The sequence below is a fragment of the Perna viridis genome, chromosome 5 (assembly GCF_037379345.1).
Source record: "Perna viridis isolate PV_CMFRI_1.1 ecotype Kerala chromosome 5, ASM3737934v1, whole genome shotgun sequence".
NCBI lineage: Eukaryota > Metazoa > Mollusca > Bivalvia > Mytilida > Mytilidae > Perna > Perna viridis.
The window spans coordinates 43,359,008-43,503,186 of NC_142449.1; the positions used below are offsets into that span (position 1 = coordinate 43,359,008).

General features: G+C 33.0%; 4 protein-coding genes across 8 annotated transcripts; 1 reads left to right on the top strand and 3 right to left on the bottom strand.

The window, feature by feature from the left end:
- Positions 1–436: 436 nt before the first annotated feature.
- Positions 437–46,116, bottom strand: LOC148617828 (protein virilizer homolog). Of its 4 annotated transcripts, none has more exons than XM_088585410.1 (39): positions 45,995–46,116; positions 42,950–43,062; positions 42,344–42,430; positions 41,357–41,405; positions 40,273–40,414; positions 38,597–39,769; positions 38,197–38,306; positions 37,542–37,601; positions 34,212–34,307; positions 32,669–32,802; positions 31,683–31,762; positions 29,997–30,157; positions 28,881–29,087; positions 27,905–27,993; positions 27,538–27,655; positions 26,833–27,111; positions 24,878–24,992; positions 24,095–24,244; positions 23,265–23,408; positions 22,362–22,565; positions 21,569–21,654; positions 20,234–20,380; positions 19,193–19,361; positions 18,678–18,814; positions 17,901–18,100; positions 15,997–16,194; positions 15,671–15,776; positions 15,328–15,405; positions 14,236–14,250; positions 13,000–13,160; positions 11,611–11,872; positions 10,805–10,916; positions 7,526–7,808; positions 6,288–6,349; positions 5,250–5,461; positions 4,930–5,056; positions 3,020–3,116; positions 2,216–2,326; positions 828–1,096 (listed from the first exon to the last, which is right to left on the bottom strand). In XM_088585410.1, the coding sequence occupies exons 1-39, from the start codon at positions 46,058–46,060 to the stop codon at positions 1,024–1,026; spliced, it is 6,213 nt and encodes a 2,070-aa protein (XP_088441536.1). In that variant the 5' UTR covers positions 46,061–46,116; the 3' UTR covers positions 828–1,023. The 4 variants fall into 4 exon arrangements, with proteins under 4 accessions (XP_088441535.1, XP_088441536.1, XP_088441534.1 ...); XM_088585408.1 differs by having other exon boundaries at positions 10,688–10,916; positions 45,995–46,115; XM_088585409.1 differs by lacking the exon at positions 14,236–14,250 and having other exon boundaries at positions 437–1,096; positions 10,688–10,916; positions 45,995–46,115.
- A 2,678-nt stretch (positions 46,117–48,794) lies between these two features.
- Positions 48,795–62,007, bottom strand: LOC148617829 (cysteine desulfurase-like). 2 transcript variants are annotated; one of them, XM_088585412.1, is made up of 13 exons: positions 61,864–62,007; positions 57,354–57,445; positions 56,927–57,043; positions 56,020–56,157; positions 55,256–55,354; positions 54,717–54,810; positions 53,963–54,097; positions 53,376–53,533; positions 52,728–52,833; positions 52,067–52,148; positions 51,621–51,704; positions 50,378–50,467; positions 48,795–50,074 (listed from the first exon to the last, which is right to left on the bottom strand). In XM_088585412.1, the coding sequence occupies exons 1-13, from the start codon at positions 61,982–61,984 to the stop codon at positions 50,011–50,013; spliced, it is 1,380 nt and encodes a 459-aa protein (XP_088441538.1). In that variant the 5' UTR covers positions 61,985–62,007; the 3' UTR covers positions 48,795–50,010. The 2 variants fall into 2 exon arrangements, with proteins under 2 accessions (XP_088441538.1, XP_088441540.1); XM_088585414.1 differs by lacking the exon at positions 61,864–62,007 and adding an exon at positions 61,599–61,750.
- Positions 62,008–66,180: 4,173 nt separating this feature from the next.
- LOC148617830 (pyruvate dehydrogenase [acetyl-transferring]-phosphatase 1, mitochondrial-like) lies at positions 66,181–72,153 on the top strand. Its single transcript, XM_088585415.1, has one exon. The coding sequence runs from the start codon at positions 66,289–66,291 to the stop codon at positions 67,777–67,779; it is 1,491 nt and encodes a 496-aa protein (XP_088441541.1). The 5' UTR covers positions 66,181–66,288; the 3' UTR covers positions 67,780–72,153.
- A 19,079-nt stretch (positions 72,154–91,232) lies between these two features.
- Positions 91,233–102,977, bottom strand: LOC148617831 (uncharacterized). The gene is made up of 6 exons (XM_088581650.1): positions 102,929–102,977; positions 97,557–97,862; positions 96,898–96,963; positions 93,493–93,579; positions 92,802–92,927; positions 91,233–92,457 (listed from the first exon to the last, which is right to left on the bottom strand). Exons 2-6 carry the CDS (start codon positions 97,857–97,859, stop codon positions 92,059–92,061), a joined length of 981 nt encoding a protein of 326 aa, XP_088437776.1. The 5' UTR covers positions 97,860–97,862; positions 102,929–102,977; the 3' UTR covers positions 91,233–92,058.
- Between the last annotated feature and the right edge of the window lie 41,202 nt (positions 102,978–144,179).

Here is a 144,179-nt window from a genome sequence, read left to right on the forward strand (position 1 = left end):
GTGAAAACCAAGAAGGGGAAAAATATGTCCAAATAAATAAAGATACAAAAATATCATTGGGTCCATTTTTAAACAAATACACTTTTTTTTATAAAATGTTATTGCACCATTGTCATTGTCAACAAACATCTAGCTTCCATACAATATCTTAAGATTGTGTTTAAAAAGATCTTTGATATTTTACCACAAGATTTCATTCCATAAAAAAGGGCCCTTACACATGATTGGTTTATTACATATGGTATGGCCCTAATCTACGGGTGGCAAAAAATAGATCCTACAAAGTTATACCTAATCAATACAAGTTGACCAGCTTCATAGCTACATAAACCACAGTTTTTGTGATAAGTATTTATACTACCAATCATCCAAAGTGATTATACAGATCAATATTTATCTCTTGTAATATCCACATTAAAACAAAGAACAACCCAACTTACTACATGACTTATTTAATTTTAGGTAGAAGATTAACAAGCTACAACGCCCACAGAACTGATAAATTACTGTATAGAGGGTAATTTTCCTCGCAGTTCTTATATTTGTGTATTTAAGCAGTCTGTCTAAAAACACCAAAACAAATGCCTCAAAATAAAAACATCACAATAAATTCCTAAAAATATTAACTCTGGACATCAGTGCTTAAAGCACTTATTAGCATCTGCCAAAATGAAAAACACCAACATTTTTCATATATCTTTTTGCTTCAAAATCACAAAATTTTACAACAGCCAAAATAACCTCACCATATAGTATCTTCTTTTCTATATGACTTTTGAATTCCAAATCTAACAATTGCAGGTAAGTCTGTAAAAAATTCTGCAACAAATGTTTATGTTTTTTGTATTCTTATTTCATGTTGTCGTCTTTCACAATGTATATCAAGTTTTCTGATGAGTTTTCTTTCAACTGAATTTAAATCTGTTTCCTTTAACAAAATACATTGTATAAATAAATGTTATACATGATTTACAACAGAAAGTATCAGTAACAGTTATAAAGATAAAAAGAATTTGATTTGCACTATTTTGTGAATGAACGTTGATGCCTCGACTCGTCTCGTCTTCCACCATAAAATTGTGATGATGTACCAAACCTGAAAAATACATCTTCATAAATTAGAATCGTACCTTTGAGTGATAAAAAAAAAAAAAAACAAGCACTAAACTTGACTTGAAGTCAAAGCATACATAAATCATCTGATTTTTGTGGATTTTACATTACCAGTGAATGGGTAGTCCGAATTTCCTCTGACCCTGCAACCCTCCTCTTTTTTATTTGGATATTGATATGTCGGGTTGGGGTCAGAACGACGCGCCATACAGGAAAATGATTCCGGAATCGAACTAGGTAGGTGTAACATGCACAATTTCAACTTGAAAGTTGTTACAAGTGGTTAAAAGGCGATACTCCGCGGTACCGCTAAATCTCCAACTTTTTGTATGGCACATTGTTCTGACCCCAACCCGACATATCAATATCCAAATAAAAAAGAGGAGGGTTGCAGGGTCAGAGGAAATTCGGACTAGTGAGCGGGGGTATAAACATGTTTGAGAATACTATTCTTATAAATAAAGCATGAATATGATACATAATAACACTATACCAAACATACACTCACTGACTGTATACCCTATAGCAGGTCATTTTCGTGGGGTGCTAATTTTGGGGTGTTTTAGCAGTCTGTCTAAAACGCCAAAATAAATTTCACCAAATATGGACTCTGGGTGTCAGTACTTAGTGCATCCCTTATTATCTACCAAAATTTGAAACAACAAAACTTTTGTTTACCTTCTTGCTTCAAAAACACAAAAATTTACACCTGTTAAAAAAACTTGTGCAATTGGAAGAACAGTAATGGTTAAAATTACATTTCTGATCATAAATATATATATTGTCTTGTAACCTTTCTTTATTGAGATGCTAACATGCACACTATCACTAATTCTATATCCAAACTACGTTACTACTGTGGGATTTATTACAAAAATATCCCCCTCTTCCACCATTTTTCAGGAAAATATTTTCCTCTTTACTCCCAAAATCTGTGCCTGATTTTTTGAAAAGCATCAATAAATGATTAATTTTTATAAATAAGTCAAGTTGAAACTTTTTTTTATTGTTTATTTAAAGATGTCATACAGTTTCAGAACCAAGCTACAACCAATTAAGTTTTAGAAAATTAAATTTTTCTCACACTTTACAACAAACTTACCTATCCCCTTCTGACTCTTTCCCTTGCCAATAGTTCCCCCCTCCACCTCTCCCCCGAGGTGAAAATCTAAAATCTCTTCCTCTTCGATCTTCAAAATTGGGTCTGTTATTTCTGGAAAACAATAAAAATAAGGTATGTAATTTTAAGTAATTCTAACATGTTTTTTATACAATTGGCCATTCTAAACATTCAAACACCACAGAACTAAGAAAATAATCCCAATAAAAGTCTACATGAAATAAGAAGTATTACCTTCAAAGCACAATGTTCACTGATTCTAGACTTTTCCTACCTTACAAAGCAAATTAGTTCAAGGTGTTGAGGGAGAAGATGTTACCCCCTTCATGGTACACCCAAAATCACCATCTAATGAATAAATGGCTATAAATAATGTTTTATGTGCATTAGAGGTAACCAATGGTACCCCTATGGTACCCCAAATTGCCAAATAATTCAGAAATGGTTACCTATGAATACTGTATGCAAGATCACAAAAGAATACCCCCAAAAAACTTTTAGACTATTAACCTGTAGATCTAAAATCTAATGTTGGAATTTTCCCCCTTGTAGGTATCTCACCTGTAATCTAATGGCCCTAAAAACTAATGTTAAAATTTTTCCCCTTGTAGGCATCTCACCATTAAACCTAAAATCTAATGTTGGCATTTTTCCCCTCACCATCTTTCCTCGTGTACATCAACATATAATACCAAGACTTCATATAAAGTTTCAATATAACCCATTAAATGACAGACAAAAACACCGATTTCTACAGGGCTATAATCAGAACTTATTAAACCTTACCCTCTACTTCCACTACTACTACTACCTCCTCCTGTGAAAGATCTGGCAAAGTTAGATTTTGATCTGTCATAGTCTCTGCCACTATCTCCTTGAGTAACTAAAAAGACAAAACAAATATAATTGCATGCTAAACTGTTTTGTTCAATGTAATCCATTTTTTTTTAAACACTGAATCACATTTATGTATTATATGATTTACCACCAAAAGTCATGAAATTCAGACTGTTACTGAAAAAAACTTTGATCAAAGTAGTAGTCTTTGTAAGAATCATGCAAAGTCTGAAAAATGTGAAACACCCGAAAAAAAGGCTACATATTTTTATTTTTGTAATTAAGTTGTTTTATGGGTCTATATTATGCAATGTGTAATTATTCATTCAAATCTGCCTGCTTTTAAGAGATAATCAACATTGAAAATTCAATAGATTCTGTTGTATTTTAGTGTCATTTACAGAGTTATGTCCCTAAATTTTGAAACCCACAGTGCTTTCCATATAACTTTTATCTCCGAAAAACACAGGTTGTATGAAAAACTGAATGTTAATTTCTGTTTACTATGACAAATCAAACGAAATATCAAAAATAAAAATATGTAGGTTTTTACCCATGAATCACATTTTGCATGTTTCTTAGCTGGAGTGCTACTTAAGTAGTAGTCTTTGTAAGAGCCATGAAAATTCTGTAATAAGTGATACACCCCCAAAAAGGCTACACATTTTTATTTTTGTTATTACGTTGCTTTACAGGTTTATATGATGAAATGTAGAATTGTTCATTCCTATCAGTCTGCTCTTACGAGATAATCCACATCCAACAGTTTCTACTGTATTTTAGTATCATTTACAGATTTATCACCCTTAATTATGAATGCTACAGTGCATTCTATATAATTTTTATTTCCTAAGAGCATGAGTTTTATGAAAAGCCACATATAACATTTCAAACAAAATATAAAAAAATAAAAATATGTAAGCCTTCAAAACATTAATCAAATTTTGCATGATTCTTATCTGGAGTGCTACTTTTAAAAAAACCCATCATACATGTACAACTCCATTTTTATTGCCGGAGTTTTAAGTCAAAATCTGTAAAAAACCATAAAATTCAAAAGTATAGGCTATTATTATGGCCCAAAACTATAAACATTTTTGTAATAACATAAAAATTGTCCAAAACATAGTAAAATATATATAAAATCAGGAAAATGAATAATTACATTCAAAAATCTACGTCCCAGGAAACAGCTCTACATTTTTACATATACTATGTAATGATGAATGTATTCACAATAAAATATGAAGTTGTTTCTTGGATGTGGACACCATATCTTTGCCAGAAATATGCCAAGAAAGTGACAAAAAAGTACAAAATCAACAGAATATCTGAATTTTGATAACTTAAAGGTAATTTTTTTTGGTCCTTTTAATGCAAAAAATTTCAGAAGACCTTTTATTTTTTTCAGTTGTTATGAATTCAAATCTCCGAATTCACAATAAACACTTTTAACACTTGATTAATTTTCAGTTGTATTTAAGGCCAAAAAGAGCACAAAACACCTCTTCTCCTTTCTGGAAATGTCTTCCCATTGTTCTGAACAACTGTAGGAGGATTCATTCAAATCTAATACATTTAATTTTATGAATACAGTGGAATATGTAGAGTACAATTTTTGTGACAGAAGACAGAATAGGAAATAACAAGTCTCGGACGAAAAAAAACTAGATGTAAAATAAGAAAAACAGATACAAAGTACACATCACACCAGACATGATTTTACGAGGTCTACAAAGCCGAAACTGCCAAATCAGAAGTAAATGTACAGTAAAATAAGAATTGTAACAGTAAAATCCGGATTTGAAATAGCAGAATTCTGCTACAAAGCGGAAAAAAATCATGTCTGTCACACTTACTGCATATGTTATTTGATGACTCTCGACTCCTGTAGTTACTGGGAGGTGTGAAGAAATCTCTGCCTCCTCTATAACTGCCTCTTCCTCCTCTATCAAATCCTCTACCTCTAAAACCTCCTCTAGAATCCTAAGAAATAAATGTTTGAATTAACTATGCATCAAATTTAAGTAAGAGGAGGCATCATGTTCATCTTCCCTATTCTATTTCACTTAAAAAATTCTCTTATAATATAATGGCACAATGAAATACTTCCCTTAGGAGGATGTTATACAGTTCATTCAGATTTTATGTGTGATAAGATTACATCAAATCCTCGTACTTTATGTTCCATTCTTCTTGAAAAGTCCTCATGTGGAGATGAACCTTGGTGCAGATTATCTGTTGCCCCAGTCTTCTCTAATTTCATGAAGTCATCAACATGCATTGAGGGAGGTCTACTAGTGTTAGGTGGTCGACATCTAAAATTATCTGTTCTTCCTGCACCTTGGCCCATTAGACCCCTTGTTATACCTCTTCCTCTCATTGGAGCCACTAAATGGAACAAAAAGTGTTATTCAAAGTTACTTGTAAGAAAAGGTTTGAAAAGAGAAATGACTTGGTAGCAAGGTTGTAAATTTCGCCAGACACACTTTTATCTCAATAATTAAGACATTTATCAAGTTGGTACTATCAAATTTCAAATTTATTGTTGAAAGGCTTGTTGAACATAGCTTTATGTAAAAGTTACTGCCATTTTATTGTTTCTTTTTGTAATAATTTGATTGTTTTTTTTTTCTCATCTGGGCAAAATCTTTATTTCCATAAACCAACTTAGTACTGGGATGTCACTGATGTCGATGGGTCCACAGTCCCAATTCAAATAATTCCAAACTAAATAAAGCTTTGATAAAGAGACAAATCTTAATTTTGACTTTAATAGATTATTAAAATCAAATCATAAGGATTGTTCTTTATTTCAGACCAAGTTATGCTTGCAAAACCCGGTCAAAAATTATAATCAATCCTTAAATAACTTTTTTTTCGTTCCTTCTTATTCAACAATTATTAGAATAATTAACAAGAGTAGGCTTATGTTATGATAAAAAAATAGGCCAACATTCAAATTTTTTTCTATGTGAAAAAGAGCCAGAATTCCTGTTAACCACACAAAGATACATTAATGACCAACAACTCCTGAGTGTGGACAGGCACGTGTCTGTGACAACACTGTCAATGTCTGTTTAGGTTGAGAGGTTCTTTATCATTAATCAAATGTCTGTTTGTCTTCCTGTGCATTCATTCATTGGTCAAACATAAGGATCACAACACACCCCAAACTAATCAAGCTAGGATATTTTTGAAGACTATATGAACTTACCAAAAGGTCTCTTTAAACCCTTCCCTCTGTATAGGTTGATCTCTTGTGATTTTCTTCTATCACTGTAAATGTATAATAAAAATCAAGATGTGTAAAATAATATTGATACCAAATTTCAAGTATAGTTTGATATATCATAGATTATATACCATACATGTATCTTGTTGGAAAATATCAAATTTATTTGGCAAGCTTTAAGGACAGTCAGATCAGGAGAAATTCCCTGAGCTACCGGTAATCTGACAGTTTCAAAGCGAGTACAAATTAATACATTGATATTTTTGTTAATGACCATGTATTGTTTTTATCCTGAAACCATATTTTCTAAATAAAACATGCAAATTTCTCCAAAATAGTTTACTTTTTTCAGCAATATTTTGATCATGGCACCTTCAAACTTGTTACCTGTTTCCTGTTACTGACATGCTCATAACTGATAAGGTTACAAGGAGAGGATATTATGCAGTGGAGAAATAAAGCTTTGCATTATTCGACACCCTTTATATGTACAATAGAAAGCTTAGTTGCAGAATAAAGCAGTATACTGTTATTTCGCTTTCAATAGACGAGCAAAATGAAATCAAATGTTTACTCCAGCAATACTAGTATAACATGTGAATAGACTTGCAAACTATTTACTTACTATTAAAAACAAAAAAATGATCTCTGGTGAGTCTTAGAAGATTAAAACCACATGTACAGTACCTGAATCGATCCCTGCAACTATAATTTTGATCGGTCATGATCACTGATTCATTGATCCGTCAAACCGCTCTGTTTAATAAGTGATTGCATCACGTGACCACCGAGTGGTTAATATATCATATGGATTCTGCTGTCTCATCAATTTTTACACATATTTACTAAACGCAATAATTATAAACATCAATGAATTCCTTTTATTTTATATTTGTTTTATTTCAACAAAATACAATGTATGTATTTAATATCAGAATTTAATATAAATCTAATATGGTATTATACTGCATTTGTTCCAATGGAAGTTCAAAAATTTACATGAACCAATCATATGTCATTTTACACAACAAAACTGAGATCAGATCAGTCACTAATCTTCAATCATCTAACTGTCAGCAATCATTCAAATAGTTGCATGGATCTGTTCAGGGACTTGACATTTCTAAAATAATACATTTTAAATACATTTTAGAGTATAATAGAAAAATTACAAAAAATTAGAATTCGTTAAATTGACATACAAATAATGCAGCACATACCCATGTCTCAACCTCCTTGGTTTAGTTACCTCCTCACTAGAGGACACTGTTGTCTTCTTTAGCTCCTCCTCCAAGTTATAATCAGGACAATATTTACTACATATTTCCTCCATATCCATTCTGATGAGGTCAGGCTCAACATCAGCCTCGTCAGTAATAGGATTGGATAACCAATATGTCTCGTTGAGGCGATCATCGTCCAATCTATCAACCTCCTCAAACACCGACCTCATTAAGAAGAGGTTTGCTAAAGACTCTGGCTCCATATTGGTTGGTTCTGGCACTGCAAAGTTTTAAGAAATCTACTGGTAAGTACTACGCTGGGTTGGACACTTAATAGATATGTATAGATGAATTCCAGCATTTGGAATGATTTTTTTAGCATAACTGAGGAACTAATACCCAAACTGTTAAATATTCTGCTATCATCCTTATATGATTTACATGTATTAAGGAATATATTCATATGATTGGTTGAAAAAGGCTTCCAGTTGCAGGTCTTGTTTATTTCTGAATGAATGACAATGATAGAACTACTTCAGTAATTGACAATATAAATGACACGACACAATGCCATTTAGCTGATACAATTACACAAAAGTTATGGGTGGGGAAATTAATTAAATACCACCTCAATTTGTTGTGAAGGGTATAAACAATAAAAGTCTGAACATGACTGATTTTATTGGTTTGTGAGTTTGTCCAGTACCAGACCTGTTTACACAACTTGATGACAATCTGTACTTTATTGGTTTGTGAGTTTGTCCAGTACCAGACCTGTTTACACGACTTGATGACAATCTGTACTTTATTGGTTTGTGAGTTTGTCAGACCTGTTTACATGACTGTATTTTCACCGTAATCAATAGAAACAATTCATTTTGTGAAATTTTAACATAGAAGCTATGGAGATAATTCACAGTCAAAATTTGTAGAAAATGTGGAGAATCTGTATAAGTAAACACCTCAGCATTTCATACACAAATTATTTCCTTTAAAGCAAAATCTATTTCTATAGTATATTCATCTATTTTTTATGTATATTTCAGAATACATGTAGTTAGTGAAAATTCTGCTTAGAGCAAGAATGATATAACTAGTAATGATTTTAGTATTCAGAGAAACAGTACATCTATATATATATGAATTGTAATTGTTGCAGATGACAATAATCTGAATTTTTGAAATAATTATAAGATTGCAAATATATTTTTATAATGTAGGCACATTATTTATGAATACATAATGTTAACATAACTTGGGAAATCTACCATTTACAACATTAATTGCATACACATGAAATAACAAAATAATTAAAGTGCAACCGAGAATACCGAAGTTCATTGTAACTCAACGTAACCTACCACAAAATTCTGCTAGATCTAAAAACTGATTTAAAGTTATAGTACCAAGAATAACACAGTGTAAGCTACAAATGCAAGTGTACACGTAGTAATACTAGGAAATCACTACATGTGTCGGTATATGTAGGTACACTAGGAAATCACTACATACATCGGTACATGTAGGTACACTAGGAAATCACTACATATGTCAGTACACATAGGTACACTAGGAAATCACTACATATGTCGGTACATGTAGGTACACTAGGAAATCACTACATACATCAGTACATGTAGTAATACTAGGAAATCACTACATATGTTGGTACAAATAGGTACACTAGCAAATTATTACATACGTCAGTACATGTAGTAATACATGTACTAGGAAATCACTACATACGTTGGTACATGTAGTAATACTAGGAAATCACTACATATGTCGGTACATTTAGTAATACTAGGAAATCACTACATACGTTGGTACATGTAGTAATACATGTACTAGGAAATCACTACATACGTTGGTACATGTAGTAATACTAGGAAATCACTACACATGTCGATACATGTTGGTACACTAGGAAATCACTACATACATTGGTAAATGTAAATGAGCAACTCAACTCCATTAAAAACTGGGAGCAAAGACCAGGTGCAATTATAGGGTAAGCATCCTCTACTTTTCAAGAAACACCTGTCGAGTTGCTCATAAAAAATTTAAGTCCAGAGTAGACAAAAGAGAAAAGGAAAACTATCAGATGTTTGAACAAATCAGTTTTCATGGTGCAGATGGATACATTGTAACGATCCACAAGTTCATGATGGCCACCATTCTGTAGTGATGACTTCAATCTTAAAGCAACATAATCATGTTCCAGAAGCCTAATTGTAAAACAGGATCTGATGGAACTATGATTGTAAGTCAACTAATTGACTGTGTTTACTTGTGAATTTAAACTTTCCGTGACCTAAACATCAGTCTTCATAAGACCAAAAAGCCTCATGGCGTGTGAAACAGCTGTGTTCCAGTTGCTGTCTTTTTGTTAATCATGTTGATCACCTGTTACTGGATGAAAAATATGTTTAAGCAGTACAGAATGTATGCTCTCATAAACCAATTACTGTTTTGCACTGGTTTAGTATTACAGCTAATACATTTATTGTTTCGTATACAGTGTACAGTTTTTCACAGAGTAACAGTTGCTGTTGATGAGGAAAATATTTTAAAATTTTCTTGGGGAAGGGAGGGGGGCATGTCCTCTTAAGTTCAGCTCCATAGGTTTCACAGGGAAAATTAATTCAGGGAAGGTGAATTAATTTTTGTTTTTTACTTATCCAAGGGAAAATGAGTTATTAAAAACAAATTTAATGCCCTGAAAACCATGTACCAAATCTGAAACCAATCCATTATTCGGGAGCTGAGTTAATTGTGACGAAATTCAGACAGACAGTAGACAATGTGATAAACTGTATATTAAAATAACATGAACAGTCAAGTATTTAAGAGAAAAGTTAACTCAAAAGTAAAATCCTTAGTATGCCCTGAGGTCAGTTGTTGATTGCTTTTCATTGTAGAGTATATTCTTGTCTCATGCATGTGTTCAATTCATGAGAAGTTACTCTATAAATCTCTTAGGGATTTCAGAATTCATTTTATTTGAAAGTAGTATACTAAATTACTTAAATTAATAGACACATCAACTCAGTTTAAGAAAATGCAGTCAGCATTAGATGCAGTATCAGGATTAAAAAGCGAAGTAAGCAAGTTACTGCAAGCCACTACACAGAAACATGTACGTTCCACAAGAAATACCTAAACTACTACTTGTGGTTCCCTTCTCGTTTTCTTTTTTCTCAAAAAAGAACTTGACCCCTGTTTGCGCTGTTTTAGCTGGGTGTTTCACTGCATAAATGGAAATGGTAGGATTACTTGTTTTCTTGTCCGGTTCCGACGGTTTAACTTCTGGTTCCCGTAGCATTTTCATCAGGGCTGTCATACTGTCCAGTAAACTTTTCATAGTCTCGTCTTCTTTTGCAAATTCCTGTGGAATACAAGTTGATGTGCATGTAATTTAGGAAGAAAAAAGACATGCTACGGTAATTTATGAAGTGACATTAAAGATGTTAGTGCACTAAGGTATGAATATGGCTCCAAAATATCAATTTTGTTGTAATTTCATTAAACTATCAAAAAACAAAAAACAAAAAAAAAACATAGTAAAATAAATTGTGGTGAACTACAAATAATTCTGTTGCCCTTTTAATGCAATAATTTCAAGAAGCCCTTATGTTTTCTTGGCTGTTATAGACTTAAGTTTTCAAATTCACAATTAGCACTTTTAATACTTGGCGATTAGTTTTCAGGTGTATTTAAGGCCAATAAGAGCCTTTAATGCCCTCTCTTAATGTATTTCTAAGGTCATAAATAAAAAACTGAAAAGGTTTACTGTAAATTCACATGTGCATTGATTGCTGTAACTTTGTCATTTTAAACAAAAATAAGAAATAACTTTTGACAATGTTATGTTACATGGTAAAAAAGTTTATGTTAAAAATTCCACGATGCCAGTTTTGAATGGAGAGATCTTCTGCAATCATTTCAGAATTTGCAATAACTGATCCATACTTTACCTCTCAATTCTCTTAGCTCACACCTCTAACATCTAAGTTTACAACTATAATGAACGGAAAGTATTTACAATCGCAATTACAAATAATAAAATGTGACCACACTACCTCCAACAACTTTTCCAAGTCCAACAATGGATGATTCTCCATGCTAGGATTCCATGACAACACTTGGTGTAACTCTTTCTGTGACAATGTATATGTTCTGGTGACAGTAACACCTGCCAATGGGCTTTCTATGGACACTAGCAGACGTAAAAATTCCAGAAGTGTAATTAATGTAGAGATACAGTCAGAACTGTCTTTACTGAATGTTGTATTGATTCGGACCATCAGACGACCGAGTGCTGTTGTCTTCTGCTCTAATACTCTGAAGACAGAAAAACATAAGTGTGCACAATTCTATCAGTAATTAGAATTCCCATGTTTTTGTTCATTCTAAGTATGTAGTTCTATTATGTAAAAATAGTAAATAATCAGATTTAAGAACTTGATTCCCATCTTTGAGAGTAAATCATATATAATTTTTTGACAAAAAACTACCTTAAACAAATTGTTGCATGAAAACCAGGTGTCTATGGATGACGGCTATCCAAACAACAGCCGCATACCATTAAAAGACTGCAATTTTTCTGTGTTCATATAAAAAATAACTTACAGGATATCATGCACACCATAAAGTGTGTTAAGCCAAGATTACAGATCTAAATCAATTTAACCCTAAATATAAAATAACTAAGAAATTTTTACATGCACTGATTTGAGAATGCGCCAAGAAATAGTTTTGAAAACTTTAAAGAATTACCCAATTTTTATTGATAAAAGTAAGATTATTTGTGACAAAAAAATTCTGAGCCTGATGGCTCAAAAGCTTTATCTGCTTGACAAAAGTTATCCACTGTGATAGACTAGTGCAATCTATTTAAGTTGTCCACTGGATAAATATTCATCCAGTGAATAAGTTTTGAACAACTGGGCCCTGGCACCAACTTTTTCAATTCTATTTTCTGCTGAATCCTACTATCCTTCAAAAGATTTATAATCAATCTTAGATTGTAACAAGTCTTCCCAAAAGTTAGATAACTCAAGTAACTGTATGCACCTCAAATTCTAATAGGGACAGAGCATCAGCAATGTCCTATATAATGTACTTATGTAAGGGATCTAAAGTATGAACAGCTCAAATAAATCTGCAAAATATGGTGTACAAATTTTGAGAGTGATGGTTTGAACTTTCATTACAGGCACAGAGTGATTAGTCGTGATAACACCCATAACATGTCAATTACCTCCTAAGAGCAGACATATTGGGGTGAATTATATATTTCATCTTATAGGCCAATGAAGCAACTTAATCATAAAAATAAAAAGTGTAGCCTTTTTAGGGGTGTATCACATATTACAGAATTTGCATATCTCTTACAAAGACTGATACTTTAGTACAAACAGCTCCATCCGTCACAGGCAAAGCCTACAATCATATTATTTGTCACTCACTTTTTAAGGTAATAGAAGCCATAATCATGATCAGTTAACATAACTAATGTCCTAACACATGGTAAGATAGAGGCATAACTATGGTCAGCACTTCCCATGTGATCTAACAGAGCTGTGGTAATGTTGACCATGTCATTAGGCTGTGGTAGGGAGTAGGCAATCTGGAAGAAAAAAATATGTCACTGTGTAATAATTTCTTCGTGTGGACAACAAATGTTTGGGCAAAATGCAGAATCCACATTTAAAAGCGAAAGAAGCCTGGTCAGTTTAATTTGAGCAAAAAAGGGAATGTCAACTTTGTATAGACAAAATATAAAATGGCAAGTTACAAGTACATGTATATCTTTTGTTCAGTCAGCATAAAATTCAATTTGTTAACTCTACAAAATAGAAGAAAATGGCCGTGCCATCGTAACTCCGCTACACCTCAAACAAAACAAAAAAACTGGGGTAAAATTATTAATTTTTTTATTTCTTTTCTCTGTACACAAATGAAATCTTGTGACTCAAAAGTGTTGGCAGAAGACAATGAAATTCCACTCCACTCCACTCTATCTTTAGTGGAAAAATTAAATGTCATGCTAACAGAAATGTATATAATGTCATGTACTGCACATAAAAATTCAATTAAAAAATAATAATTGTGCTATGTAAAGGATGTAACTTTATTCATGTCAATGGAAAAGATCACACAATGGTATGAAATTCTGTTCATGACTAATTTGCACATTCATTAGCTGTTCTATTTGCTGGATTCCACCCTTTTAACATCCCTGCACTGCAATACAGCCAAAGGAACAAAATTACCTCAGAAATACATTATTAAGACACAAAATTTGTGAGAGAAAAAAAAAGAGTATGGCAACGTAACAAACATACCCTAAACAAAACCTTCCAAAGCTCTGCCATGCAAAATTATTGCATTTATCATACAGTTTCTGAGGATGCAAGCAAAACGTCACATGCATTAATACTGTAAAAGGAGGAAATTTCCACTCTCTTAAAGGAATTATTTACAAATTATCTATGAAACCTACAGAAGATGATAGTTTCTGTGCATGCACAAAACCAAAATATACAACACTCTTCACAGTTGGTGAATCTCCTATATCTGACTATATTTTCAATTTGCATTGCAATCAAGTCTAGAAAAGCAGGACGACGTTCTACATGTAGTCACCAGAACAATTTTACATGTAATATAAGTCTTTTTTACATGTGACAAAAGTAACTCACATCTGACCAAGAAGCCTGAAATAAATCATATCTTTATAAATAATGCTACTCCTAAATTTACTTAATGTTAAGTGTCAGTCCCTGTAAGAATCAGGCAGTGAATGAAACATGGTATGAAAAAAAAACACCATTTTGAAAGTCCAATTTGACTATTTGCACCATCAAAATAAGGAAAAAGACAAGATTTTTCATATCACTTTGGTAAATTCAGTTATAATTTCATTGAAATGCATTGAAAATGAACATTAAAGGGCAGATAACTCTGTCAAAAACCTAATTTTCCTAACATCCTATTGAGAAACTTGTGAAATCCAGTGATACAGAGATCAAATAATGCTCTTTTCAAATAGAAAAAGTATCCTTGAGTGAAATTATAATGTCGGATTGGTTAGGTTTTTGACATGCATGTTTCTGATCAGTGGGTTCTTGACATGCATGTTTCTGATTTTTCACATTTTGCCTGATTCTTACAAACAATCACATTTAAAACTGACTATTATCATCTCTTCTTAAAAGTAGCACTTTTTTATTCAAAATAGAAACTATGGAATACCATGATCAGGTTTTCCTTATATATTAAATAATGGCTATTTTCTAGGTATTATAAACAGTGATTAGTATTAAAATTTTGGGAATGGGCAGTTTTACTGGTACTATGAAGTTCATTGGGACATTCTTAGATAATACTGATTTAAATGGGGCATTTTCACCCAGAATGTGATAAATGGCACGTGCCCCAACTAATCCAAATCACTGAATAACAACCACTGTTCACAAAGCATTTCATATTCCACCCAGAATACCTTATAACTCAGTGAGATTAATCTATATCACTTAATGCCTATTTCAAGTATTAATGTTTTAATTAATTGATTAATCAATTAATCTAATCAAAATAGGCTACTAATCAATTAAGAATTTATAATTGATTAATCAAAATAATCAGAATAATTGTGTATTTTTTAATCACCAATGTGTCCCTTTTCACAACTATTCTAAATTTATTTTTGTTTCCAGTTAAATGTACTTCCCAGTTTCAAAAATTTGTAAATGTATTTCATTATCATTACAAAAAACATTACACAGACTTACCTTCATTTGCTCGTTAGAATACTCTGCATTCCTCGTCAGCATTGAGACCTCAACATCACATAAACTCTGAATTATTGACTGGAAGAGAAAAAAAGTTAAAAACCAGGTCCTGATATCATAAAGGTGAAAAACAAAAAATTGACAAGTTATGAATGAATAATTTTCTCATTATCTATCGGTTTTAAGTAAAAACAATTCCACCATAATTGCATGTAATCTATGTTTTCATGGAAGATCAGATTCACAATAATCCTTTTTTAATGGTGAAAATCAACTTCAATTTCCCAAAAGAGTTTACTTTATAGTGATATTTATTTCCATTAAAATCTAAAAGTTAACTCACCACAATACATTCCTGAGCCTGAATATGTGGCACTCTGTCGCAAACAGAGTTCAGAATTTCTAAAAACTGCGTCAACAACTGGCCATACTTTTCATCTGCACCATTTCTGTAAAGATAAAGATGTATTCATCCTCAAACACTTTCTACATCAAATACACCTACCAAAAATTTAAAGCTGCTTTTAAAATAAAAAAAAATTACTCCAATTATGTTATTTCAAATAAATATGAATGTTTTTTAGTTTCCTTACAGTCAGCTGACAAGTGAAAACATTGAGTCATAAAATCCACAAATAAAGAAAATTAAAATACTTTTTGAAAACCAACCCTGCTTTCAGCATCAGATGCAATGTTGCACATTTAATAGGTGGGTGAGCCAAGACAAAGGCCAATAAATTCAACATCTTGCTGGCATAGGGGGAGGCAATCCTTTCCAACTTTTTATCCTGGCCATCGCCACCATCTATTTCTACTTCCTTTACACCCAATGTCTCCAGGCTCTTGACAACCATATCAAGGACACATCTGAAAAAAAAAATTGAAACTTTTGACACATGAAAAATTGTTTATCTTAATTAAGTTTACTTTCCAGAATTCACGTGTATAGAATCTTTTTGTGAATTCTCTGTGATTTTTTTTAAATGAAATTCTGAATTTCACTTAAGAGTACAGTGAAACCTGTTGCAACTCAACCCTGAACAAACCATAATCCCGTCTAAACCCAACCCTGAACAAACCACAATCCTGCCTAATCCCAACCCTGAACAAACCACAATCTGTCTAAACCCAACCTTGAACAAACCATAATCCTGTCTAAACCCAACCCTGAACAAACCATAATCCTGTCTAATCCCAACCCTGAACAAACCACAATCCTGTCTAAACCCAACCCTGAACAAACCATAATCCTGTCCAATGTAACAAGTTCTTGTTTCACTTTATATAGGGTTTGTAAATGTCATTCTAGTTTAGTTTTCCTCACTAGAATTTCCTATAAAGAACATGTTGAAATCTGAAGACTGGTCTACATTTTATTGCCACTGTCAAGATCTTGAAACACTGCATTATAACAGAAAATCTTCCTTTTTGCTTTTCTTAACACTTTTATCACGTAGAAAAAGATTTCTGTCATTTTAATCAGTATTTTTACAAAGCTTTTAGTACTAAAAGTACCAATCTCCATGTATATGAATGATAGATTAGGACCTATTCTCATGAAACCAGAGTCATATGATGACACTTACATTTTGATCCTGTATAAACCATACATCCCTACTAACCAAGTCAAACATTAAAGTTTGAGAGTGGTTCAGTTCATACAGGTTTCACTATAATATTAATTTGGTGGGAATATTCTAGGAATTTCACAAGAATTTTTTTGACAACGCCAAAACTAGTAGTCCTTTTTTTTATTTCTAAGAACGGCAAATACACATACCCACATCTGTCATGGTAGTAGTCTATATGAAATTCAGATACTGCCCTCCATGATGTATAAAAATAATAACTAAACTAATAATGTTTTTTTGTTCTACATATGTTATGTTTTCACAAAACAATAGTTCTTTCTGTATTCACATCTGTATTTTTTAAAAAATCATACCTTTATTTCCCATCAACTTCAACCAATTCAAACCAAATCAAGAATGATAACTCTTGCAAAAAGCAAGTTTTAGGATCAATCTATATATTTTAAATCTCAAAAATGCAAGAACCAAATAAAAAACTAAGGCATGTTATGTGATCAGTAACTGACAAAGCACCTCTTGTCAGATTTTTATAAATACTGCTACTTAATACATTTAATTTATGGCTGCTCGTCATTCAATTACTTGTATGTATATAGTATGTGTTGGACACAAAAAGTTAAGTAGTTATGAATTAAATAAGTTCTTAGGCTTGTCAAATAATGACCATTTCAACATTGTCACTTTTAAGACATGAATTATGAAGCCAACAAATAAGTGGAAAATCGTGAAATTGGAAGTAAATTTACGATAAAAAAAAAATGGAATGGTAAAATTCAAATATGAAAAAGTGAAATTCTGTTTTTAAGCAGAAGAAAATGAGGCAGGCATTATAACAAGACAGAATTTTTCACAGAAATGAATAAAGAACTGCAAATCTATAGAAATTCAAGGAAGAATAATACAAGAGATACCCTATCAAATTTCAGACAATAGCATTGATATAAATCAGTACACACTGCTACTATAAAGTTTATAACTTACTTAGTGACCATAGTTGCTGTTGTTGCTGAAAGATCAGCTAACTGCCAACAGACCCTACGTAGAACCTGCTGTAATGGCTGACAAGTAGAGGTGGCTAAGATCCTGATCATTTCCTGTATATGTGGAGTCAGGGAGTGGAGATGGACACTCCATTGTTTTCTGGAGTTTACTGCTAGTGTAACTTCTTCTTCTGTCAGTTTCTGTAGGAACAATAGGTTATAAATTATACTATAAACATACCTATACTTACTTTTTCTGATCTCGATAAATTGTTTATATCATTTTTATAGTTACAAAATTCCTCTTTTGTGGGTAACATTTTTTTAGAGATTTTTGTCGACTGTGAAAAATTAGATACAGTAGCTACTGTTAATTCTGAATGTAACAAAATAGTTCTGGATCTCTGTATGTAATATTATTCATTTCTGATGAAAACTTAATTATTATTCTTTTTTTTTGCATTTCTAAACTTAAATGTTGATACACACACTCTTACACAGCTGAGCTACTTAACTCTACACAGTTAGAAAATACTTTAATGACAATAAACTATTTTGGGGAACTGTTGTGTAAGTGCTGTCAAACTTAGTCATCAAAAATCTATTCAACTTGCTTTTGTTTACTTGTACGGTATTTTTTCTAGGATTGTTTTCTGTTTTATGCAAAGAATTTTACATTCTTAATTACTTACAAAAAGTATAACTATTTAAACAAATCAGAAAAATACTGCATAAACAAGAGTTTTGAAAAGGACAGTTTTAATTAAACAAAACATACCTCTTTTGTCTGAAGAGGTAATGGTAAGGGAAGTAACTCTGATATCATCAGTAGACCACTCAGATAAGTATAAGGTGCCTTTGTAGTATACTTTATAAGTTCTTTCATTGTCTTTGTCCATAAGGTATCGCTCAAAGCTAAAAATATATACCATCAAATTTCCATTGTAGTGTAGAATTAATATATGCATTAAAATGAAAGTTTTTTTTTTTTTTTATGGGACTCAAAGCAATACAATAAACCAGTAATGTTAAGCATAAGATAATAGAATAACAATGAATATGTCATCCATTTTTTTCCAAATTCACACAGAATTAGTATAATATAAGTATACTTATTTTTTTCATTTCAGATCTTCCAAAATAAGAACTGAGATTTGTAATATTTGCTCTTTATGAAGTTCAGAACACAAATGTATTGCAGGGAATTATGCTTTGTGGTTCTGCTATACCAACAAAAAGTAATATTACATTAAAACAGCATGCATAATAATTTTAGGAATTTAGCCTGAATACCTTCTCCAGAGTCTTTACTGGTAACAACAGGTTGTGTATAAGCCATCAGAGTATCAACGATATTCTTCTGTATTTTCTGGATGTCATCAATGAAGTAACTAGACAGTGGTACTGAACAAGTGATGGTATGTAACTCAAATAAAACTGACAAGCTGGTAAGATCTTTGAACTGAAAAAGTAATATTAAAATATATAAAAACAATTATTAGGTACCAGTCCACATAAAATTCAGACACTGCCAATGGTAAAGTGATTCATGGTGAAGAAGAACCCACCAAACAAATGATCCTTTTTCAGTCCACATATGCTATACTTTCACATAACGATAATCATTTCAGCATTCAGATCCGCAATTTTAAGAAAATCATACATTCATCTCCCACTTGAATCAACCAAACGAGACCAAATCAAGAACAATAACTCTTGCAAAGTGCCAATTTCATGTACAATCTACATGACTTTTATCTCAAAAATGCAACGAACGAATAAAAAATTAAGACTGCTTATGTGATCAGAAACTGTTTCTGAAGAAGAAACAAAACTGAATTTGATGGGTTTTTGACAGGCACGAATCACCTTCTGTCTGATTTTTTAGAAAAACTGCTACTTAAATCAAACTATTAGAAACAAGAAAACTTGAAATCAATTGAAAACAGAAGGAAGCTTTCTTCCAAGAAGACAAATGTAAATTAAACTATATCAAATTCCTTATTGTGTTCTTGAGTATAAGTTTGATGTGGACATACAGCTTTATAAGATACCATCTTACAATGTATGTATATTAAATTAAGAAGCGTATAACTAACAATTTGCTTTATCTGGAGCTATTTTTAGTAATTCACTTCTACATGTATGTGTTTGCTTTCATTAAATTCAACAAAAATTTCAGACATGTATTTTTCAATTCTTTTTCTAAGTTGCAGAAAAATTGAGTGAATTGGAAACATTGGAGGAAGTATTTTCTTGTTTTACAAAACCCTAATTTTTAAGAATAGAGCAGGACTGAGATAGACTTAATTATATTGGAATGGCCTTACATACCTCCCCTCCTCTGGATGATATGAGGAAACACAGGGTGGATTTAACTATGTCTAGACAAGGTTTAACAACAGACAGATAGTATGTCATGTTCTCAGAGCTCTGTGGACTTCCTTGCTGCCATGGTCTGATAAGGATCTCATTCACTTTCTGTAAAGAAGAATATCAACTTGGTATAAGTAAAATTTTGATTGATTGAGAAAGTACTATTTGCATAAACAATCATAAACCTCTTACCTACAGTCTTTGCAAAGTATGTAGCTTAGGCTGTCAAAACCCCTGTAAAGATTTAAAATAGGAATACTATACTGCAGCTGGACCGGCACAGATTTTTGTTCTGATGGTGAGGTCAGGTAAAATCAGTATATTACACTATCTAAGGGCTATTCCAGAGTTAATTGTGGAAAAGGGGTTGGATGGGGGGTGGGGGGCATTCGGTAGGCACCTCTATCATAATTTTATGGGTGCTTGTTATTTTAAATAATTAGCCTCAACAATTAAAGAAAATAATCAATTAAAATTGTATGCATGGTGGGGTCCAATAAAAAGTGCCTCCTGAATTTCCTCCTACATCCCCTTCCTTTTATTTCTGGAATAGCCATTAACTGGTCCAAATCTGCAGTTTTGTCTTGTGCAAGAACAGCATCTAGAAGACATGTAGCAATAAAAAGTGTTGGTGCACTACTGATGCCTTGCAATGTTGGTCTCACTAACCAGGTGGGTCAAATGGCCATCCCTCTATATAGTACCAAGAACACAATGAACCTAGACCTTTGCATTGTAAGTGCATTATTTATGTGTATTATGATAAAAAGTAGTCAAAATAAAGCTAAGAATGTGTACATTAAAATCATATATGTAATTAACTACAAAAGTGTATGAATACTGTTTACAAGTGTGGTTAATTTGCCTCCATGCTGTCCTTTAGCAGAAAAGGTAAAAATGTGCATTTTCAGTATTATTTATTCAAGTTAATTTCGTGAAGAATTCCTACAATCATCATACCATTGGCATAATGATTTTGAAAGCCTTATTTTCCAGGTTTTGCAATGGTATGCAATTTTAAGATGTCATTTGTCCTGGGAATTCCCAGTAAAACTTTGAAAATTACTTTTTAAACATGTCAAGTCATGGAAACGTTAGAAGTGGTTAGTGAGACCTTCAGTCCTTTTTTGTCATGTAATGCATTTGTGAGTTCATGATTTCCAAAGTGAAGCCAAAAATAAAATGATACTTTTGTAAAGTTCATGAACTTTGAACTTTGAACCATCAAGTTCTACATTTTACAAACCACTGATATTAAAACCATTAAGTCAGAAGTATACACTTGTAGTTTACCTGTAGAATTGAGATAAAGATGGGGAAACAATCCTCTCCAAACACATCCAGTAAAGCATACTTATATTTCACCTCTTCTGGTACATCTGTAAAATAGAGAAAGTAGAATTTTGTTCTTTGAGATAAAAATAAGTGCCTCCTCTTTTTCCAGTAAGAATCCCCAACAGTCAAATTATTACAAAAAAATGCATGAGGTTTAACTACATTCTAAATAAATGACATGAAATACATGTAACTGTTTTTACAAGGAAAAAATCTGACAGTTCTTCCATGACAGTTGAAGGAAACTGTAAAATCTGTTCTCCATCAGGGGATAAAGAGTAAAATGTGAAACAGTTCTTCAGTCATTTGAACTGCCCATGGCATTATCTATCAATCATACAGCTGTTTAATAAAAGCATATTATTTTCAATCTCATTTAAAACAGACATGTTTAAGCTACTTATGACAATATCTAGTGTAAACCCTGAAAATTTTAAGGCAATTTAATACTCAATATTTTTGTGGAAAAAGCGGTCAAGCTAAAATAAACAGTTGTAAATACATTTTAATTCCATCAGAGGAACGATCATGAATTCAAAACTGCATATTGGTCGCTGAAACCAAGAAAAAAGACAACGCCAAAATGTAACGGTATTTAGTAATGTAAAGTATACATATAATCCAGAACTTTGTGATTTCCAAAAAAGGTATAATGGAGAGATTCATACTCTGTATCATGCAATATGACATTCACAAAAACTACAGAGAATTTATAAATGCACATCACTTAACTAAAATAATTTGTACCAACCATTAGGATAGTCTGTGTCTTTAGGTATTGTCATGTGACGTAGAATCCTACAAGTGGTAATTAGTGGTCGTGGTATTCTAGTGATACCCTCGGCAGCCTGTTTCAACTGTTGTACTGCCGAGGAAACACCTTCATGGTTATATGCTGTTATATCTTTAATGGGCAGTAACCATTCCTGTAGTTCTAACAACTTACTACTGTAATCTGAAAAAAAAAAATTTAATTTGGAAAAATCAGCTATGAAGCAATAAAAAAATTGAATTAAGTGTAAGCGCAAGAGTAATAAGTGCTTATAATTATTGTCCTTAAAAATGCAGTGTCCAATAAACATTTTCTGGAAGGGGTGGGCATAGATTTTCTAGTTCTAAAAGAGAGTGGCACAGAGGTGGATCCCGAGATGCTCAAAAGAGGGGGCCCAGCTCTGTCATGGCTCAGTAGATTTCCAATTTAATAAACTAAACGTTTCAACCAGGGAGGGGGCCTGAGCTCCCCTTTTGATCTGCATATGTGGTGAGCATAGGCCAATCTTCTTTAGAACAGAAAGTTTTATTTAATGATTGGATAGCTACAAAATGATTCAAAACATATAAGAGCATGTTTTCTATATGTTCAGGCTTAAGTTTATTTCAGTCAATTGTGCAGAGAATACAAAACATGCTGATGTGAGGAACAAAAACTGGTTGAAATCAATATGGGCTGGAAATTTTGATTACTGTCAAACAAAAAACTTTGTGATTACTCTGACATTTAGAATACTTATATGTATTTTTGCCATTCTGAATTGTTCCAATGTTTCAATTGATCAATTTCTGGTGAGAAAATGAACGGAAAAGATGAAAATAAAATAATGATGCAAATAGTGGTATGAGAAACACAGTAAAGACCATGAAACAAATCCTTTACCAGCTTCACAGAGCTGTGTCAGTCTTTTGTTAAACTTCTCCAACATTTCTACACCACAAGAATTCCTCACAACCAACAGTAGCAGTTGAAGACTATAACTGGCACACACACTCTTCTTTAACTTAGAATCTCTGTCTTCATTACCTAGAATAGCAACAAAAATACACAAGGGAAGCTTTATTGAGTGTGAAGTACAAGTATATTAGTTTTGTAGATTTCATCATCTGGTTATGGTTTATTAAAGTTGAAAATCAAATTTCTGACTAACGATTTATTGAATTCTTATTATGTTATAGGAAGTTCAGACTTCATTAAGCTTGAAATGAAATACTGTGAACGTATTAATTTTCACGGATTTTATCAAATGAACATATTTGCTGGTATAAATTCTCAAGGTTTTTTAACATAATTAATGTTAGATAATGATAAAATCGATTTTGTGGGTACAGATTTTTCGGTTTTCTCTCCACCGTGTGAAAGACTATGAACAACTCATTATGCCAAACCGATTCGTCAAATAAAAAATCAATTCATCAAGTAAAAGCTGAGAACAATGGAACAAAGCATCTTTAACCATTCAAAGACAAATTAAAAGAAATGTTCAATCCATCATATTAACGGTACTAAAGATAGAAAATTCTTCACAATAGGAACTTATAGGAACTTAAAAGATACTGAAATTTCTATTATGTAATGTACTCACAGTTCTAAGTCCAGTCACACAGTAAATAATGGTCTTTCCTCTGACTTTTTGTAATGACTATAATTTTATAGCTTTGGTACTAAAGCCAAAGCAGAAATCAACCAGTTTGTTTTTATCATGCACTTACCAGTCAGTTCAACAAATGGTAGCAGTGACTTTATGTTGTAGTCAGCACTGAAGACTCGGACCAATGCATCTCGTCCTGCAGGAGTCACTGTCAGGGTGTATAGGTTGTGTAATGTTGCTAAGGCACCACTGTTGTCTAATTCTGTTGATTCTGAAATAACCATCAACAAAATAAATTAGTTGTTTTTTTTTCCATATAATATAATTACTGCACATATCATATTAGTAAACTCTATCAAAATGATCCTGGATTTCTTCAGTTCTAAACCAAATAAATATATTTGACAAACCATGCATTTTAAAACAAACTCTGGACAATATTAGCTGTTTGCATTTATATACACAATATATAACTAAATGTAGAGTAGTCTACTGTGAACCTACTGTAGGGTAGTCTACTGTACTATTGTTCGTGGGGTACCAATCTTCATGTATTTCATGGGTAAGCCAAACCATGAAATTGGGTTCCTAACAAAATGGAGATTTTGGTAGGTGTGTAAACCGAAAACCTCGAAACATACGAATTCCAGAATCCACAAACCTGCATTTCTTTCCAAATCCATGAAAATTGGTAACCACAAATTAAAGAACTTTTACAGTCTTTAAGTATATTTCAGTAGTCATACCAGATAAGACTTGTACTGCCTGAAGTTTAAACTATGATATACAAATAATGAACATAGTAAAGGCTGTAAAATGTCCAAAACACATGATCAAAATTGAGAACAAAAACAGACATGAAAGAAAAAAGATATGCAATAAACTGACCAAAAAAGAAAACTACCTTTGTTATGGAACTCATTGAGTTGGTCTATATACTGCAGGGTCTGTAGATGGTGAACCATTTCTAGTCCTATCACCTGTAACGGGTTATCATCAGGCTCATCTCTCGCATACTCCTGATGTAGAAATAAAAAGTAGTTGTAACTTTATTTTTCATGCACAGTAAAATTACAAGAGGTAAGCTACCCATGAGATTTGACATTTGTCTTTATATCACATGTCATCACAGGTAAGTAACCCTTGAGATTTGACATTTGTCTTTATATCACATATCATCAGGGGTAAGTACCCCATGAGATTTAACATTTGTCTTTATATCACATATCATCAGGGGTAAGTACCCCATGAGATTTAACATTTGTCTTTATATCACATATCATCAGGGGTAAGTACCCCATGAGATTTGACATTTGACTTTATGTCACATACCATCAGACTACATTGAATAGTTCATACCAGTAGTTCCATCATTAAGTTTTAAATTATATACAATGACAGCTCTGTGAAGTCTACAAACACCTCCAACTAAGAATCCATAACTGCACTATGGCAACTATCTACACTCAATGTCACATACATAACATATTGTTTAAATTTTAATTCAAATTTGGTCTACAATTTTATTTACTCAGTTTTTAAATTGTGTTAAATGACTAGCTCATTCATCTAAAAAAAAAAAAAAAACCAGCTCTTTCCGTTAAATGTGAATTTTTCAATTCCAATGACATTTTAAGCCAGTATCGCAATGTTTACATTGTCAAATTGGCCATGATTTTGTTACAAAGACGATTTTCAGTTCATTGTTATTTAACCAAAACAATGAGTTACCGTCTAATTTCATGTAAAAAATTCTTTAAAAGGTTATCATTCCAACCTAATAATTGTTTATTTTCAAATTCGTGAAAATCATATTTATGTCATCACAGAAATTACAAAATACAACTATCAGTGTACAATGGAATTTCTGGTAATGAATTGTAAAATTATTTTGATTGGGTATATCAATTGTATGTACTGACATTTGGTTTCTATAAATTGAGAAATACATAACAAAGAAAGACAACTCTAACTCGATAATTGATTAGGATTATGGTACCAGTATTGTATTGCATATCCCTGAGCAGGTGTACGTCAAAACATGGATGCTATAAAAATATAGTGCATTTTCTTCTTGCCTCTCTACAAACTAATATTTTGTCAAAAGATATGAACAATGACTTATAAAATAGAGCAAACATCACACTGTAAGATGAAGAACTTTTTTTAAAGAAAATCTAACATACTATCATAAAAATGTTCCACTGAAAAGGTTGGTTTGGTGATTGCAAAACGAAAGTGAAAGTAGGGAAAATGGCTATTTATAGTTCGAGACTACTTTTCTGTCCGATCTTTGTGGACTCACCCTATTTTCTTTGCGGGGAAATTATTTTTTCACATGTCCTTAGAAATGCTACATAAGTGAAAGTTTTATTGAATCAATTTACATATTTTTTAAAAAATCCTAAAAATATGCACTTCACTATAGAAGTCTATGGGAAAATTAATACGATACTGAGACCTTATATCAAAGTGGGCTTGAACAGATGTTCCATAGAGGATGAAGTCTTCATAAAAGTAATAAACATGAATTCAAGGTATAATATTAGATGCACTGCAAGTCTGACAGGAAGTTACATCAAGCAGAACTTTCCAGAATTTGTGGACTTAAAGCAAGCAAAATGACAGAAATGCTTTCAATGAGAAAAACAAACTAAATGTAGAGTAAGCTAATTTCATTAAACATATGGAATAACGCATCCCACAGACAAGTTGTGCCAAGTCTACTAGAATTTGGGGCATCACAAAAAAGGCTACTCAAGCTTAAAACTTTGTCCACTTACAGGTTAAACTGTCTTATATTAAAGGGAAACAAAAATCTCTAAAACAAAACATTCCAATGAGATTAAAGCTACTCACAGGTATATGCAACAGGAACTTGATAATTCCATTGGTGACCTCTGTCTGTGAACTGAGGTATAATAGCCCATGATGTGTTCGAAGTAATAACTGCAGTAGTGTTTTGACACATGACAGGATGACAGGATGGTGCCCTGTTATAGCTGATGACAGAAGGACCAGTAGAGATTGCAACAACTGACATTTGTTGGCAAAATGGTAAAGGTTAGGATATGGGTCATTGATTGGCTGAGCAACCTCAAACATAGCTTTGCCAGGCAAACCTCTTTTTGGTTGTGACTGAAAATACAATTTTAGTTGATGAAACATTACAAAGAAAGAATAACTTTACAGATAAAAGACTTTGACTAAACCAAAAAAGGAGAGGTGCAGATGGAATAAAATGTTTCCCATCATCATACTTGTTGAGTCATATCTCAATTAGCTTTCTTGCTCATTAAGATTACTTTCGGTTTTTTACTGCAGAAATGTTAGGCCATTTCATAATTAGATTTATAGTTTGCGCTTGAAGAAGAAACATTGTTTTATAATATGTAATACTACATTTACCTAAATTGTTATAAAAGTTGGATAATAAAAAGAACTTAAATTTGACTGAATTCTACAACGTAACAGATGAGGGAAGGCCTGAGAACAGAGAAACTATTTTTAGTTGACCTTACATTGACACACAATAATAAAGAATCTGCTACAATATGTACTTACAACCAGATGAGGGGCTATAGAGAAGACTTTAGTGATATCAGCCAGTACATGTGTAATCATGTCAATTTCTTCAGCATTGCTTTTCTCATTCTCTTTAGCAGTATCATTTTCAATCAGTCTGAAAAAAATATTACTCAGTATTTATTTACAGTGCAATTTTTTTGTGCTAAAGACAAAGCCATATAAGAGTTTGAAATATTCATAGCTACTCTCAAATTTACAGCTTTTATACAGTTTAATTAGATATGAATGTAGAACAACAGTTCTATGAAGTGAAAAAAACCTAATGGATGGGTTGAATCATGAAAGCTCCTTCTAAACAAATGAAAACAGTATTTTTTCATGATATCACAAGAATGACTTTTACCTTTGTGTACATTCCGATAGTCTACACATAACTTCAAAATAATGGACTTTCTTCACCAAAGCAGTTAATGCAACCATCACTCTAACAACCTGAAAATATGTAAGAGTTATACATTGGTAAGCTATATGTAACAAATGAACAGATAAATGAAGTAAATACCAAGTTTTTGGTCATTTACTTGAGTTTTTAAAAGATTCTGGATTTTATTCCAATAAATTAACCATTGATATAAACACACAATTTTATGGTTTTGCTTTGAGGAGGTAGACCTAAGGTAAGGGACACAACTTTTAAAAATCACTGGAACGTTTGTACTCAGCATTTTACATTAATCTTATGGAAGCATCTAATTCAAATGAAAGCTTGAGAGGCTTAGGTGAAATACTATGATACAAACATATCACTGATTTCATGAGTTATGTCCCTTACCCTAGGTCCACCTCCTTAAAATGGTTTTCATCAAAAAGTGTGCCCCATTTCCAGTATTATATTGTTTGGCAAATTGAAATGAACAGTTTTATTGTTAGAACTTTTTTGAGGTACATGTGAAGCAATTAGCTGCTTCGTAACAGCAATTTCAGGTTGATTTTTTCCTAGATCTTCATGGCCCTTTCATTTGAGAATTTCCAGGTTTTTTTTCTAGTAATGAAGCTCCTTTTGAGTTGTGTGCCCTTCAGAAGAGAGGTTAAAATTAGTTCACTATTACAGACTCTCATCTAAATAAAATTAACTTTTGGCTGTTTGTAAAATTTCTAAGTAGCTTTCATTGATTCAAAAAAGGCCTTATACTTTTCAAAAACAAAAACATGTAAGTGAACCAGTTGTTCATGTTTGATAAAACTATTGCTCCATAATGTTTAATATAATAGATTTTATATAAACCCAGTTTTTTAATTAAAACTTTAGTTTAAAGGGTAAACAAGAAAAGCATTTCCCAAGAACAATTCATTATTTTCAGGAGATTCACATGGAATACCTGTTTAGTCTGCATAACTTCCAGAACCCTTTGGTAACAAGATGGCTGACTGCTGTTGTCTTGGAGACCATGTTTCCCTAGAAACCATTCCATACCACATGATAGTCGAGTAGACTGGTCTAAAGACTGAACAATCTGGAGCTTAACAGAGAAAGATGTGTACTGGTCTGTGAATATGTCAAGTAGTTTGTGTTGAACATCTCTTGACTGAAATAAAATACAATAGATAATTAGAACTATAACCTATGAAGATTTTGCTGCAAGTGTATTTTCTTACTATTTTCATGGTAAGACATCAAATGTGAAAATAAAGCTGTTGCCAAGATATTCTTTGTAGAAGTTTTTATTCAATTCGACAAATGATTGTGAATTATAACTTGGGAACTGTAATTTGCTATAGAAAAGAGGAATCAAGATTCTAGTGGAAATCAAATGAATGTAATCCAGGCACAAAGACCAGACGAGGAAAACAGATCTAGACATACACAACAGAGAACATAAATAACAGTAATAATACAAACAAAGTAACAACAGTAAATGAGCAACTCAGACTTCATTAAAAACTAGAGGCATGGACAAGGTGCACTAGTAGGGTAAGCATCCTCTGCTTTTCAAAAAACACCTGCTGAGTTGCTCATAAAAAGTCAAGTCCTAGGTAGACGAAAGAGGAAGGAAAACTATGACACTTTAACAAACTTTCCTATTGACTATTGCCAGTTTATCATTTGGTTATAACCCCTTATTGGCAAGTTTTCATTGAATTAAAAATTTGCTGGTATTTACTTTGTGCATTTTGTTTCCCTTATCTTCAGTTTATGTGTAATCTATTTTATTGGGTTTGTTAAATTGTGTATGAAGGTCATCTCTATTTCATGTGTTCATGTTAAGACTATGTTTTTGGAGTATGACCTATTTGAATCCTCCCAATGCTGACACTTCAGTAATTTTTTGCTAATATTTGGCACAGTTTTAAATTTCTTATATTACGGAAAATCAACCTCAGAAAGGGAGAAAGAAATCCATGGTGAACATTTTAATTTCCGCAATTTCAAAATTACCACAATTTCAACTAAGGCCTAATATTCACATCATTATCCACATGTACAGTACACATACCAGAATATTGATAGCCACAGCTTCATCAGAGCTACACAAGCTAGCAGCTACTCTAATCCCCATTTTTAGATGCCTGACTTTATATGCAGCATCTGGTTGATCAATAGCCTTCTGTAAGTCTAGGCCTTCTAAAGTCCAATCTGCTAACTTGTCTAGAATGTCTGAAATGGAAAATTTACAATTTGAAAATCAAATACTTGTAGGGATATTACTACACAGTGATTTTGTTACTTTTTTTTTCAAATCATCCTCCTCCATTTTTATTGTGAAAATTTACACCAAATTGGGAAAAAAAATATGCAAACAATGACGACAGCGCCAAAATAAATAACAGCCATATACATACAAATAAAATATATATGCATGTAAAACTGATACATTGTTTTAAACATTAAAGAGAACAAGTGAGTTCAATGTTTGTTTTAATTCACTTTAGAGTACAGTTTCACTTTGTTAACTTTAGATTCATTTTTCTATCTTTTAAGTCCCTTAAACCTTTCAACCAGTTTGTTAAGGTCTCCTCTTGTTAACACTTCATTTCTGTGACAAATTCTCATGATTGCATTAAGGTTTGTTTGTGTAAACCAGTTTCCTTTAGAAGTTAGACAATCATAATAAGACAAATACAGTTTACTTTGGAAATTTTGAGAATAATGTTGGAAAAGTCATAATGATTGAATTTGACACGTATCTGATTCATGTAGTTAGGTACTCCTGGCTGGAACACAGTATAGACATTAAAATGAAACAGGTGAGTAAACTGAGATTCTTAAATCTTTTCCACAGCTGCTACATGTCAAATGGTTGACAAGCAGACCAGTATATCTCAACATAAAAAGCAGCATTTTGAAACTTTTCAACCAGACTTCTAATTGCACAGGATCCATAAGGGTGGTTTATTTACTGTAAGTTTCTTCCTTTTTCATGGAGGTGTTTCAATATGGTCATCTGATTTACAAATGTCAACACTGGACTGATTGAAGCAAGATGTAAACATGTTTAGAATAATGCCATCGACAATTTCCTGTACAATCTCCTTTGTGTCATTTTTATCACTCCTTGTAGATGGGGTTGTTCAGGACAGGCCTTTAAAATCTTAAAAGATTGACCAACATTACAAAAAATTGTTAGTTTTCAAATCTCAACCTTTGAAATACAAGTAGAAATCATTTCAACAAAAATGAGATTTTCATAATATTAAAAGAACAAATTTAAATTTATTGTTAAAAAATAGGACAAAAAAGAAACAAATCATCCATAAAACAAAGTTTGTGAGTTTGGAAGGTTGTGTTTAACATACAATGGATTAGCTTTCAAAACTCACAAAAATGATTGTTTCAAGGCCTATTTAAAGTATTTTTTATCTTGAGGATGACTCATTACCCATTTTACAGTAATATCAATAAAATAAACAAAAAAAATCATCTTCCTTCTCATTTTTTATGGCTATGTAACATTCATACCTAGTTTGGTTCAATTGGTTAAGTAGTATCAGAGAAGAAGAGTTTTGAAAAATTGCTAATGATGATGACGGACACCAAGTAATGGCATTAGCTCACATTGAGCTAAAAAGCCCTCCATCACATTCATGGCTAAAAATAGTAGTTCCCTCCCTGACTGGTTTTCATAAAAACTGGCTTGAGAAACAAAAAATTAACTTTGACTTTATAAATTCCCACGATTTACCTTTTCTGTTTTCCTTGTAAAGGAGATAAAATAATCCTTTTGGTAGTAAGCCTGGTACACTCTCCATGCCTTCAATCCATCTAAATATAGAAAAAAGAATGTTAACAACCATAGGTTATTTGTACTATGAAAGTTTATTTATTAGAGTATGGATCTGTATACAGCATTAGTTATTATCAGCCATCAATGTTCACCCTTGTGTATAGGAAAATTTTAAAGGGGAAAACATAATCAATACATGTACATGTAATTGCAGAAATTGTCCATTACATAAAAAAAGTGAAAACGAAACAAAACAGCGAAAAAAAGATTAACCAGATATGCAATCGCAATTTGTTTATATCGTATCTATGGTGGTGGCCATGATTAATTCATGCATACCAGAAAAAAGCAGTTCCACCAATCACGTGAGTGGGAGGTGCCACAGTCGATAACCTGCTAATGTACGGATACAGCAAAAAAATGACTGTATACCTTTATTCATTTAACAAATAACCTCACTGCAGGATAAATTACATGTAATTGCAGAAATTGTCCATTATACATTACTTCCCATAACACAAAAAAGATGTTATATTACAATGAATCACAAATATACATTACCTTACCCAAAGCCTGCTTTTAAGATGCTCGAAGTTTGTTATATGTATTTGTAACTTTAGAAAATTGGATATTTGTGTAAGGTCGAAAAAGGTATCTGGGGCAAATACCCATTGGCATAATAAATATAATTTTGATAAATGTTTCACACACTATTGGATAATTAAATTTGCATTTTTTAAAAGTAATTTCATTGTCAAAGAATATTTTTTAGGTACTGTATATCTTAAGCTAAATTGCCAACCTCTAACGTAAAACAACCTGTAAAGGGAACACTGTGGAAAATACTATGAAAATAGTACTCTCCAAATTTACTCAAGTACTCATAAAAATACCACATATAATGTTGCCAGATTTCCAATTAGAGACCTCTATGTTTAATTTACTTTGCATAATGATCTGCCTCTGCAAACTGCTCTATGAAATTCAGTAAAGTGACCGCCTCATCTGGTTTTTCTCTGTTCTTTATCAAAATTTGTTTCTCCTGCTCAAACTTGGTCAGAGATATATCTGGGAAAGTCTGAATTAGATAAAGTTAAAGTCATTTAACTAGTCTATTTTTAAGAAGTTTGTATGTTTACAGGGGTTTCATTATTTTTTTGCAATGCAGGTACCTTTGGTTTTGTAGGAGGTACTTTTCATCATTTTGTTTAATGAAAATGTATGAAATTTTAAAATTCTGGAGGTACTTTTCAGTAGTTTAGAAGGGTAAAAGTACCTGGTAACGCCTATTAATGAAAGACCCGTGCTCAAAGAAATCAATCAACAGAAATAACTTCAAAAGCTGTACGACATCTTTAATAGGACCATTTTACAGAAGTTTGGTCACAACATGGCAGGGATTGTCTTGCTATTTGTCATAGCTGTACTTTTATGGCATGGGAATTTCCCACCAACTAAATAGCTGAAATTGGAAAGCAATAACAATCTCTTACAAAGTATACAAGGTATGCCCTACCATCCAGACAGAGAGGTAGACACACAAAGTGATTCCAATATACCACTTACTGAGTTGGGTGAAAATAAAGGTAAAATTAACTTAATTTAAGGGCATAAGAAAAGCATATAAAATCTACAAAGAGAGAAAGAGAAAAAGAAAAACACATACATGTGTACACTCATACCAGACAATAATACAATATTACTACATCAAGGCAGCACAAAAGTCAACAATTCAAAGAGAGATAACTCTGTCTAAAAAACAATACAAATGAAGATATATGGAACTTGACCGCATCCTTGATATGGACAAGACACAAAACTAATAATGATTAAAGTAAACTATGGTTAAATAATATATGAACATGTATGTGAACAAAAAATTAAATGCTGCTTCATTTGGCATTTTCATTATCCTTCTTACTTGTCACATATTTTCGTAAATAAATTGTTGATTCTCATCAGGTGTACTATTCCAAATCATTATGATGTCAAATAAACTTAATGTAACAAGAGTGTTGTAATATTTTGACAGAGTGCAGAGTCAAAGAGTGAACCTACTAAAATTATTTCACGTGTGATTTATCAAAACTTACTACCCAGGGTACATTTTCTAATTCAAATTATTTTTTTTTATTCTATTCACTTTATAATCAACATTATAACTATAAACATGTCTTCTAATTTTCTCTAAAATTGCTCTATACTACCGTCACAATGAAATGAGTCCCAGAGTAATTTATCTCCACTGAAATTTTTAGCCTAAATCTAACTACAAAGATTGATTCACCGACATGTACATAATTCAACAAAATGATGACATGTGGGACATTTCCATAAATTGTCATCATATTATAATTTTATCAATTGTCACAAAATATGTCTCAAATTTAAAACAAATTACAAAGCTTAAAAAGGGGTTAGCTATGAAATTAATCAACAAATTACTTAGGAAAGCACTCTTTTCAAACCAGGAAGGTAAATACCTACAGTCAAAGGGGTAACTTCTACTTTATATGGATCAAAGTTTCCAATATCATAAGTCCAGGAATCATCTGTATATTCATCTGTTATTTCATACATCTCCTGAAATGGTTTAGTGGAAGATGATATATTGTGGTTGCAGTCAAAATTCTCATACATATCTTTTCATATAAACAAACATCTATTTTCATTTTAAATTTTGTAAAAGTTTAAAATTCCCTAAATCTATTTATAGAATAATAAAGTTGTTATGCAATGTTTATTCAAAACACCTTCAAACCATTATATAATTTTTTTTCTATAATCAAAAGGACTCCCATAGTTATCATATGTACAGGTTTTATGATTAAGTACAGTTCAATATAAGAATCATATCAAAGAAAGCTAAAAGTGATTCATCCATATCTGTTGGAAAAAATATTTCAGCTGGAAAACCTTCAGAATACCTAAAAGACAATGTTTTAAAAAATGAAAGTGTCATTGTAAGTTGGGTTCACTTGATATTTACAGATAGATATAAGATGAAATCTACTATGAAAAAGTACAGAATAATTTCCTGCCATATTTTTTTATACAATTTTACACCATTACCTGACAAAAAATATCTCCAAATATACAGCATTTATAGGAAAACAAATATTGTAGGGATTGTTTAAATGGTTTATTAAATACATCAAGGTTATGTATGATTAAATATTAAATAAGATTTCAATCCCCTTTTGCATGATTCTTAGACAGAACCACACTAAATAACATTTCATTGTTTTTTATCAAAGATTTGAAACAGAAAAAAATAAATCAATACTTATGATACATATGCATTATGTAGATTTTGTTAGCTAAAATAGAAAATATACTAAAAAATGTACATCAGGCATTGGTTTCTTAGACTACAGGGCCATTAGTCCAGGTGAAAATTCTTTATGAAAGGGCATAAGGCAGTCAGTGCTTTTGGCAACTTATTTTATTCCTGAGTCTGGTATAAAATATTCATGATTTCAATGAAAAATGCTCTTTATGAAGGAAATATGCTGAAATAGTAGCAGAAAAAGACTAGTCATCTATCTGATGAAAATAGTAGCAGAAAAAGACTAGTCATCTATCTGATGAAAATAGTAGCAGAAAAAGACTAGTCATCTATCTGATGAAAATAGTAGCAGAAAAAGACTAGTCATCTATCTGATGAAAATTGTACCTCTAGTACTAGCAATAGGTTTGTGACTATAGAAGTATTTTATTACATGAACTTCCCATGGTGAAAAGTAGAAATGACTAATTCCACATGCACTAGATACAAATATTCTCCTCCTGATAGGAATGGAATATACACTTATGTGGTAAAATTTATATGTTCAACATGATTAAGTGAGCATTTCACCATTGAGAGCAGAGACAATTTTATTCAAGTTGTTTCCACGGGTCCCTATGATCTGTTTAACATTTGTGAGCCACCATGTTTAGATTGTTAAATGCCATGAAAATCAAAGAAATCTTTAAATATGTTAAATAGTGAGTAATCTATGCATGCATACTTAAAAATCACACACTAAGAATGAAAGGGTTTTTAAATTACTAACGTACACACTAAAATATTTGGCCTTAAGTAGCACTCCAGCTAAGAATCATGCAAAATGTGATTCACGGTTGAAAAGCCTACATATTTTTATTTTTGATATTATGTTTGAATTGCCATAGTACATGTAAACAGAAATTAACATTTAATTTTTAATATCACCTGTGTTCTTAGAAGATAAAATTTAAATAGAATGCACTGTAGATTTCAAAATTAAGGAAGATAACTCTGTAAATGACACTCTAATACAATAGATTATATTGGATTTTCAATGTTGATTTTCTTCTAAGAGCAGACTGATTTGAATGAATAATTACTCATTTCATAATATAGACCCATAAAACAACTTAATTACAAAAATAAAAATATGTAGCTTTTTTTTAGGTGCATCACATTTTTCAGATTTTGCATGAATCTTACAAAGACTGCTACTTAACTTTCTTGATCGAAAAAATATTAGAATTACAAACATAACCTTTATTTAATCCTCAACTTCATGATAAAGTTAAAATTATGCCTCAACATGGAAAAATATTTTTATGTACAGTAACAGATAAAAATTGTTTAATGGATACTGAAAAGATAATATATGATATCAACTTTCATATACTTTTCAGGTATAATTTTTTTATCTGTTTACTTTGTTATCTTACTGAGATTTAAATGATAAGGACCATATTAGTCCCTCCTTTTCTTAAGAAGAAATAAGCTTGAAGTAAATGACAAAAATGTGATATGCACTGTTTAATGGATGATTAAATTACTCTAAAATGGTTTTTTATTTTCACAATTACATCTATTTTCAATTTTATGGAAGCTTAAAATCTGACTAAACTATAAATTGAGATAAAATGTTGATTTTCAAAGCTACTTTTATTATTTTCAAGGGTCTCTGCCAACATGGCATAAGAATATCTTGACTGATCTGGACTCCTATCAAATTGGTATTCACAAATAATAAAAAATAAATTTGGGGGAAGATGGCAGAGGACCTAAAAAATTACAAAAATGTTCCAAAAAGTCTCCAGTTTGGTATATTTGACAGAAATTTGCAGTTTTCAAAATTTGGGATATCATATTTTCCATAATTGAAAGGTGAAATTCCTATAAAGGTGGTTTAATATGCTAAACCATACCCTCAACACTCTAAATAACAGGAAAAAAATTCCGATGTCAAATTTCTAATTTCCAGAAGCGCAGGGGGTCAAATATAGACTTAACCGTACCTACTCCTTTGTGAACTTCATTAAAGTAATTTAACATTAAATAGAAATTCAGATTTCCGAAAAAAAGACCACAAAGATTGGGGCCTGTAATAAAAGCACCTCTACAGTCGAGAGTAAAAAATAAACCGATCACTTTATTTCGCCAACTTACTGGGAGGTCTGAAGGGTGAAGATGACAGAGGCCCTAAAAAATTGCATGAATAATCAAGGGCACCAGGGTTACAGCTGTAATCAAAAGAATGCAATCCAAGGACAAAGACCAGACATGGAAAACAGACATACACAACAAAGAACATGAAGTAACTAAAATCATACATACAAAGTAACAAAAGCAAATCAGCAACTGGGACTCCACTAAAAACTGGGAGCATGGACCAGGTGCACTGGCAGGGTAAGCGTCCTCTGCTTTTCTAGAACCATCCACAGAATAGCTCATAAAAAAGTCAAGTCCGGGGTAGACAAACGAGGAAAAATGTTCCAAAAAGTCCCCAATTTTGGGATAAAAAATAAACAGATAACTTAATTTTACCAACTTACTGGAAGGTCTGAAGGGTCCATCATATCTTCATCAGATGATATATTTTCATAGTTATCTTCCTGTAAATATAATAGAGAACAAAAATAATAGACAACCCCACAGTATTGTCTTCTTCTTTAGACTACTACACACAGTTAGAAAAACTATTTATAGTAATATACAGTAAAACTTCTCTTCACAACCACCTGTATTTAATAAAAACCTGTCTTAAAAGACCATGATGAAAATTACCCTTTGAAGTTGAAATAACCCTATGTACTGTATACTGTAAATTCTAACAGCAGTTTTATTTTGCTATTTTTGTGTTCAGATCTGTACTGCAAATATTAAACTGTAATGAATATTACTTCTTGGAACATTACAATGCTATTTATGGAAAGATCAAGAATTTAAAATTGCAAGAAAGCATTTTGATCACAGAAACAGCACAGGACGACATGAAAATTTCCCAGCTTACAGTATTGCATGCTATATATAGTTAACCTGTCTATAAAAACCACCTGTCTCACGTGACCATGTTTTTTCTTTTTATTTGAAAGGTCACTTCAAGACAGTTTTAAATGTAATGTCTAAGCCTCTCTTCTAGACTTGCCTAAGTTACTTTTAATTTTACCAGTATTATTATTTTGGACTCATGATAAAAGAAAAACAGACCTGCAGTTCTCCATCAGAATTTTCAGACATAAACATTGCACCAGGGTCAGGTGTTAAGGGTTCTAGGTACTCCTGGCTATTTTCCTCCATTAACATAGGATTCATATCACCTGCAAAAACAAATAAAACAGAAGGAAGTGAGACAGAGTGAGCATTTATAAGGTCCTTTTTACTGAGAACAAAGTTCAGATGATCTAATATAAGCTTCATAATATGTAATAATTGTATTATTAAGCATATTACTTCATGCTTTATCACATACATGTACATGTTTGCATATGTGTTCAATAATTAACATGACAACTGTTGTTCATTACTTATGACAAAACAGATAATAAGCAAGAAATATCTTTAGAGTATACCATCAAGACAATTAAAAGAATAATAAGTCTTATCTTACCTTGACCTTGTTCCTCTTCTTGAGGTGCCATTGAGAATTCCCTAATGTTTGGTGGTCTCACAACTCCAATTGGAGCAGGAGGCTCTCTCTGTTGGAGCATTTCTCTCTCCCGTTGTTGAATCATTTCTCTTTCTCTCTGTTGGTGCATCTCACGCTCTCTTTGTTGAAGCATTTCTCTTTCCCTATTCTGAAACATTTCTCTCTCTCTGTTTTGGAACATTTCTCTTTCTCTCTGTTGATGGAGTTCTCTTTCCCTCTGCTGATTGAAATCTCTTTCTCTCTGTTGACTTAGATCCCTTTGTTGAAGTATATCTCTCTCTCTTGGTTGATGAAGTACAGCTGGAACTTGAACATTCGGTTCTTCAAAAGACTCTGATCTTGACCTTTGTGGTGAAGGTGAGGGTGATCTTGGATGAGGAGCCTCTGGAGTTCGAGACCTTGAAGGTGATTTATGCAGAGGTGGAGTATTTGACCTCTGTCGCCTTGGGGGAGTTGTCCTTCTTGGTGACCTTGACAATGATCGTCTTGGCGATCTTGTCCTTCTTGGAGATCTGGAAAGGGACCTTGAACGCCTTGGGGTTCTTGATCTTCCAGGTGACCTAGAATAGGATCTTGACCTTGACCTAGAGTATGACCTTGACCTTGACCTAGATCTCCTTGGTGGACTTCTATTCCAGTCTCTTTCGGTGTAGTCTCGAGACTTTTCACTTTCTCTTTTCCTAAATCTCTCCCAGGCTTCCTTCTTCCTCCTTTCTTTGTCTCTCTCTCTACTACTATCTCTCATGTCTCTGTCATGTGAACTTTCTCTTGACCTTTCATAGTCATCCTTTTTCCTATAATCATAAGAATCTCTGGACCTGTCATCATATCTATCTAGATCTCTACCCTCTGATGGGTAGTCTCTCTGTGATCCAGCACTTTCCCCATGGGCCATTCTTTTGGGACTATGGATCAACTCCTGGAGAATGTCCCTATGGGCTTCAGACCCAGCTTGACCTGCTGGTCCTGAAGGATGATTCAGTCCCATGGCTTGGGCCTGTTTTTGTAGATTGACTTGCTCCTGTATATAGTCCAGAGGATGCTGGGCTGGTGGAGGTTTGGCTCCTGGTCTTGTTGTCTCCCATTCTTGTAACGGTATTTCTCCTGTAACTGCAGTTCTCGAAGGCTCTACAGCTGTTAAGGGAAAGTTAAAATTTGTGAGCAATTAATAAGAAAGCATGACAAGGAATCAGTGTTTTTTTAAGTTTCCACAGTAAACTTCGAAGATTTACTTTCCCACATTCAAAGTTTGCTTCATGTACTTAACAAATCCAATTAGAATTCAAGTTTTCTACTTTCAAAAGGGAAAGTGGAACATAACAAACAACTATTTCACACCTAATTTGCAATTGCCTTGGATGTTGAGGAAAGGGAGTTCTAGCAGATTTGAAATTCTGAGAAATTGCTATTGTTTAAAGGTACCACTCTCTTTGGTGCTGGTAATATTATACAAAGTGTAAAATTTTAATGGAAACTATGATGCTCTAATGAATTCAGGCAACATAATTCGACAAATGATCATTATTGTAACAAATAATGAAAACTACAATTAAAAGTAAATAAATTAAAAGAAGACTTTCACACTTTAATCTTTTCCCCACTCCAATACTATAGCACTTAGAGGTACATATACTTACTCTGAGGTTTAGCTCTTGGTTGAGGCGGAGGAGGTGGTGGAGGAGAGGCTTGTCGATCCTGCCTAACTATTGTCAGTACACCATATATAGCCACAGTAATAGTATTATACCAGCCCTTCAATACTAAACCATCAGTGGGAACCTGAAACAAATTCAAATCAAAATGTCTCAAAATGTAAATTCTGGAAAAATATTCACATCAAAATCTGGCAGAATTCAACATCAAAACACCTCTGAATACTGTAAACCTACTACTTTTCGCTATTTTCATAGTGTAAATAAAGCGCAAAAAAAAAAACCACGCTATTGCTTTGAATCACTATATAACACTGATCATTTTTGGAAATCAGGAAAATTGATACCTGCAAAGATGTGTACTTGACAGAATCCGCAAAAATTACTGTAGCAGCCGTGAATATACAATATGTTTACAGTATTTGTTCTGGGCAAAACTGCACATTATAATACCCCTACATGTTTGTTAAGACAGACTAGTAACTTCACATACATGTAGAATTATTAAATAAGTATGACTTGTTAAATTTAGTGTTTTGTGTGTTTCATCATGTTCTGTCTTTTATATACATGAATATTTAAGTTATATAATGTTGCATTAGGTTCCATTTATAATTTTAAACAATGAAAATAATTTGAGTATTTTAACCCCACCACATTTTTTGTGCCTGTCCCAAGTCAGGAATTTCTAGCTTCTGTATATCTTGTTTTGTTTTCACCTTTATTTTATTTTTGTGTTACTTGAGTATATAGGGGCAACTCTTTCGCTGTACCTGTGTATAATTATATTTTGGAGCCAGCTGCAGCCTTCCCTGTGGTATGAGGATTTTCTTGTCGTTCACTGAAGACCAATCAGTGGCCTTGGGCTGACATTTTCATCCCAATGATGTTTTTGTCTCTTCAACATATACACCATACCTATTCTCATTATATTATCCAGATATTTCAACACCAGGTGCATAGCCATGATAATTAAAGTAATTGCCCATGTGCCCTCTTCATGAAAATAACATAAAGGTGAATTAAAAATGATTTATACACCATGACCATTTGCTGTTTACATCCATACCTCACTGCCAGTATTCAGCTGAATGTTGACATTTTCTTTATATTCCAGTCTGTAAAAAGTAACATAAATATAGATGTTCCTATGCCTAATTAAATTTATGCAATACAATTTATGATTATTTATACAATGTATTGATACATGTAATCAATATCAGATATCTTAATGAGGTCTTTTCACATTCTTCTGGTGGACCTTCTTTCTAGGATACGAAAAAGTTCAGGACCTTTCATTCTTGAAAGTATTCTTTACAAGAATATTTGATCAAATGAACTGACCCAGCTTGAACTATTTGACTGACAAGTTGAGCCAGATAAATGTGCTAACTTACAGAGGAAGACATGATATCCCACTCATGGACATTGTCACTTAATCTCTGAGTTTGCTACATGCTCTGGGGAGAAGTAGTGACTACCAAGAAACCACTCACGGGTCAAGTAATATTAAATGTAAATACTTGCTTTACTGAATATGGCAGTTAATTCAATAAAGTTTTAAGTACTATTCTGTGTAAGCATCAGGCAATGGGTGCCACATCATAATTCTCAATTTGGTGTTCTTCTGCTCAAATATATTCAATATATCTAGAAAACAACTGAAAATTTATTATGCAGCATCTGTGGCATAGTTATTTTTTATTGCTTATGTAAGAAAAAGTGCAGGAGATTTTCCAACCGTTTTTCCAAAGTACATTTCAACTTAATTTGATCTTTCCATATCCTAAAAAGGCAAATTTTACAAACACTGATCCTTACTTCTGGAGGTAATCAGGTATAAATACTTAGTTAATGCAATAAAATCATTTTTTTTGTTTTCTTTTCATGTGCCACACCTTATGCACATTTTGCCAGATTCTTAGACAGAGAAGTACTTAATGAGTTTGCAGTTTCTAAATTGTTTTTATGTAATTCTGGAACAGATCACAAGACTGTGTAAGAAAATTTTATATGAATTGTGTCACCCACTCCTTAACAGTTTTTCAGTACTTACATTCCAAGACTTTCAAAGGTAGCAGCATTTGGTTTACTGAGGTTGTTGACAAACAGCTCTAATTTAAATGTTGATGGGTTAGTGGCACTGAAGAAAAATGTAATCCAATAATGAATGCATGTACATAACATTTACTCTGTACTCAGTACAGCTGTACAACAAAGAATAATAACAGTGTGAAGTTTACCCAAAAACTTAAGATACATTTAAAGTTTTATTTTTCAATAAAACTGAATAAATGTAGTTCTTTCATATTGGTATAATTTGTAATTGATAAACTTTTCGTTGTTTTTTTTCTAACCCTCCGTAGTTTCCTTACAGATCAGTGACAAAACACAAACCATATTCATTTACATGTTACTCTCATACACTTGTATTTTTTTTACCATTATCCATTCTAACTTCTCACAGTATACACCTCTATTTTCTTTGTAGGGATAATATTTGAAACACTGAGTTCCCATTTTATTATCTTAATCTTATCTAATACCTCTAGGAACACCAGCCCTATTTTAGTCCATAGGATTTATATCTTAAAACCAGATCTCTTATTTTATAACTTTACCTTAATCTGACAACTCCAGATTTTATATTTTATAACCTTACCCTAATCGAACACCTCCAGGAACATCAGCCTCTACTTTGGTCTGTAAGGGTATTACTCTGATTTCCTGTATTATAACCGGTTTTGGAAACTGCACCAGATCTAGATTTAATTCCTATAATAATAAAGTGATTTACACAATTGTTACATAAGGAAGGAAACACACTATCTGTATGTCAATATTACAGTACACTTCATCTTACAATACACATGTACATACTTTATTGTATATGTAAATTTTTGCAGTAGCTAGTACAACCAGTAAATATAGTGGAATATTGGAGATAAATAAAATAATTATATCCAGATTATACATGTACATGAAGCATGTTAATGTTATTATGATACAGTACAGAAAGAGACATGCTGTGACTGAACAACAACATACATGTAGTAGTGAACCACTTTTAAAGTGGTACTCAGTAATTTTTTTTCTTCAAGAGATTTTTTGTTACTTTCTTTTGTATTGTGAGTGGTAAGCTCTACCACTTTAAATTCAGAAAATAATATAAAAATATCTTCAAAGACTAAAAAAGACATTTACTGCCACTCTGTAAGTGGTAGTAATTTAGTTAGAAAATCTGAAGTGGCTCTCCCTCTAAAATTTAAACATTTTCAATCTTATGCAAGCTTGTGACAGCTAGCAATGTTTTATTAGCCAGTGTTCATTCCAGAAAAATGCAAAAGGGGGCCAGTGGCCCCCTTGACAACAAAATAGGGAGCCATTCTCAGAATAAAGGGGACCAATATGGCGATATGATAGGGGTCATTCTTAGATAATAGAAGAGATTCAACCAACAAATTAGTTAAACTCAGGTTTGTATAAAAATAGTTTTTTTTTTAGTTGAGAGGTAACAGAGGTACACACACTCCAAATGAATAAAAAGAAATACTAGTATATGTTTTTTTTTTTTTCATAATTACAGCATAGTGTTGAATCAAAGTGTAATTCAATTTGATGTTGCAGCTCCACTTAGAATCTTTTTGTTCTTATCAGGATTGTACCCACCATGGATAATGAGCAGTTTCATGTTCAATCGAAATTCTCTAGATTCCAATCAGTGGGCTCATCTGAAATTTATTGGGTCCCCTCAATAGGATAATAGGAAATGACCAGGTCCCCTACACACCGCCTGCAATTTTCCTAAATCATTTTGACCCAAGAGAAGTTTTAAATTGTTTACTATGAAAAGATCAAGGCCATTGGTGCTTTAAAATGATGAATAGGCATCCGGACACCGATCTAAAAAAAATCTGGAAATTCAGAGATCGATCTACAGAATACATGCCCACATGCGGCACTTTTTGTGCACCATGCATAAAATATCCACGCCAATGGCGCAGCCTGGAATGAACACTGTTAGCAAAATCCTAAGCAATATTAAAAAACAGCTCTTGCATTTGGATCTGTATCCTGCTGTACCCTCTTTCCTATGTATTATTGATATCCCTTTTTGGGTCAGAGGTCAGAGGTTGCTAACACTGAACCCGGCCTGTTTCATGAAAACAACAACAAAGATCAGATTGCCGGTATTCCAGGTGATTTTCAAGATTTAAGCTCAACACAGAGTATTTCCAACTTTTCCAAAACCTCTGTATGCCATATTATTTAATCCCTTTCAGAAATGTACAAAATATGCATAAAACGAATCAATCGATATTGATTTATCGTCTGCCATTTGCAAAGCTTCCCAAACAACAATCAGTGACCAAAATATGTCAAGTGTCATACGAATTAACTATGGAAAGCCAGATTAACAAATAATGAACATTTTCTGAGGATTTGACAAATTAAAATATCAAACATATTTTCCCTCATCTTAAAAACATTCTGCTTAGAAAAATTCAATGGAAAATAATAGTTAAGCAGTATTTAACAATTTTAAGCTAATTTGGGATATTTTGTTTTATTTACAGAAATATTAAAAAATGAAGAAAAAACAGTATCACTCTGATGCTTAGAAATCTGCCTTCAATGCAGTACAAAATGGATATTTTTTGTTTTACAGTTTTTTTTTGCTGCTGTTGATTTTATTAAAGTTGTTCAAATGTATAAATGATATAATTTGGTAAGTTAGAATTAAATTCAAATGAAAAATAAGTTGCACAAAAATGGTATATGAAATACTCATATAAGAATATTTAAATATTTATCAATTAAAAATTAGCAAGTTTCAATGATCTAATTATTGATATCACCTAGTATATCAATTTTAAGTAATCTATATGATTTCAATTCTTAATCAATTTCAATCAAATGATTATTTAAATAGAAATTGAAACAAGATAAACATCATTTTGAAATAATTTGCCTTAAAAAAATGAAGTGTTTAAATTCTCATATATAAATATTTCTCTTTAAATAGACTAAAAATAGATTCTATAAATTTATTTTTGTCCAGTACTATATTTTTTCAATAAATCGAATACTAGCATATTTCTATTTATTTAGTGGAAATGTATTGTATCCCATATGGCTCCTCATACTTGTTTAATCTCTGAACTGGAAATGCACGGATTTGGGGTATGACAACAAGAATGACAGATGACTGACAGTTGATGTTCAGTCACTGGTGTAATAATTAAATAAAGACGGGCACATAACATAATTTACAGAAAGGGAAGTAGAATGTCCGACTTTTATGTTTATAAATAATATTAGCGTCGTCTGGTCAAATCAGTAACTCGATCAGAAAAATATTATTTTGATCAACACGACAACAGAATGGGGGTACTCAAGTATGCTTTGCCTTTGCAGCAAATACGTACATTCAAATTTTCATACATCTAGCACCAATATCAAAGTAAAGCGTTTTAGATATGTCAACATTAAGTTTATTTTTCAGGTAACAAATCCAACTTCAGCAGGCATTGAAGGTGTGGATAGTACAGCTACGCCTACGGCACAGCCACAGGACATGCAGGACGCGCGACAGGAGAAAACACTGAAATATTTTGCGTTGGCGTCATTTTTCTTTAATAATGTGTATCTAAAGAAGCAAAGCTAAGATGTTTTACACCATATATCAAAAATATGGGCATTTTACCTCTGCACTTTCGTGAGAAAATGTATCAAAAAACAACAACTCGAACTCTTGGCCGGTGTCAGCCATTTTCCTTTATCAAAATACTAATTTTCGGACCGAACCCTCGTCATCCGATTAAATTCCGGACGAACATACATGAAACTATAAAATTGTTTCTCTCCGAACATTACTTTACAGGTGTAAATATTTCAATTCTCTAATTGGAAACTATACTTTTTCTTGCAGGAAAATGATTTTCGTAATTCCAACAAAAATTACTGTATATATCCATAACGAAATCATATGATAATCACGTGATAATAGCAAAACCATGTGTACATGTAAAAAGATTAAAGTCACTTCCATTACAATTGTTCCTCTCTGAAAATGGTTTTTAAGGTGTAATTAAAGCTGAATGCAAGTAAAATTGCGGTTACCTGTGTATCCGTTATAGGGTTTGTAAGTCTCGTCCTGTGACTCCGTGGTTTCACGAGAATGGGTCCTAGTCTTCCATTCAAATGCATAGAGATTTGTCATTTTCAGAGCGTTTGGTTCAGTATATAAAGGCAAAACATATTCTCGTGTAAAAATATCTATAAAAATGACAAATATCAATTTTCACATGATTAAAATGTTTTAAAAAAAGCGTAAAATATACACTCCAACTTTATTATTTTTAATTTTTGTACAACCCTACGTAATATTTAAAAAAAAAATATCATAGCAGGGTGTTCAAAGGAAGACGCCTTTAAAGCAGTCTGATTTAAAATAAAACTCAACACAAACAGAAATATAGAATTTGGTCAGTTATTCTAGTAACAAAAAAAAAAACTAAGAGTCATCCTAAGAACAAACATCAAAGTAAGTTATCGGAAGAACAAAAAGCAAAGTGAAAAACAGATCAAATGTCTAGCTATCTATAAAAAAAAATGTGAGAATAAGAATTATATCTTGGATAATTCCATATTTTTATGGAGAGCAACATTATTAAAGATATGAATGAAATTATAGTGTGAGCGATTCATTGTAAATTATACGATGGTTATATAAACTTAATATTACAAGCCAAAATCTGCATCGCATGCCTTATCAACACGAGACTCTTATATCACTCCAAGGACCATCAACCCGCAACTATACTTCAAGTGTGTTCTGTGAATGGGTGCAATATTGGGTATGCGATATATGTCTAGGGTTTTTTTTGTGAAAAAAAAATAAATATAACGGAATCCACAGTATTTTTTTTACATGATCTAGTAGAGAAGATATTGAGATACATCATTTATTTAAAATGAAATATACCTTTTTTGTTTATGCACAAGAAATTGTTTAAAGCCTGTATTGTTTATCCTATATTGCATACCCTCTAGAACTGTGACAAACGCGATGCCATAACATTCACTTTGTATTTTGGTAAATTATCCGGAGTGTTTTACTTTATTCGAGTCACATAAATGTATACCAGTGTGAGCTTTATAACCGCTATATCGGGTACGACTGATTCGTATTGTTCATACAGTGGCGGATCCAGAGGGGTTGCTGGGATTGGCACCCCCATTTTTATTGGAAAATTTTTCATTTTCATGTGCAAAATTTACGAAAAATGGCAAGTAATGTCCTAGCACCTCTTTTTCTGAAAAACCTGCTGGCACCCCTCCTTTACAAAGTGTCTGGATCCAGCCCTAGCTGGAGTTAAAAATTAAAGTGTATTAGATGGGTTTTTGACATTCATGAATCATTCGGTCTTATTTTTAGGAAGACTGCAGCTTAATATAAAATTTAAGACAATTTAAGCCCCATTTTAACTGTTAATTCCACAAACGTGCAGCTTGCGCATAATACCTTAAATCCATCAAAATCCTCCTTTGGAGGCATGGGGCCTAATAGAAGAGTTTCATGAAAATCTTTACTTCTGAAAGTTGTTGCCAGGAAAACAAGAAAATGCTTTTTCACCCTTTTTGGCCACTTATTCCTTTAATAGTTAGGTAATTAACCTAAATTTCTACATTGAAAATGGAGTAACTTTGCTAAGGGTGTTTATGAAAACCATTTGATGGATTCTGATGAGTCGTGTCAGTGTTTTGAGAACACAACCTTCTTCAGTATTTTCAACATAACTTTGTCATTATCAATTTTATAACTTATATAACTTCAATTCTAAATAATTTCTCTTCCCCCCAGAATGCATATGTCAGATGTTAATTGAAAAGGTTTAAAGTTATTAAACTGTACCATTACATAATGGTGGACAAAGGGTACTTTATGCCCGCTTCCCACACCCTAGACCACCATCTCCCACACTCCTTAACACCACTTCCCAACCCCTTTAATTTTACCCCCATTTATGGCTCCCAATCATACACCTCGCTTCCTGTATTTTTCACTCCCTGTTCCATGCCCCTTAAACAATACCCCACTCCTTCAACCACAGATTCCCATCCCTTAACATCTGTACCCCCATCCCCATATCCACCCTCCCTTTACACTATTGTAGTTGTGTAAATAATGTTTATTTAAACTTATGAGTGCACAGATATTCAACTACTGTAATTCTTATCTTTGCAGTTGTTTCCCGATTTGTGGCACATAGAAAGACTTCAGAATAAATGATTTGATTTTATGGTGTAGTTTGACTTTTAATCATAATTGCACAAAATTCACAAAAGGTCATTTCTTCAGTCCAAAACACACACAGGATGACAATAGTTGAAATGCTATGACAAAACAAGCCAAATGCTAACCTTTCATTGGGTTTAATTACACTAATACAAACCTTGTAACATTTGGTTTATGTGTTAAGTGGTCCAAAAAGTAGAACACGTTCCCAGTTTATCACAGTTCTTTATTCAAATAAACATGAAACAAATATCCAACATGTCTTACTATAACTCTGACACCCTGATCTTTCTCATATATTCCAATTATTATCTCTTATATATCTCCAAACTGTTCCATAGTACAACATTTATTTGAGTACTATAAGCCAAGAAAACTTCATACAGATTTTATTATTTACATTTGCATTGATATGGGTGAATCTTTGAGAAAGAGAGAGAATACAATATGCTGTGCAGTGTACACAAAGCACAGGCACTTGTTTCAATGGCTGTTTACTATCAAATACGAATAAAGAGGCCTCCATAATTATGTTGGATAGTTACCGGCCATTGACAGAAACAAATGCCAATGATATAAAGACATGCTTCAATAGGCCGTGAGGAAAATGCTCTTTCCATTTATAAAAAAATATTGGTTATTTGGTCCTTAATCTTTCACCTATGTATTACCAATGAAAGCAGACATTTCTCTAGGAAAGTCATGCCTAATATTACCAATTAAAACTAGAGTATCATGTAAAATACAAATCCACTAAATAATAATATTTTACAATATATAAATCCACATACAATCACATCATGTAAGCTATAAAGGACTGTAGATAAATCATGTGTATTTTATACTGTGAAACTTGCCTAAACAGACCCCTGCATAAACCCAAAACCTGGCTGAACCTGGCTTATTGTGGAGTCCCTTTTCTCATTATTAATACAATTTTAACTTTTATTAACCAAATATATCTAAACCATACAAATTCTTCAAACCAAAAGGGGCTCAGAATAAACTAGATTCACTCTACTATAAGTGTACTTAGTGGAAATGCTGTCAATCTGAAAATAATATTTGATGATCATAATGTTGACAATGGAAAATTTACATTTTGCTTAGATTTAATGGAACAAAGCAAACTATGAGTTATCCATCCACAACAACAATAATATTTATTAAGCAAGTGCAAGATCTTGTCATACCAAAGTCTGACTGTATAAATGCTACCACAAAGACACACACTCAATAAAAGTCTCAGCTCATAGAATTATATGGTCACGACCAATATTTAATTTCTGGTGACTCATTTAACGCTAGATGGTAACAATAACTTTTATGACAGAACGCAAGTATTGTTAGTTTGATGGAAAGCTTGTATATAATTAATAATGGGTCAGTAGTTGGTATGGAAGGAATTTCCAGTCCTTTCCTCAGTGCTGTGACCATTTGATGGACTTCAGGTCTATTCCTTCTTGAATCATTTCCCACAATGGACTGAAAAAGAAATTCAGGTGATGGGAATAAGATTCATTAAAGGCCACTGCTGACTGATTTAATAAACAAGCATAAGAAATTATTATTAAATGTACTTTTTTACAAAAATTTTGCAGCAAGCATTTTTTTCCCCATTAATATAAATTCACAAAAATTTAAGTACAGCTGTAAGAGGTTGTTTGGAAAGTTTAATCTGACCTAAATCAATTAATTAGCTATTTACAGACTGCCAAGGAATACTAAAATTATTGAAACTAGAATCATTCCTGTTTTCAATACAAGATAATTATCATAGAGAAATACCTCATTTCTCTCAGCCGGGTCACATGTCTGATTGTAAGGTCAGCAGTATAGTCTATTTCTTCTTCTGTAGTGAACCTTCCAATGCCAAACCTAGTCATCAGAAATAAAACATAGGTGAATTCCAATTTCATAATGGAATGATTTTGGGGCTTTTTCAAAGTGCTTCTTCGAATGTGTGTTTGAAAGAGAGTCATTGTATTAATAAATAAATCATGAAGGTTAACACAATTTCTTTGACCTTTACGTGGATTTTAGAATGATTTTTTCAAAGGGAAACAGCATGTGTTTAATAAAATTCTGTAATGAAATAGATTTTCCAGTAAGCTTTGTTTAATTTTTTGGTAATCATAATTCATTTGTTTAATATTTCAAAACCTTGAACAACCAAGAATGTTTTGTTCAGTGAGAGACAAGTTTTAAAGTGCTGTCGTTACATCTCATTAATGTTTCTACACACAATGCATACAGAAGAAACATCAGAGGCACTTGTAAATCAACACAATAAGTGTTAAATCCATGTCTCCAATAAGAACTTCAGGTAAAAAAAAAGAGATATCCCACATCCAACAATAATCATAAAAAAGTTGGAAAATCTCCCTTACAAACATCTAGTGATAATTACCTTGTCCCTAGTAGTTTACATATAATATCCAACCTTCATATAAAGTTTCATAAAGATCAAGCGATCAGTTAAGTTCCATTTACAAACATCAAAACATTATAAACAAATAAAAATTAGATAATATTGTGTAATGCACATCATAATATGATGCCCCAACTTAGTATGCAGTTTCACTAAAATCCATTTAACACGTTTAGATGTGTTACGATGTAAATAAATGAATCGGCAGACCAATGTGCAAGTTTATTCCTACATCCCACCCTTCTATAGTAGGACTTATCAACAATGTTACCATTCTTCAACTGTTCTTAGCGCTTGACATTTTCTATCTCAGGCCACTGCCATAATATTAAAAAAATATAAGCAATTTCCAATGATTAAGTTACATCAAATTGACTCTGACATCGATCATTAACAAAATAACACCAGTTCTGACATCTAGACAGAACATCACATCTTGCCCTATCATGTTGCCCAATCAGACTCACTGTAACATTCTCTTGATTTCCTGTCTCGTCTCCAAAACTGTCAATACTTTGTATATACACATATCAATACATTTAGCTCAATAACCATGCACAGGTCTAAGCAGATCAGGAATTGAATTTAACATGTAATTACCTTATAGAAGAGTGTGCCAGATCATCATCTGCCCCTACTGCTCTCAGTACATATGATGGTTCCAAAGAGGCGGATGTACAAGCACTGAAAATATACAGATAAAATTTTTCAAAATTTGCTCATGACCCTTTAAAATAAAATTATAAGAAAAAAAAACTATAACCAGTACACTCTACTGTAATAAAATAAATGTATTTTTCATCTAAAATATACAGTGAAACCTCTCAAAAACAAACTTTGAATAAACCAAAAACCTGCCCAAACTAGACATTTTTTGAATATCTTTGTGTCAGTTTAAGTGTATTTTGAACCTAAACAGACAGAATGCTTGTCTAAACTAAACAAATTCTACAGTCCAAACATTTATACTTTTTTTTCTAATATCCTTAAATGGTTCCAAGGGAACTTATAAAAAAAAAACAAGTTAATACATCTACAACACTTACCTCCCTGATGACAAAGCAATATCCTTTAAAGCCATCAATAAACTCTCTCCCTCTACATAGGCGAATGACAAATTCAAACAACCTATATTAAAAGTAAAAATTAGATGTAATTCTATGACTTGTAATGAGACACATGCAAATCTGCATTCAGATCCCAAATTAAACTTGCAAATTTTAAGAGTAAAATCATTTTTTGGGGGAGTCACCTTACATAAAACATATTTCATCTCTCGAGTTACATTTAGTGAACTATTAAGTATTCAGATTATTTCGTCTTCTTAGAAAGACCTGTTTAAAAATAAAGTGTATGAATCAACTTGTGCATCTTGCAAAAATTGAAGATAACAAGTACGTGTATGAGCATTCCTTATGTACAAACAAATCTGAAATGTTTCAATGGGCCCAAACAGAAAATATTTTGAAGTCAGCTATGGTACTGGTAAAGTGCAAATCAGGCAACCCACACAATGTGTGTGTGTTGGGGGATGCTTGTTCTGTTTCAATACTAAATCTCAACACCAGCTCAGTAAGAAAAGAAGGGGTCAAGACTTTTAATGTATTTGAAAATTCAGTTCACTATGAAAAATATAGTTATTACATTATTCACATGTAAATTAATAATATATATTCTTAATTTAAAAATTTCAAATGTTTGTATCACCTGGATAGGTCATTTCTGGGTCTCCATTTCTAATAACCGAAGGTACAGCATCAGTAATCTTGTGCAGAAGTCTGTTAGATAGTTCTGTTATCCTTTTATGGTCATACTGTAAAAATGTCAAAAAATAAAACCATGTTTTTTTTTGTTTCTTGATTCTACAGTTTATGTTCTGACTAAATAGTCTGTACCTTCACATTATGATTCAATAAATTGATCCAAGAACATAAATACATAAAGTTTTTCATGTTTATTAAGTTTTGATCTTGAACTATATCCAAATAACTTAATTTGATTTGTAATAAGCCTCCTGATTGGTTGGGTCTTTTTAGGCAACATAAGTTATTTTGTATAAACTACTATGGTACTGCGACATCATTAATATTGATTGTTTCAAAGTCCTGGATTCAAATATTTCAAAACTAAATAATGTTTTCAATTACGAACCAAATTTAATTAAGACTATTTGATTAGAATTTATATTGTAAATTTGTTTTAAATTTTTGACCAAGTTATGATTGCATAACCAACTTGAGACAATTTATGCTCTTTTATAAAACTCATCTAAATTCATGAAGCTTCAAGTGCCCTGAAATTGGTGATATTTCATTATATAGTAATAAGCTAAAAACAATCCTTATATATGCCTACCTCCATTTCTTGCATTGCAATATCACAAGCAGCACCAAGACCAACACACAGAGGAGTAGGAACAGTCCCACTTCTCATGCCCCTCTCTTGACCTCCTCCACTCTGAGGTGCCTCTACCCTAACCCTAGGTCTTCTTCTCACATATAATGCACCCACTCCTATTAGTAAAGTTCATTATAATGTGAATACATGCAAATGATTATCAACAATACAGATGTAAAATCCATAAAGTTTGATTATATTCCTTTGGAAACATCCAACAGGGATCATCATTCTTATTAAATATCAAAATAGGTAATAATCTTACATATGGAGTAAAATATTCATAAAGTTTCATAAAAATTATTTAACAGCTCAGTTCTGCCAAGATGGAAGGATGAACAGATGTGTTTCCTAACAAGACATATCAATTCCTATAATCTCCCTCAAACATTGTGTACTGGTAGGGAAAAGTCATCCAGTTTAAGAAACATATTTCAAGAAGATACAACATGTCTTATATTGGAATGTACCTCCACAATAGTAGGTATACTATAGGTATCATATGTATCTAAATATATTCAGCATCATCATGTATAACATCCTACCTTTAGGACCATATATCTTGTGTCCACTAATAGACATGAGGTCAATATTCATGTCATTGACACTCAAAGGAATTTTACCAACAGCCTGAGCAGCATCAGTGTGAAAGAAAATTTTCTTTGATCGACACAATTTACCTGTAATATAAGTTTATCTTCAATGAATTTATATGTTTCATGTACAACCATTTAAACATACATATATATTCTTACTAAATGATGCAGATGCTATTTTTTTCTAATTCTGTCATATTCTTGCAGTTTTACAAAATGATTAGTGATTCTTAGAGTTAAAAAATTGTTTCACAGGTACACCATTTTGTATTTTATGTGCTTGTTTTTCTACCATGAAAATAGCTTACAGTTCTGTGACAAACTAGATACTGAGAAGAGACTTTCATTTATGAATATACATGTCCATGGTATATCAAAATTAAGCACTTATTTTCAAATCTTACAGTCATTGATTTCATTATACCACTGAAGATTTCAAATGAAATATAACACTTCCAAGAGAGTTTGATTTTGAGATTGTTTACTTACCATATAAACCACAAAAACTGGCACCCAGATACAACAGAATATCAACAGTAAACAGTAAATTAATGTAACTCCTCTTGGCAGAATTATCTTGTTTGACAGATCACACTCTATTGAACCAAGAAGTTTCTGCGATAGGATGCAGTAAATTTTCTTTGGTTTACCAAAACTTCTGTTCTTCATAATAGAACAACAGTAAAGTGACTGTGTTACTTACCAATTTCCTCTATAGGCTGTCTAACACCAATCTCATTGTTGACAGTCATCACAGACACCAGAACTGTATCATCTGTCATTGCTTCTTCTAAAACCTATAAGTATATTTAAAGAAAAACTTACAACCAGTACATGATCAACCATCCATGCTAAGAAAACTGAAGAACGACTTGTTTTGAGTCTCAGAGATGAAGGAATAGAAATACTTACAAGTTAAATATAAAGGATTATATAAAAAATGCCTTGTGAAACATGATCAAGATGAAGAATAAAAAATTCACATATTAATCAAACTTTGACCTACTGTAAAAATAGTATTGTCGGTGGGGTACCAATCCTTGTGGTATTGTGAGTATACGTAGGCCAAACCATGAAATTTGGTTCAAACAGACAAACACAACAAAAAACATAAAGTACCTGAAATTATACATACAAAGTAACATAAGCAAATGAGCAACTTGGACTCCACTAAAAACTGGTAGCACAGGTAGGGACATTTAAGGATAAAGAAATACCAACAAACAACATTGTCGACAGTACCTTTAAATCCACAACCCCATTATGTTGTACAGGGAGGTATGTTACCCTGAATCCTTCAGCTTCTAATGCTCGACAGGAATCCAGTACACATTTATGTTCCTAGAAAGTAAAGAAAAAGTTGTCAAATAAATACACTATGATAATACATGTAGTTTTGCCCTTATGTTGGATCATTTAAGACATCCTAGACATCAGGCAGAATAAAGTATTATTTAAAAATAGAAAGAATGAAGGAGAGTCTCAAGACTTTGCAGAACAACTGTCCTTTGACCAAATACTGTAAACAAAGGGGTAATTTTTTATATAGGTCACTAAATATCCCTGAAAAAAAATTCCTTCAGCATGAATCTTTTTGCATGTTTGCTAATAATGTTAAAATCCTGACCGTGATAAACAGTAAACCTGTCCAAATCAAACCCAGAAAAATCTGAAAACCTGTCTTGCCCAAACACTCTTTAAGGTCTTGTTTTTTGTATATCTGTTTAAATGTGTTTTGACCTTTGAACCTGGGTAAACCAAATGCCTGTCTAAACCAAGCCAATCAGGTTTCATCTTAAATGATTTTGAAGCACTTTTCAAGGGAAAAAACCTCAGGATTCTGAAAGTCATCTAAACAGAAAGTAGAATGTAGTGTTGTTAGATCCTACATGTAGTGACTGAATGGAACAATTGACAGGTCTAATTTAAATTAGATGTTTTTAAGTCCAAAAAGGTGTTAGATTAAAACAGATATCAGTGTACATGGATGTGCTTTAAAAACTTACTGTTTGTGTAGTAATAACATGCTTTTTCTTTGCCTTGTAGAATCTTGCAGTTCCTTTTACAGAAATATTGTTCGATTCTGTTGCCCCACTAGTAAAGATTATCTCCCTTGGATCGGCACCAATTGTATCTGCTATTTGCTAAAAAAAAAAAAAAAATTACATTGTAAAGCAGAATTGAGTTAAAACTGTCTTTAAGAAAACACATATTTTAATGAGTCATAAGGAATCTCTTTAGAATTCATAGAGAACATCTGAAAATTATTTTGTAACATATGAATTAATGGGAACAATTTAAGTGGGTAGTGAAACCAAATGCAATATACACCAAATAGATTTTGACCTATATTTCATGGTACACAGTATTGTGATAAAGTTTGCAAAGATCTGGTTCTTGCATTATTACCAGATAGGACGGATTGACAAATAAGCAAAGAAAACTATGTGTACATTGTGCATCCAATGCATTCAATGGGGTATAGAAATTACAGGAGAGTAAATTTTCTTTTAACAGTTTTTTTGTCTGCAAATAAGTTCAAATTCTTTTTTTCTATTTTTCTATCATGCACAAAGTAACAAAATACAGACATGACAGACAATGTAATATTTTCATATGTAACTGAACAAAACATGTACATCAAAAAAATATTAATTAATTAATTTTTAAGCATTACAATACACTTGTCATGCAACCTATAATGATATGATCCTGAAGTGTAAGTTTTTCCTTCATTTTACAACCACGTGTATAATTGCTTTAAAAATTTGAAAAAAAAAAGAACATGAATTTATGCACAAGTTACACATGTTACAATCTGCAAATAGTAGGCTTAGGATAAATCTGTCTTTTTAGGGGGAATACATTACAGAGGATCAACTTAACATAAAAAGTACGTATGTTGCTACATACTTTTCTAGCCTTTTCCACTGCAGCTTCACTTTCCCATCCATAGGCATGTGTCCTAGAATGTGGGTTTCCATAGTAACCCACAAAGTATGGGATCATTGCATCAAGAACTCTGGGATCCTAAAACATAAAGTATTTATGCAAGACATTTCAGAAGATATGCTTGCTATTTTTCATTGTAAAAAAAAAACCTTCTATAGAATGTTTCAGAACTTGTAAAGTAAATGATGTCGATTTCAGTTTAACAGATGTTGTTATCTATCAGTGCAGTACAAACATTTTTCGCTAACATGAAGTTTACATGCTAAATTGCATTTTTGTCAGGCTTATGGTTAACTTTTAATTCAGGATGTGTCTAAATAGATTCAAATTTTCAACTTAATGTACTGTACATTATACACTGTACATGTACATATATAATAACACATACCAGTGGTGTTGTTGACTGAGCATCCAGATACAAAGGTCTCATGTCATCCGGAGGCATGTCTTTCCTGGTCTCAAACACGTCTGGTTGCTTCACTACAAGCAAAGTAGTACATGCATTGGGATATATTTTAATGTAATATATTTTCTCCAGCATTAAGTTACAGACTTATAAATACAAGACAGTATGTGATACATGTACATGTATGTCAAAAACCAACAAAATTTATTTTAATTTTGAATTCAGAAACAGTTTATACAGACCACATAGCCAGTCTTGAGTTAGTCAATTGGGTGTATCATTTTGAGATAAGATGTACATGTATTTCATATAACATATGAAGGATTAATTTATACATTATTTGTACAATTTTTTAATTGTATACACTTGTACTTAATTGAAGTGAAATTACAATGTAACTGTAGAGTCACAAAAAGCCCTGTTACATGTATTTTGTTTTCAATAATTGCAGAGGTCAAAGTTCAATCAACAAAATTAATTGTTTATACAAGTATAAGGGGTATTCTATAATTGCATTTGAAATGTTAAGATAAGGTGTATAATGGTAACATGCTAGACTTCCATTATTAAATGTCTGTGAGTTACATATACATCGAAACTTGATTTGTTTCCATTTGATTAGTTAACTGGGTTAATCTAACTCCGGTGGTCAAAATATTTTAGCCTTCGATGGAAATTAAAAAAACAACAATTGATGGACATGTTTTCTTTCTATGCCTATTTCTATACATGTCGCCTAAACATTCATCTAAACTTTGGAAATAAAATATCATGATTGTAAATGCTGACCTACATTGTACTTGAGGAATGAATGAATGACAAGAGTCATTGGTCACCATTATTGTTTTTATTGTTGATTTGAATATGTTAGTAAACACTACTTGACCTGACCTTGATGAAGTATGATCAACATGTGCAGGCCCCATTCTTCCTTACAAAAAATCAAAATTTGTGATTGCAAGGGATTGAGGTTACACTGGAGAGAGGGTCAACTACCATATTACCCCATGGGCGATACCCATGTTTATGTATTAGATTCACCATTTGATTGCTGACCAGTAGTATGGTCTCATCACCTGTTTTTGCGAGTCACCTATTTTCACACTGTTTACATAAAAAATTCTAAATTGCTGTTGATTACTCTCACTTCTGATCAGACATACTACAGCACATGTCATCTTAAATTAACTGTCAGCTGAACCTGTGTAGGGCTACCAGTAGGGAGAATATTTTTAATTGTAAATAAATAATATCCTCCATTTTCATTCACTTTCACTAATGCCCATTTGTTTTCAAATTCAATGCCCAATATATTAAGACATATTACTTTGGTGAAAATTGTTTTGAAGTTGTGACCTTCTATGGACATCATTCAATGAATTAATGCGACTGACATGTGATAACTATCAATATAAAGAAAATTAAGACAGGCTTAATAAGGGATCGGTCCTTATGAAGTTTCTAGAGAAATGCTCTTCATTGATGAGAGTGACTTAACTTAATTATGTCATGTTACTTTCGCCCCAGAAGGAGGCTTGACTACCAGTAGACCAAATAATTTTGGAGTTATTTGATATTCAAAAGTGTTCATGGATTCATGGATTCTTGGAGGCATAGTTTTCTTCATAGGACAATTTTGTGTTTATAGTCCTTTTGGAGTTTCCTTGTGTCATTTGTGGACTCGATCATCTCATCATGTGATTACTTCCATGGTTTAACATCTGTTCCAGATTAAACATGCCCATTATTGTTCCAGTAAATACAATTTTACACAGTTCACAAAAATAGGTGATGCAGTACCAGGGCATGAAGAATTTTTTAATCCTCACGTTCCCTTAGGTAAGTTAGGAAAATAATTCACTTTCCCTGAAGAATTTCACTATCACAGTGTGAGGGTCCATAGAAATACCCAAGAATATCCCAAAACATTGTAGAGTTATCATGATAATTATAGAAAACATATTTTCTATTGAGACATGATATTTTTTAATGGAAATTAAATATATATATATATTTAAAACGGATGAGTTACAACAGATGTATTGTCAATGTGATAGACGAATTAATTGCACCCAGCACTTGTTCGTTCATATTAACGGATCCATGACTCTAATTTTCAGGTTTTAATACTTTTGCATAATATTAATTACTTTAAATGTTGTACTTAAATTATGTATTCTCTTTTTAATATGTAAAAACAAAGTGTGTCCAGCCTTGTGATCAGTTAACAGTGTTCTAGGATTCCTATTTCCCGTTACCTAGGGCAAGTGAAATTTGGATCAGGGAAAGTTAGATACTTAGTTACACTTTCCCGTGGCAACTTGAAAACTTCTTATGCTGTAAGGATTTGTTTTGTTAGGAAAGCCGTCACTGACTGTGGGAAAGTTGATTTTATATGGATTTTTCCCGAGGAAACCTCAATTTCTGAAAAATCCTAGAACACTGGTTAACCATGAAGACTTATCTCACCTTAGTATATTCAAATGAGACTAACAAAGCAAGTGATTGTTTGTGCAAATGATATGGAAACTGAATAAAAACATTATCTTTCATAAAATAAAACATTTTTCAATCAATTTGGAGGTTCAAGTGTATATTTTGAGGTATTCTTGGGTATCCTAAGGTATTCTTTTGTATTCTGGGGCATTCTTGGGTATTTCTATGGTCCGCTGTGTGAAGCCCACAAAGCAGGCTGAACCTGCTAGGGGGGTTTGGGGAAAATTACATATGCAAAAATAGGTGACGCAAGTAAAAATATATCTGAATTGTTTTGAACAAAAATTAGTTGAAGCCAGGCAACCCCCAAATTGTGATCACCCTTTTCGTGTTTATATTGTAAATTGTACTGCACATGTATTTGTTAGCTGGAGCAGGAGGTGTATATTGGAGGGGGAAGTCGCTTGTAATAATCTATACAGAACACTGCAATTGGTATTTAGCCTTTTATTAGCCAATTTTCTCAGACATCTCTGTTGAAAGTAGGGTAATTTCCCTAAGGGTGTTTGTAAAAAAAAACCATTGGATGGATTTTGTTGAGTGATGTCCCAAATTAAAGATAAATAATTGAAGAATGGCAACTTATATTTTATATTTACTTAAAATAAGAGGTATATAAATATTTTCCATTTTCAAATTAGGTCTTTTAAGACAAATAAGCAATAAATTCACATTTTCACAGGTTCATAAAGTACTATTTGTCATTGAATGTTTGTGAAAAAATATTGCATTTATTAAAATGAAATTAACATCAAATGACAGAGAAAAATCTGCTGATTGGCAATGGGTATTTTTATTAATTGTGCTTTGAAAAACAATAAAATGATCACCAAAAGAATGTACCTACATGTATATCTTGAGAAAGAAATATCAACATTTTCATTTTCCTAATCTATACCCTAGTAAGATGTTAATCATTGTGTCTTTCTGGTTGTTTAATCATATGAATTTACATGTACTACCAATTAAAAGATTAAAGAAACTTCTTTAAAATGATACAATTTTCATTACATAATAATGGGTTTGTTTGTTTATTTGTTTGTTGGGGTTTAACGTCCGAGCAGCAATATTCAGACGATGAACATGAAATTGATGATAAAATGAATATGAAATGATGATGAAATGAAAAAGGGATGGGACACAAGGACAATGTGGTCGACAAATTTTAATTGCCACTGGAAATAGGGAGAGGTGGGTAGGGTTGGGCAATTTAGCCTCCTGTGGCGGAGCCCTATGGTTCCTACTCCAGGAGAATACCACAGTAGGGTTCTTTAACGTGCGTGGAACGTGGCATCTTTCCCAACACGGTACACCACTATGGTTTGCGTCATGTTTTCTGTATTATAGCCGGACAACCCCAGCATGTAACACGCCAGGTGTACCCCATTCCACCACCTGGGGCACACATCCCAGTTGCTCTGAGGGCAGAGCCCCTAGCCCCAAGCTAAGGTTCTGAGCAATATTTAGTCGCTTTTTACGGCCAGCTTAGCGCTGCTGCAGGCCTATTCTTTTAACACCCGGACCTGCACGTGGCTAATAATGGGTTTGAAATACCTAACTGAAAGTTAGAATTTGATCAATTTCATTAATTTTCCCTGTGGCAATTACTGATAAGTAATTATTGAATTTTACAGGTAAATTTTGACATTTTTAGTATATATTTGTGTTTTAAGAACACGTCCTTCCAAAGTGTTTTCATCATAACTTTGTCGTTATCAATTGATCATTTACCTTGTATAACTAAAATCCTGAATAATTTCTCTTCCAGTATGCACATGTCAAATGTGTAAATCTTACAGGCTTTAAGATTAACCAGTATAAAGACCGGGAGGCACAGTTGTTTTTACACATCATACAGAATTTGTTAGGAGTGACCAGTCACTGTTATTATAAAAAGTCCAGATTCAAACATTCGTACACTACAGTACAGTCTATAGTATAAAAAAAATACAAATTACATCAGCGATCAAATAATTCAGTGAATAACATTCAATACCTGCTAAACCAGCTGATGGGGCATTATCTGATACATTAGTCGTAATGAAACGTTTTGTGCATTGTGATGAGTTATTCAAACTTCGCACTAAACATCGCAAATTTCGCATACACCCTGCCATCCTTCTGTTGTATAAGTTGGGTCGAGCTTGATTTGTCAATTACGTTCGCCATTCCGGTTGCTCTTCCATCAAGTAAACACACTCTTTTCACCAGTTATAATGATTAAAGAAAATAAGGTAAACAACTTAATCTGTCAATGAAAATATAACAAAAGCTTAACTTTGCTCAAAATTTACTATTGATTTGATTGTTTGTTTGTTGGGATTTAACGTCCGAGCAGCAATATTTCAGCTATATTCAGACGATGAACATGAAATTGATGATAAAATGAACATGAAATGATGAAATGAAAAAGGGATGGGACACAAGGACAATGGGGTCGACAAATTTTGATTGCCACTGGAAATAGGGAGAGGTGGGTAGGGTCGGGCAATTTAGCCTCCTGTGGCGGAGCCCTATGGTTCCTACTCCAGGAGAATACCACAGTAGGGTTCTTCAACGTGCGAGGAACGTGGCATCTTTCCCAACATGGTACACCACTATGGTTTGCGGTCACGTTTTCCGTATTATAGCTTGACAACCCCAGCATGTAATACGCCAGGTGTACCCCATTCCACCACCTGGGGCACACAACCCAGTTGCTCTGAGGGCAGAGCGCCCTAGCCCCCGGCTAGGGTTCTGAGCGCTATTTAGTCGCCTTTTACGACAAGCTTAGCGCTGCTGCAGGCCTATTCTTTTAACATCCGGACCTGCACGGGGCACTATTTATTTGAAGAGTATATTATCAATTGAAATAAGTCCCATATTCCGGTCAGCATAAGCAAACATTCCAATACTACTATGCAGCAAAACATTCACAACGTACGTAACACCTGTACAGTTATTACCTTTTTCAAATCATTAAAACTGGTCCATGTTAAAATGAAGTGATTGAATTATTAGTTTGTTAAGCTTTAGACCAGGGATAAAAAACTGGTCTGTTTAAGGTTGCACTACCGACCATATTTTTATTGGTATTTTTTACATCAAATACTAAGACCAAATAAAATTATACGCACACCTGTTTCCTAACACCCGACCGACTGATGGCGTAGCTTGTATGCATGTTCAGATGCTCAAGCATCTACATTATTTTGACTACTACTACTATTACTACAACTACTACTACTAATGATAATAATAATAATAATAATAATAATAATAATAAAATAAAAAGTTTGCATGTGTACACAAAATTGACAAGGGTAAGAATAACTTTGAATTATTTCGATCGGTCAACTTATGCACCACCCGGAACCTATGTTAAGAGTTAGACTTGGATATAGTTTAATAAATGGTTAATTTGCATGGTGCTTTGACAAAATTAATACGGGTCATGAACCTTTTCATAATGCAACCTTTGGTTGAGGGGGTTAACTTCGGTTCCTATAGTATATATATTCACAAGGCCGAATAGTTTGAAATGAATCCTTGTACACTGCGTCGGACGGGCGGCATGCAGATACACAGAGCAAATCATGCCGTGCAAGAACCAAAGGAATACTAGAAGGTTTCTCTACTCTACATTTTTCTTCACCATGACTCAGAAGATGGAGTAAGGTTTAATTCAATCAGAAGACAGACGATATTGGTACCCCTGAACAACTTAAAGAAGACATATCTCGTTGGAAAACCTGGTGGACCATGACAGAAACGAAACAAAAGACAATCCATTACACACTTCTAAATACAACCACAAATCAGGTATCCGAACACATCTGCTATCATATTTGTCCTCCTAACTATGCTAGCTTCTACAACCACTGCAGAAAGATCTGTTAGCACAATGAACGAAATTAAGTCCTACTCAAGAACAACGATGACAACAGACCAACTATAATACACATCTATATAAAGACGTGGTGATAGATGGACAATGTTTACTTACTGACTTACTTTAGGAAAGGAAGCTGGATTTTTTGTTGTAATACCAAATGTTCAAAATCTTTATTTGAAAACAGACTATGGATATCAAGAAACTCTTGTTTATTTTTTAAGGCTTCGGTTTTATTTTATAGTTATAAATTTGGTGTTTCTGTCGAATTTAAAATTTTGCACTTTGAAAAAAGCTTCAAACATATAAAAAATAACTTAAAACCGTTTTCGGCCTAAAGGGGGTTTCCCCTCCCCTGGCCCCTTACCAGGGCTGTACCCTAGACACAATAGGGACCTTAAACGGCCATCGGACCCCTTGCCAATTTCAGCATCCGCTTTGATTAATACCTGGTTACGCCACTGCCGACTCATGCTTTGACCCCCCCCCCCCCCGCATCCAAACTGACTTATTTTTAAGTTTTAACAAACAACAAAAAGTTCCACCAAACGACCTGACATTTTATAGATGGTAGTCAATTTTCGGCATCCACAAGGTCCAAGTGGTTAATAAGATTTTTTTTCCAATAAGTTGTTTTCTTCGAAATTTCGGAAAATAATGAATAAATAAAATAAAATAAAATCCAGACCTACCGACCTTTTTTCAGACATGTAACAGGAAACAGATCTATAATTTTATTTAGTCTAATATAAACAAAATAATAACTAAAAAAATGGTTTTTTTTCATGGTAGTCTACAAGCAGGGGAGGTGGGGAGACCAGTATATGAGTAAATTTGTCTGATAGATATAGATCCAAGTTCTCAATGGCTATATATAATGATTGAAAGAGGAACACATCTACAAATATAAAATGCCAGATAGGTAATGTCTCTATTGAAGACGAATTTCACCGTAATTCAATATAATTGTTGCTTTAAAAAAAACAGCGAGAAATTTCAAATCACAGTGTATAGAAATAATAATAATAATTAAAAAAAAAAAAAAAAAACAGGGTGTTACACAATTTCACACTTTTTTTTACATTGGTTTAATATTAATCAAAATGCATGTACTATCTATATCTATGTAATTTATGCAAAATCATACTCCACGTATCCTATATAAGCCGATATGTATCAAAGCTGATTTAACTTAAATTTAAATTAAATAAAGCATGTTTACTACAAAAAAACAATATCCCTCTTTTTTATACAACAAATTTTTCCAATGTTATACTTTTAACATGGACAAAAGCTCCCAATACGGTTGTGTGACTAAAAACTCCACATATGCTCGAATGGTCATACAGTGTACATAGAAAGAATATAGCAGGTCTACTATTGTAAAGTCGCATTAAAATTGCGCTTGTCATCGAGTTCAGTTGAAAGCTTTCCTGAATTGTCGATTTTTAAGGCAAGACTTCTGCATTTCTCTAGTAGTGTTCCAGTTTGATTTCTTTTTCGTATATAAACATTGAGAGGAAAATATAATGTATTTCTGTACAGACAGTATGATACCATTTACTCCAGCAATGCTAGAGGTAGTCTCGAATTAATCTATTTTCTGACTCGTTGCATTCCCGAACGGAATTTCAACCTCTTACCTTGTAGGAGTAGTTGCCATTATGCAGGAACCAACATTTTTTTATTTCGCTTTTTAAGCAAAATCGATAAATTTTATAGCAGATTTTGGTAAAATCAAAGTCCGTGCATTTTTCAAAATTTAATAAACAAACAAACTTGAAATAGCCAGGCGACAAACTGTATAATCCACACTATATATTTTTTTCAGTGAAAGTTTGAATCATTATAGATTATAGAGATTATTATATGATAATATGTTCAGCAGAAATTGAGTAGACAATAGATAATACTGGTAATTACACATTATTAAAAAAAAACTAAATAAATACAACTACAAAATACAAATAATAATTCGTTCTAACACATTTACAATAAATGGTTATGACACAATACACAAATCTAAACATACGAAAAATGACAGTTCTAATAATAACTATATTGAAAATCTGGAGCGGAGGTGCCTTAAACTAATACTTTATTTAATTGACAAGGCTAAACATTTATTTATACAATGTATATTCAATTATGGCTTTTAGAATAATCAAACAGTTACTGTTTGATATTAAAGATATAAACTTTTATAAAAGCAGAGTTTATTATTTTGTCTTAATTAGCAGCTATATAAATGAGGGTCGTAAGGATTTCCTCTAACCCTGCAACCCACTCTTTTTTGTTTGGATATTGATCAATATGGATCCAAATAAAAAAAGACGGTTGCAATGAGGTTATCCAAAACATGCCATAAAATGAATTAGTCAAGTGTTGACCTAGTTGTATGGAGGATAACGAACTGAATAGTAATAGTTTTCAAGGGAGGCTACTCTGGAAGTGTGAAAAAGAAAAAAAAAGTCGCAGACCTTCTTGTAATGAAAAGACGTGTAGGGTAGCTAATTTGCCTGTCCTACTAAATGAACTTTTTTCCACATAATGTATAAAGGTTTTTTCGTTCTCAAATGTAGTTCACAACTGAAAAGGTGGTTGGTACCATCCGGTGTACGAAAAGTTCACACGAAAGGTCAAGTTGAGAATGTCAGACGATTTCTGTTGAAGTTCAAACAGCAAGTCGGATTTCCCAGTGCCTCTGATTTTCCACTTTTGACACCTCAGCAAGTGTCATCTATTCTTAAAATCAATGAGGTCTCTGTTGATTCTGAAGGTCCAATCAAAGGCTTTGATGTCAACAAGTTACCTGCCAACAAGCCAATAGAGGACCGTGACACTGCAGCACGAATAACAACAACTGAGAAACAAAAATTTTTGTTTGGAGTTTATGATGGCCATGGAGGGTGTGCTTGCTCTCAGGCACTTAATGAACGGTTATTTAATTACATATCTGTGTCAATGTGTGATCAAGAAATACTCAGAGATATTGCCCATGAAAATTTTGGTCTTGACAAGCTAGTTGACTGGTACCCCTACCAGACCCAATATTTTAACACAGATCTCGAAAAGCTTTATAAACAAAACTTAGCAAAATATGCTAAAGAAACACTTGCCAACTTTGAAGAGAGTTCTATTGAAGAACATTTGCGAAATGCATTCATTCGTTTAGATCTTGATATTATGTCAGAATGCATGCCTCAGGAGCATAGTATGACAATTCAACAGGATGCTATTGAAAATGGTCTATCTGGTGCTTGTGCATGTGTTGCATTAATTGATGATACTGATTTGTATGTTGCGAATACTGGAGATTGTAGAGCTGTACTGGGTGTTCAAATAGACAAAGATAATTGGAATACAGTAGAAATGTCTCGTGAGCATACAGGCTACAACCCAGCAGAAGTAAGGAGAGTATTGCAAGGCCATCCAAATGAATCATCAAATGTCATTAAAGGAGGAAGACTATTTGGAACACTTGCCCCACTAAGAGCATTTGGTGATATGATGTATAAATTATCAGTCAAAGATCGCAAGAAACTGATAAAGCTTCTGCAACATCATCCAAATTTTGACTTCTATAGTGAAGTGCTATCTCACCAACATTACATTACACCTCCATACTTGACTGCTGAGCCAGAAATTATACACAGGAGTTTGACTCCTAAGGATAAGTTTCTGGTTATAGCTTCCGATGGATTATTTGACATGCTTCCTGCTGAAAAGGTTGTAAAACTAGTAGCAGGTCACATGGAAGGGAGGCAAGTTCTGGTCGACCCACATGTTGATATGAAGAGTATGAAAATCAAAGATATACATGAGAATCTCAGAAGTAGGAAATCACGCCTCTCTAATGTACCTGTTGACCACAATGTGGCTACTCACTTGCTCAGAAATGCTCTTGGTCCTGAGCATGGTAGATTATCAGCTATGCTATCACTGTCTGATGACTTTGCCAGAAACTATCGTGATGATATAACGATTATAGTTGTATTTTTTGATACAGAGTATGTTAAGGATAGACATGTTGGGTCTTAAGAGACATACTATTAAGGGAATTGAAGTGCTAAGTCTACTTACAAATGTAATTGTGTTTGAATCCTACAGTGACTTCAAGTTAATTTATGGATCTCATCAATATTTCTACCTCACAAGAAAGTCAAAAGAAATAAATAGGAACATGAAAGGGGACATGAATGAGAAATTTTGGCATTGTATTTTTTTAAAGGTTTTCCTCGTAACTTTACTACAAATTTATGCAAGTAAATCCAATTCTTCATGATCTCCAGACAATGGAGTCCAATCAGTGTCCAATATGGAAAATTTATTTAAAAATAACTTTCGTGTACTACATTCGTAGACTTTAAACTGAAAAAAAGAAAGTCATTTTTGAAGGGGAAGCTTATCAAGTGTACTGTACATGTACATGTATGACCATAAAGGAGCAGATGCAATGAGATCCAATAAATCGACTTGGAGTAGCCTAATATACTTGTACACCTATCATTAGCTAGAAGCATCAGCATCTAAAGGCAGTGCAGTTATTATGGGAATGTTTTTAGGATTTTTTTCTCGGTTCCAGTTTAGTTTTAAAAGCTCTTAAGGTCAGTCCTTCAATTGTTTATCTTATGTATGTTATTCAGTCCTTTCAGAAATTCAGATGCATTTTAGATATGGTTGTATGCAATTTTCATGCCTTAATTTACCTGTATGATACAAGTACAGTACCTGAACTTATCCATGCAACTATAATTGCGATCTGTCATCAGTCGGAGATCAGTTTCTGATTCGTTGTTGATTCGTCAAACTGATCAATAAAACTGGAGATCACTTCCATTTTTTATCACATGACTGCTGCTCAGTTGGATATATTTAACATTTTAAGGAATTCCATTCTTACTTCTGTTTTTTACAAATATTTAACAAATGATTTAAATTAGGACATCAGTTTACTTACTTTTCTTTTACATTTGACTTTGTAAATGAAATACTAAATGTGAATTTAATATTTTAGATTCAAAATACATTTACATGTAAAATGGCACTATAAAATTTTTTAATTCATATGAACTGATCATCTGTCATTTTACATAACAAAACTGATCACATCAGTCACTGGTCATCGGTTATCAATCCATTATCCATTAGCAATCATTCGATCAGTGGTCATGGATCCATCAAACAGTTGAGCGGTTTGATTCAGGGACTGTACCTTTGTGCTTATGCACAATAATGTTACAGTCTTTTTTTTGTAAAAAAAGAACAAAAGTTCTAGACATTTTCTAATTCAAAATACATGTATATGTACACTACCATCAACCGAAATTTTAATATCTCCACTCTTCACAGTAGAGTCACTCATTTCCTCCACCATCACTCCACAAAATTAAAAACTAGGAGAAAATTGCTCCATTTCTTTTTTTTTTCAATATCTTTTTCTGTCCATAACTGAGAAATGTTATTAAACTGCTAGAACCATTAAACATACATTTTGTACCTTGGTATAAAGACAGGAGTAGTAAACTACAGACAATTTTTGAAATGGCGACTCCACTGTGAAGAGTAGTCATTTTGCATTTAGTCATACATTGTATTAGTAACATAAAAAAATTCTTTGTTCATTTATTGATTAACTTGAGCCCTTCAAAAGTTATCCTAATATAGGAATGATAGTTTCAATAATTAATAATTCCAGTAGTAAACTGCATGTATATTGTATCTTCACTCAACATTTCTAAAAATGTACAGTTCTGTATACATGTAGGAATAGTTTCAGGAGAAATTTGAATTGATAGAAAACACTATTAACATGACAAGTTAAATGTTACTCAGGGTTTCAAAAAACCTTGATTTTGTTTATATACAGTGTACAATGCACATCATTGTTCAAATATAACCCATACTAATTGGATTCTAAAAGAAAACAGTAACCATGGTGACATTTAAACATTTTCTTGGTTTTGGTACATTGTAGATGTTATTTTTTGTTTTTTTTAAAATTACATCTTGTAAGTAAATATCACATATTTTGATGGTTCTGTCCAACAAATCATGCATGATAATTATGGTTGGGAAGGAAATTTTGAAAAGGGGCCATTTTCAGGATTTTTCTAAAATATTTACAATCTGAAGGGGTCATAGTTTAAGGAACCATATAGTTTTTTTAGATGAAGAGACCATGGCAAATGGTCCTAACCCCTGCAATATACTTCACCAATTGTTTTTAAATCCAAAACTGCTTTGATGCATTTCATACTTTAAACCCTTTTGGGGCATTGCATTTATCACTTTTGTATTTTTCTTGTACTCCTTTGTTGCTTTTGCATGATTCTTAGGTGGAACTGTACATGTACCTAAATGGCAGTTACCAACATGTACATATACATGAACATGGCAATGTACATTTACATTGCAGAGTTACTGAAAATTTACTTTTTTTTTAATGTCGGTCATTTTGAATATTTTCTGAGACCAAGTAATGGTTTGGAAAAGGATTTCTAAGAAGTTTGTCTCAGCTAGACAGACATAACGGACACTTAGACTTTTCAAGAACTCAGGCAGTGTACAAATGTTCGTGTAGAATACTAATGACTTGTTCAATTGTATGGTTAATGAGGTTGATACAGTTTATAACCATTTTTTAACATTGTTTACACTGAAAACCAAAGTAAGTTTTCTAGTCAATGCAAATCTTATTTAATTGGAAAGTTAATTCTGGATCAATAGCCTTAAAACCATGAACTAAGAATACAATATATATTTACAAGTACAAATTTGTATGCAAATGAAATTAAGTAGCTGTCTTTGTAAGAATCATGCAAAATCTGAAAAATGTGATGCACCCCAAAAAAGGCTACATATTTTTATTTTTGTAATTAAGTTATATTATGGGTCTATATTATAAAATGTGTAATTATTCATTCAAGTCTATCTGCCCTTAAGAGATAATCAACATTAAAAATCCACTAGATTCTATTGTATTTGATTGTCATGTACAGAGTTATCTCCCTTAATTTTGAATTGTACAGTGCATCTTATACAATTTTTGTCTCCTATGAGCACGGATCAAAAATAAAAATACATGTATGTAGGCTTTCCAACCATGTATCACATTTTGCATGATTCTTAGCTGGAATGCTACTTAATTGTCATAAATATTACAGCTTTGTAATTTCTGCAGTCTGCTTAATACTTGATTTGTTTTTTTTTCTCTAAAATTACACATACACGAGATCACATAAATGCACATGTAACATTACATGTGTACATGTGTAAGTTTTGTTTGGTCTCTTAGGAGCTATGCAAAATTTGTGTTATTAACATGTACATGTAGATCATTGAAGTAAAGGATTTATTGGTGCTTTTTTTTTCATACATATTTTCTTTCTCTTTTAATGTTGTTGTCTTGTTTAGTTTTTACTACACGGACATTTGTATTTTGGCAACCATGGATGTATCCAGTGATTTTGAAAGGGGGAGGGGATTGAAGGCTCAGTTTTTGCTCAAATTATGCATGAAATTAACAAAATTTTCAAACAAAAAGGGGTTCTGGGATCCAGCACTGGCTACAAAGGTTTTCATCCTGATCAGTTGTGGATATTTTGTTTCCTTTTCCTATGCCTTTGTTCTGATGTCTGTAAAACAATTTACCGATGTCAATTGTTTTTCCACATGTCATATACCTCACCCAAAAAAGTTAATATTTTGTTTTAATTTTGTCATCGGATAGAAGCTTTCATTTTAGTTTAAGAACTGATTTTTCTTACAAGAGTTATGGGACTTAAATAAAAAAAAAATCTAAGAAAAATATACTGTTTAGTACAAGTTTTTTAGTTCCCTTATGCTATGATGTATGATTAATCAGGAAACCTGTTTCATGGACTTCCATGCCAACAAATCCTAGAGCCTTTTTTCTCCCAATACATTGATTGGTCGATATACATGTATATAGAAATAGAATGTCAAATGTTACATTTTTACTTCCTGATAAATAAGCGATGTTTAAAATGGCACTTGCAAAAAGGGCATTTTATGTCAAGTTAAAAAGGCACATGAGTGTGTTCCAAAGGAAGTAAGGTTGTGGTTGGGCATCAAATTTGTGTTGACATGTTTTCTTGTTTTTTTTTTATTTTATATGCAATAAAACTATTTATGATATGAACAGAAGTACTTGTTAAACATCAGTATTATTATCAAGCAGCACAAACATGAAGATTTGATAATTTATTGCATTGAGATTTTAGTGTTATACATGTTCCTGTATTTCTATATACTTATATATGCTAGTTTTTAGTTCCAAATTACACATGTATTTCAACCTAATGTTTGCTATATTTTGTTTCTGTAATTTAAAAGGAGTATGATAGGTTAGCCCAATAAATGGTGCAAATATTAAAATTTTCAAAAGATCAATATTTTTTGTAAATTTAATTTTATTACAGAAATGCTGTAATTGTTTAATAAAAATTGTCTAAATTACATTTAGTGACACAGATAGCTTTAGACAGAGTAATGCACCCTTTGATGTGCCCCTCCGTCCTGTCATAACTGCAGTCTCTTTGAAATGGGGTAAACCTCAGGCAGTGGGAGGCATTGTAGTTGGTGTGGCAAATACTATTCAGTGTCCAACCAAGTGTCCTGAAAACATTTAAGCTTAATTTAACCTTCAGATTTATGTCAGACAAATTTTAGTTTGGTCCTGCAGATGTCCAGTCAAAAGGTTTGAACTTTTTCAGAAGACTATAACAGCAGTATGTAGACACACAGTTTTCATGCAATAACTTGAATAGAATAGAATATGTTTTATTCCAATCAATTTACAGAGCATATAGGACATTTACATACAATGATAATTTCAGATTGTTACAAATTTAAAAACACAACAGAGAAAAAGTATATATATATATATACTAGCAAAGTCTATGATGTTGGTACAGGGTAAACTTCAATACAATATAAAAGTGCATTTTTGTATAATGAAAAAGCTAAAAATTCATAATTTTCACCACCTTTGGTAATTGTCTATGACAATCTCAACTCCCAAAATACTTGAATATTAGTTTGCAGATACTTATGGAATTTTACAACTAGGTTCCAAACCATTAGAGAAAGGTTGGTATTGATTTTTGGGGGTTATTGGGGCCCCGCCTTAGGCAGGTCGCCCTATAGTGATCAGTCATGCCGTCCGTCCGTCCTTCCGTAACAAATTTATGTCCGCTGTATATCTAGAGAACCCTTATGTTTTCATACTTTATACTTAATATGTATATTAACCAACACCAGAGGGTGTGTCATAATGTATGTACAACTTCCTAGGTCAAAGGTCAAGGTCAAAAACTGGTTTCAGTTGACAAACCCATGTCCTGTGGTGTCCGCTCTATATCTTGAGAACCGTTATATTTCAAAGTTTATACTTGACACGTATATTAAGCAACAACAGATAGTGTGTCATAATGTATGTACAACTTCCTGGGTCAAAGGTCAAGGTCAAAAACTGGTTTCAGTTGACAACTTCATGTCCTGTGGTGAAGATCGTGATCAATACAGCAACCCATCAATTAGGAGGCCTGCTTGACCATTTGTGGACCAATTCTGGTGTCACTGTTTCTCAACAGATGATTGCAAGATCTCCTTACAGTGATCATTTCCAAGTTCTCGCTGATCTTCAATTGTAAACTCTTTTTTTTTTATAAATTTTATTCCACAATTTTCCTCGTACAAATAATTTGCTTCTTTATATTATATTTTTCTTATTTAAAGTAAAATCCATACATCCTTTTTCAAAAAGATGCAGACCTCAGCAAATTTTCATGTTTTTAACATTTAATTCGCATGCTTTTTTTGGTGGGCCATAATAGATTGAAGGCATAATTCTAAATAATTGGGCAGCACCTTTAAAACATGTTCGTCAAACATCAACCCATATATCCAGAAGTCACCTAGTGGTCAACAATGAATTCACACTATGCAGTCATATCACTATTGTGCTATGAAAGTAAGTTCAGGATATTTATCAGTTTTCACTAAAAATCTTAGAATAAAATCGCACATAACGAGATTATATAATAACTTCAAATAATGCTTCATATCGGCTTATTTACCACGTTATTAACAGGGGCCACAGAGAGGTTCCCATCTCAATGATATCTAGTTGCTTCAATGGTTTTTGGAATTGGGTGAAGCAATTTATTTCACTTTGAAATGCTTGTTGAAATCATTATCAATTAAGTACAGGTTCACCTAAATGTCATGCAAAAGATGATTAGTTCATTTTGAGTCATTCTCTAAAGGCACACCATTTTCTTCCCGGGGATGGGATTTTGCGTTGACTTACGAATTCTTTTTCGCTCAAGCGCGAATTTTTTTCCAGCAGCACGCAGAATATAAAACAAGTACTACCTTTAAAAAAGGATAGCCGACGCAGTAAAATTTTGTTCTTTTTTTTCTTACAATTTTTTACATTTCATTCAGGAAATACATGTAACACATGGCACGCAATTTCAATTTTCGATACAGGTTTTTTCTTACGCAACTAAGTTATCAGTATTTGTCCAATCGGGAACTAGTTTTGCAATCATACGACTTGCGTTTCCATGGAAGAACGTCTTTTAGGTCAAAGGGTAAAAAGCGAAACTATGTCATGATTTTTTAGGTTAAGACTGGGGTTTGGGAGATAAGGTTAACTTAGGACCAAAACAAACTTTTATCTGGTTCCTGCATATTAAGTTGAGTAGAAAGTATATTGATTTGTACAACTTTGTATCACAATGTTTCATTTCTTGAAGACGAAGCTTGTATTTGATAGTAATTAATAGTTTAAGTAAAATTAGACCGTCGTGAACTGTGTTACGGCCAATTTAAGTAAACAGAAAATCTATAATAGAACCTTTTTAAGGTTCATGTTGAATGGATTGACAATCTGTTTCCAAATGTAGTCTTATTAGGTAAATGTTCACTTGCAAGATATATCAAGTTTTTGACCATGTTTATTCTCCATGGCAGAATATATTGTGTCAAACATTCATACACAATCCAAATTCAGAACTGTATCAAGCTTGACTGTTGTATTCATACTTCACTGACTTTCCAGAGTTTGACCTCTGCTGTTGTATCAAGCATTGCAATGCGAATCATGCTATTATTGGGTAAGAAAGGGACAAAATTGATTCTGTAACAAAAGACTTGTACTGTGGGACATAGATACTCCGATACTCAAGAAAATATGACAGATATGCAATAAAAACTTTCACTTATGATGTCCCCCCAACGAAGTTTTAACTCCAGTTTCTTCTTTCTTCCAACCTCCTATATGTCCGCGCATCTCCTCAGAAACGGCTGAATAAATTGAAACCAAACTTGGAACAAAAAAAATAAGCCACCATCAATCGGAACTCCTCAGCCTTTCTCGTAACACAAAAGAAAAACCTCAGATCGAGGCACTAGACGGAAGAGTTTGCCTAGATTTGACCGATCCGATTCAAAAATTGAACTTAAACTGGTTGACTTTTTTACCAATATTTTTTTCTTAGCTCATCGACTCACCCCAAAATTCTTAGAAGAGACATTGTTCTTTATTTCTAGTGATATTTAACTATTTTTAGCGCCACCTTGTGAGTAGAACTACTTTATGACTTCAATTCCGGAAAATTTTTCAAGAAAAAATTACACTTTGCATCCGAGGTTATTTTAGTGTAGCGGTAAAGGCCGAGTAATTCCGATTGAGTCCACCATATGTAGATATCCACAAAGGTTTTGAATTTCAAACATGGCCGCTGTCCAAACAAAAATTCGTCAAAAAATCACAAAGATCGTAGGAGGTTCGTACTTGGTTTAAAAATAGGTCACCATAAAATCTTCCCATCGTCAATATTGAAATTTATAAAGTGACCGCCATATCAAGATGGCTGTCACTCAAAAAACAAAACAAAACAAAACAAAACAATACAATACAAAAACAAAAAAACAAACAAAAAAAAACAAAAAACAAAAAACAAAAAAAACAAAAAATTAAATTCGAAAAAAAATCATGGAGCTATAGAAACTGATGGGGAGCTGTGCGTGCGTAACAATTATATCTAGTTTTATTACATATTTCAGTAGAAAGGCAACAATCATTTTAATGTTCATGGTGAATGGGGGGAAGTAAAACTAAAGTAAGTATACCTATATATGTTGCATATGCTTTTTAAAATACGAATCGAAACTAATCAGCCAAATCGGGAAAAAGAATTGCGATCAGGTGACTTGCGTTTCCATAGTAGAGCGTCCTTAAGTTCAAAGGGTAAAAGGCGAAACTCTACCAACTGCGTCGGAAAAAAAATCTAGAAAAACTGAGCAATGACCATTATTGTGATACTACTATCCTCACCTAATGATCACATGCATCTTTTGACCCCAAAATACTCATTCTCGGAAAATTAAAATAACACAACACAATGGGAATATGTAATAAAGATTCTGTGAAAGTATCATTCAACTTCATTCAATTGTGTAGGAGAAGTAACGGAAAAGAGATGCCTCTTGTATAACAGGAGAAAGAAAGAAGCATTGGCGGCAGGGCGGACAGACACCCCTTTAACTATGTTATCCACCATTTGCAGTATGTATATTCACCTTTACGTCTTTATTCGACCAACAACAACAGATATACGATGCAGCTAAAATAGCTATGATCTCTTCAAACACACACAAAAGAGCAAGAACAGTGGGTAAGGTGATCAAAGCACTTTCGACTCCGACTCCTTCATCTCGCTAGAAATAAATTATGATACGTAAAACTGTAGAATACTGAGAACAATTATGTGCGCACATATGGAGATTGCAGTATAAATACAAATAATATTAAAGTATAAGAATAAGGAGTTGTAGTTATAAAACATATAAAAGTATTCTACTTCAATCATTTCAAACAAATGAAGACTGAAATCCACACAGGTGTTTTGGTGCTATTGTTGTAATTATGTGTCCAATAAGATCTTAACGGACATGGCAAGCAATACATCGCTTTTTAGGCCAGACAACCCCTTTGGTGTTTGTTTTCACTAGAATCGTGAAATTTGTTTCCGCTAGAAGCTTGGTTCACTTGATCACTCTTTCATTTGTACAAAGTAATATTTGTGGTCTCATGAAAGTTATGACTAAACTGGTTTTAGCTTAAACTATGCTATATCTGTAAAATTGACATTGAAGAATTTGACCTTGTAATAAGATTTGCAAGTTTTATTTGCTTTAACAGGTATGCAGAGAAAATTACGCTAAGAAGAATCATTATTCCAAATAGTCATTAGTATCTCCTCTTAAAAGTCATCCATAGCATCTGTAACTTTTTAGCATCAACAAAATTCTAGTGTTTCAAAGTGAACAATTTAGGTTATTTTCAATCTTAAGTAAATGTTCTGTCTACTATGAAAATTCTTGACGATGAGTTTATAATCACCGAATTAACTATTCAAAACTTTGTAAAAATTTAATTCATAAAACACGATCAACAGCTCACTTACAAGAAAAGCATTTAAATGGTTTAAACTTCCCACTTAAACCATATACACCCCATTCCCTATTCCTCATTGAAAATTCCCCACTCCAAATGGTAAAGTCCCCATACCCCAAGCAATCACCATTGCATACTGTGAAAGTGCTTTTATTCGTGGGTACCAATTTTCGTGGTTTAGTGGAAAATGAACAGTTTCGTGGATTTGAGGAACTATATCATATAGAACTAATTAGGATCCAAATTTCCTGATTTACCAAATCCACGAAATCCACAAAATTGGTACCCCACGAAGTAAATCTTTCCAGATATTTGCATTGTAAAAATTAATTTCATGTTTTTAAATTCTTTAACTTTAAACTATGGTCTTTAATTGAATTCAATACATTTATCATATCAATAAATACTTAAAAAACTTATTTCCCAATCTCTCAATTCAAAATTTCCATCCCACATACACCATCATCATTCTCCATGCCCATATACAATAGAAGCCGAAGTTTTTCCCATACGAGCGCTTTGTCTTGCCCTTATCTGGTAACTTCGAGATTCATTTAAATCAACGAAATTCTTGACGATTAGGATTTAATATCACAGAATGAACTATGCAAAACTTTTCATACACATGATTCTTGAAAAAGACAAAACAAAATGATCAACAGCTCACTTACAAGGTCAGCTCCATAAACACCCATAGTAGAAACCGTGGGAATAAAAAGTGTACATCCAAGAATACAGCATACCATATGAGCTCTTTTCTGAAAAAGGTACATTTATTACAATATTTGTAATATACATAGCTAATTTTTGATAAACGTATCTAAAATGAATATCAGTTGAATTACTTTCACTTCACTTGTAAACCTATATTTTTGAAATGTTCAAGTTTTAGAATATACATTTTTAAACATTACAACATGCGGCAAAATGCAATGTGTACGCGAATATATATATATTTACGCAAAGACATTTGTTTGAAATATCAATTTTGTAAACATTGAACAAGTAAAACAAATGTATTCTAAACAGGTGATTGGACAGAATTTAAAAGTTGATAAAACAGTATGAAGCGTTAAAACATTCTATTTGATAAACACGTTGTAATTTGTGTATCTCAAATGTAGAGCGTTGCATTATAAGAAGATACGAGAGATCAGTTGAAATATACTGAATAACATTTATTGTGCAAAAGAACATACAAGACAAATAATCTTTTCTGGTCGCTTCTCATTCATACATAAAGGGAAGGCGCCTGTCAGTATGAACTGAAAGAAAAAAGTAAAAAAAAATTGTTTGGTGTCCAATTCAAATTGTAACAATAAGGAGTCGAAAACGACAGTAGCAATTTTTGAGTTTTTGTCTTTTTTTATTTGTCTTTGTTTGATCCAAATAAAAATTACTAAATAAAATTCAGTCAAAATTAAAATGTTCAGTGTAACTTCTTCGACGGAGTATTTTCTAATAATTAAATTTGACTGTTTTCTTGTCTGGATTCTGTCCTTGGATTGCATTCTTTGATTTCCGCTATATCTAAGTTCCGTTGATTACTCTTTAACAATAATTTTACATTTCGTTATCAGCGGATTGATATTCGATTTGTGAAGTTTTGGCAGGATAATGTCTGAACGCGATATGACCGAATATATTTACGTTATTTATTTATGTTAACTGTAGAAATGTATCAAATAGGAAAAATTCGATGTATCACTGCTATCTATTTAATCATATTTTATAATTAGAGATTTGTGTATCAATATGCAATAGTTATACTCACCAGTGCAGAGAAAACAAGACAAACAATGTCAAAGGTCATTAACGCAGAGAGATTGTGTGCTTCTTTACATTCTCTAATTTTAGGCAGATTGTAATATCAGTATCCCGATGGGTCACATGTTTTAGATATATTCAAGACATCAATGACAATGTCCGCTGTGCTAACCATGGCACAGAGAATGCCAAATATTATTTGTAATCGTAATCCACCGAACATCTTTAACTTCATAATTCTATTCTTTTGAGACTTTTGTCGTATTCTGCAGGGGTAAGATTCCATTCTCAAATAGAAGTAAAAAATGAAAGGATCAAAGGTTGATAACGGTGCATATATGTTATTTGAAATACAAAGTATGGTATAATATAATATTAAAATCGCTAATTAATATTTCTCAAGCTAACGTGTGGATCGAAGCGAGCTTTAACGTGAAAGAATCACAACGATGTTCGATTTATTGTGCACAAAATAAAAAATAATAAAAAATAAATTATATTAATAAATTATAAACATAATAAAAAAGAATAAACATTTTTACGAACTACTTTTGGTTGCATAAATACAATGATTTCAATATAAATTCGAATAAACTGCTGATCTGAATCGAATTGACTACAAAAATAATAACTTTCTTGTTTAGGTCGAAACAAAAGCGAATCAAATATCAACATGCACGACAAACACTATTTAATGAACATTACCTTCTATATATTCTCCGAAATATTAAATTAAACCGCATACAATAACCTCACGAAGAGAAGTGGAGGAACTATATGCAGTGTAAAAATAATTTTGGCTTTATATAAGTTCCCTCCGTTAGCAATCGAAGCTCCAAACTGACTTAGTACCGAGACCTGATCTCTAAACTAAATCAGTGTTATGTTATGCCTACATTACTGATAGTATTGAACACTAATCCGTAAACTTGTTCTTATCACAGCAAAACAAAAATGAAACAATTATTTCACATGTAAACGAGTTCACTTTTAAGAAAGGTTATTGGAAACATTGTAAATTCTACAACGAAAACGAAATTATTTTAAAGAACATTCAGAGTTTCTTTTTTATCAGAACTTCAAAGAAGCAATACATCCTTTTCCTTTAGAAAAACCTATCTAAAGTAAACAAGTAGGAAGGCTGAGATAAACAAAAAGCGTCTTATAACATTACTTATGATGCCATATTAAATAAGATCGGCGAAACTTTCAGTTTTTCACCTATTTATTTCAGACAAAAATGAAAATTCGACAGTGCACTTTTAAGTTATTCCATATAAGTAAATGACCTATTATGTACTTTTCCCAAAGATAAAATAATTTAAAAAGTGAAACGTTTTCAAGCAAAATTTGGTTCTAGCGACTATATGCAACAAAATTACTCTATTTATTGATATTTGCTTTTTTTATGCTCAAAATCAAGAAGGATAAAAATTGAAAAACAGACCAATTTATTAAATGTATTTAAAAATTAAATTTTGAATTTATAAAGTGAATAATTCAATATGTACAAGGTATGTACTTTATTCACAATAATTTGTCTTTATTTTTTGTCCTCTTCTATGCTTTGGTCTATTTATCTACTTCTTTGGCAGCGAGATATTTGCCATATCACACTATGGACGAAATGATTGGTCGTAAGCGACATTGTGACGTTTCTAACATTGCTCTATCGACATCATTGGTGATGTCGTAGACGAACGATCGCTAGAATTTCCGTAAAGACAGACGTCGAATGTCACACGGCTAAAATATTCCAACAGAATCATATAGAAAAAGGTTTTATAACTCGTGAAATTTGAATATTGCAAAAACAACTCTCTTTATTTTATTTCACAGGCTTGTTTGTTATGATGCCGAAATTAAATAACTCGGGTTGATATTTTGGTAATATCCAACTTTCACTCTTCATTAAACTTATGTTTTGTTGGCTTCGAGATATACGGTAAAGGATCGTTACTTCATAGATTTTTCTGATAGTTGAAATCTTTGTCGCGGAATTTTTGTTAACATCTTCGATACTTAAGGATTCTTTCAATCCGTTCAGTAACATATCATCATTTCAAGTCATATCTTCATTGCCAAAAACAAAAAACAAAAACAAAAAACAAAACAAAACAAACAAAACAAAAAACAAAACAAAACAATACAAAAAAAACTGATATCGCAATTCCTTTCCTGCAGTCTTTTTCACAAAAAAATCGTAAGTTTGACATTTGAAAGTTTCATTAATAGAGTTTTAGTATCAGGTAAAAAACGGGGAGGGATCGGAACCTACTTACCCCATAAACAACAGTAAACGTCAGTCAATGGGAACACATTTTCAAAAGTCGACAAGTAAAATAGAAATGAAAAAAAAAAATCCCAAACAAACAACACGAAAGTGTCAAATTTCCGAAGGACAAATTAAAGTAAGATAATACAAAATCTTCGAAAGACCACTAAACACACATTAAATCAATAAAAAGACCGGAATGATTGTTTAAATGACATTCTTCTTGTCACTCCCAATTTTAGTTCCCTGGAATTAACATAATATTACAGAAAAGCTGTCTGATATTTATTACGGGAATAATAATTATATTAACCAGAAGCTGTCGAAATGGAAGCAAATGCAGTTCAAGTTAAACCGGTAGCACTTGGTGTTTTTTCCCTTGCAACCCATTAGTATAACGAGAATTAGTATGGTGACCATGACAAAGAGACAACAAACCGACCGAGATGAATCTGTCACCCCAAGGCCATCTATTGGGCTTCAGTGAACGACGAGGAAACCTTCACATCACAGGGCAGGATGTAGCTGGTCCCAAAACATCATTACATTCACATACAGCTAAAGAGTTACCCCTATATACTCAAGCAACAGTAACATGAAAATAAAATGAAGTTAAAAACGAAAGAAGACATACAGAGTGGAGAAATTCCTGACTTTGGGACAGGCCCAAAAATACGGCGGGGTTAAAGTACTCCGGCGTGATCACATCCCCTCTTTAAAATTTGGCCACTGTTGCAAAAAAATAATGTATATTTAACAAACCTAAAAATCAGTTCAAAAAGGTCTGAGTCCCTTGTTACAACGGAACTAAAGAAACTGAATATAGTACATAAATTTGCGAACTATGAACAACTAGCAGTTTACTGACATGCCAGACCTACACAAAGTTATGTCACCATCATATATCAAATCAATCCAAATTCTTCATATGAGAGTTGAGAACCACGGTACATCATAAGTCATACAAAAATGACACAATCAATGTCATGCCAAAAACTGCTTACAAATGTAGCGTTTTAACCTCTTTGTAAAGTATGAATCCTTAAAATTTGCAGGCATATTCAGAGAGTCATTAAAAAAGAACGTGTTTCATTCGTTATTGTATTTACTATAGGTGAAGATAATTCAAATACAAGAAGTATAATGAAAAACAAATATTAAATCAAATCATGACGCATAGGTCTCAACTAAACATTATATTTTAATCTTATAAGGCAATGCTCATACTCCTATTTGGATAGTATACATCAGATATATTGCTTTGAAGACACCACACGTTGCGTGGAGGAATTGTTAGGTTTACTATTTGCAGCAGGTGCTTGTTGTGTTGGCTGAGCCAGAGCAGGAGCTGGATAGGGTTGTCCGTAATAAAACCCGTACGGGAATGGAGTAAGTTGTGGTACCATTCCTGTGTTGAGCTGTTGAGTCATCGGTTGATGTTGTTGTTGATTAGTGTCACTTTCCTGTTGTTGTTGAGCTTGATTTTGGGGTTGTATGGCATATAGATGTCCTGCATTTGGGAACATCTGAGGTAGAAATGGATGCATTTGCATTCCGTATGTAGGTATTTGTGTGTTCGGTAAAAAAAATATCGGTTGCCCAGCATGTATGCCATTGGAAAGACTCGTGAGTTCTACAACAAAGCATTGTTTGCATGTAATTGATTGTCAGTTTTCACAGAACCAAATTAATAGTCAAAAGAAGATTTAATTAGAAAAAGCATCCTCTTGCCGATTGGTTAGAAATGTGATTACAGTACTGATGTGGGGTTTATGTATACATGTATAACAAAATAGTAAAACATGATTGCAACTGCCTAAGTATAATGTACAAACGCGAGAGAGAGAGGAAGGAGCAAACTTATATTTCCCTACTTATTTCCAGAATTTTTATACCTTTTTGCAGAAAATATATTTTGAAATGCGAATTTCAAAATTACATGCTTAGTTGATGAACAACAACAACTATACGATGCGGCAGCAATGCCAATACCCTTTTCAGAGACAGCTAAGACTGTCAGAACAGATGGTATGGCAGTCATATGACTGTTGTCTCCCTGTTCTCGCTGAAAGATGGATTGTTAAAATTTAAAAAAATCCAATATTGACTCTAAGGTAAAAGTTATCCCCTTCAACTTTAACTTGATGTGAATACTAAGTTGAAGTCACTGGTCTAACACCTTTTTTCTCGTCGTTATGAACTCGTGGGTCGTTACGGTGTATCCATCTGCGCCATGAAAACTGATTTGTTCAACATGTCATAGTCGTCTACCCCGGACTTGACTTTTTATAAGCAACTCGGCAGGTGCTTCTAGAAAAAGCAGAGGACGCTTACCTTACCGGTGCACCTGGTCTATGCTCCCAGTTTTTAGTGGAGTCCGAGTTGCCCTTTGCTTTTGTTACTTTGTATGTATGATTTTAGTTACTCTATGTTCTTTGTTGTGTATGACTGTTTTCCATGTCTGGTCTTCGTGCCTTGATTGCATTCTTTTGATTACCGCTATAAACTAGGTTCTCTTGATTACTCTTTCTCGACGTATTATGTTAAAACAGAAATTTTCGGAAAAGACTGAGAACAATCGTGAACTATTCAATATTAATATATAAAGCCCTGTAGTCATAACAAAATATCAACAATCGAACTTTTGTCATGTCATGTCGGTTCTATTTGAACACATTTTTCGTTTTTGATGTATATTTCTGAATATACATAATTATTTTTTGATATTCAATATAAGTCAATTAATTTTGCTTTGTAACGACAGTTTAGTAATTATATATAAATACAATACCTTTTCAATATTGCCCTTGTTATTAATCAAAGGGGCGAAATCAATCGAGGACTGACAATTATAACGAGGACAAAATTAAAAAAGGCCATATTTTAAATCAATCTACTCATTTGTTTTGACACCAGTAATGAATTATTTACCAATTTGTTTTACAAGAAAGAAAAAAACATAACAGACTATCGGATGAATTGTGTGTAATTTTTTTTTCGCATTCTACTTTTATCGGTATTTATAACAACATCATTCACCATTATAACAGCTGATGATTGTTTATCGGAAATTAATCGTTTTGTCATTGTTCCTACTGCCTGTTATTTTAAATCCCGTGCTACTGCCTTGCTACTTAAAAAACCGTATGATAACGTTTGGGACAGTCTTGTTGAACTGACGTCCGTAAAACTCACAAGAATGCTGATTTATTTTTTATCATATACTTATTATGAATTTAATTTATTTTATTTTTGTTAACATATGCGTGTATGTTTATATGTTTAATAGTTTACAGAATGTATTAAACACAAAATATTTTTCTACAGGCGCATTGCAAACAGTAAAACAAGTGACTTTTATTGTTATCACTACCCTTGATCTTCATTTTACTGTTAAAGAAGATGTGAATGAAATGCAAAAATAATAATAATAAAAACAAAACAAAACAAAAACAAAATCAAAATAAAACAATATTTAATTAAAAGAAAATGAAATGTGTCTCTGTCTCAACGCATTGACACGATAGCACAACGTTTTCAAATACATGTAACAGATAAAATAATGCATTGACACGATAGCACGACGTTTTCAAATACATTTAACAGATAAACAAAGTTTATATAAAACAGTTCTTTTGCCTGATCTGTTTATTGGTATTCGTTTAACTCGAATATAGTACATATTTAGAACAAATATAAAGTTTTACTGTTTTGCTTCTTGGTCCGACTTATTACTGCTTTGATTTGTATTACGATAGTGTCAATACGTTTTTTTCTTAGGCAAAATTTCATTTTTAGATACAAAACTTTTGATATGCTACAAGTTGTTCTTAAATGTTGGTAACAACAGAAGAAATGTTATTCAGACTAGAAAATTGCGCAATAATATTAACGTACGATTAGTTACATAACATTATAAGTACATACAAGGCAGCTTAACTTTTCTTGCCTCTGCTCCTTTATACAGAATGGGAACACACCCGTCATAATGAACTACAAAGACAAAAACAATTTGTTTCAAGCCACTATGTGATTACAATATTTTATCATTTGATTTATTGATAATTGTATATGTAAATTTCATTTAGTGCCAGTAGGATCTTTGAAACAACAAGATTCAAATACGTTTCACATACTGGTTTAAAAACTACAAATAAAATATTATTGTACAAGTTTGTAAATCGTTTAAGAAGATAAACTGTGACAAATACTAAGCAAGAGCAAAACCTCGTGATTAATGTATTAATAGAAAAAAAAATATAAAAATGCAAATTATTATTTTCGTTAAAACGATGATGAAAACTCACGAAACCTTTTGATTATTTGCATAAAAGTTTTCCATAAAATGCAATAACCCTGAATCATACTTTGACCATGATTGAAAAAGTTGCACCTATCTTATCGTTCAAAGTGTTTCAGACGAACCTGAATCAGAACTTACCCATCCTGAAAAAATCAGACATGTTATATCAAAAGCCAGTAATGTCGGAGCGTTGTTCACGTCATGACAATTGTTTAGGTTGAAAGGATAATTAGGCCATATATAGGGTCGTAGTAATAGTAGTAGTATCCTGAGTGACAGGTTTTGGGCATGTTAATACCATCAGTGACAATTCCGGCCAAACTGACCAGGGCACAGAGGATGCCAAAAATTAACTGTAATCCTCCAAACACCTTTAACTTGCCTACTCCATACTCTTGGTACATTTGTTGGAATGTGTTTGTATCAGTTTCCATTCTCCCTGATACAAGAAATAAAACATTATTGATAAAGCCCATGTCAGAGTTTAAACAGTCAACATATTTAAAGAAAAAGGACAGGTTCCATACCATAGAAACATGAGTTGTTAATCATTCTAGTTTTTCATCCCTTTATTTGTGGCTTCTGGAATAGGGTTATGTTGCTACAAGATTGAAGTTTTCACTACACAAGTTGTATGGGTGTAATAATGAATTCGTCGATCGTTATGGTGTATCCACCTACACCATGACAAGTGATTTGTTCACCGTGTCATAGTTTTTCTTTCCTCTTTCGTATACCCCGGACTTTTTATGAACAACTTGCGGGTGGTTCTAGAAAGCGCTTACCCTACCTGTGCATCTGGTCAATCCTCCCAGTTTTTAGTGTAGCCAGTTGAGCCCGAGTTGCTTATTTGCTTTTGTTACTTTTTATTTATTTAAGATACTTCATGTTCTTTGTTGTGTATGCCTGATTTCCATGTTTGGTCATTGTTCTTGGATAACTTTCTTTTGAATACTCTTTGGTCTTCCCCTGACATCCAATTACGATAAACAGTATGTGTTTCATTTGAAGACTATTCTAAAATTCACAGTAACAGTTTGTTTACTTTTACTTTTGAAGACTATTCTAAAATTCACAGTAAGAGTTTATTTACTTTTACTTGACTACAAAGTATTGATTATCTGAACATGATCAATGTAGAACAAATCATACAACCATTACAATTTACAATTTACTTGCTAATTTCAAGTTTCATTAAATATTTTAACACATTAATGTCTCATTCCTCTTTTCAGAAAATAAATTCCAAATAACGAATTCCAACGAAAACCTTCGATCATCATTCTGTGGAGAGTTTGCAACAAAAACGACTTTTGATAGTTTTTAGGTAAAAAAGTATTTTGAATTTTAAGAAAATTGAATTTACAACGTTTTCAAATTTTGCCGCTAAATGACCTATACCATTGTCTTAGCATTGCTTAAATAATTTAAGCGAATATCCCCAATTTTAAAGATTTTATGCGTATTTTGAGGTTTTGTTACTATTGAATCTAAACGGAAATACACTGTATGTTACTTTTTTCGTAGTATAAGTTTTAATCATCTATCTTAAACGAAGAAATAAAATTATTTTGAATATTGTTTTAAGCATAATTGACAACTGTATTTTAAACTGAAAAATATCTTACGATGATAAAATGTTCCTGCTTTCCTAATATTGTCTTAAAACTTATTGTTTTATTGTAAGTAAATAAACTTATTTTGTATAGAAATTGATATGATTTATAATTAAATATGTTGTAATATGCGTGGTAACAGTAGGCATTTTAAATGATTTTAAAACCAATTTATGAATATCATTTATACATAATTGCCCCTAATAAACAGTGCAATATCATTTTAAGTTGTATTTCTTTCCTACGTGACATTTATTGTACATACAACTATTTTTGGATTTGTTAACGTATGAGGACTCTATATATTTGGATAACTCATTTATTTTAAATTTTGACCTTTATCACACCCACAGGACATCGCCTTCTTTTTATAGAGGGTACACTAGATAGTCAAAAATATGTTCCTGTTGTTTGACATAACTAGAAAGTAGTCATACAGTGATTGGTCGATTGATATAAATATTTTTAAATGAGACAGTATTGCATGGCAATAAAATTTTAGAAAATCCAAATGAAATACAATTTTACTGTAGGTATTTTTTTCACTGTTTTGCGTTCACATTTGGCCCTGTGATTTCATACGCTTCTTTTCTTTTATAAAAAAAAATATTCAAAATTGAAAATAGTCAAAATACCGACCGAGATCTTAAGACAGCTTTAAATTGTACTTAGTATATATACATAAAAAGAACACAATTTTGTATCCATATATTAAAATAAGAAAACCTCGTTTTGTGTGTCGCTTTGCTTTCTTCCACGATAAATTAATCATCCTGCCGTTTGTGCTATAGGTACTATGTATAGTTGCATTTGTCATCCTCGCTTATGGTTATACCGTTTGGGTTATTTCGAAAAAAAAACCAAAAAACAAAAACGAAAATAAAGGCGTTCGGATATTGTTTCCATCATCGGACCAACTTTTAAGTCATCGACAACACTTCCGTTCCGTCAAGCTGAACTTGTTTATCAGTGTACACAGAATGTTTGTACATTGTGCCTTTACGATAAACTAGGTCATATTGATGATCAATTTCAATTTCGGGATGGCGGTTAAAATACAATGAAAACGTCCATGTGTCTATACTGTCTTTAATTTGAAGCTCACTGAGATAAATATAATGAAGATAAACACCACACAGAGGACCATTCAGTTAAAGAACCGTATCTACATGTATTTAAAGATTTAAGCTGACTTTTCTTTTTGTTGCAGCAAATCGGATAAAATTTGCCTCGTTTGACTGTATACGAATATAATATCAACTTTTGTTTTAAAGAAGTTTTTTCGGTTATGAATGCTAATCTGACTACATTGCAATTATCATGTAAGTTTCGTCCGGCGCACCTACGTTCAGTCACGGTTTACGTAGTTTATTGATATAAGTTACTGAGTTTCCTGTCTGTCTTCTAAATGCCTCCTGCGCATGTTTATATCTCTATTGATACGTATTCTAAAATGAACAAGGTAAATTGAATAGAAAATAATCATAATATCTTAGAACTTGCATATAGAACACTTGTTTTATGGTAAGCTTATCTGATCATCTTGGTATTTCTTTTTCATCAAACAAAACATCAGCTTTAAATTGATTTTTCTTCTGTTTTTGTTTTTTGTGCATGTTGTAGTAACTATTTTACGGTGAGGTATGTTTTATGATCTCTTCTAGATACTACCGTTTGGACAGCTGCTTGTTTTGGCATTTCCTATAATAAAAGGGTAATGACAAAATCACCGAACACTAATACGATCTATAATCCAGTCAAGTCAAAAATAAATCTGACAAAATAGATATTACATCACCAGCAATGGTCTTGATTTGGTACAGGTTCTATTATATCATACAATGCTGCGATAACAAATTACTAAATGTAGTTTTAATAATGCGAACCGATTTAAGTAGATTAATCCTATTTGACTCATGGATAATGATTGATAAATAAACATTGGAATCCGAATTAAAAAAACGTAGGTCAACTAATAATTTGACACATGCCGCACGTATGTGTTTTTGTTTTGTTTCGTTCTTTAATTTCTTGCTTTATCTAATTTCTAATTTCTTTTTTTTATATTTCATAAATCAATTATCTTCAGTGCAAAGTCATTGTTTCACGAGTAAGTACAAGATAACGTCATCAGAATATGTCCATTGAAGCATTCCGCAATGTTCAAAAGAGGTACATTAATACGCTTGATTTTGAAGTTTTTGGAAATCGATTTGCAAGCCAGAGAAAGAAAAATAAAACTACTGTAGTTTTAAGCTCATTATAATTACGATTTTGAAAAAAAGTGGGTTCGGTTTTAGATGTCCAGATTTGCTATTTGAGGAAATTTCATTCAAGTATATACTTGCACTTACTGTGAAGTATTATTGTTCGTGGGGGACCAAAATTTGTGGTTTACGTGGGTAGGTCAAACCATGAAATTTGGTAACCAACGAAATGGAGATTTCCATTTTTGTGTAATTTTTTTCACTGAAAACCTCAAAACCACAAATTAAAGAGTCAACGAAATTGTATTTCATCAATAATCCACGAAAATTGATATTCACGAATGAAAGGACTTTCACAGTATTTTATAGGTTTTGTTTTGGCAGCCATGTTGAATTCGGAAGCTATTATGATTTATCAAAAATTACTTGCCGACCAACTGCGCAGGTTTCATTTTTGAGCCAAATTTGGTTTTAATCCAATGAGTGACCGTGGAGAAATCGCCAGAATATCTTTAAGTTATAAAGAACAAAGCAAAACAATTAGTCGCAAAACTTCGTTTTGGCCAATAAATTCACTCAATGATACATTTAATTCTCCCCATGCTAACATACGATCTGATACATCGCATCTACCCTAAAGAACTTGAGATAAAGGATACTATAGACACTGTGAAGTCAGCCTCATATCTTGACCTACACTTAGCAATCGATGGTAAAGGAAAACTATTAACCAAACTTCACGACAAACGTGATGACTTTTCATTCAGAATTGTCCACTTTCCTTTCCTCTGTGGCAACATCCCATCAGTACCTGCGTATGGTGTGTTCATAGCACAACTCATACGTTATACCAGAGCTTGCCGAAACTACGCAGACATTTTGTATCGCGCTAGAATTCTAACAAATTGGCTTCTAGAACAGTGTATGTTGCTACAAGATTGAAGTCATCACTACAGATCTAGAAGTTTTGTGACCGATCGTCATAAAAAAAATCCAATATTGACTCTAAGATAAAAGTTGTCCCCTTCAACTTTAACTTAATCTGAATACTGTGTTGAAGTCACTGGTTTAAAACCTTTTTTTCTCGTCATCATGAACTCGTGGATCGTTACGGTGTATCCATCTGCGCCATGAAAACTGATTTGTTCAACATGTCATAGTTTTCCTTACCTCTTTCGTCTACTCCGGACTTCACTTTTTATGAGAAACTTGGCGGGTTTTTCTAGAAAAGCAAAGGATGCTTACCCTACCGGTTCACCTGGTCCATGCTCCAAGTTTTTACAGGAGTCCGAGCTCATGCTTTTGTTACTTTGTTTGTATGATTTAGTTACTTTATGTTCTCAGTTATGTATGTCCGTTTTCCATGTCTGGTCTTTGTCCTTGGATAACATTCTTTTGATTACCGCTATAATCTTTTTTCCCTTGATTATTCTTATACACCAACAACAATTATAAAGACAACATGAACTATCCACCTAAAGAACGACTGCAGTTACTGAATGCTAGTTCAGAGAACATATTACATTGTAAAGAACAAAAATACCAATCAAAGCTATGGTACCAGAATCATAAATAATTGGTCACTACAAAATCAGTGGACCTGATCATACAAAAACCGCTGTGATCGTTGTTTACCGTCACAGAGCTCATACGAAAATCAATTTAGTTGCGTTGTCTATAGTGAAATATTAAGTTGATATTTCTAAAGATAAGCAGTGTATATTATAAATAATGTTAGGCCAAAGTATTGCAAATAGATAGACACCGTATTGGGACTGTTCATGCAATTTATTTGACAAAGTTTAAGAAACTAGAATTAGAACAAAATTGTGGTTATATTGTGAAAATGAATGTTTTTGAGTGATTGAATACTCACATTCCGTAAAATTATGTGATTAAAAAAGATATGTTCTTCTGTTCTGACGTCGAAGAATTAAGAAGCTAACCCAACAGGGAAATCTCAGTCAATTCATTTTCTAACGCTATAAACAGTCGTTTGAAATTTGTGGAAAAACAAAACAACAGTTTAAACGCGCATATACGGTAAAGCTGTGAATCCTCCCAGTAACCAATTAAAGAATGATAAATAAAAATATTTAATCTTAAACAAAACGGAAAACTTATGCATAGAAAAGGATTTATTGAATCATATTGTTTTTATTAGCGCTCACCATTCAGCTTTACCTAAAATTACAAACTGTTGTTGACTAAGATTTTTATGGAATTGCATATTACATTCGTGTTGAAATAAAATTATATGTATTAGATATTAACCTAACTTTGAGTTTCTGAGTCCCATAAGCATGAATTCTGAAATCTCGTAAGCACAATCAGAAATTTATTTGGAAACCAATAGTACGTTCTACAAGTAAAAGATAAAGAAATCTGAACAATAAAAGTATTATGACAAACAATTGACCAGATAAAGCTACAAAGCAAAGTATCAAACACTACTAGCTGCAAAAAAGTCCATTTGTGTATAAGTTTAAGTAAAAATACATTTTTATATTTCATTTTCCAACATGCACTGCTCGGTATCCAATTTAAAAACTATACATTGTATAAAGTAAAGAGCTATTTGTCAGAAGATTCCACACTTTGCGCAAAAGCATTTTCTGGTGGACTATTTTAAAAAACTACACAATGTCTAAAGTAAAGAGCTATTGCTCAGAAGATACCACACTTTGCGTAGAAGCATTTTCGGGTTGACTATTTGCAGTAGACGCTTGTTGTGTTGGATGAGCCGGAGGAGGGACTGCTTGTCCATAAAACCCATATGGAAACGTATTAAGTTGTTGGGGAAGCATTCCCGTGTTTATCTGTTGAGTAATTTGTTGTTGTTGATTCGCCATATAATTCTGCTGTTGTTGAGTCAAATGATTTTGCGGTTGCAACATTGGAAGTTGCTGCGGCATCATTTGATATGGATATCCTGCATTTTGGAACATCTGAGGTTGAAATGGATGCATTTGCATACCGTATGTAGGAATTTGTGTGTTTGGTAAATAAAACATCGGTTGACCGGCATAGTTATATACCATTGGATTTACTCTAGAGTTCTACAACAAAATCATGTTCACATGGAATTATATCCGTTTTTAGACAAACTTAATCAAGAATCAATGAGGCTTGCCGAGTTTTTTACGGCAAATGTTTCATTGTTGGTTAGATAGACTCATAAGAAGAATGTGTTTTGTTTAGGATAGGTTAAGTCATATGTAAATATTGCAGATTAAGATATCTGCACGTGTTTCAAGTAGGTTGTGATGTGTAAATTTAAACACTATGTTGTGATAAGTAAAATTGAATTTTCATTATTAAGATTTCTGAAGGTGTTGCAAATAGGTTGTGATGTGTGAGTTTAAACATGTTGTGATACGTAAAACTGCAGTTTCACCATTACTTGTTTAGCTGATGAACAACAACAACTATATGATGCAGCTGCGATGGCAATAGCCTCTTCAGAGACTGCTAAGACAGTCAGAACAGAAGGTATGGCAGTCATGGCACTGTTATCTCCCTCTTCACGCTATTGAAAACGGCTAAGATGGTTATTTAAAATATACATTAAAGAATAAAACGAACTTGAATTTATCATATGCCAGTAAAAATTATTGTTCCTTTTAACTTATTGGCAGAAATCAAGAGAATAGGAATTAAGAAAATGGCTAACAACAGCCATAAATATCCGATGTTTAATTTGATGAAGTAATAAAACTAATCCAATTTAAAATCAAACAAACGGATATAAAGTGTTATTTTTTCATATCAGCATATATTTAACTATATACATTCAAATGTACAAAAAACTGCATCATTGTGTGGTTGTTTGCAAAGGTCTTTTGAAAATGATAGATGTTAATTTTAGAATAAAACGTATGTACACAAACCACGACAGGTTTTCAAATACCCTCTTAATGTTAAAATACAAAAAAAAAATAATAATAATAAAAAAAATAAATAAAATAAAAAATAAAAATAAATAAATAAAATAAAATAAAATAAAAAATAAGTAAATAAAATGTATAGTTTATTGGGATTTCTCTACTTAATATTAGATTAATGCCCTACAATAATGATAATGACTGACTTACAAGGACAGCCCCATAACTTGCCATAACTGTAACGGTTGGGATAAATAAAGAAGATCCAAGAATGCTGCAAATCATATGCGCTCTTTTCTAAAATATGAAAAGAATCGTCAAGTACAAGTAGGAATTGTGCAGTTTTAAATCAAATTAACAGACTGTGTATGTGTATCTTTCAATTGCAAAACGAATCCAACACAACTTTGACAACATCTCTTGTCAATTACCACAAAGCTTTAGTATAGTGTTAAGTGCATTATATTGAATATTGATTAGTAATCAATTCCTCATACTTTGTAAGAAATAATTCCAAATCATCTTCCAAATATACAGAGGAAGATGTTTACAAAAATGCTGGAATTTTTAATCGACAACATATTTGTCCAGTGTGGTGGACGTGTTTTCCAACAAACGGTCGGCATTCCAATGGGAATAAATTGTGCTCCTTTACTTGCTGACCTATTCCTTCACTCTTATGAGGCTGACGTTATAGCTAATATGATCAGAAATAAAGAATATCGTTTGGCTAAATCCTTCAATTTCAGTTCCCGCTATATAGATGACGTATTATCTTTAAACAATCATAATTTCGGGGATTTGATATATCGCATCATCCCAAAAGAACTTGAGATAAAGGATACTACAGACACTGTGAAGTCAGCCTCATATCTTGACCTACACTTAGAAATCGATGGTAAAGGAAAACTATTGACCAAATTTTACGACAAACGTGATGACTTTTCATTCAGAATTGTCAACTTTCCTTTCATCTGTGGCAACATTCCTTTGGCTCCTGCATATGGAGTGTTTATATCACAACTCATACGTTATGCCAGAGCTTGCCGAAACTACGCAGACTGTTTGTATTGCGCTAGAACTCTAACAAATAGGCTTCTAGAACACGTTTATGTTGTTACAAGATTGAAGTCATCACTACAGACGTTTTATGGTCGTCATCATGAACTCTTGGATCAGCACCATGAAAACTGATTTATTCAATGGGTCATAGTTTTCCTTTCCTCGTTTGTCTACCCCGGACTTGACTTTTTATGAGCAACTCGGCGGGTGTTTCTAGAAAAGCAGAGGACGCTTACCCTACCGGTGCACCTGGTCCATGCTCCGAGTTTTTAGTGGAGTCCGAGTTGCCCATTTACTTTTGTTACTTTGTATGTATGATTTTAGTTACTTTATGTTCTTTGTTGTGTATGTCTGGTTTCCATGTCTGGTCCTCGTCCCTGGATTACATTCTTTTGATTACCGCTATAACCTTGGTTCCTTTGATTACTCTTTGAACCCTAGATTTGCAAAGGGTATATTATGATATGTAAGGAGTACATGTTTCGATGAAGCGAAATTCTTCAATACTTCTTTCTGTCCCATAGGTTACATATATTTTATGTTTTGATGTGATGATTTCTTTTTTTCTTTGACTTTCTTATTACGCACAAAAAAATTATTAAATGGTTTAAGCATGGCATGTTTGGGAATAAGTAATCAAAGGAACCAAGATTCTAGCGGAAATAAAAAAAATGTAAACCAGGGACAAAGACCAGACATGGAAAACAGACGTACACAACAAAGAACATAAAGTAATTAAAGTAATAGATACAAAGAAACAAAAGTTAACGAGCAACTCTACTAAAAACTGGGAACATGGACCAGGTGCACCGGTAAGGTAAGCGTTCTCTGTAGAAACACCCACCGAGTTGCTCATAAATAGTCAAGTCCGGGGCAGGCAAAGGAAAACTATTAAAAGTAGAGAAAAAAATCAGTTTTCATGGTGCAGATGAATATACGTAACGATCCACGAATTCATGATGACGACCAAAAAAACTTTTGTAGTGATGCCTTCAATCTTGTAGCAACATAACCCTGTTCCACAAACCTAATTGTAAGAAGCCTAGCGCAGTACATAAAGTCTGCATAAATACGGCAAAATCTGGCAATGAGTTGTGCAATGAAAAGTTCATACGCAGGTGGTGAAGGGATGTTGCCACAGATTAATGGAAAATTGACAATTCTGAATGGAAAGTCATCACGTTTTTCGTAAAGTTTTGCCAATAGTTTTCGTTAATTGATCTCTTCGTATAAGTCAAATTATAAGCCTGACTTCACAGTGTCTGTAGTGTAGTATCCTGTATCTCAAGTTCTTTCCGGTAGATGCGATATATCAAATCCCCAAAACTATGATTGTTTGACGATAATAGGACATCTATATAGCGGAAACTGAGATTAAATAATGTTCTTTCTCTCGGATCAAATCAGTTATAAAGTCAGCCTCATAAGAGTAAAGGAAAAGGTCAGCAAGTAAAGGAGCACAATATGTTCCCATTTGAATGTGGATCGTTTGTTGAAAAACGCATACACCACACAGGACAAATATGTTGTCGATCAAAAATTCCAGTATTTTGAAAACTTCTTCTTCTGTATATTTGGCAGATGATTTGAAATTATTTTTAATAAGTATGAGTATAAAATCTGTATTTGTATCTAGGTGTATCATCTTTTTTGGAGAAAAAAGATGTATAATGTTTTAAGTCGGGATTTTAACTGAGGGGGAATAGAAGTGTTAATCATAGGTTTCATTTTGCAGATCCAGCTATGCAACGTTGTTTGTATGGTTTCTGCTGGAATTAAGGAATCCAATACATAGACGGTAAATCACAATCTTCGTCTTTGGTAGAGAGACCAAAAGAGTATAGCACATATTTATGGTATTTATACATAGTGGCAATATAGGTCTTATCACTGTAATTATTTTCTAATTATTTCTAATTATTTTCTACGTATACCTCTGATTATAAACATTGGATGTTATACGTTTTGCAGACAAAACAATGTTGTTTTGGGCTTTGACTGCTGGTACGACAATATATTTGTCATGTATAGTAGACAGTGTTTTTTGCTACATCAGGGTTTTTGAAAACTGACGTACTTACTTGAAACTTTCATACGTTTCAAATTTAAAGACCTCACGGCCTTTAACCACTCTGACAGAGAATCAATGTCTTCTTGTTCTCGTTTTGTTCATTTTCTTGCGTAGTCCTCCACGGCATAAAATTATAATTCATGAATATCACCCTCGTAGTACTATGTGTATGTTGATATATCTTGATTTTTGGAAAGGTCTCTCTACCTATTATAATTCTGGGGGCAATACTTGCCAAAATTTCTTGCCAAAATCCTTTAAAATCATTTATTGTTTCAATTTGATATAAGTTATTATTTATTTGTCGAGAAATTCAACATAAACAGGAGCACTTGTAAATTAATTATGAATTGATTATCGAATCCTTTGTAATGTCAACTAACATTTATATATATAAAGGACGTCCATTCAAATTCCGACGACAACAGACATATAATTATCAGACTGTAATTGTAATAATTAATGAATAGCGTTAAACATACAAGACAGTTTAACTTTTCCTCTCGTTGCTCCTTCATACAGAATGGGAAGACGCCTGTGATAATAAACTAGAAAAGAAGTAACATGAATAGAGTCAATAGGTAATAAACCAAAAATCACAAACGGTAGTTAGGGGAGACACATTGGGTTAGGTCTCAATGATTATATTTTTTTCACAATAAAATATGTGCACTTATGTAACCATTTGTTTAAAACCACACGGGAAGTTATATTTTACCTCTATTGCATTGCTAACAAATTCAATTTCATAGTGAAATGATTTATTACGTCAATCGGGTATCCCTTGAAGTAATGATTGTCTTCCAAATTTTATTGGTAAAACGTTTAGTACAGTGCAGAATATTCTCGTAGCATCAAAATGCTTAGACAAGGTAGTAAACAAATCAATCTTTGAAAGGTTCCTCACAATTTTTTCCTTTCGAATTATAGATTAATAAATTTCATCTGACAAGAAGATCTACCTTTTCTTGTTTAAACTTTTCTGCAACCTCTTCTCAATAACAATAGTACTAAAATAATTATTGTTTTTATAATAATGATAAAATATAGTAAATCAGATCACTGTGATCTAATTACAGCAAATATTTTAAATCTTTCAATGGTATTTCTGAATATCATATCATTTTGCACCAAAACTTACCCACCCCGAGAAAACCAAAGATGTTACATCAAAAGCCAGTAACGTTGGAGCGTTGTTCACATCATTACAATTGTTTAAATAGAAAGGATAGTAATAGCCCATGTGGTAGTAGTAGTTGTAGTAATAGTCGTAGTATCCAGAGTAACAGGTTTTGGTTATGTTAATACCATCAATGACAATTCCAGCCAAGCTGACCAGGGCACAGAGGATGCCAAATATTATCTGTAATCCTCCAAACACCTTTAACTTCCCAACACTATGTTCTTGTGTCATTTGTTGGAATGAATTAGTATTAGTTTCCATCTTCTTTTATTTAAAATAGAATAGAATTAAGGTTAATGTAAGTGTCTTAATTGTGTAACACTTGTTTCTACTAAATTCGACCACTTTGTTCATTTTTAAGGTATTAATTGGACATAGGATGACTGGCTGCTTGTAAAATTAGTACTTTCAATGCTTGAGTAATTGTGCTTAAATATCATCAAGAATTCGCATTGTAATTTTACATTTTACTTCCTTAATCCTTTTAGGCGTATGCATTCATTTCCATTAAGTAATCAAGATAAATAAATCGTATTATAAACACATTGGACTAGAAATGCATATATAACTATTTGGTGTGAAATCAATTATTAATCTGATTTCTCTCCTATACTAGTTTAACAAACCCGCCTACATGGACTATCTTGTACTCTCATACAGTGTGTACTTTGTTACAACCCTAGGATCAATCCTCAATCAAGCTGAAGCTTTATTAGTATAGAGACTGGCTGGCAGAATGGTCTAGTGTGCTAGCGTTAGTGCATGTGTTGTTGACATATTTGTCAAAGCAGTACGAGTTTCATTTTGCAAATTTGACAGTACAGACATCGTTGGGAAGTTTTAAGTGCCTTATTGCTTACGTTTATGTTGTGTTGGTATGACAAACAGCATGACTCAATGAAACAGTGTTGCGATTATGGTTGTTGTTTTCTAGCCCTTAAAATACATTGACCCGAATTTTTAATGTGTTTGCCGGTTATTTACTAAATATAACCTTTTGTCATGACGTCCAAAAAGTTACATTGTTTTGAAATTTCAAGGATATGTCAACCGATTCAAAAACAAATAAAAAGTTAAACGTGCATTTCTGTCTAAAATGTTTTTGTTTTAAAAATATTTAGATGCAGTATAGTGACAATAATATTGCCCTATTTTTTTTAATCTTCCACAAACAATATAAAGTAGTGAAATGCATAGCACAGCCTATCCTCCGGTTCTACGCCTTATCTATATATCTAGTTTATGGCTCGTCAGCGCGTTGTTCTGTCTTCAATTGCACGTGTATGCATATATATAAATCATTCACACAAGTTAAAGATTAATTCTGAAAGTGAATAAATATTGTAAAGATACATTATTCTTACAACATACGCCTCTGGCAAATTCATATAGAAATATGTATTTGTATTAAAAGTGTTTAAAAGCTATAAAAAAAACTTATTCTAAAAGTATGTTTGGCATCAAACTTTATATGGTACTGTTTGTTTGTTTGTTTGTTTGTTGGGGTTTAACGTCCGAGCAGCAATATTTAAGCTATATTCAGACGATGAACATGAAATTGATGATAAAATGAACATGAAATGATGATGAAATGAAAAAGGGATGGGACACAAGGACAATGAGGTCGACAAATTTTGATTGCCACTGGGAATAGGGAGAGGTGGGTAGGGTCGGGCAATTTAGCCTCCTGTGGCGAAGCGCAAAGGTTCCTACTCCGAGAGAATACCACAGCAGGGTTCTTTAACTTGCGAGGAACGTGGCATCTTTCCCAACACGATGCACCGCTATGGTTTGCGGTCAGGTTTTCCGTATTATAGCCTGACAACCCCAGCATGTAACACGCCAGGGGTACCCCATTCCACCACCTGGGGCACACATCCCAGTTGCTCTGTGGGCAGAGCGCCCTAGCCCCCGGCTAGGGTTCTGAGCACTATTTAGTCGCCTTTTATGACAAGCTTAGCGCTGCTGTAGGCCTATTCTTTTAACACCCGGACCTGCACAGGGTTATATGGTACTGTTAAAACATCTACTGTAAAACAGCCCAATTTAGTGGAGGAGATGAAATGTTCTATTGCAATGTAAAGGGAATTTTATTTGTTTGGGAAGTAAGTTTGTTGACGCTTATTGCCTATAAAGAAAAGGGAATTCTGACATGTATTATGTTTAAACTTTTTTTAAAGAATTCTTAAGATTTTAATTTATTTTACAAAACAAGGAAATACATTAACTTTAATGTGAATGAGTTATTTTGTCTTCAATAATTATAATATTATAGTAACCACTAGTATCAACAGTTTGTTGGGATTAGCTTGAATATACGATTAAAAAATCAACAACTTTTGACAGAAGTTCCCAGAAAAAAAATGACTTCACCTCTTGAATTTACATTAAAAACCATCCTGAAGACTTATCTTTTAAATATACGTAAAGGAGGTAAACGTAGAGTAAGGGACATAACTCAGTGGAATCAGTGATATGTTTGTATTATATTCAATTTCACCAAAGGCTCTCAAGCAGAATAAAATGAATCCAAGTTAATTAGATGCTTACATAAGATTGTTGTAAAATGCTGCATACAAAGGTTCTAATGATTTTTAAGAGTTATGTCCCTTACCCTAGGTCTACCTCCTTAAGCACCATTATGTGTAAGAATCAGGGAAAGGGTAGCACATCATTTTTTCTCAATTTGGTATTTTATGCCTCACATAGATTCAATACATTTAGAAAACAACTAAAACACTGTTTCAAATTATCTTGAAGCATCTATGACATAGATATTTTTACTGCTTATATAGGGAAAAATGCTGACAAATTTTCCTGCCATTTTTCCATGGAGCAATTCAACTAAATTTGACCTATCAATATCTTAAAAAGGCCAACTATACAAACACTTTGATTATGTTCTGGATGTCATGAGGTATAAATATTTGGATAATGCCATAAAATCTCATGTTTTTTCCCTTCATGCGCCACACCTTATATACATTTTCTCTGAATATTAAACAGAAAAATACTTAAATGAGTCATTCATACATTTGTTTAGGAAATTGTCTTAAACCCCCCTCCCTGCGTTTGTTTCTCTTATTCATACTTTTATGGTTGTACTGATATTTATTAATTGATGATCTAAATATCCTTGGAAAAAGTTTAAGTTATCGACATATCAGATAAAAACAAAATATCACGTGATGGACGCAGTTGCGTAATACATGAATGGCGTAAAGAGAAAAGAATAAGTCGACATTCTACATGGATAAAATTGATAACACGCTTAATTGTTACCCCAATTCGAAATATGTGTTTTCTTAAACCCGCTCTTTGTATGAGCCCCATGTCAAGAAAACTTTATCAGATCTTCATGACAAATTGACATTACCAGCAGACAATACTCACCACTAATGGGAAGTTTTACTCAGTGGTAAAAATTTCTTTTAAATAAAACGGAACTGAAATTTAAAGTCCAAGCGGGATTTTCTGAAATGTGACTATGTATTGAACTTACTTTAGTTTTCAAGGAAAACTAATTCATTTCTACTAAAAATGCCTAGTTTTACGGAAGGAGAAAAGAAGAAGTCGACATTCTACTTGGATAAAATTGATTCTCACTCCAATTCAACATCTGCGTATGGAGTTTTCTTATCACAATTCATACGTTATGACAGAGCTTGCCGTAATAACGCAGACTTTTTGTATCGCACTAGACTTCTTACAATTAGGCTTCTGAACAGAGCTAGGTTACTAAAAGATTGAAGTCATCACTACAGAAGTTTTATCGTCGTCAGTATATACTCGTGGATTGTTACGGTGTATGTTGATGATGCATTACTTCGATCTTTAGGAGTCACCTTACGTTAAAAGGCGATATGTCTGCTTACCACACTACAAATATCACAGTAACCTGCTATGACCTTCAATTGCGACCGCTGTTTGTCTGTGCTTTTCTAATAATTTTTACGCCGACAGAAGGGAAATTTAAGTTTCGTAGGGTTACGATAAGATGACGAAAACGAAAAAAGAAAAAGAAAAAAAAGATAAATGAAATAAATAATCAATTTAATATGAAATCCAAATTTTATATCATTTTAATCTTTTACAAAAAATGAATGTTTCTATGTCTCATTATAATCATATGCACGAATTTCTAAATTCAACTATTTGCAAATTTAAGCAACTTATGCATACTTTAATTTGTAACTTATTGTCTTGGTCTATCTGAACTTTAATTCGCATCCATATAAATGCGCGGCGTCAAAATGGCTGCCATGGCATATTTGTAGACGCTGAAATTTATTTGTTTTCTGCTTGTCTCCTTCAAAGCGTAAAACGCACACCCTTCTTTATAGATGCCACACTGAAGACCATAACATGTTGTTCTGTTAGGTTACAATCGATACGTAAGCTGTCATGTATTGTTTCTTTTAAAAAAGACTTCAACCTGATAAATCATTTTCACATGAATATGAACAAGTAATCAAGGGAACCAAGGTTATAGCGGTAATCAAAAGAATGTAATCCAGGGGCAAAGACCAGACATGGAAAACAGACATACACAACAAAGAACATAAAGTAACTAAAATTGTACATACAAAGTAACAAAAACAAATTAGCAACTCAGACTCCACTAAAAACTGGGAGTATGGGCAGGTGCACCGGTAGGGTAATACATGCGAATATAATGTCAACCAATATTGTCCAATAAATCCCAGAAAAAAAAAACAAACAAATTCCTCTGAATGTGAGATTCGCTAAGAAAAGGAACGGGGTTTAGAACTCGTGTTCTCTTGCATCGATTTCGAAATAATGACTTTATTGAAGAGTGTATGAGTATATGAAAATTTTAGGGTTTATTTTTCTGCTTATATGATTGGGCTTAAAATATTTGTAGATTTTTTGCAAAAACAGATGTCTTGCTTCAATAATACTTATATTACTTGTGCCCGGATATCCAGTCAACCATAAAGGAAAAAGCTAATTTGTTTTTAAAATGTTGAAATAGAACACAGAACTCAACAATATAAATGAACAAACAAATTTAATGTTCCAGCGACACAGTATGGTCAATACATCTTAAAACCGGTATAAAGGAACAACAAAACACGGCAAAATACAACACATCCTGGTTATTTTTATCGGACATAAGCAATGTCAAGCGAAAGCAGAATAACACTGCAATTTACATATTCCAAGCCGATAGAACGAAGAACAGGTAAATTGCCTCATAATGTCAATCATCTAATTAAAAAAATGAAAATTAGAATTAATAGTATATTAAGATAATTGACAATATGTTTTTTTTACTATCAAAATTTCAGTTCAACAAAAATATATACCTTACAGTTACAAAATGTCTCCTTTTTTACTTCCGTTGTCTGCTCACATGATAATATTTAATTTTTCTTTTGTAAGCACCTTATATGATTTATAATTCAATTATTGCATAATGCTTGGTTACATGAACGATAACAATTATTTTGAAGCTGATTTATGATTGACACATAATTATTATTTATAAGTAAGTACTTTTTTTATACTTTATAACTCTCCAGTGGAACGTCATAATAGGAGATTTAAAAACGAAATATCTCCGTAGGGTCCTTTCTAAAGGTTCCAAGTACATCGTATTAACATACAAAGTCCTTTGTGACTGTGACAAAACACAATGTCTCGTGACAGCAACTTACTAACCATCATTTTATCTACCAAAACCCTAAACGATGTTGATATTTTGTCGATCTAGTCAAAGAATGTGTTTGGTTAAATTCTTGTTGGTCATGTAAGTAAAAAATGTCTAAATCAACGTCAAAGGGATTGAATAAGGCATACAAAGGTAATTAGACGAGATATGCCTTTATCGAGTAAATTGCTTTGAAGATGACATAATGCGCCTACCGACATGTAAGTCTACACTAGATATGATTGGAATGTTTTAAAGTGTCAATACCTAGTTTGTGCTTTTGTTACGTAGACACAATATTTTTAATGAACACTTTTAATCTTTGAAATTGAAAATATAAAGCCCAGAGCAAAATAAATGTTAAGAAAAACGTTTTTTTAATTACCTATGTTACATTTTGACTGGACATGGCCATCACAGAAATAATTTAGCAGGTAGTTTATAAGATAATTATCAGAAGCTTTCCTCTTGGAATCTTCATCATTTTTGTTTCTACATCAGTTGAAAAAAAAGCTCTACATATTCCTCAACATAGCTTTCGTAACAAAAATATACGCATTTGCATCACATGTTTCATTCATTCTGCTGACGAACATTACATTCCTATTGGCGGGTGGGGGGGGGGAGTAAAAAGCAAGTACACTTAATTGGAAACGTTTAAATTCCATGTAAAGAGATGGCATGAGTTTTTCTTACTGTTAACATTCATTTATGTTTGTCGAGAAGTTTATGCTTATACACAAATTCAGATGATACAACATTATTTAACAAATGCAAACTGCAGCAAACAAAAGTAAGACAACGACGGACGATCCTTTGATTATATTTTGTTTTGTTTTAAATTTGTTCCTAGCTTGTTGGTACACCAATTAAAGTGTTCGAGTCAATTACGGCTGGAAACGTAGTAGTTAAACAATATTAAACATATACTAGTATACTGCCTAATTTTATCACTACATATCTCACATTGCATGAGCCGTTTTAGATAAAATAGTACTTGAAAGAAAATATTAATGTGTTACCCACTGCACGTATATATTATATCTATATTTCTCATATAAAAAGTATTGGGTATCTTTTACCTTAGGTAGTTTTACCTTTTAAGGAGGTAGACCTAAGGTAAGGGACATAACTCATGAAATCAGTGATATGCTGTACAATATTCAATTCAGCAAAGCCTCTCAAGCTTTCGTTTGAAGCAGAATAAAAATGAATCCAAGTTAATTGAATGCTTACATAAGATCGATCTAAAATGATGAATACAAACGTTCCAATGATTCCTATGAGTTGTGTCCTTTACCCTAGGTCTACCTCCTTAAATGGATCTCGTTGTTATTTCCGACAAATTGAAAAGATCTTATTGTAGTAAATATTCGATTATGAAAATGTCACTAAAACATGACAAAATCGAATTTGAATTCAAGCTAAATGATACTATAAATGCTTTTTTGGCAAAATGTTGTAAGGCATAATCAAATCAATGTCGTATCTCCTTTGACATTTACATATTTACTTAAATCCTTTTGTTTATTTAAATTTGTCAATGTTTATTTTTCTAGTATTCTACCAGAAATGATGACGGTGTTTTATACGAAGTTCTTGCATACCGTGCACACGCTTAATTGAGTGGTTGCAATCTTGGCGGAGTCCGGTATTTGCATCGGAAGTGAATTAAGAATTTTTAAAGTTTGTTTTTCTGTTGTATGTTTTTTTCCAACTAATGGGTGCACATAACTTTAACAAACAATATTAAGCAAATTGCTAAAGAATTACTAATTTAGAAGCTAAAAATAAACTATTTTACTAAATACTCATCTGCAGTTGTTGTTTTTGGAATGACATTACAGTTTTCTATTCCTCTTTCTGGTAACCAATTTAGATTAATAAGGAGTCTATTTCTAATATCAGAATAGTGAGGACATTCAAAGAAAAAATGATTTGAATCTTCAATGCTAGCACCACATCGGCAGGATGGATCAGTTATAATGTTAACTCTCGAGAGATCATAATTTAAAAAGGAGGCGGAACATCGTATTTGTGTTAAAATAATGTTTAAGTTATGATTCCCAAACTCGAAATATTTAGGAACTCTGTTTGTTGGATTTGATTTAGTCCTCTTTAATTCATTTTTAAATTTACCTATAGATTCAATGTTACGAGTAGACAAATTGAGTTTATTCCATAACCGTATAGCTGATGGTAAAAACGAGTCTTGTGTCAAAGACAGTCGACAAAAAGGATGTATCAAGTCATTTCCATTACGTAAGGGGTAAACTGTTGTACTCTGAATTGTTGGTGGGATCAAATTGTATAAATATTCTGGAGCATTATTATGTTGAATACTAAAGAACAACTGTAGTTTTTTTCTTTCACATCTTTCTGCTAGAGTTTCCCATCCGATTTCACTATAAATGATTCGTGCACTAGTAAAGATTGGAAGTCCAGTTACTGTTCGAGCAGCCTCTAACTGCAGTTGTTCAAGTTTATCACAATAACGCACGCCCATATTGTCCCAAACTTCACATGCATATTCAAATAACGGTCGAATAAAAGTAAGATATAGTGATTCAAGTTTCTTTCTTCCTAAACTATACTTAAGTTTCCGTAATACATTTAAATGTTTCGATACATTTTTGATTATACATTCAACATGATTATTCCATTTTGCATCGTTACTAAATGTTTCACCTAAATGTTTATGCATATTTGTAACTGGTATATTTTTATCATTAAATACAAAGTTTATTTCGGGAGTTTCAATATTAGAAAACAACGAAAACAACATAATTTACGTTTTGTCAGGATTAAAAGACATAAGCCATTTTTGGACCAATCACTCAGCTCTCTGAGGTCATAACCAATCACTGTCTCTATGTGTGATAAGTCACGACCAGAGTAGCTCAGAGACGTGTCGTCTGCAAATAGTCTACATAAGGACAAAAGTTTTTCAGCAATATCATTGATATATATTATGAATAACAGAGGACCTAAAACTGAGCCTTGAGGCACACAAGCTGTAACGTTGCAAGGTTGTGAAGACGATTGTTTGATTACTACCCTTTGTTTTCTATTGTCTAAATAACTTTGAAACCAATTCAATAAATTTCCACATATACCATATGACTTCATTTTGTGTACTAACCCATGATGCCATACTTATCAAAAGCTTTTGAAAAATCGCAAAACACAAAACAACTTACCTCCTTATTTTCTAAAGAATTTAAAATACAATTATAAATTTCTATTAGTTGATGAACTGTTGAACATTGTGGAAGAAAACCAGACTGATATTCATAAACGAGCGTATTTCTTTGTAAATGGTTAAACACATGTTTATAAGCAATGCGTTCCATCATTTTTCCAACACAACTTATCAGGGATATTGGCCTATAATTAGATGGAAGAGAATTGTCTCCTTTTTTGAAGATCGCAATTACATTTGCAATTTTCCAGCTGGTGGGAAACTTACATTGTTCTAGGGATTTCTTAAATATAATTCTTAAAGGAATTGCTACTTTTTCGGGGAATATTTTCAACATACTATGATTTATCATGTCAGGGACAGATGCTTTATGGGGATCTAATATTTTTATTATGTCTACGATTTCAGACTTCCTCGGTGTTAGACAAAAGTTCGTCCCAATCAACATTATCAAGATGTGACGAAATATGTTCTAAATTAATATTATCATATTGCCAAATTTCTCTTTTGAATGATTTTTGTACATATCTTGGACATTTTAGAAATATTATTGGGGCATCATGATCACTTATTTCTGATGGTACTTTAAGTACATCTGTTAATGAATATTGAATTGTATCACTTATTAATATTAGGTCTAGCAGCGTGCTACTGTGATCAGTCACCCTTGTCGGTTTATCAATTACATTTTTTAAATTGATAAGATGTATTGTGTCATATAATCTACTATTGTGGAGCCTAAATAAATTCGAGTTCAGATCACCAGTTATCACAATATTTTCTTTAAATTGGTAACTGTGCTCTATTGAGGTGTTTAGCCTTGTCCAAAAGTCAGCGTCCGTCCATTCTGGTCGATAAATACAACGAAGTAGAAAACATTGACCTTTACCTTTTATCTCTACCCATAATATTTCGTCAATGGGGTTTTCGAGTTCACCTTTTCGTATCATTGATATACCATCCTTTACAAAGATCAGTATACCGCCACCGGTATTGTTACGATCCTTACGGATAATATTATTAGAAAAAGAATGGAGCTGCAAGTCATCATTATTGACACTTGGATCTAAGTGAGTTTCAGTAACGGTTACTATATCAAATTCATCTGTGAAATTTTCTAGAAAGTTGACCTTAACAAATAAACAATACTACGCAACCACACACATCATCAGATTTCACGAAAGTAAAATTCAAAAAAGAAATAAAAATTATAACTAAACAAAAAATGAAAAAACACGGTTTGCATTTGCATTATATTATTCTAGTAGTTCTTTTATTTTGATATAAATATCATATATACTTTACACATCACAATTGGTTATTCAACTGACCACTATTTTTTTTTCAAATACCCGTTACGTTGTGAGACGCCCCCTAATTTAACTAAAAGAGGCCATCTAAAGGATTGAAATAAACAATATTAAACCATAAATGATAAGTTTGTTATTTGTAAGTTGTATTTCATAAGTAGTTGATAAGCCTAACGATAATATATGAGATTGAAGAGATTAAAAAGAGCGAGGGAGAAATACCAACTGCCATCTCTCAATGTCGATTAATTGTACACGTACATTTTTGATAGGTATTCAATGACACTACTTTCGATTGTGTATTGAAATCGATCAGTATAATACGTCTAGTCATGTAACATTGAAAAAGGGTCAATGTCTATACTTAAAGAGAACAAAAAGAAAGAAAGAAAAATAAAATGTGCTTAAATACAGGTAATAAGTCTAATAAACAGTTTCTTTAGTGTTAAGAGTACACAATAATAGATTTTAGTTTTATATTTATTCATGTGGTAATATTTAATATGGAATGACTATAAGGGAACAAATAATTACTTATGATTATTTTGATTATAGTCATCCTAATTGCAATTAATTGATAGATAAAAAAAATGGAAATGAAAAAAAAAATTACTATTTGCGAAAGACAGCATTACAAAAGTTGAATTTACATGAGATAAATATTCACAACTCTATTACTTAAACCATAATGAGAAAAATAAATATATAAATGTATATCAACTGTTAATAATAGCAGTCTTTATATTAGTATTTTGATGGCATTTTAAGTTGTAAATTATAGTAGTCAGTCATTTAAATTCGAAAAATAGAGACAACAAGTTAATTTAACAATTTTGTTTGATTGGATAGTTTATCCCTCCCGTTTTGTTGAGAGTCGTTATCCTCATTAGTATCCTCTTTCGTTTACCCCGCACCTGAGTTTACATGATCAGTTCGGTGGGTGTTTCTTTAAAAACATCGGACGCTTACCCTTTCGGTACACCTGGTCCATGCTCCCAGTTCGTGTTGCTCATTTACTTTTGTTACTTTATACGTATTAGTTTGGTTATTTATGTTCTTTGTTGTATGTGTCTGTGTTCCATGTCTGGTCTTTGTCACTATATCTAAAGGCAGGTTTTGGCATGACATGTGTTGTATTCTTGTTGTATGATTTATGATGTACCGTGATTCTCGCCCCGCATGGGAAGAATTGGGATTGATTTTACAAACCATGCGATCATAACATTTTGGTACCTGAGTATATTGAGTATAATGATGTTTTGGTGCCCGCTATCACCTGCCATGTTGTATAAAGGGTTTCATCGTCGTCCATTGGAGACCAGTGGGGCTGTGATTTTTATCCAGATTGGGTTGTTGTCTCTCTGACATATTGACCTATTATCGTTATGTCAAGAAAGGAACAGATATGGTTAAACGTCACAAATGCACCATCGTATTACCTTTACAAATATGATAAATACTTACAGAGATCACCAAATGTAAGATATGAAAGGCCCCGACAACGAAAATATTCCATATTAACAGAACGATGACACTCTTTGAAACTAAAAATGTCAAATTCAAAACTATGTTTTATCAGCAGCTTGATACATTTGTTCAAAACGAAGTTATGACGGAAATCTATACGATAGTAACCTTTGACCTTTAAATTATTATTAAAGGTAAATACCAAAAAGTTGGACAAATTCACGGCACTTATTATGGTTGTTTTGGTACTTGCATACTTCCATGATATTTTTTTTAAAATAAAAAGTATTTTTAAACTATTAATTCACAGCAAACAACTTGAAAACTATCATCAAGTAATATTGAAAGAAAAAGAGGCCACCCAAATGTAAAATGTACAGCTTAAAGGTAATTTGAGGGCACACATTGAGCTCCTTCCATCATATGCATAGCTTAAAATCGTATAAAATTGTATCAATGCAATAAAATCTGAACTACATTACTATTCCAATCTTTAGTTTACCAAAATGACGCATAAATAAGTTCATTGATATGACAGGCGTAACATAGCAGGCATGAAATTTTTTAACACAAACTTCAATAAATATCTTATTGTATGTCACTTCATTATTGCAAATATAATTGCCAGATGTAGTGCAAGAAGCGAAAAAAAAATCAGGTATATGAAAAAGATAATTCAAATGATAACCTTTCGACAGATAGTGTTCATTTGTAAGTAAACATTGTAGTTGTGCTTTATCGATAAAGTAATGCATTCGTTCACAATCTTCAGAATTCTCCGACTGGGCTTTAATACTTGACAAAATAACGAAGTGAATGTAATTTTTTTCTCAACGCAGAGCTGCCTTAAACTGTGTACTTATTTAAACTGATCGTAAACCAATAATACGTAACATTTTTGTGATCATGTTCGTTCGAAAATCATTCAACTAAAGTTCTTGCGGAAATTAAAAAAATGAAATTCAGGAATGAAGACCAGACGAGGCAAACAGACACACACACTAACAAAATAGTACGCACAACCTAAATAACGTGTACATAGACACACAATTAAATAATCAACCCGGCTTCCGCTAAAAAAAATTGGAGCGTGGACCAGGTACATCGGTAGGGTAAGCGTCCTCTGCCGTTCTAGAATTAGGACTGATTTGTGTTGATATAATAATTCCATCCGATTTGAGTTCGGTATATTTGTTATCATTTTTATTTAAATGGTATCAATGAACTAATCAATCAAGTCGAAGAGTTAAAATGGCAATGACGGTAATGTTTAAGAAAAAAAAATTCTATCAGATATTATCTGTATCAAATATACAACGTATATTTGATATTTGAAACGGCTGGATAAGGTAATATTTTTAAAGCCTGACTGTCTTTATGAATCAAACCTTTCCTCATTCAAAATAAAATTTCAAATAATGCCCACAAAAGGCGTTACAACGTTGCTCCACCTGACTATAAATCATTCAAAAATTATTTTTATTAGCAAAACCTTAAATGACACTTACAAAAAGCATATGTTGACACGTTGATGCTTTGAAGTCGATAAACGCAACAACATTTTATATGATGCTATAAATCATTCATAATTTCTAGAAAAGCAGATGACGCTTAACCTACCGGTGCACCTGGTCCATGTTCCCAGTTTTTAGTGGAGTCCGAGTTGCTTATTTGCTTTTGTTGCTTTGTATGTATGAATTTAGTTACTTTATGTTCTTTGTTGTGTATGAATGTTTTCCATGTCCCTGGATTATATTCTATTGATTACCGCTATAACCTTGGTTCACTAACAATTAAAGAAAACCAAATGTGAAGTGGAAAAAGATGAAACAATTTTGAGTAAAAATCTATAGCCTTTGAATGTTTATCAACTTGCTTTGGCATATAAGGTTATCCAATATATTGGAACAGATGTGGATAAAACGGTTGCATCTGCATTCCATAACTAGGTAATTGTGTTTTTTGCATGTGAAATATTGGTTGTTCTGCATGATTGTAAGCCATTGGGTATACCATATTCTATAAACAAACGTAATGTTCATAGAAGTAATCACACATTTCAACAAAATTGAAATTACCAAAAACAAAAACGAACAAAACCAAAAACAAAAACAACAAAAAACCTAATAATAGTAAAAAAATCCAACAAAAACAAACAAAAAAGAACCATTGAGTAAACATCTTTATTTCTGCCGAGATGATTTAACAAAAATGTTTAAAACTAAAATAGATAGTATGTCCAAGATTACACATTGATAGCAGCATTATTTGTACTAAGAATAGTTACCGTTCGGCTCTTTTTCGAGAAACAACAACAGCTATACGCAGCAGCTATTATGGCTATGACCTCCTCAGACACACTGAGGACCGTAAGTACAGACGGAAGAGCGGCCATAGCACTATTGGTGCCTTCTTCGCGCTGAAAAAAAAACATGTTAAGTGGACGTGTTTTACATCAGTGAGTTAATAGCAATCAAGACGTGGTTATTAATTGTATTATAGGGTTTAAGCAATCACTAATTAACTGTTTTCAACACCTTATCGTAAAACATGCACAGAAACTTCCAAAAATGACAAGATCTGATATGTGTGAAACCATGGTAGGCCTCCGTCCAATCGAATGCGAGATTGAAAAAAGAAAGCTGTTGTTCCTTGGAAAATTGTGTAATATGGATATAGAAACTTTACCGAAAAAAATCTTTCTTTGTCGTCTTTTCGCCTGCACAGAAAATTTTTTGAATCGCTTTGGCTTCATCCCAGACATTATCAAAATATTGGAAAAATATAATATTATGAACTTTCTGACCGATTTCTTAACAAACGGACATTTTCCATCAAAATTAGAATGGATGAACTTTGGACAATGCGTGTGAATACAGATAATGATTTCTCTCGATTCAGACTACTTCAACAATACTCTATCTGTTCTAACATCTGGAAGTACCCATCATCTTCACGTGAACTCAAAACTACATTTTTTATAGCCAAATTGATTAGCACAGTTCCCAGCTCTGATGAACACACATGTATTATTTGTAATAAAACATTTACAGACATTATTGCACACGCCTCATGTGACTGCATGCAAACCAACTACATGCGTGAAATATTTATGGACCTGGTCATTGAAAACTTTAATCTGGAAGTATATGTAGAAATTAGTGAATATGATACGGACAGTCTATATAACTTTTTCCTAGGGAAACCAGTATCGTGTTTGCTAGACGCAGAGGACCTTGATAAATTACAAGGACTATGTTACACGCACTTAACCCAATCCGCCGCTGAATACAATCGCATGCGTTGTCGTCTTCTTTGACAAACTCTACTTATTCATTCTCATTTTATTTATTTATTTTGTCACCGACCCCCAACCTTTTTTAATACAACACCTTCTCATTTAATTATGCACTTTCTTGCCGTCATCTCGAAATATTGTACATACTGACACTATTTTATATGACTTAAATATTGCAATTGTGTAATCTCGATACTTGTTTATACTTATATACTCTTTATATCGTAATGTTTAAATATTCATTGTATTAATCTCTTATAAGACGAAATAAATGAATGAATGAATGAATATACAAAAACAATAAATAAAATGAAGTATTTTACTCAAAATCATTGTCTCGTTATTCACAATAATAGCCCTCCTATAAGAAGGTGATGCCTTACCCACCATATCCCAACCATATCTAATGAATTTGGACCTGAGTCAGATAATAATTAGCATTGGATAGAAACTAAATTCAACCGATTCGATGATATCGATAATACCGTGCCAGAAAATCAGTTACATTAGTTGCCAAAAGTGGAGTGTATTAAAAATCCTATACCTTTTAGAATCTTTGACAAAAAGAAGAATACAATAAAACATTTACTCAAAGGAATTATCCTAGACCGAACCCAGTGCAACTTTCTAGGATTATTTAGGCATTACCTCGGGGTTTTAGGATAAGCGGTAATATTTCGTATTATTCTGATATTTCAAGTGGTATGTCCTTTGTGTATACCTGTCGATTTGAGTAGTACTTTATATTCAGACAAAGTATATCATCTAAGGTGCAACCACAAATGTCAGTGAAAAGGGTATTGAATCGTATTGAAACAATAAATACGCTTCTATGGATGATATCCCTTGCTGCAGTTAATATTTATTACACATAAACAATAATAATGTTTAATTTTCCCCATCAAAAGATCCCCATTTAAAACCAGAAACCGCTCAAAATGTTATTGAAGAACGCACAAAAAAACCAAACAAAAAACAAAAAACAATTTACTTACTAGGACAGCTCCCCATTATAGACACTGTCGGAATGAACAGTGATGACCCAAGAATACTGCATTCCATATGATCTCTTTTCTAAACAAATCATTTTGCATTAAAACAGAATAAGGTGATATCTTATGTTTTTTGTGCTGTTAAATTGCCGAAATTTTAGTTCATTCTCGAAAAAGGTATTACATGCATTTTACATTATTGATAAAAAGCCTATGCAAGGTTAAAATCAAATATGCCTTTGAAGTTGTTTATTTTGCTTAGGTTTTGACTGAGAGGTCATGAATTAGTATATGGTTTATATGGGATAATTATATTTTAAATGTTATGTTCGTATATTCATGAATTAATTCAATATTATTTTCTAATGGAGATTGTCTTTAATTCAAGTGATTTTCCCGGTTTTTTTTTTAAAGTATTGCATTTATACACACGTGTATCGAACACTTTAAAAAATGTAACAGAATTAGTAATAATCGTCAAATAAGGTTCCGGTATCATATAATAATTCCAAACCTAAGTATTTTTTGCCAAATCTAACACCTGTCATATTAAAAGCCATCCGATTGGTCAACAAAGAAATGAGGAAATTGTTGATAAAAATTTGATATTGTTTCTATAAAGCTAAATTATCTCTTTTTACAGCTTTACAGCAGAAAACGATTTTAAAGAATTATCAAAAATGGTTGTCTATTTTATTAAATGAAATCATAAACTATCACTAATATGACATTCATACAAGACAATTAATCCTCTGTTGTTGATTTTCATTCATGCAGAACGGAAAGATGCCCGTCATAATGAAATGAAATAAAATTATAACAAAAAGTGATTTCAGCCAACTTAAAACTGTTATATATAATAAGTTTACTTTCAAATTAACTTGATATAAATTCTGTAGAATCATATAGTTTTGCTTTTTTATGCAACAAAGAAACATTAAATATGAATTATAATCGCACCATCTCTGTTTTCAGGTACATGATTGTATGCAAATATATTGTTTTTAAAATAGTTAGATATCAAGCCAAGTATTTAGATATACTATAAAAAATTAATTTTATTTAATGTGCCCATGTTGTCTTTATGAAAACCACACAGCGAGACAATTTGTTTATCAAACATTGATATGCTGCTGTCATAATGTTTCTGTCAACTTTAATTAAAATCTGATATAAATTTTAATCCAAAAAATGTACTTGCCCATCCTGAGAAAATTAAGCTCGTAATATCAAAGGCCAATAATACTCTTTCGTTTTTTTCAACCCATTAATAGTACCCAAAATTGTATAAAAGAAAGCTGGAGTCGTCACATGCTTTTGAAATATTTTATACCATCGATGAAATTCCAGCTATGCTGACTAGGATGCCAAAAATTATCTGTAACCCTACAAACACCTTTAACTTCCGAACACCCTGCTCCTGATACATTTGTTGTAATGTGTTAAGATCTGATTCCAATATCTAAAACGAAACCGATACTGCACATGTTAGTTCAAGGGTAACATGTTCAATACTGTGACCCTTAATAAAAGTCATGTAACATATAGCAAACAGTGACAGTACCATAATGGATATTGAAGCAGGTGCAAACACAATAATTATCAGCAATCATGATTTAAATTAAGAGTAGCACAAAAACAGATAGATAAATGAAAAAATAAATGGTAATAAATGACAAAAAAGAATAAAAAATAGATTTTTCTCGTCTAAATACCAAAGGCAATTTTCTTATTTAACTGTCGTTTGGCTAATGTCAAGTGTGGTTTCAGACCATGTCCATAGGACAAGAAAAAATATAACATAACCGTCCATAGCAACTATGTTCAATTTAAAGGACAAATCTACGTGTACTTATTAATAAAACTGCATTCCCCATAAGCGCTTATCCCCCACTTATATTAGAATGTTTGATACATAACTCGTTGCCAGAATAAAATTATTTACAAGACAAAGAAGATCGAAGTTTGATAAAAGTTAAGACAGTCATTGTGACTAACAATAAGAAATTTAAAAAAGAAAAGAGATTTTTAACTTAAAGTAATCTCTTATGTAAAATATATTTCTTGCCTTTATTGTCCCTCAAGAAAGTTCAGTACAGAGTAAATTAAGTCAAATATATCAACTTATGTCCTACTTTTGTTTATCACGTACATGTATGCTTCTTGCCGAATGTTTAGTTCCACAATATTGTTGTCGGAATAAATGTCCAATAAGCCAAAGATTGAAACGTTTGACAAAAGGGTCAATTTAAAGAAGTTTGCAAATCAAATTTTCATTTTCTTCTAACGCCCGTTTTTTTTCTCTTATATATTTTGCTGTTGTATGTCATCTTGCCTGTTGATCGCTCTATTAAGGAATTTTAAATGTTTCATGAAGTTTTTTTTATGACTTGAAAGACACTATTTCCATTTCATAGTAATTATTCACTCTAAATATTTTCTCTAACTATCCGAAAAGTGTTTTATTAAAACCATATCATTAAAATGCACACACGTACAATGAAATATGTTAAACGTAGTTAATTTTATGTCCACACACCATACAGTAGATCCTCTTCATTATACATGTACCTCATTTGGAATAATTTTATTATTATTTAAATCTTCATCTTGAATAAAATCCAAGGAAAAGGCTATGGACATCCTTTCTCTGTATATACAAACATAGAGTGTGAAATAAACAAACTGCAACCGTAGTATCTGCCTATCTTGTAGTTATAAGTCATGGATCCTTCATCTGATATGAAAGTGATGGTTATGATAATGTAGCGTATCTAAAGATGTGTTCTGTTACATGTCTGTTATTGTTTAAATCAAAAATGTCATTGTCATTTGTCATTACACCTAGTTGGTCCTCAATCGGAAATAAAGATTTCGATCTTGATTTGCTTACATAGAATAAATTTTTGCATCATGAAAACTGATTTGTTCAACAAATCATAGTTTTTGTTTCTCCTTTTGTCTACCCCGGACTTGACTATTTATGAGCAACTCGGCGGGTGTTTCTAGAAAAGCAGAGGACGTTTACCCTACCGGTGCACCTGGTCCATGCTTCGAGTTTTTAGTGGAGTCCGAGTTACTCATTTACTTTTGTTACTTTGTATGTATTATTTTATACAATTGTAAGAAATACAAAAAGGCCACTGCGTAGTTACGGCAAGTTCTGGCATAATGTATCAGATGTGATATGAACACTCAATACGCAGGTGCTGAAGGGATATTGCCACAGATGGATGGAAAGTTGACAATTCTGAATGAAAGATCGTCACGTCTGTCGTAAAGTTGGGTCAATAGTTTTCATTTACCATTGATCTCAAAATGTAAATCACGATATGAGGCTGACTACACAGCGTCTGTAGTATCCTTTATCTCAAGTTCTTTGGGGATAGATACGATGTATCAAATCCCCGAAAGTAGGATTGTTTAACTATAATACGTCATGTATATAGCGGAAACTGAGATTTAAAGATCCAAACGAAGTTCTTTCTTTCGGACCAGATCAGCTATGAAGTTAGCCTCATAAGAGTGAAGGAATAAGTTAGCAAATGGGGGAGTACAATATGTTCCCATAGGAATGCCGACCATTTGTTGAAAACGCAATCTCCACACTGGACAAATATGTTGTCGAACAAAAATTCCAACATGTTAAAACATCTTCTATTTAGAAGACGATTTTTTTACAAAGTATGAGGAATCTCTACCAAGAACTACCTATATATTTGTATCCATGTGTATCATATTTTTTGGAGAAACAACGGTGTATAATGCGTTTGAGTCGTGATAGTGAGTATAGGGAATAGAATTATACAGTGTTGAAAAATCATTGGTTTTAATGCTATTATATTCTGATAATAATCTTTTATTGAGGGTCTCCATAAGATCATTCGATTTTTAGGATTCACATTGAATTAATACAACTACTGGAGTAACAAGTGTTGTGGTAATACTTGAGACCCTCTTTGACAGTTATGAGTATAGAAGTTAACAGTTTTGGAAGAGGTTTAGTGGCACATTTTGGAGATCCAGCTACGTAACTCTATTTGTATGAATTCTTGTGGAGTTTAGGAATCCCTTTCATAGACAGTAAATAACAATCATCGTCTTTGGTAGTGAGACCAAAAGGGGATAGCACAAATATATGGTTATCCACTATCTTTTACCCAACATGTAAGTTCCTTGTAAATATTTATAAATATATAGATAAAAAAAAAAAAAAAAAAAAAGATATAGTCTTCTAAATTTTAAGTATTATTTATTATATAGGATCATTCACCTGAGAACCGTTGGCATATCATCTAGAAAGGGCAAAAAGACAGAATCGAACAATTTCGCGCGGCGAATTTTTAGTTTCGACAAAATTTAACTCACGACGAAACAAATGGGGATGGTAAAAAGTTAAAAAAAAAAAAACCAAAACTATAAACTATACTTGTATTTTACTGAAATCTGAACTTTGCCTGTTTTGGTACTAAGAAATATGTAAAGATTAAAATGTTCATCAATGTTTTCTCAAATTATCATCTGTAAAGAGGCAGCCATACATGAGAAATTTAGGGAAGATATCACATTATACCACGTTTCTACGTGTGGATGAGAATGAACAATCAAATTTCTCTAATAAAGAAAGGATAAATGGTTTGTTCCTGCAATTTTGTAGTATCTCTAGAGAACAAAGTGCATTACGTCAATTAGTCGATGTATAAAATTTAGAGGTTAGACTCAATATGTATGAAAAATTGCCAGGTGTAATACAAGGAATGTAGCCTAAGCGTTTTGGGCATTTTGAAATTTGAAATACTACAAAATGTGGATACATATGATAAACAAAATCTGATATGATTCGGGTAAGACCAGCCTGAATATTTAGTTGATGAAAACCTTTGGGAACGTATTCAGTCGTATCGAAATACAAAAATAGAAATATGTTTACCATACTTCATTCCAGTTTACTGAATTTTGAATTGCTTAATACAAGGGTATTATTATACAATAACGGCCCTCTTAGGAGGTGAATATCCAGAACTAGGGTTAGTTCCCTGAGGGCTCTTGACCGACGGGAAGATCCTTAGTGAGGTTGACAATTTTGGATATTCACCATATTAGAGTGCCGTAATTATTTTATTATACCGAACAAACAGACGAGAACGACGTTATTATTATAATGGGAGATAACCTACACACATTACAAAACTAGAGGCTCATAGAGATAAGACCACCGATCGATAGATATCAAATTTTTCTATAATTTTTTATAATTCTAAATCCAATACGAGTCTGTACCCATACATTTCTAATTGTATTTAAGATCAAAGGGTAAAAAGCAAAACTATACAGACTGCGGCGTCGGGAAAAATAGAACAAACAAATAAATAAAATAATTTTATTGACATTTCTGTTTGTGCGCAGGGAAATCGTTCATCACTGATACATTGAATTAAGGACTGTTGACATTTAAACTTTCCAATGAATTTAAGCTTGAAAGAAAATAAAACAAGTTTAATGAAGAAAAGGAGGACAATAGATAAGCATCCAAAACTGCTTCCTTGAAAAAAAGAATAACAATGGAACATTCAGTACAATTAAATAAATAAGATGTAGCTTAGAGGCTTATAGATTTTGTCACCCCTTGAAAATACGCCATGTGATGACAGAGATTTTGTCGGGGTAACAAACTGCTCTCTTAGCTATATGTTATTTATATTATATTGCAAATTTTGATATGACGTGCACGTGTTTCCATGAGTAATGCTGAAAAATATATATGAAAAGGGTAGGATGAAAAGTGTATGTCAGTCTCGACACGTGACGACGTGCTTTCACGAGGATGAGTCCTAATCTACCATTAAAATGTATGGAAACTGTTTGCGTTTACAGAGCGGAGCGTTGAGTTCAAAATTAATGGTAAAACATATTTGCGTGTAAAAATGCCAATAAAAATGACAAATATATATTTCAAAATGATAATTTTTTTTATTGAAAAGCAATAAATGGAATATTTTGCATTGTAATGCTGCGTTCTCGTAAACAATAAAAATGCAACACGGTCTTCGGATTACTATACGTTCTACATCGAAAATTTAGGTCAGAAAATGAAAATAAAGCGAGATTTACAAACCATATATTAAGACATATTCCAAACTAATGAATTTTTAAACCAAAACGAGTCCCCAAAAGAACTGATATTTTCTATTAAAATGTGCCTTTATTTACCATTTTCTAGTTAAGGTATGCTCGTCTTTTTCTACTTGTAGTGCCTGGTTTGTAGTTCATTTAAACATGTACCACAACGTAATTGCCTTTCACGAAAAGAAAGCACCCCTTTCAGAATTATTTGGTGTTTTTCATTATTTAAAGATGCTTGAAGATTAAACATTGACACAGTGTAATAAACATCAATAAAATCCACTCATCATATACATAAATTTATATAATAAATGAACACAACAAGCCATTAGAATAAAGCAGATATTTGTCAGAATAATGATCTACTATTTATATGCAGGAAACTATTTATGACTTAAGGAGATAGACCTAGGGTAAGGGACACAACTCGCACAAATCATTTGAACATTTGTATTCACCATTTTATATCAATCTCATGTAAATATCAAAGAGACTTGGACCTATTTCATTCTATTTCAAAGGAAAACACAAAAGGCTTTGATGAAATTGACTATGATACAAATATATAATTGATTTAAAGAGTTATGTCCCTTAACCTAAGTCTACCTCCTGAAATCGAGAATGTAATGATACACATAGGAAATTAAAGGTTAATACGAAGAATCAGACACGTTCAGTATGTATGAGAAAGATATTGTTAAACATATTTGCTCCCTCATAACACGATAAAATATCTTCCTACCCTTCCCCAAATGGGCATGGTAGGCAAACACCCAACAATTATTTTGATAGTAGCCTTGTTCCTGGAAGTTAAAATAGTACCTGTAAATACAATCTAATTAAATTGATTCTCGCACTTGCTCCCATTTAATTGATATGTCAATTGAAATATTATTTAAAAAATTATGCAAAACATTTATATGTCAAAAAAATAATTTATTTTTACATCATACTGCTTTCAATTAGCTACATTCCATTAGTTATGCAGACATGAATATTCCAGATCTATTTCGTTAATTTTCAACGGGTCTAAAAGACCTGAAGTATAAAGACAATTGCATAACTACTATAGCTGTAAGAAATAACCCTACATGGACTTATTTAAAAATGAAAGTCAATTTAAAACTTGAAATACTAATATTATCATTTCGAGTAATGACATGTCTACAACGAAAATTCTATATATCAGAAGAAAGTACCAATATTGAATACGGAAAAGTATATACTACACATAAAGTGGAATCTACAATTGAATGCACAATGAAATGTGCAAACGATCCAAAATGTACAACGGCAAGTTTTGCTCAAAAGGAAAGTGCTTGTGCTCTGACGAGTGATATGAACGTGGTTCTTAATTTCATGTATGATAGTTTAGTAATTAAACAATCTGTACCAGGTAAGAGATTAATTTTGAATATCAACATGTACTGTCGTTGTGAAAATTACATTATCAACTCCATCATTTTTGGGGATCATGAAATCGAATTGTGAAATTTGGCCAATAAAATATTGGCAGACATTACAGGAGCGTCTACAATAGGAAAAGACCGATACATCAAAATGCTAGTACATGGTCGGAACGTGAAGATTGAAAACAGGGACTGTCAACATACTAGTATACAGTGAAGAGGACATAAACAAAATATACACTAACATGTATAAAACCTGATGGTTAGGAATGGAAAAAAGTACGATTTTTTAAAAAATTCATGGTGTGTTTAAAAATAAATGTAAAACTATTATTTTTGTATGAACAAGATAATTGGCTAACTATATAAAATCTGGTCAGTTTGATATGGTTTCGATCGCAGTGACGATTGTCTAAGGCTATCTAGACACAAGTGATCGTTGTCGAATATGGTCAATGCCATTGATACTAAGTATTCATTTTGCATATTTAAGAGAAGAAAAATAAGTTACCTTAATGTAGTGTACAGTATCCGTGTACATTAACAACATCTTAATTTTGGTGTAATTTGAAAAAGAAGAAAAAACAACTGTTTAAATTAAAGCCTGTGGTATATAGTGTCTCCTATTCCTGTTGAAGATACTTACAAGTTCATGTAGGGGACAAGTTTTAGGTTCAAATACTTATATAATAGACATTTTTTTGTAGTATTTTATATACATGTATTCTATATATCGAAGGTTTAAGTAGCGCTTCAAATAATAATCATGCAAAATGTAGTTCATGGTTGGACAGCTCACTTGTTTTTATTTTTGATATTTTGCTTAAGGTGTCATAGTAAACAGAAAGTAAAATGTGGTTTTTCATATAACCGTTGACTACAAGAGATAAAAATTGTATAGAATGTATTGTAGAATTCAATGTTAAGGGAGATTAACTGTGTAAGAGTAATTAACGGAACCTATATTTTAGCGGAAATCAATAGAATGTAATACTGGGACAGAGATCATACTTGGAATTTTCATGCGGATTATTTCTTTTAAGCAGACAAAGTGGAATGAATAATCATACATTTCATCATATAAAACTATAAAGGCGTTTAATCACAAAAATAAAAATATGTAGCCTTGTAGGTGTATCACATTTTACAGAATTTGTATGGTAAAAAAACTGCTACTTAAATTGTTAACGTTATCAGGTACCTATCAAATTGTGGCTTTAATTTGTTTCTTATGCAGATCCATGGAAATGTTATAAGTACACTTCAGTAGAGCTCAAAAAGAGAGACAGTGGATATACTGATGTCGAAGTGTGCCAGGATACTGGAGGAACATACGTTCAAGGAAATCATTACCTATACAACGGATGCGGGTTTTGCTCATGTTGTCATGAAAACAAGATTTGATTTTTGATTATTGACTGTAGTTTGTGCTTATGAATAGATGTAGACATTTAAAACATTTGTTACAGAATTGTTTTTAAATGTTTGTAGATTGAAGTTTGGATGACATTCATAAGAAATAGTAAGTTAAACTGGCTATGTTTTTTTTACAGAAACTTGTACTCAACTCATCAACTTTCATCGTCAAGAACTAAAATGCTTAGTATAATGTTTTGTTTTATGGGATAGCTGCAGCCTGCCATGTGGTGTGAGGTTATCTAGTCATACATTGAAAACCCCTGGGTGGCCTTTAACTGACAATTTTCAAAATGGTGGAGTTTTTGTTGCTTTGACATAATCACCATATCCATCTTCCTTATATGTAGTCATAGTAATTGATGTTGTTTATTCGTAGCTTCTAAGCACAAACAAAAATAAATGTGTATAAAAGAGAAACAACCATCCAATGCATTGCATTTTTCGTATACTGCCTATTCACTTCTGGAAAATTTCGTCATTGATATTGAGGTCCATCGGAGTAAACATCGGCAAAAATTTTAAGATAAGGAGACACATGAACTGAAACTTACAATAAATGTTACTACAAAAATTTCAAAAAAAGTCTCACAGAAAACCATGCAAAATTATTGATTCTTGTGTCTTTTTTTTAATGTAACTACCAAATACAATAAAAAATCACAAGTTAGACATTCGTTAAACGTTTTACTGTATTTAGTTTTATAATTACAAGCTAATTTGCATAATTAACAAAAAAGGTGGAAAATTCACTAAAACTAAGCCTATTTAAAACGAGCTTTTATTTGTTTAGTACAATCTGCTTCATGATATAACAAAATAAAAGCGAATATTTTTTTAATATATTACATGATAAATACTTGAATTAGGTTAATCCAGAGTTGATTCCCCATGAATGGAATTTCCAAGCTTCCTTATGCTGACCTTAAGCAGCAGAAAGTTAATTGCAACTTTCCAAACTTGAATAATGCAGTGTGTTACGATCATTTAGTTCATTTACTCGCGTGTGATAGGAACACCTTTCCACATTAATCACTTGTGCTATGCTCCTTAAGAATTCATATGTATGGAGTTTTATGACATCCCATGGACCATTTTGATATTGTAGAGCATAGGAATGTTTGTGGTTGACATCACTGCTTTACATTTGCATATATGTGCATCTCATAGAAATTTCTATGGTACTCAGTGGAGGTGACCTGTAGCAACATTCTTGTACCAGAGTCATAATCTAATCTAATCGAATGGTTAATCTAATACAGATAGATGAGCGACACTTAGTCTTTGTAAGCAGTATTGGCTGGAGAGCAGACAGATTCCTCCCGTTGGGACAGGTATAAATTCTTTCCCTATCTGATTATGCAATAGAGATTAGCCTGCAGAATGGTTCTTGCTTAGGAAAAAAACTACCATCCTCCTAAAACAAAACAAAACAAAACAAAACAAAAACAAAACAAACAAAGCCATGCTAACTGCCGACATAGTGACAAATTCAGGATTTTAACCTCATCAAAAATATAATAATAAGTAAGAGTATTGGACAACTGGGAAATTATGATTTGGTATAATTTGTAATAAGATGTTTACTTCCGGGAAAGTATACCTGTAAATGATGGTACTATTTACATATATATTTCGCAGTCCTGAAGGTTTTAGACCGGTCAAAAACATATTTGAATGGGACCAAGATCAAGGAAACTACATGCATGCAAATGAGTCTGGAGTAAATTTCATAATGAGCACAAAAAAGGAAAATACCAAATACATATATTTATAGAAAAACAGTAAGATCTCGAAAGGGAAACGATGATCTGATTTGTGAAAAGAAAATAACTTAAGAGATCACACACCCTGTATATATTATTATAATATGAAAAACATCATGAAGATACATGTATAGTCCAATTGTAATTTGTGTTACATGTTTCGGGATTTGATTAAAACGATGAGGAATTGATCGAACTTTGTAAAACAGGTAAATGTTTCGGTTGAGTTTGCTACCATCTTGAAACTTTCCTCATATATGCATTACCGTATGAACAAATAGAAACATTCTTAAAATTAGACCCCGTTGATCAATTTAATGATTCACATATAAAGTTATAAAGGGAAAGGAAGATGTACAGACGGACGGCCTGATTGAAATATTTTCAAGAACTTTTTTATACCTGGTATAAAGGAATCACCCTGTCCATCTGTCCACATAAACATCTTCTCCTAAACCACTTTATGGAATTTGATTAAACTATACATGATGAAAGTACACTATATGTAGTTTTATTTAAAGACATTTAATGGTTCTATGGTATTATTTAGGGTGGATATTACGAGCTTTGTTTTTTGTCCAGTAGATACCATACCATATATATAACCTAGTAAGACAAACTCCTCCTCTACAGCTCTATGGGATTTCCTGAAACTATACAAGAAGGACGTACATCATATTGAGATGTACATAAAGAAATTTATGGGCTCTCGTCAGATATCGTTCAAGGCAGATTATTGGACTTTGTATGTACATGCAGGGAGTACCCTTTCCGAGTTTGCTGACAGTATCTCTAGTATTACTTAATTTCTGTTTTATTCCTTATATTTTCTTAACATGAGTTTCCAAAAGTCAACAATGTTAATCATCAGGATATTTGATAACAGGGGGCCCAGTGACTGGGCCTACTTCAGTCACACCTCAGTAATATCCCATATAACTCGACCGACATATTTCAGACATATTTGGAGACCTGAGCAACCTGATCCATCAAAGTTGATTTTCCTATACACCAAACAACAATTGTTTTTCATTGTAAGATTGGATAGGCAAAAAAGATGTATTTTTTATTAAGTGGGGATCACCACAAAAAGTGGATGTCCCACTATAGTAAACAGTCCGTCCATGCATTGGTAACAAATCTGTTGACCAAAATTTATCTGTGTATGAAATTAGAAAGGGAAAACAAGCTTATAATTATCCTTAGCAACACTAGATTATAAGGACAGTCATAATGCTGCTCCTTCTTTGAAACAATATCAAACAATGTACAAAATGTGCACTTAGACCATACTTTGTGGGTTATTCATTTGATGTTATGTATCCGTACAAGACAGTCATTCCTTAAAAAAAACAAGACAACCGAGCAGCATTTACATGTAATATCTACATAAATTAGATGTATTTTAAAAAAAAAAAAAAACTTTTTAATTTCTATTTGTTTATCAAGATAATATATTTTCTGAATTATCGTCCCAGAGAACTGTAGTGTCAAGAGAAGACTGAATAGAAGCTCAAATGACGGATAAAGACAGATTTAATACTTCTATCATTAAACTCGTTTGAACCTTCCTTTGACATCTCAGTTATAAAAGCCATGGAATACAATAAGTAAAAGTTACTACTTCCGTGAGATGCACAAAGCTTTAAATTTAATTCTTAATGCGATAGCTCCTGGGCAAGTTAATTAACTATTGAAAAAATAAGAGATGCCACTTGATTCTACTACCAAAAAGCATTTTTATGCATTTTATAATGCTAGTGACTCAAGAACGGAAATCCCAAATGTGGTCTCAATTGTAAATAATTTTACCAAACAAGAACTTCAAAAAATTATCCCTATCAAAAACTGATAATGCTCGAAAGCAACCACTAGTAGTTGAACTGGAAACCCTGTCAATCCACCCAGACTATACTATGTATACAGAACTAAACTCACAAAACCAAGAGTTAATCACTTCATTGAACTGTATCGTGAACACATTGTATTCTACCAGTATTGGAATTGGACAAATCATGTTGAAATTGTCAACAAATGAAACAATTAAAACTCCTTAAGTCATAAGAAATGTTATCAATGCTAGAATAATAAGCAGCTATCAAATTTATTGCAAAGAATATTTGGAATCTTATAGCCGACCAACGCTGAATAGAAGGGTATATTTTGGAATTTTATAGCCGACGGACTGTATAGAAGTGTGTGCAGCATCAAAAGAAATGACAATACCACGTCAGCTTGAATGGGTGCAGTTGACATATTGTTAAAATTAGTAATCAAACTTGAGACCTGCAATGAAACTTTAAAAAAAAGTTGAAATACAGTTTTACATGTAGTAAATCAGTTCCTACGGTTTTAGTACAGGCAATATTGGAATCGACCAGTTAGGCGTTTATACCACTGTACTATGTATGCTATGAGCAACTCTTCAAGCTCTGCTCCCCCCTGTGGATCGCTATCCTTGTCGTGGTAGGGGGGCTTGCGTGCCTCAGTGATCCTAAGAGCTATGCCAGCTGGAGTTTTTTCTCCTGGTAGGGTTACCCATGCTGGAAAGGTCAAAGGTTAGAGGCCAGACTAAAGCGATCCGAACATCGACCGTGGGCCCGGTGTTTAAAATAAAAAGTGGGTTCACCTACTTGTTTGCCGTGAGTTGCAACCCGTGAGTTATTGGTGGGCGAGGAGGTCCTAGTGGATGAAGGTCGTATCTAGACTCCAGTCGTGACGTAACCCCCGTGTCATCGATGGCTGGATGATCGAGGATACGGCTGTATATGCCACTCGGCTCTTAGGTCATCTAAACGGGAGTTCGGATGGACCCGGTTCGATCAATCGGCTGGTCACGCCATGCCCTTCATTTGTCCACCTGCTTTACTGATGGCATTTTGTTACATCCAATGTTTCTAAGATTTTCAAAAGCTTACAAATGGCAAATGAAGAAGGCGGTGGCTCATGGGTCAATCGAGTAGTACGCTGTCTATGCGCCATTGATAGATACGCTCTGTTCGAGTATGTCGTCTCTGGAATCCCTGATGCTATCTGCTGGAAATCCGTAGAGTCCTAGCATCGCCCGTGTTGGCACTCGGTGGCGGGTGGGGAACAGAGACGATGAAACTTACTAAAACTTAACATGGCGACAAAAAACAACGGGGAGTCCAATGTTTCTTATTCAAAAAAAAACGAAAAAGTGATGTCTGCAATTCTTCTGACGAAAGTGATAAAAACTGGCCAAGATTTATTGTAATTTCTGCAAAAAAATAAAGACAAAAATGTTAATGACCTTTCTCCTTTTTTAATACAGAAAACTATCAAGGGTGTAGCTGGTGATGTTAAAGATACAAAGAAAATAAGATCAGGAATTTTAATTGAATGCCTCAGACCTGGCCAATCATCAAATTTGTTAAAATTAACCAGGATTGGTGACCTTGATGTGGTTTCATCTGCACACAAGTCACTAAATCAGTCACAGGGTGTCCTTAAATACCGGGGTCGAGACCTTGACGCCTTGACTGATGAAGAGATCTGTGAGGAACTGAAACCACAAGGCGTTAAGTCAGTGAAAAGATTTACTTCTCGACGTGCAGATGCAACCACACCAATGAGAACAATCCTGTTAACATTTAGTTCCACTTCAGTGCCATCTCATGTCTACATTGGTCCATACAGGACAGCTGTCAGTCTGTATATTCCTAACCCACTTCGGTGTTTTAAATGCCAGAAGTTTGGGCATGGAAAGGGCCAGTGTAGAGGAAAACTGTTTTGTTTCCGATGCTCTGAAGAAGGACACGAGGGAATCGACTGCAGAAAAGATCTGAAATGCAGAAACTGTGAGGAAGCTCACATGTCATCATCTAAAGATTGCCCTCTTTATAAGAAAGAAAAAGATATTTTAAAGATAAAAACTGAAAACAAAATTTCATATAGTGAAGCTCGCCAGAAGTGGTCCCTTTCCAACAATTTTCTTGCATCTGGCAAAACATCTTATGCTAGTGTTGCAAAGCGTGCTTGTCTGTCCTCGACTGTTGAGGTGCAGACGATCATGAGTTGGAAAGAGGATATCAATGGTCTTGCCAAACTGCCCACTGAGGTATCCACCAAAATAATGAAACCATCCAAAAAATGTTTAGAGGAAATTAAAAAGGCCAGAGCTAAGAAATCTCACCAATGTTCCCAGACTCAGTCATCCCAAAATTCCGGATCATCTTCAAAATCATCTCCATCATCACAACAGTCATCGTCTTCCAAATCTCAACAGAAGAATGTCCAACCCCCAAAAAAGTTGGGGAATTTCCATGTGGAGGACTTGGAGAAATCCAAGTCTAGGCGACAGATTGTGTCGCCTGTGGTGTCGGACTCGGATTCCGAATCTGACATGGAAACAACAGATCATGGACTTTGTCCAGGTGAAAACTGGCTGGGTCCCGACCTTGATCAGATTGACCAAACAGATCCTGTTGCCATGAAAAAATACAAGGAGCAGCGCGCTCAGTCAATTCGAATTGACCTTAATGGTGGCACTCGTACTAGAAGGTCATCGAGTCGTGGTCGCGGATCCAAGTCAGAGAAAATATCCCCCATTCGTCACCCATAAAAATGGCCAAATTACTTCAATGGAATTGTCGAGGTTTAAAGGCTAATATTTTGGAATTAACTCTTCTTGTTCAGTTTATTTCACCAGTTGCATTATGTCTCCAGGAGACTCATTTAAAAGAAACGGATCAAATTTCCGTGAAAGGATATACAATGTATAGTACATTTGCTGAGGCAAATGAACGAGCTGCTGGTGGATCTACCATTTTTATTAGGGACAGAGTAATACATAGTTCAGTTCCTTTAACTACCGATCTACAAGCAGTGGCCGTTCGGTTATCCCTTGATAAAACCATAACCGTTTGTTCCATTTACATTCCCCCAAATTCAATTTTGTGCAGAAATAAATTAGTTGATTTGGTTAAGCAGTTGCCCAAACCATTTATTATTTTGGGTGACTTTAATGCTCATAATTTTTTATGGGGAAGTAATCATACGAATGATAAAGGTAAAAAAGTTGAGGAGCTCCTTCAGCAAGAAGACTTGTGCATATTTAATGACGGATCTTCAACGTTCCTTCATTCAGGCAATGGATCGTATTCTTCTTTTGATTTAAGCATTTGTGATCCTCTCGTACTTTCAGAGTTTACATGGCGAGTTCATGATGACTTGTGCGGGAGTGATCATTTTCCAATTATTTTGGAGCATTTATCCTCCAAAACGGAGGAACGTCAACCTCGTTTTAAACTTGAGAAAGCAGATTGGGCTTCATTTGAAGCCCACTGTCTTGAAGAATTACGATTAGAAGCGATGAAGGATGTTGAAGATCCCATTTTATTACTTAATGAAAGACTGACATCAATTGCTAATAAAACAATACCTAAAACCTCGACAAATCTAAAAAGGCCTAGTAAACCATGGTTTACTGATGAGTGCGACAAAGCGATCGAAGAACGCAACAAGGCCCATCGCCGGTTTGACAAAAATCCTACACCAGCAAATCTGTCAAACTTCCGAATATTTCGAGCAAAAGCTCGACGTACATGTAAACAAGCCAGACGAACCTCTTGGAAAAATTTTGTTTCTAGTATTAAATCTCACACTCCCCTCAATAAAGTATGGAATTTTATTAGAAAAGTAAAAGGAAAAAATTCGAATTCTTCAGTGAAACACCTTAAAGTTGGTAATACCACTCTAACCACCGAAAAAGATATCGCCAATAAGCTAGCCGAAACGTTCGCTAAACATTCATCCTCAACTAACTACAAACCGGATTTTCAAAAAATTAAATCATCTGCAGAAAAGACAAAATTAAACTTCAAGTCAAATAATGCTGAATCCTACAACTCTCAATTTTCTATAGAGGAACTAAAATCGTCACTGGCTAAAGCCCACGATACAGCTAGTGGGCTAGATAATATTCACTATCAACTTTTGAAACATCTTCCTGATCCATCTCTACATACACTTCTTGCGTTAATGAACGAGATATGGACTTCTGGTAACGTTCCGTCCATCTGGAAAACGGCTTCAGTAGTCCCTATTCCAAAACCAGGAAAAGATCATACGGATCCTTCAAATTATCGCCCGATCGCATTGACAAGCTGCGTCTGCAAGACAATGGAACGAATGGTCAATGATCGCCTTGTGTGGTTCCTTGAGAAGCACAACTTACTCACTAATATTCAGTGTGGTTTTAGGCAAGGCAGAAGTACTCTTGACCATTTAGTCCGGTTTGAAACGCTCATCAGAAATGCATTTGCTAAAAATGAACATGTTGTGTCGGTCTTTTTCGATTTAGAAAAAGCCTATGACACGACGTGGAAATATGGTATTTTAAAAGATATATTTGATATGGGGTTGAAAGGAAGACTTCCTCTGTTCTTGTCTAATTTTTTGTCAGATCGTCATTTTAATGTGAGGGTAAATTCGACTTTTTCTGAGGAGAAGGAACAGGAAATGGGAGTTCCTCAGGGAAGTATTCTTTCTGTCACTCTCTTCAGTATTAAAATTAATAGTTTAGCCCAAGTTTTGAAGGACAATATTGACGGTTCCTTGTATGTAGACGACTTTTTGATCTGCTACAGGGGACAAAATATGAGTAATATTGAAAGGCAGTTACAACTTTGCCTCAAAAGAATTGAGGAATGGGCTTTGGAGAATGGGTTTAAGTTTTCTACATCTAAAACTGTTGGTATGCACTTTTGTCGAAAGCGAAAGCTGCATCCGGACCCAGATCTCTGTCTTTATGGTAATGCCCCGTGCAGGTCCGGGTGTTAAAAGAATAGGCCTGCAGCAGCGCTAAGCTTGTCGTAAAAGGCGCCTAAATAGTGCTCAGAAACCTAGCTAGGCGCTCTGCCAACAGAGCAACTGGGATGTGTGCCCCAGGTGGTGGAATGGGGTACCCCTGGCATGTTACATGCTGGGGTTGTCAGGCTATAATACGGAAAACCTGACCGCAAACCATAGTGGTGCACCGTGTTGGGAAAGATGCCACGTTCCTCGCACGTTAAAGAACCCTGCTGTGGTATTCGATAGGAGTAGGAACCTTTGCGCTCCGCCACAGGAGGCTAAATTGCCCGACCTTACCCATCCCCCTTTTTCCAGTGGCAATCAAAATTTGTCGACCCTATTATCCTTGAGACCCATCCTTTTTTTTTCATTTCATGTTCATTTTGTCATCCATTTCATGTTCATCGTCTGAATATAGCTGAAATATTGCTGCTCGGACGTTAAACCCCAACAAACAAACAAACAAACAAACTTTATGGTAATAAAATCAAAATAGTAGAAGAAACAAAATTCCTTGGATTACGTTTCGATAGTAAACTTTGTTTTCTTCCCCATATCAAATTACTTAAATCTAGGTGTCTTAAAGCACTAGATATTTTAAAAATGGTGTCTAGTACCGATTGGGGTGCTGATACCTCAATTTTATTAAATTTATATAGATCCTTGGTTAGGTCTAAACTTGATTATGGATGTATTGTTTATGGTTCCGCCAAAAAATCTTACCTTAAAATTTTAGACGCTGTTCACCACCAGGGGTTGCGACTTTGCATTGGTGCCTTCAGAACCTCTCCTATTGAGAGCCTTTATGCCGAGGCAAATGAACCCCCCCTTAGAGACAGACGTTTGAAATTAGGTCTTCAATATGTAAGTAAACTTATGGCCTACCCAGATAGCCCTGCCTACGACTGTGTCATTAATCCTATTTATGTCGACATTTTTCGAAAACATGAAACAAAACCCCTCCTTTTGGAATTCGAATAAAACCTCATTTGGAAGCAATTCATCTGGAGACCAATGCAGTGACACATGTTGTTACTTCGAAATGCCCTCCGTGGGAGCTTCCACACCCTTCTTTCATTTTTGATCTGCGTGAATATAAAAAGTCCGATACCAATCCTTTATTTTTACAACAAAAATTTTCTGAAATTAAAGCAAATTATCCAGATTTTTTGACGGTGTATACAGATGGCTCAAAAGATGGCGATAGCGTTGCATGTGCTGCTGTCCATGGTGACAGAACTGTAACTGAACGGTTGCCATCAAGCGCTTCCATATTCACAGCTGAAGCTCGAGCCATATTGTTAGCACTTAGATTGATTACTCAATCTAATCTGTCACAGTTTATTATTTGTTCTGACTCTTTGAGCTGTCTTGGCAATTAAGAATCACAAACTGAAAAACACCCCCGTGCAGGTCCGGGTGTTAAAAGAATAGGCCTGCAGCAGCGCTAAGCTTGTCGTAAAAGGCGACTAAATAGTGCTCAGAAACCTAACCGGGGGCTAGGCGCTCTGCCCACAGAGCAACTGGGATGTGTGCCCCAGGTGGTGGAATGGGGTACCCCTGGCATGTTACATGCTGGGGTTGTCAGGCTATAATACGGAAAACCTAACCGCAAACCATAGTGGTGCACCGTGTTGGGAAAGATGCCACGTTCCTCGTACGTTAAAGAACCCTGCTGTGGTATTCGATAGGAGTAGGAACCTTTGCGCTCCGCCACAGGAGGCTAAATTGCCCGACCTTACCCATCCCCCTTTTTCCAGTGGCAATCCAAATTTGTCGACCCTATTATCCTTGTGACCCATCCTTTTTTTTTCATTTCATGTTCATTTTATCATCCATTTCATGTTCACTGTCTGAATATAGCTGAAATATTGTTGCTCGGACGTTAAACCCCAACTAACCTATCTTACAAATTTTATATTTTATTCATCGACTTCGGGAATTCGATATAGAGATTGTTTTTCTCTGGGTACCCAGTCATGTTTGTATTTAGGGGAATTCAGTTGTAGACAGGGTTGCCAAGAAGGCATTAAATGAAATAATAAAGGACGTTAGTTTGCCATACACCGATTTTAAACCTTTAATAAGGAAATATATTTTAAAGATGTGACAGGACCGATGGGACGGTCTTGAACACAACAAACTCAATTCCATAAAACCCGATCTAGGCGTTCATTAATCCGGGTCGGGCAATCGCAAAGAGCAAGTGGTCATGACTAGATGCCGCATTGGACATTCTAGATTTACACATGGCTATTTGCTTGTTGGTGATCCTCCACCTGAGTGTTTCCCATGTGATTGCCCTTTCTCTATCAAACATGTTCTTCTAGATTGTGTGGATTTTGCCAACATCAGGCCAAATTATTTTGACTGCGCCAATATGTTTGATTTGTTCAAGACCGTTTCATCTAAAAACATTATCGATTTCTTGCGGGACATCGGTTTATTTAATAAAACCTAAATTGGATACCTTCCTTGATTTTTCAATATTTCAAATGTTTTATCGAAGTTATGTTTCTATATGTATTTTATGTCTTAGGTTCACCTCTTATGTACCTTTTTATATGTAAATAGCTGTTTGTTTTAATTTCATTATTTTATGAAGAGACTTTGATCTTGCTTTTAATATTTTCCTTGCATTAAATGTTCTTGCCGTGATATGGCCCTGGTCGCCGAAACGCCAATAAACAACAACAATCAATCAATCAATCTGATTGTCTCCAAAAGATCTTTTGAATTTTTCAGGATCCACATTGAATTAATACCACTATGGAAGTGATAAGTGTTGTGGTAGGACTCCAGACCCTCTTTGAAAGTTGTAAGTATAGAAGTTAAAAGTTTCGAAAGAGGTTTGGTGGTACATTTTGCAGATCCAGGTATGAAACGTTGTTTGTATGGATTCTAATCTGCTTTATCAAATGTGTCAGCGGGTGATAGTTTTTTGTGCATTACTTTCTTAGGAATAGCTATTCTGGTCGGGTAGAAATTAGGTAGTTATTGCCAGTAATCAATATGCGCAACGTCCATAACAATTACTTATGTTATCAATTATAAATCGATATTTCATAAAATTCAGCAGACATATACATGTATCTTTAAATTACTATTCTAAATCCAATACGAGTCGGTACCCAAACATTTCTAATTGTATTGTAAATTATAAGATGACTGAGTTTGGAACTGCATTAAACTGAATTAATGTCATTATTAATAAATTTGCATACACCGAATTCTTTTTTTTTTGTTCCTTTTTGTTTGTTTGTTAATTCTGCCCAGTAAAACAACCTGCATTGACAATTTGATTTGATAATTGTATAGCAGATAACAAGTACTATATTTAACAATAAAGATAGTCGACGCAGTAAAATTTGTTCCTTTTACTCATAATTTACTACATTTCATTCAGGAAATAACACATGGCACGCAATTTTAATTTTCGATACAGTTTTTCTCGAACGCAACTGTTATCAGTATTTGGCCAATCGGGAAACAGAATTGCGGTCAGTTGACTTGCGTTTCCATGGAAAAGCGTCTTTAAGGTCAAAGGGTAAAAAGCGAAACTATACCGACTGCGTCGGAAAGAAAATAGAACAAACAAATACATAAAATAATTTTATGCTGTTTGTGCGCAGGGAAACCGTTAATCCTTGATACATTGAATTAAGGTCTGTTGACATTTAGACTTTCGAATGAATGCAAGCTTGAAAGAAAATAAAAACAAATTTAATGAAGAAAGGAAGGACAAGCATCTAAAATTGCTTACTTAAAAAAAGAATAACAATGGAACATTCAGTATAATGAAATAAATAAGATGTAGCTTAGAGGGTTATAGATTTTGTCACCCCTTACAAATACGCCTCGGGATGACAACGATTTTGTCGGGGTGACCAACTGCTCGGTCACCCTCTTAGTTATATGTTATTTATAAAATATTGCAAATTTTGATTTGACGTGCACGTGTTTCAATGAGTAATGCTTATAAATATATATGAAAAAGGAAGGATGAAAATGGTATGTCAGTCTCGTCACGTGACCCCGTTCTTTCACGAGAATGAGTCCTAATCTAAAAAGGGGGGATGGGTAAGGTCAATTTAGCCTTCTGTGGCATCTTTCCCAACACGGTGCACCACTATGGTTTGCGGTCAGGTTTTCCGTATTATAGCCTGACAACCCCAGCATGTAACACGCCAGGGGTACCCCATTCCACCGCCACACATCCCAGTTGCTCTGTGGGCAGAGCACCTAGCCCCCCCCCCCCTAGTGGTGCACCGTGTTGGGAAAGATGCCACGTTCCTCGCACGTTACAGAACCCTGCTGTGGTATTCGATAGGAGTAGGAACCTTTGCGCTCCGCCACAGGAGGCTAAATAGACCTTACCCATCCCCCCTATTTCCAGTGGCAATCAAAATTTGTCGACCCTATTATCCTTGTGTCCCATCTTTTTTTTTCATTTCATGTTCATTTATTCATCCATTTCATGTTCATCGTCTGAATAAAGCTGAAATATTGCTGCTCGAACGTTAAACCCCAACAAACAAACAAACATTAAAATTGATTCTCGCATTTGCTCTCAATTAATTGATATGTCGATTCATAAATTATTTAAAAATCGTGCAAAACATTTACATATAAAAAAGTCATCATTTATTTTCACAACATTATACTGCTTTAAATAAGCTATATGTCATTAGTTATGCAGACATGAATATTCGAGATTTATTTCTTTAATTTTCAACGGGTCTAAAAGACCTGAAGTATAAAGGCAATTGTAAAACCACTATAGCAGTAAGAAATAACCCTGCATGGACTTATCTAAAAATGAAAGTCAATTTAAAACTTGAAATACTAATATTATCATTTCGAGTAATGACATGTCTACAACGGAAATTCTATATATCAAAGGAAAGTACCAATCTTGGATACGGAAAAGTATATACTACACATAATGTGGAATCTACAATTGAATGCACAATGAAATGTGCAAACGATCCAAAATGTACAACGGCAAGTTTTGCTAAAAAGGAAAGTACTTGTGCTCTGACGAGTGATATAAACGTGGTTCTTAATTTCATGTATGAGAGTTTAGTAATTAAATCATCTGCACCAGGTAAGAGATTAATTTTGTTTAACAACATGAACTATTGTTGTGAAAATCATATTATCAAGTCCATGTTTTTTGGGAATCATGAAATTAAATTGTGATATTTGGCCTATAAAATATTGTCATACATTACAGAAGCGTCTACAGAAGGAAAATTCAGATGCATTAAAAATGCCAGTATATGGTCGGAACATGACGATTGCAAACAGAGACTGTCAACATACAAGTACGCAGTGAAGAGGACCAAAAAAAAATATACACTAACATATATAAAACCTGATGGTACGGAAAGGAAAAAAAAACACGAATTGTTTTAACATTCTTGATGTGTTTAAAAATAAATATAACACTTTTTTTATGAACAAGATATTTGGCTAAATATATAAATTTAGTCTATGATAAAATCTGGTCAATTTGATATGGTCTTGATCGTAGTGACGATTGTCAAAGGCTATGTAGACGCAAGTGATCGTTGTCGAATATGGTCAATGTCATCGATACTAAGTATTCATTTTTCATATTTAGGAGAAGAAAAATAAGTTACTTTAATATAGTGTATACTATCCGTGTACATTAACAACAGCTTAATTTTGGTTTAAATTGAAAAGACGAAACAACAACTGTTTAAGTTAAAGCCTGTGGTATATTTTGTCCCATTCCTGTTGAAGATCCGAACAAATTCATGTAAGCGACAAGTTGTAGGTTCCAATACTTATATGATAGACATTTTTGTAATATTTTATATACATGTATTCTATATTTCAAAGGTTTAAGTAGCGATTCAAATAATAATCATGCAAAATGTAATTACTTGTTTTTATTTTTGATATTTTGCTTAAAATGTCATAGTAAACAGAAATTTACATGTGGTTTCTCATATAACCGTTGATGACAAGAGATAAAAATTATATAGAATGTACTGTAGAATTCAATGTTAAGGGAGATAACTGTGTAAGAGTAATTAACGGAACCTATATTTTAGCGGAAATCAAAAGAATGTAATACTGGGACAGAGATCATACATGGATACCACACAGACAAACACAACAAAGAGCATAAAGTAACTAAAATGATACATACGATGTCACAAAATTAAATGATATACTCGTACTCCACTAAAAACTGGGAGCAAAAAAAAACTATGGGAATTTTCATGTGGATTTTCTCTTTTGAGCAAACAAAGGGGAATGAATAATCATACATTTCATCATATAAAACTATAAAGGCGTTTAATCACAAAAATAAAAATATGTAGCCTTGAAGGTGTATCACATTTTACAGAATTTGTATGATAGAAAAAAACTGCTACTAAAATTGTTAATGTTATCAGGTACCTATCAAATTGTGGCTTTAATTTGTTTCTTATGCAGATCCATGGAAATGTTATAAGTACACTTCAGTAGAGCTCAGAAAGAGAGACAGTGGATATACTGATGCCGAAGTGTGTCAGGATACTGGAGGAACATACGTTCACGGAAATCATTACCTTTACAACGGATGCGGTTTTTGCTCATGTTGTCATGAAAACAAGATTTGATTTTTGATTATTGAAAACTGTAGTTTGTGCTTATGAATTGATGTAGACATTTAAAACATTTGTTTCAAAATTGTTTTTAATAGTTTGTAGATTGTAATTTGGATGACATTCATAAGAAATAGTAAGTTAAGCTGACTATGTTTTTTTACAGAAACTTGTACTCAACTTTCATCGTCAAGAACTAAAATGCTTAGTAAAATGTTGTTTTTGGGATAGCTGCAGCCTGCCATGTGGGGTGAGGTTATCTAGTCATACATTGAAAACCCCTTGGACGCCTTTAACTGACAATTTTCATGATGGTGGAGTTTTTGTTGCTTTGATATAATCACCATATCCATCCTTCTTATATGTAGTTATAGTAATTGATGTTGTTTATTCGTAGCTTCTAAGCACAAACAAAAATAAATGTGTATAAAAGAGAAACAACCATCCAATGCGTTGCATTTTTCGTATACTGCCTATTCACTTCTGGAAAATTTCGTCATTGATATTGAGGTCCATCGGAGTAAACATCGACGGAAATTTTAAGATAAGGAGACACATGAACTGAAACTTACAATAAAGATTACTACAAAACTTTCTCTAAGTGCAGGTTTCACAGAAAACCATGCAAAATTATTTATTCTTGTATCTTTCTTTTAGATGTAACTACCAAACACAATAAAAAATCACAAGTCAGACAATCGTTAAACGTTTTACTGTATTTAGTTATATAATTACAAGCTAATTTGCATAATTAACAAAAAAGGTGGAAATTTCACTAAAACTAAGCCTTTTAAAAAGTAAAACAAAACAAAACAAAACAAAAACAAAAAACAAAAACAAACAAAAAAAATAAAAAACAACAACAACAACAACTTTGTGTTATAAAGAATGAGATCATAGATATTTGAGAATATGAAATGTAATTCAATTATCGTTTTCTTGTCATACATCTTATACATGTAGGTGTTTAAGTATACTTATTTTTTAAATTTAACTTTTCCACTATGGGTGAGTCAAATTTCGACTTAAATGAAGCTTGTAAATGTTTGAAATTAATTAAATACTTTCTATGGTTTTACTTCTACAAAATGTAAAAAAAAATCTGCCCATCACAAATTTCATATACTACCTCAAATGACCAAATACAAAGCCTCTTAGCATCATTTTTCACCTTTTCTGTGGGCTAATTTTTATTTAACAAAATATCAATTATTTTTTGTTTAACAGCAAGAAAATATATTTTTATTGAAATTCCATTTGATTAATACAATCTGCTTCATGATATAACAAAATAAAGGCGAATGTTGTTTTTTTTTTAAATATATTACTTGAATTAGGTTAACCCAGAGTTAACTCCCCATAAATGGAATTTCCAAGCTTCCTTATGCTGACCTTGAGCAGCAGAAAGTTAATTGCAACTTTCAAAATTTGAGTAATGCAGTGTGTTACGGTCATTTAGTTCCTTTACTCGCGTGTGATAGGGACACCTTTCCACATTAATCACTTGTGCAATGCTCCTTAAGAATTCATGCCATATGTATGAAGTTTAATGACATCCCATAGACTATTTTGATATTGTAGAGAGTAGGAATGTTTGCGGTTGACAACACTGCTTTACATTTGCATATATGTGCATCTCATAGAATTTTCTATGGTACTCAATGAAATTATGATTAGTATAATTTGATATAAGATGTTTACTTCCGGGAAAGGAAAGTATACCTGTAAATGATCATACAATTTGCATCTGAAAAACTTTACCAGTACAATGTAGTTTGTAAGATATTATAACATGCTGTCCTTTAAAGAGTTTGAAATCACAACTGTGGCTGATTTTGGATTGCTATATAAGCAACAAGGGACTAATTGGACGGGGCTTTTGTGTGTGTAAGTTATTGCCCACCATATTTCATGTAAACAGAAACACGTAACAATTCGATGTGTATTAGCTGGTTTCATTTCATTTTAGTAGCGTGAATGAAAATAAAATTTTAATTTGATAAAAATGACATATTATATCTTAGAAGAGTTATAATAAATTCTGTAAAAAAATACTTTTATATGTACATGGTAGTACTCGCTACATTCGCCATCATGTATGAAAGCAAACAATAACAATTGTCAAAAAATAAAACCTTTCATTCCAGCGTTAAAACTCTCCATGTGTGACCTTATAATGCCAACAACTCTGCCATATCTCATCATTCTACTTAATTCACTCTTTCTTTCATTATCAATGCAACAGGTAATAATAAAAAGCACTAAGTTTCACTACCGACCATTTCAACTGCCATAGCGTAAACTGAAAAGCCAAATATGAACGAATATGGGGTGTCCAATGTTACTTTTAAAGTATCGTAATTGTCCTATTAGACTCAAAATAAATCATGAAAACTCCATTCTTCATTGCTTTACCATGGGCTAACCGATTATGCCGATATTTTACCGCCCCTTGCAGGTCTGGGTGTTAGAAGAATAGGCCTACAGCAGCGCTAAGCTTGTCGTAAAAGGCGACTAAATAGTGCTCAGAACCTCAGCCGGGGGCTAGGGCGCTATGCCCACAGAGCAACTGGGATGTGTGCCCCAGGTGGTGGAATGGGATACCCCTGGCGTGTTACATGCTGGGGTTGTCAGGCTATAATACGAAAAACCTGACCGCAAACCATAGTGGTGCACCGTGTTGGGAAAGATGCCACGTTCTTTGCACGTTAAAGAACCCTGCTGGTGTATTCGATAGGAGTAGGAACCTTTGCGCTCCGCCACAGGAGGATAAATTGCCCCGACCTTACCCATCCCCCTTTTTCCAGTGGCAATCAAAATTTGTCGACCCTATCATCCTTGTGTCCCATCCTTTCTTTTTCATTTCATGTTCATTTTATCATCCATTTCATGTTCATCGTCTGAATATAGCTGAAATATTGCTGCTCGGACGTTAAACCACAACAAACAAACAAACAAACCTTTTGCATATAGTGTACATATCAAAATTTAGGAACTTTTTAAATATATCATTTTGTTTTTTACAGAATCGTATTTCGCAGTCCTGAAGGTTTTACACCGGTCAAAAACATAGTTGAATGGGACCAAGATCAAGGAAACTACATGCATATAAATAAGTCTGGAGACTATTTCATAATGAGCACAAATAAAGGATAATACCAAATACAGATAAGTATAGAAAAACAATAAGATCTCGAAAGGGAAAAGATGATCTGATTTGTGAAAAGAAAATAACTAGATCACAAACCCTGTATGTCAACAATGTTAATCATCAGGATATTTGATAACAAGGTGCCCAGTGACTGGGCATACTTCAGTCACACCTCAGTAATATTCCATATAACTCGACCAACATATTTCAATCTAAGGAGGGGCTTGGAGACCCGAGCCACCTGATCCATCAAAGTTGATTTTCCTATACACCATACAACAATTGTTTTTCATTGTAAGATTGGATAGGCAAAAAAAGATGTATTTTTTATTAAGTGAGGATCACCACAAAAAGTGGATGTCTCACTATAGTAAACAGTCTGTCCATGCATCGGTATCAAATCTGTTGACCAACATTTACCTGTGTATGAAATTAGAAAGGGAAAACAAGCTTACAATTAGCATTAGCAACAATAAATTATAAGGACAGTCATAATGTTTCTCCTTCTTTGAAACAACATAAAAAATTATGTACAAAATGTGCACTTAGTCTATACTTTGTGGGTTATTTATTTGGTGTTATGTATCCGTATAAGACAGTCGTTCCTTAAAAAGATAAGACAACCGAGCAGTTTTTACATGTAATATCTACATAAATTAGATGTATTTTAGTAAAAAATAACTTTTTAATTTCTATTGTTTTTATCAAGATAATATATTTTCTGAATTATCGTCCCAGAGAACTGTAGTGTCAAGAGAAGACTGAATAGAAGCTCAAATGATGGATACTACATATGCTTTGAGCAACTCTTCAAGCTCTCCTTTGCTATCAATTGTGAACATCATCATGATTTTATCTGTGATAAATGCAACCTCCTGTCAATATTGTTGAATTTATAAAGTCTGAAATTTCTCAGGATGAAATTTCTGCTTCAATCCATGATGATGTAAAGCATGATCTAAATATTGCTACAAAAACCTAGTAGGATGGAGAACAAAATCTCTTTCTTTCTTCGAATAGTCCATAAAGACTATGCCAAAAATGATGTGATGAGAAGTTTAGCAGCCAATCGATGCTTGATAATCATGGACTATATAGGCCATGAAATTTATATGCATGTGTTGTTTCCACCGAGCAATCATTAGAATATAGAACCAAAAGTACGATTCTAGGAATCAGTGTTTTAGCATAAAATTAAGGCACGCAAATGGAATCAATCTCGAAATAGATATGCCATTATCAACTCTATTCTCCTCAAAATGTACAGTTACGATGTATGCATAAATTTTATACCCCCTTTGAAGAAGATGGAAGTTAGCTGGTTTACCTCTGTCTGTCTATCCATCCGTCTGAAACAAATATACTGTATTTTGAAATTTTATCTAGGGGTTCCATATTGCGATGATTGACTTTATGTCTGTCACACTTCCACTTCTTGTTTAACAAATAAGATAATTCCTATTCATATCTACATTGAATACAGCTATGGTACTGTATACTGAATGAGCAGAACATCACCAAAATCTTGTTTAGAGGAGAGACCCAGTGTTCTTTATTGATCTTATTTACCCCAATCAGTTTCAAAGACTTTCTCTAGACAAAATATGCATTGCTAACAATAAATCAATAAATAAATCAATAAAATAAAATAAAATAAAGCACAATTTCATTGGCACTCATTATCGTGGCTACTCTTTCTTTGTTAGATAGTCATACATGCATTTATCGTAAGAACTGATCAAATAAAAACATCCAGCATGATCAGTTGTTTTTTGTCCTCACTTTGATTGAATTTTACAGTGGTGAATCTAGGTATGGGGTTCAATATTATGGATTGGATATCAGGTCTATCAGTCATCTACATTCTGTTGCAGTTCTGTATTTGACGATAATCCAGCTTTGTGAGATAACATTGCAAGTCAGGTGAAAGTCTTAACATTGTCAGATATGGGTTGTTGTTTGTTATATTTAATTCATTATCATCACCAATATTGATACACTTCATTGATACCTCATCGAAAGTCAATTACATACAGTATATAGATATTTTAAGGGCACTTATGAGAATTATATTTCATCAAATGCAATTATCGTTACTATAAATAGTAACATTTTCAAAGACTCATAAAAAATGTCTGAACAATTTGTCTTGGGAAAGTGCCAATGCTTGATAAGTTTAAGTCCCATAAGGACATGATGGTAGTGATGGTAGACTATTTAAACAAATATATTTATATTTCTCAACAGTTTAGACAGTGTTTTTATTCATATCATAAGTTGTTGTGGATTTTAATTTTTAAAGAAAAGTATGAAACACTACAAACATTGTAAAAAATATAGACGTGAATTGTCGCACTCACTTTGGGATTGCCAATCTAGGTACTCGTGATGTTCCAGACTAGACAAAAATTTATATGGTAGCGGAATAATGATAAAGAAAATCCTAGGTTACGCTTAAAAAAATTCTTTTAATGACATCAAAAATAAAAGAGAACTAAGTGAACTAAAATGAAACTGTAAAACTTGTTGCATGATATCATGGTTTTAAGCAAGGTGAAACATTTATCACTGAAATAAAATGAAATAAAGTGGATTTTTCATTTTATAATTTGATACAATATAGCTCAAGAAGTTAAAACGGAATTAGACTTATACATTCTAATAAAAAGTACTAAGAACTAAATTCGTCTGATTTCATTTGAAATTGAAATTATGTAACGTTATATAAATTTGTAATGAAATTATCAGTTTTTTTTCATTTAACCAAATAAAATTCACTATCGATTTGTCTGCAATGTTTGAAATACATCGATTTGCAGTTGTCTTTCTACCAGATGAAAGATTTTAGCGACGTTATCCGATATCAAATGTAATTGGTTGAACTGGTTTGTCAAAGTGTTGGCACTGATCGTATCAGTGTATGTATTGTACTTTATTATGTTTGTTAATGTTTCTTATAGTTTGATTTATGAGTTAATAGCCCCGTGCAGGTCCGGGTGTTAAAAGAATAGACCTGCAGCAGCGCTAAGCTTGTCGTAAAAGGCGACTAAATAGTGCTCAGAAACCAAGCTGGGGTTGTCAGGCTATAATACGGAAAACCTGACCGCAAACCATAGTGGTGCACCGTGTTGGGAAAGATGCCACGTTCCTCCCACGTTAAAGAACCCTGCTGTGGTATTCGATAGGAGTAGGAACCTTTGCGCTCCACCACAGGAGGCTAAATTGCCCGACCTTACCCATCCCTCCCTTTTGCTAGTGGCAATCAAAATTTGTCGACCCTGCTGTCCTTGTGTCCCATCCTGTTTTTCATTTCATTATCATTTCGTGTTCATTT

Excerpts from the sequence above, each read along its gene's own strand:
- LOC148617828 (XM_088585408.1), bottom strand. The coding sequence starts at position 46,060 with ATGGCTGACACCGGCCAAGAGTTCGAGTTGTTGTTTTTTGATACATTT. Across the intron at positions 30,158-31,682 it reads TTACAAGGAAAACAGAAAAG|ACATTCTAGACAAGTTAGCA; the intron begins GTAAATCGTGGG and ends TTTCCATTTCAG. Across the intron at positions 20,381-21,568 it reads TCTTTATCTCAATTCTACAG|AAAGTGAATGAGATCCTTAT; the intron begins GTAAACTACAAG and ends TCTTCTTTACAG.
- LOC148617829 (XM_088585412.1), bottom strand. The coding sequence starts at position 61,984 with ATGGCAGGGTGTATGCGAAATTTGCGATGTTTAGTGCGAAGTTTGAAT. Across the intron at positions 54,098-54,716 it reads ACAGCCTATAGAGGAAATTG|GTAAATTGTGTCGATCAAAG; the intron begins GTAAGTAACACA and ends CTTATATTACAG. Across the intron at positions 50,075-50,377 it reads ACCCGGCTGAGAGAAATGAG|TCCATTGTGGGAAATGATTC; the intron begins GTATTTCTCTAT and ends TTTCTTTTTCAG.
- LOC148617830 (XM_088585415.1), top strand. The coding sequence starts at position 66,289 with ATGTATAAAGGTTTTTTCGTTCTCAAATGTAGTTCACAACTGAAAAGG.
- LOC148617831 (XM_088581650.1), bottom strand. The coding sequence starts at position 97,859 with ATGGAAACTAATACTAATTCATTCCAACAAATGACACAAGAACATAGT. Across the intron at positions 96,964-97,556 it reads CTTTGGTTTTCTCGGGGTGG|TTTATTATCACAGGCGTCTT; the intron begins GTAAGTTTTGGT and ends CTTCTTTTCTAG. Across the intron at positions 93,580-96,897 it reads AGGAAAAGTTAAACTGTCTT|AAAAGAGCGCATATGATTTG; the intron begins GTATGTTTAACG and ends TTCATATTTTAG.